Source organism: Hyperoodon ampullatus (genome assembly GCF_949752795.1).
Source record: "Hyperoodon ampullatus genome assembly, contig: scaffold_368, whole genome shotgun sequence".
In the NCBI taxonomy this organism is placed as follows: Eukaryota; Metazoa; Chordata; class Mammalia; order Artiodactyla; family Ziphiidae; genus Hyperoodon; species Hyperoodon ampullatus.
This window is the reverse complement of record NW_027640486.1, coordinates 162,577-292,514: the sequence shown is the minus strand read 5'-3', so window position 1 is coordinate 292,514 and position 129,938 is coordinate 162,577. Positions and strand designations below refer to the sequence as shown.

General features: G+C 40.3%; 3 protein-coding genes across 5 annotated transcripts; 1 reads left to right on the top strand and 2 right to left on the bottom strand.

Moving 5' to 3' along the window:
• Nucleotides 1–2,121: 2,121 nt before the first annotated feature.
• RBP4 (retinol binding protein 4) lies at nt 2,122–7,775 on the bottom strand. The gene is made up of 5 exons (XM_079728701.1): nt 7,650–7,775; nt 7,421–7,554; nt 7,164–7,270; nt 3,741–3,953; nt 2,122–2,281 (listed from the first exon to the last, which is right to left on the bottom strand). Exons 1-5 carry the CDS (start codon nt 7,758–7,760, stop codon nt 2,256–2,258), a joined length of 591 nt encoding a protein of 196 aa, XP_079584827.1. The 5' UTR covers nt 7,761–7,775; the 3' UTR covers nt 2,122–2,255.
• A 9,226-nt stretch (nt 7,776–17,001) lies between these two features.
• PDE6C (phosphodiesterase 6C) lies at nt 17,002–77,338 on the top strand (the record flags this gene model as incomplete). The annotated part of the gene is given in 24 exon segments (XM_079728700.1): nt 17,002–17,481; nt 23,845–23,997; nt 24,102–24,191; nt 25,217–25,357; nt 28,570–28,644; nt 29,637–29,701; nt 29,805–29,871; nt 37,666–37,713; nt 42,551–42,700; nt 43,298–43,441; nt 44,646–44,714; nt 49,494–49,640; nt 49,878–49,926; nt 49,929–49,984; nt 50,381–50,490; nt 57,510–57,597; nt 69,833–69,933; nt 71,630–71,737; nt 71,823–71,890; nt 74,408–74,478; nt 74,594–74,651; nt 74,654–74,673; nt 75,064–75,217; nt 77,277–77,338. Coding segments are annotated over 24 exon segments (2,574 nt in total).
• A 4,501-nt stretch (nt 77,339–81,839) lies between these two features.
• On the bottom strand, nt 81,840–128,843 carry LOC307070120 (protein FRA10AC1). Of its 3 annotated transcripts, XM_079728705.1 has the most exons (14): nt 128,676–128,842; nt 128,510–128,578; nt 126,861–126,937; nt 125,424–125,519; nt 125,266–125,311; nt 121,696–121,772; nt 120,557–120,640; nt 119,880–119,964; nt 107,647–107,692; nt 98,842–98,955; nt 97,694–97,736; nt 95,330–95,448; nt 84,262–84,340; nt 81,843–82,040 (listed from the first exon to the last, which is right to left on the bottom strand). In XM_079728705.1, the coding sequence occupies exons 3-14, from the start codon at nt 126,935–126,937 to the stop codon at nt 81,998–82,000; spliced, it is 909 nt and encodes a 302-aa protein (XP_079584831.1). In that variant the 5' UTR covers nt 128,510–128,578; nt 128,676–128,842; the 3' UTR covers nt 81,843–81,997. The 3 variants fall into 3 exon arrangements, with proteins under 3 accessions (XP_079584833.1, XP_079584831.1, XP_079584832.1); XM_079728707.1 differs by lacking the exon at nt 97,694–97,736 and having other exon boundaries at nt 81,840–82,040; nt 98,838–98,955; nt 128,676–128,843; XM_079728706.1 differs by lacking the exons at nt 128,510–128,578; nt 128,676–128,842 and adding an exon at nt 127,894–128,063.
• Nucleotides 128,844–129,938: the final 1,095 nt, after the last annotated feature.

Here is a 129,938-nt window from a genome sequence, read left to right as displayed (position 1 = left end):
GAGGTTACAGGGCTGGATTACACAGGGTCTGGGAGGCTACCATAGAGAGTTTATTCTGTGTTCAGTGAGCAGCCACTGGAGGTTTGCAAGTGGATGCTGATGTGACCTGCTCTACTGGTTGCTGTGCAGGGAATGAACTTTGTGGAGCAGGAATAAAGATGGAGACCAGTTAGGTGGCTGTTGAAGCAGAGAAAGAAGATGGGGAATTTGGAGGTGGGTGGCATCAGTGGGGGATTGTGAGAAATGATCTTGGGACATACTTTGGGAAGGCAGAGCAAACATGATTTATTGATGGACAGGATGCAGATTAGGAGGGAAAGAGAGGATTCAAGGGTGACTCCTGACAGTGATTGGTTGGAGAGCAGGCAACAAAAATGGGGAAGACCAGGAGAATGGGAAATAGAAGGACCAAGAGTTTCATTTGGGGCCTATACACGTGAAACTCCAGTGAGATCCAAATGGAGAGCAGGCAGTTGGGTGCAGGGATGTGGGGTGTGGGCCTGAATACACAATGTTGGGAGTCATCAGATAGTGTTTGCAGATTTATGGTTTTATGAAATATCCCTGGGAAGAGAGAGAGAGAAGAAACCAGAGCCAGCGAGGACCCAGGGCCACGCCAGCACTTGGAGCTTGGGCCAGTGGCTGGAACAGTAGCTCAGGGCCTGGCGCACAGGACATGCTCAACCAATCTTTGTCACCAAGTAAATCAGAGCCAGTAGTTGTCTTTGCTGGTGGAGTTTCTTGAGCAGCTTGCTTTTGAAGTAAGCTTTATTACAAGCTTGAGGACTAGAGGACAGGGATCTTTTGTTCATCTTTAGTTAATAAATTTGGGAAATTAAAGCTGCTTTTTGAAGTGATGTGTGGCTGTCTTCTGGGTCTCTGAGGTGACACCTGAAGGGCCTGGCTCTGATGGCCCCTGTTCCATGTGAATGACAGGTAGAGCTTTCCTGTGCATGGTCCCCTGCCTCCTCCCTTTCTGGTGGGAGAACAAAGCACATTGATTTGGGGGCCCCAGGAGCCTCTGTGGCCCCCTGATATGCCAGCACCCAGGCAGAGGTCTCCTCACACACGGGAGAGAGCTGCACTTCCCTGCTTCCGACACATCCCAGAAATGTCAGCCTGGCATCCTAAGTGCTCTAACTGAACCCTCACTGCAGCCCATCAGGCAGACACTGTTTCCCCATATTTCACAAGAGGAGGGTGAGGCTCAGAGAAACTATACAACTAGCCCCAAATCATACAGCTAATTATATCCGAGCAGAATTTTGAAGTGAAACCAAGACACTGGTACCAAAGCCGTGATGCCTTTTCAAGATGATAACCTGAGGCTCCTAGGAGTGCCTGGGAAACTGAGGCACGTGGCTTTGTCTGCAGCTATACGTTAGTGTTCACAAGTGCTGCTAATGTTGTGGGACACTGGTGTCCTGCCCCAGACCCAGCTACTTCCCCTTTGCCACACACTCTAGGTAGGGGCGCCGTGATCCATCTCCTGATTCCCCCAGCGAAGCCCATGGCCTCTTCTCCTGCAACCTTTTGCCCACAGCTGAAATAAGAAGTGAATTAGGTGCCAGAGACAATGAAAGGCTGGTGGTGGGGGGGGGGACGTTTCTTAGAGCTCACCCCAACCCATGCCTCTCGGTGTCTCAGACCAGCTGGGGGTAAGCCTGTCACCCTGCCCGCCTCCAGGGCCTGGGGCTGCCTGAGGCTGGGGTCACTGGCCTGGCCTAACCTACACTCACCTCTTTTGGCCTCAGTAGTTAAGGCTTTCCTGGGTTAATGGGGAAATCCCTTTTTCAGGACGTTAAGAGAAGCCACATTCATTAATAATGGAGGTTAGGCAGTAGAACAGGTCAAAGGTCATAAAGAGCCAGGAGAGAAGAACCCCTCCCAGTATATAAAAAGGGCATCCTACCCAGCCACCTGCAGAACTTCTCACTTCAACACAGATGCGAACACAAATAAAAACCCAAATCACAGGAAATAGGTAACTATACATATTTTAATAGATCAAAGTCTGGAATCCTAATCCTCAAATGATTCCTTAGAAAACTCCAGGGAACACAGACATTTGAGTGCAAAGAGAGTCACTTATCCCCACATATATTTTTACGTGTACTGAGTGTTTTATGTTTACGTGGGGGAGGGGAGGGGAGGGGAGGAGAGTGGTGCAAACTAAACTCTAAGAGTTGAAGGCTGAGTGAGTTCATGGGAAGTTTCCTAATGAAACGACACCCTCCGTGTTGCTACAAAGTATTTCATTCTGATTCGCCATCACAGTAACCTGAAATGTAGAAAACAAAGATATTAATGACAGAAAAATGGAGCTGGTGTTAAATGTAGAGAGTGAATATTCGATGACCTTAGGGCTCGGCTTTGTTCAAATGCTTCTTGTAAGGTTATAGCTAGATGTGGCTCTAATTCATAAACATCTTCAAGGCTTTCTGAAACCCTCTGAATTTCTCTGGGGGTGATGGGGTGGGCCCCAGAGCATAGGATCTCCTGTATCAAAGTGCTGTTTTTCACTTGTCTTAAATTTGCCTCACTGCATTTCACAGGGATGTGGGTATGTCCTCCTGTTTCAGGAAGTGAGGGCCAAGTCAGCCTGACCTCAGCTACTCTGTTAGCAGGTTTATAGAGTGTTCACCATGTCCCGTGTCATATGTCACCAGGTGGTGCCACAAGGGGCTTCAGAGTCACAAAACCGCTTTGGTTTGCAGCCAAGTCAGCTATCTATTGGAGATCTTGGGCAACCTTCGTAATCTTTCTTAGCCTCTGTTTTGTCATCTTGTAGAATGTGGATAATGAGAATATCTGCTTCATGAGGTGTCTCCAGGATTAAGTGAGATAAGGCAGGCAAAGGGCTTGGTGTGGAGCCTGGCTGGGGTGAAATCCTGCCCTACACTTAGGCTGCCCCTGGGTGAAACATCAAAATCTTATTTATTTACTTGTTTGGTCTGCGATCATATCTGTTTGGTGTAGTGTGGGTTAGCTAGTTAGATGACCAACAGAGAAGTTCAGTTCTGTTCTCTTTTTCCCCCCACAATTTAGCATTACCCTATTTTGAAACACAGTTTCCCATGGGAGTGAGTGTCTATTCAAAATAAAATGTGCACTTTCTTCCAGAATACTACTGGTTTTTAAATCAAGATCAGACAAGAATAATATTCATAAAAAGATTCAATGGGTGTTCCAGGGGATCTCAAAAAAACATAAATCAGGAAAACCAGCTGGTCAACTTACTGGACATTTAGTTCCATATTAGAAAAAGAGCATTTGTTGAAATCACTCTCTTTTGAACTTGCTATGGTGATGTCTCTCTTTAAGTTGTTTTTACACCAGTGGCCACATTCAGTGCCCAGCTCTTCACTGGGGCCACTCAATTCCCCAGACAATATTAATCTAGTCAAAATGGTTTTTTGGGTAGTGCAGCCAGGAGCAAAATCATGTGACCACAGACTGAGCCTAAGGTAGCAGATAAAAAGGAAGAGTCTGTCCCCTGCAGTTTTACTTAATTAGAAGTGCCAAGGTTTTGGAAAAAGGCTTTTGCCCACTCCTTCTGCATCAGCCCCATGATAAGGCCAGTGAAAGATCTGGTCAAGAGGGACGAAGACTTGGGCTCAGAGGGGGCTCCCAAGACTCCCTGTTTTCTCTTGCATGCAGATGAAATGCATCTCAGGGCATGCAGACCCAGGGACCCTTAAGGGCGAGCAGCCGGTGCCCTGTTCCCACACACCACTCACCATTGTGAGCGATCAGCCGGTACTGCCTGGCCAGGCACAGCTCCTCCTGCCTCTGCCTCACGATTCTCTGCACCTCCGGGGAAAAGCCGTTCAGGTCACGGGCGAACACGAAGGAGTAGCTGTCAGCGCAGGTGCCATCGAGGTTCAGGAGGCGGCAGGAGTACTGCACAGCATAGGTGTCGTAGTCCGTGTCAATGATCCAGTGGTCATCGTCTGCAAGGCAGAAAGCCACGGGGCCACTGCATCTCCCTCCGCCACTCAGATGTCAAGGAAACTTACTGCCTGGCCCCAGAAACCAGCCACTTCCCAAAACTGGATTCAGGGGTTAGGAAGCAGGAGACTACAGAGAATTCTGACAGCTCTTAGAAAATTGGGACCATGAGAAAGGATTTTGTCCTTTACAGGAAAAAATACTGGAGTCGGTGGTGGGGGGAACCGCATTCACTTTAATAATTCTTTCTTGGGGCTTCCCTGGTGGTGCAGTAGTTGAGAATCTGCCTGCCAACGCAGGGGACACGGGTTCGAGCCCTGGTCTGGGAAGATCCCACATGCCGCGGAGCAGCTAGGCCCATGAGCCACAACTGCTGAGCCTGCGCATTTGGAACCTGTGCTCTGCAACAAGAGAGGCCCCCGCTCGCCTGGCATGGAAACGAAGACCCAACACAGCCAAAAATAAATAAATTAATAAAAAATAATAATAATTCTTTCTCTCCCTGATAATAAATGTGATCGTATCTTTCCAAAGAACAACCGAGAATGTGGACCCATCAAAACCACAGACTAGACCTTTCTACTGATGTCTCCTCCATCTACCCTCTGACAATATCTTGTGCCTTTGTGGCTGATATTGACGGCCACCAACGTATGTCACCCCCAACAGCAGGATGAATCTTTGGCACTGATCCGTATCAGCTTGTTCCCGGTCCTCTCACTATCCACACTGCTCTCCTGCCTCTCAGTCCACTGGATGATCTGGTTCATGGATTTTCTGGATCCACCCTAATTCTGGCTTAGTAACCTGACTCACTTCTCCAAGCGGGCAAAAGAGGGTAGGTTCTGCCTTGAGGACACAAGATGCCTACCCTCTGACATCAGATATTCTTTCTTAGAGATCATACTCTTCAGAGCTCTCCTGACAGAGGCAGAGCTGAGCCCTTGAAGAATTTAGACTATATTTCTTCCTAAGACTGGGATGTAAGCCATGAAGCATAAGTGTAAACAAAGGTGGTACTAACGTCAATAAAGACAGGATGGGGAAACCACGTTAGTAAGAATGTATGTGAGAGGTTTGCCATGGAGAAACAACAATGTGGATATCCAAACACCTCACATTTGGTAAAACGTGTCACATCTCTGCTTAACATTCTTGTTGATGTGTAACCATGACCAAGACTTTCTGAGCACTTAGTTATGTGTCAGGCACTGTGTGGACACTTTCTGTGCTTTCTCAATTATTTTTCACAACGACCTGAAAGTGCACACTATCATCCCCATTTTCCAGATAAGGAAACTGAGGCACAGAGAAATTAAGTAATTCACCCAGGATCACAAAGAGCAGGACAGAACTGAGTTTCAGTCTGACTCTGGAGCCCCCATACCTAACCTCTACACCACACTGTCTCCAGGCGATAAATAAACTGGGGGCAACAGGGGATAAGAAACAAGAAATGCAAAGCCTCCGTGTCTCCATTTCACACCCAGGTCATGAGGCAAGTGATGATCTCTGCTCTATGTCATGTTCTGTGCTGCAGGAATGCAGGGGAACCTGGATCCCCCAGCATTAAGGGTGTAAGGGAGATCGCTAATCCTTGCCTAAGTCACCTCTGGGTGTGCCTCTTGGCTCTGAGAACCCTGGGAGTCCCTGCCTAGAAGGGGCTCAGCCCAAACGCATGCCCTGTAGGAGAGCTGCACAGCGGTGGGTGGTGAGGCCCCTCTTCAGCTCACTGCAGGCCCGCCAGGAGGAAGACTGAGCCACCCCGAACCTCCCAGGCTTTCCCATGGGGAATGTGTCAGACACCGGGATGTGGGGGTCAGGGGCAGCCATACGACTGCTCAGCGGTGGCCATGCTCATCTGTTTGATAAGATGCAGATTCTAAAAATTAGTAACCTTGTGCCCCGTGGTACTGATTTTTGTAATCCATTATCAGAAAAGTTTATCTTGTACTCTAAATGGATCACTTTAGGAAGTCTTGCTGCGTTACTTGAAAAAATTTTTATTACCTCTAAGGATAAAAGCTTTTTTCCCCTCATTGAAGAGCAACTCCATATGTACAGTGTCAATCACTACTGAAGATGCAATTCGATAAAAAAAAAAGTAAAAGCTCATCTAACACAACTGTAGAGGAAGTCAAGGAGTGCGTGCCCCATGTAGATGGGCTACATGAAAGGACACTTCTGCCCTGGCTCACCAAGCTAAGAGTCCCCCTGAACAGCCCTCTGGGGCCTATCTCCCAGGAGAGTTCCAAAGGTATTTTGTAAAACTGTAAAAGCTGGTTTGTATTAGGAGTCCCTGCTGTTCAGGGCCACCTAATCCTGACCTGGGAGCTGGAACCCCTGGCTTCTGACACTGGCTTTCACAAACTTGTTGCATGACCTTGGACAAAGCACTACCTTCTCTTGACTTCAGTTTATTCATCTGCATGTTGAACCCCCTTCACAGGGTTAACTCTCCATCTCTATGGTTCCATGATATGTCCCCCGTGGCCTGCATTACTCTCTAGGTACCAAGTAGACTGCAGATTTGAAACTTAGGAGAAATGAGGAAAAAGTAGAAAGAGCATGTACATGGATGCTCTCGAACATCTACTTCAGGCTGAATTTTAGGATGCTCTTCTGAGAGTCCTTAATACCCTTCTCCCCATGTGAGTTTCAGGGCTTGGGAGAAAGGGAAGAGGTCACTGTCATCCAGAGCACTGTGCCTGGCTCAGAATCTCAGCATCGGCAGGTAGGGCACCTTGGAGTGAGTCAACCCTGTGCATAAATGCTCCCTGCGTCCTTGGATGAGAGTCTCTGAGCCTCTGCTGGGCCCCTAGTAATCAAGCTGTTTCAGGGATTCAGCCTAAAGAAATGGAGGAAATGCAAAACCAGGTTGGGTGGTGATGTGAGTTGGGTCTTGAGGAGGTGGGTGGTCTAAGCATGGAGAAGGCCACACCTCCTGGCGCACTGGCCGTATGGGTAAATGGCAGGAGGAGGTCACGTGACAGGCCCAAGAGCCTTTTGAGCTTGGGCCAGGTTTTTGAGCTCGGGGATGGGGTGGGCGCAGTGAAGGGGCCTGGCTGCTTGCAGTTTCACCCTTCCAGCTTTAAGCCCTGCTGAGAGTTCTGGTTGCTTACAGACCGTTCTTCCCAAGGGTGCCACTGGAGGAGAAACCCAGCCTTTTGGCTCCCAACCCCCAAGACAGTCCCACTAAGCCGACTACTTACTTCCTTTCTGGAGAAAGGACGCTACGCCCCAGTACTTCATCTTGAACTTGGCAGGGTCCTCGGTGTCTGTGAAGGTGCCCAGCATGTCTGCACACAGGTCCCAGTTACTGCAGAAGCCAAGGGGATCATGAGCCAGGCTGGGCGAAGGGCTCCCTGCATCCCACCCCGGGTGCTCCCGTCCCTCCCCAAACAGGGTTTGGCGCTCAGCCCTGGGGACCCTGCAGCGCAAAGAGCGCAGCCCCCCAGAGGTCACTGACTTAAAGAGACGGACTCGGCCCTTGGCCGTGGCTGTCATGTGGCCATTCTCGTTCATGAACTGGGCGACGATGTTGTCCTGCAGAAAGAGGCCCTTGGGGTCCTTCTTGGCCATGGCGTACCAGGTGCCGGAGAACTGGGGAAGAGAGTAGAGCAGCGTTTGGTGTCCGGGAGCGCACGGCCGGCCGCCGGTAAAGGGGAACGCAGGGCATCCGGGACGCAGATACCTACGCGAGCCTTGTCGAAGTTCTCCTTGACTCGGAAGCTGCTCACCCGGCAGTCGCGCTCCGCCCGGGCGCTGCCCAGCGCCGCCAGTAGCACCAGCGCCCACACCCACTCCATCTTGCTCAGGAGTCCGCCCTGCGGGAACCGCGCGCCGTGAGCGCCTGGCGGCCGGACCAGCCGACACGCCACTGCCGGTCCCTAGACCCCATCCCGCCCGCGCCGAGCCCTCACCCCGCCGGCCCCCGGTCCCCCATCCCTCCTGCCCCCGTACCCCCATCCCGTTCATCCCGGCCCCCCGTCCCTCCCGCGCCGGTCCCCCGGTCCCGTCGGGCCGCCGCTCACGGTCGGGAGCTGCGCTCAAGCCTGGTCGCGGGTCCGGGCGCGCGTGGAGCTAGGGAGGCGAGCGGGGGCCGCCCGGCCGCATTATATAAAGCTCCGGGGGGAGGGGGGTCGCGCTTTCGTAACTGCGCGGGATGAAAGACCGAGGGGGAGGCGCCGGGGCCGGCGGGCCAGGACTTGCATAACGCGCCCTGACTCACCGCCCCCCGGGCGCGGGGAGGGTGCCTTTGGGCGAGAGCCTCACCTCCAGCGCCGCCCGGGGCTTGTGGAGCTGCCGCGCGGGGTGGCCTCGGCGGAGCCCAACTCTCCGGCGGCGGCGAGCCGCGGGAACCAGCCCTGGCCTAGTTACCCTACACGGGTGCCAGCGGCCGCCAGCTGCGGCCTGGGGTGGCCTCGGGGCCCAATTGCTCTGGCCGGAGGCTCAGGTCGGTTTGGCGGGAAGACCGTGGCCTCCCAGAGCGAGGGGCATCTGCGGTGCTGCCCGGTGCGTTAGTGCCCGGGCTGGGCCGTGTGCAACTGGCCCCTCGGCCCTCTGAGGGCTACTTGTGCAGCGGTCTGGGACTGTTTCCGCCAAGTAGTTTTTCATTTTATAAAGGATGTCTTTTACTCTCTTTCAGGGGAGTTGTGGTGCTCTCTGGATCAATATTTGTTCTTTAGTTTCAACATCTTTAGAAGCATTAAAACCCTCCCTGTTAAATATTCTCCAGAAACGCAACCCTGGTCAGGACAGGAAATATTTTAGCAACCTTGGTGGTCGCCTACTTACTCTGTGGCACTTCGCTCAAGCCACTTGGAAACACACCTACCAATTGTTTATGCTGCAATTTTATTTCAAAGCCAGAATGGACTTTTGTTTTGTTTTCAAAACAGCTAAGGTGAATTGACTGAGGAGAGGAGAAGAGGGGGAGGTGAACAAACTCTATAACGTCAATGGACAATTAAGTCGAAGTGCTGTGACTAGCTATGTGATTTTGTGCAGTCATGGCACAACTCACTGACCGTGTTTTTCTCTTTCTATTCAGAGTTAAGAGTTCCTCTACTCTGATCAAAGCAGTCAGAAGATGCAGCTTTGGACTGAATGAGAATTAGAGATATGGCAAAGAGCTATTTTTTTGTAAAGATGCCTGCTGTACAGTATCAGCTGTGTCTCCATGGCCCAAACTGGAAAGGACCGAGATGAATTTGGTCCATTTTGCTACCGCCAGACCTGAAATAGCGGGTGGAGGTAGAGGAGGGTGGCTGCCAAACAGAGAAATAAAGACTTGATGGTCTTTACAGGGCATTGGGGTTACTTCTGAGCCTCCTTAAAAAAAAACACCTGTGGCTCTCGGGCTGTCTCGGGAGTGTCAACGATGCAATTAACTCCTTACTGCCTCCTTCTTCCTGCTAAGAAAGCCCTGTTTCAGGCCTACCAGCTAACTAGGAGGTCTTCTGGTGAGGTTAATTTTATCACAAGATGTATAATCCCAAACAGCTCAAATAAGGTCTGCTCCAGAGCTGCTCCTGCAGGGACCCTGCGTGTGGCCATACATGTGGTAGTACCTATACTCCCTAGGTGGGAAAGGACTTTAGGGTACCTCTCTATCTCATGTCCAATGCGTGGATCCCCTCTTTGACATTCCAAAGTAGAGATCTATCAGCCTGTCCTCCAGCACCTCCAGTGATGGAGAGCTCCTGGCTAAGCCCAATTGCCTTTGGACCGTTATGACTGCCAGAAAAGTTCTCCTCATTCTCCCAGCCCTTGTCAACTGTTTCTTCCAGAGCGTATTCTTGGGGTCCTTGCTCGTGTCCTATGTTAAATAAATATAGGGGATTTCAGTGCATTTTTATGGTGCTTGTTTTTGCAGCAATACGTTTTTATTTATTTGTCAGACGCTTAAAAGTTGATGTAACTGTTCTTCCTCCCCCACCCCCCTCTCTTTTAATGATAAATCATGAACCTTGGTGTCCCAGACACCAGCAAAGAAAAACAGTTTGTTGGCATGCTCACTTGAATTTCTTCATGATTATAAACATGTGAGTACAGGTCAACTGGTGTTTTTAAATTCGGTGCTTTGAAATTTATCTTCATAAAATAATTTTTAAAATATGCATATGTGTGTATAATATCAACAGGAAAAGTGTTCACAGTGATTACCTGTGTGATAGGATTAGGGACATTTAAAGGTTTATTACTGATTTGTACCTTTTTTGTAATTTCCAAATTTTCCTACAGTGAAAATATTTAATCAGAAAATAAAACAAATATTCTCTTTGCAAACATTTTTTTTTTGTTCTAGAAGTGAAATTATGGTCTAAATTACATCTTATGGACTGTATATAATATACACAAAAGTTCATTGCCTTGTCATACTTCATGGAGAGACAGACCATGTTTCCTTCATCTTGGTATCCACCCCACCCCCAAATTTTCCACAGGATTTCTCAAGAGACTTACACATAGTAGGTGCTTGATCAATAGATATTGACTTTATTTGTTTTACTGAAATCAGTCACTTTAGGTAAGCTTTATAAAATACTTATTTAAAAAGACCTGGTCAGAGGTCACTCTTTCTAAAATATAATTTCCCAGGATTTAACAACTGTAGCAGAGATGGCTAGCTGTCCTTTCACCAAAAAAGTTTTCACTTCCCTTCCATGGTGCAGAGTTGTTGGAAAGAAGCCACCCTGCCAGAGGGCACCTCCTCACTTCCTGCAAGATCACATGCCTATGTTCTGGTCAGTGGAATGTGGACGAAAGTGCTGTGTGTCATTCCCAGATGGGGCTTATAAAAGCTGCCGGTCTAATTGTCTTTGCTGTCTGTCTTTCCTCATCTGCTGGCTGGTGAAGCCTCCATCAGCCTAGGACCCCACCAGTGATTATCTTTATGTGAATGAGAAATAAACTTCCATTCGATTAAGTTGCTGGGATTTGGGGGTTACCTGTAACAGAAGCTAGCGTTACCTTAACTAATACAGCAGTAAGCAAGTCACTAATTCCTAGGAAATATTGAAAAGTGTTTTACCCTAATTGAAAAAAAAGAACTAATGCAAGAAATTTATGTCCTTAGCCCCATAAAAATTAAGCATGTCCAACTAGCTCCATTTTGTACAAACTGATATTTACATCCACATCCTGACAGAGAGGCCAAGAAAAATTAATAACAAGGAAATTGGGTAGCATTTATCTTCTGACTGCATTTAAAAGATGTCAAAATAATTGGTGGGAAAATGGAAAGATTAGTTATTTAGCCAATGTTTTCAGGTACAAAAAGTCAAACTAATTTTTTTCATAAAGATTTTTTCAGTGATTACAAAGCCATCAGTCGGTTTCATCAAGTTAGCTGAAAATAACATGGATTCCACCAAATGAATTATCTCTGAGATACCTGGTCATGTCCATCAATTTGGTGCAGGCAGAAGCTCTCATGAGAGCAAATGTGCAAGGTGAGAGGGCCCTTCGTGGTTGACTGTTATGATGTGCCTGAAATCCCTGCCATTAGAGGATGTCTTTTGGTGATGAATAATGGTAGGAGCAGAGAATTTGGCTAAAGTGGAGCTGAAGAGTGGGTCCAATATAATGATCCAAAATACACATGGTTAGTCCAGTATATTATTGTGAGTTTTATGTTAGTGCTTCAACCTCATGTGCATTTTTTTTGGCTGTTAAATAAGCATTACTTCCTGCAGAAATAGTTAACTGCAGTGGAAAATTTTAGCAATTAAATATTACATGTGTTCATGAATATAGTATACTATTGAAAAATGTAAATTTGTTAAGCAGAAAGATTAAGGAAGTTAAACCATTCTTTGATATATCTGTAGGCTTTTAAAATGAGTTCCTGGAATTTTAATTTAATTCTTGTATTGGTGTTTAACATTTTATTATATAGGTCTAGATTTTAAATTCCTTAAAGGAAAAGTCTTGTATGTTCCCCTATAGCAGCTATTATGGTATCTTGTACACCTTATGGGTGTATTTTGAAATTTATTCCTATTTAAGCTCATAGTTTGGGGTAGGTCATTATCACTAGCTGTGTGACCTTGAGCAAGTTATTTAATTTCTCTGTGCTTCGATTTCTCACCTGTAAAATACAGATAATAATATACCCACCTCATAAGGTTATTCTTAGGATGAAATGAGATGATATATATATATAAAGGTCTTAGAAGGGTGCCTGGCACAGATTATATATTATAAAGTTAGCTATTCTTTTTTTTTTTAACATCTTTATTGGAGTATAATTGCTTTATAATGGTGTGTTAGTTTCTTCTGTATAACAAAGTGAATCAGCTATACATATACATACATCCCCATATCTCCTCCCTCTTGTGTCTCCCTCCCACCGTCCCTATCCCACCCCTCTAGGTGGACACAAAGCACCGAGCTGATCTCCCTGTGCTATGCGGCTGCTTCCCACTAGCTATCTATTTTACATTTGGTAGTGTATGTATGTCCATGTCACTCTCTCACTTTGTCCCAGCTTACCCTTCCCCCTCCCCGTGTCCTCAAGTTCATTCTCTATGAGTGTGTTAAAGTTAGGCTATTCTTATGATCACTTTTTAATTATCATTACTTGTGGCTTATCTTTCTAAAAATATTCTGTGTAAATGGAATGGAGTTTTCACATCAATTTAGTTATTGTTTCTGAGATGCTTTGTCTAAATAAATGATTGTCAATGTCTGTAACATCTAAGATATTGGTCTTTTTCCTCGTTTTTCCCACTAGTTGCTGTTCTATTTTTTTAAAAAACTTATTCTTTAAACGAACTGGAAATGCTGATATAAATGGTGAAGTTTAACAAAGTCAACAATTATTTTGTAGTGTTAAAAATTTATTCTAAGTGTCTGTTTGGTCATTTTAAAAATATTACATTTTCTTAAATTTTGTTTTTTCAGTGCTTAGGACAGAGACACAAGTCTTGTCAACACAGGACAGAGACTCTGCAAGGACTACCCCAGAAAAAGAGCAGCAGGGATGATGGGATTTAGTCAAGGACAGGGGAGAAGGAGAAGGATATTTGTGAGTGCACTAAAAGGCTGGGTTCCAGTATTTCCCTTAAAAAAATATTTGTCTTTATCAAATGTCATCCAATACACAGAGTAGTCAGAAGTGATCCCTCTTTCTTGCTTGCCTCTTCTAAGTAATCAATTCCCTTGTCCTGTCGATTGTTGCCTGAAATTATGTCTCACATTTGTCCCTTCCTTTTTCATTCCCAAGCACCCTCACCCATAGCTTGTGAGAATAGCCTTAAAAACTTTGTTTATAATGAATGAATTTCTTTACTATATAAATTATATATGTTCATTGTAGATACTTTAGAAAAATCAGGTAAGCAAAAGAGAAGAAAAAAATTATTATATTGAATTCCACCACTTTGGAATAATCACTGTTAATATTTTGGTATACACACCTCCATGTATGTATGTGTGTATGTGGAATCATACTGCAATAGTATCTTGCAATTTATTGCACATAATAAATACCTGTTCATATCAATGAACAGACCTTTACAATAGGATTATTAATTAATGTATGGTTTCCTATTGTATGACTATAATGCCATTTATTTACTCAACCTCCTAGGCTATTTCTAATCTTTTCCATTTATAATTGTGCTTTTGATGAACACCCCTGTAACTACATTAATCATATACAGCCTTAATTACTTTTGTAATTAAGAAGAAAGAAGAGTTGCAAGAGTCAAAGCCTGTACACATTTTTAGGGTATTTGATAATGAACCAAATGCAATATAGCTTCTTAATTTGTATCCTAATGTCCAGTATTTCTTTTCTCCAAGTCACCTTTTTAAGCACAACCAGATTAAGTTTGTAGAGAAGAACCCTAATGTCATTTCTTACCCCTAAGAGTTTCCAGGGTTCAGAATCCTCAGCTAGCCTTTGAGACCCTAATCTGGGCCCAACCGACTTTTCTAGATTCATCTCTCACTAGTCCCCCTGTTACTCTGCATTCCATGCTATTGCTTCTGCTGTTACCACTACCTGGCTCACACTCGATTTCTACTCCATCTCTACCCAGTCTAGATATGATCCCATATCCACATCACATAAAGTCTCATAGCTATATGTATGTACCTCACTTCTGGCTTTTATCCTATTCTGTTCTGTGCTTCATGACTTTTTGTGTCCTAATAGTATCTCCTTTGCTACACCACTAGTGCTTGTACAGCTGCAGCCAAGGCTTATTCATCCCCTATGTTCAGTCAGGACTGATTTGGTTATGCTGCAGTAACAAACAACCCTCACATCTCAAAGGCTGAACACAAGAAAGATTTATTTCTCACTCATGCTACATGTCCATCTCAGGTCAGCAGGGGGCTTTGTTCCATGACATCCTCACTCAGGGATTCATGAGGCCCCTATATCTGGAACTGGCATGGCAGCAGGGAGAAGGGGGAGCTCCAGGGTCTCACTCTGGCAATTGATTGTTCCTACTTGGAAGAGACGTTTATGCTCACAACCCGTAGGTCAAAATTAGTCACATGACCCTACTGGGGGAGGAGGGCAGAGAAGAATAATCTTCCCATACAACTAGGAGGAGAGGAAAATCAGAAAAAAGGGGAACATGGAGTCTCTACCACAGGAGCTAGTATGATGTCTTGCTTATAGTGGACCATCAGTAGACACGTATTGGAAGAACAAACAAATGAATGAATCTAAAAGTAGTTATTGGACTTCCCTGGTGGTGCAGTGGTTAAGAATCTGTCTGCCAATACAGGGAACATGGTTTCGGTCCCTGGTCTGGGAAGATCCCACGTGCTGCGGAGCAGCTAACCCCATGCGCCACAACTACTGAGCCTGTGCACCACAACTACTGAAGCCCACGCGCCTAGAGCCCGTGCTCTGCAAGGAGAAAAGCTACCCCAATGAGAAGCGCCCACACGGCAATGAAGAGTAGCCCCCACTTGCTGCAACTAGAGAAAGCCCGCGTACAGGAACAAAGACCCAACTCAGCCAAAAAATAAATAAATAAAAAATAAAAGTAGTTTTCAAAACACAGAATGCTGATTATAAAAGAATATGCTTCATTTTAAAATTCATTTTCATTTTTATAAGTAGAGGAATGTAAACATATATGGGCATTTTGTTTTTTCCCCATACACAGATTTATACCTCAAGTATAAATCTGTGTATGAGATATGGGTATGTGTTTTTGTCTCTCTGTGTGTAAAGAGGAGAGGATGGGAATCGTGAACACACACATTCTTTTGAGAGAAGTAGGAACTGCACTGTCACACAGAACAACCAGGGAGAAAGAGTGTCCGCAACTGTGTTAGAAGAAGATGGATGGTGGTCCCATAGGTGTGACTCAACTCCTTTCTCTTAGGAGATAAACCTGTGCATTATTCTAATTATAATGAGATGTTACTAGGATATTATGAAGTGAAGAGTAATCTGAGGAGGACCCTCCTGAGACTAGACTTGGGTGTGACAGAGGGAGGTGCAAGAAAGGGTGTGTGCTTGACAAGACCCTTTGAGGGAGCAAGTGGACTCAACCATAGTAAGTGACATGGTTCAACAAATGCAAGTGTGGGTTCTGTTCTCCTGGGAAAACCATGTTCCCATCAAGAATCTCTTATCTCATGACCTAGAACCTGGAGCCTCAATGGATCTCTTCTTCTTTTCTGTCTACGAAGACCATTATCACTCTAGCGAGGTAAGCATTAGGTCTAGAGAAATAAATGAAACCCATAGCCTTGCTATTTTTGAAGTGGATTTAAATGTGGGTGAAACAGTAACTTTTGGAGTCACTGTAACTGTTACGTATGTTTTCATTCAAGAGAATTCTCCATATAAAGTTTGTAGCTTTATTGAAATGCTTAAAAGACCTTTGACTAAATTTGAAATCAGACTGTAAATATTCAAGGAAATTGGTTCATGAAATGTGTAGTTCGGCTTATTAGTTGCATAACAGTGTTTAAATATTTGGGAAAATGTGCTTAATCTATGTAAAAGCTTGATAACCTGAACATTAAACAAAAGTAAGTAGTGGCAAGTGTTTTTTCCATGCCAGAAGCCCCCGAGATGTGAAAGATCCTAGCAACAGACAAGACAGGTATTATCCAGTAGATTTAACCGACTGTACCTTGGAGCAAAAAGGCATGAGGTTTGGCTATTACTGTTGAAAACAAAATCCAAATTAATATGCTTAGCAGGAAAACCTAGTTGGCAGCTGCATGGGTTGCCTTTTACGATCATGTCTTTTGCCGAGGATTATTGTATAAATTGCGGCTTGATTAGGCTTGAATCATGGGCAAATATTTTTCCATGTTCACCTCTCTAGAATAAGCCAAAGGTTTGTTCCCTTTAGGGAAATGTTCCCTAAAACATTTCCAAGGTCAAGTTTTTAACTGAGGGGAACTGAGGGGTGAGGATTTTAAAAAAAGAGTAGGCCAAGCAATCTGGCTGATCATAGGACTTTTAAGAAAAGGAAAGATTAATATTCGACTTTATGTTGTGTTATGCTAAACCCTTCCATCTCCCCCAAATGTTCATTCAAGTTGCCATATAAACAAACAGACATTTCCGAGGTCTAAATAGTTTTATTTCATAGAGCTATCATGAAAGAACAAGTGGTACTGTCAATGCCTATGGAATATAATTAATGGATATATCCATGATTCTTCTTGTCGCCAACAGCAGCCAAGGTTCAGCTATTTTTCTGGAATGGTCACTTTGACTTGCTACTTGGCTGGCTGATCTAAGACGCTCTGCGGATTCTCTGAGGACTTACGAGCTAATAATGCTTAGGGATTTCGTGTCCTGAAGAACTCTTTAATCCCATGCTTCCTGAATCCCACTCTAAGCCAGGACCTTCTGTCACATCCCAAGAGTTACAGGTCGTTTGAAAGCTCTGCTAAACAACCTTTCTGCTCAGCCTTTGGGGGTCCTGTGAGGTGCCCCTTAGGGCTTTCCAGGTATCTTTGACCAGGAGGTACCTCTTTGTTGGCACTCTGCCTCTGGTGGTGCTCTGAGGGTCTTCCATTCTGGACAAGAGCAGCAAAGCAAGCCACGCCATGGGTGAGATCAGCCAAGAGACGGTGGAGAAATACCTGGAGGACAACCCTCAATTTGCCAAGGAGTATTTCGACCGGAAGCTGCGGGGGGAGGCGGCGGGAGAAATCTCGGAGCCCGGCAGGGCGCAGGCGCCGGCCCGCGCGTCCTTCCCGGGCCTGACGCTGGTGGAGGAGGCGGCCCTGTGCCTGGAGCTGCTGGAGGCCCTGCGGGAGGAGGCCGGCAGCGTGGAGCTGGCGGCGCAGAAGGCCCTGCAGAGGCTGGCGCAGCTGCTGTGGGCTGACCGCTGCAGCATGTTCCTGTGCCGGGCGCGCAACGGCTCGCCCGAGGTGGCCTCCAAGCTGCTCGACGTCACCTCCACCTCCAAGTTCGAGGACAACCTGGTGGTCCCCGACAGAGAAGTTGTTTTTCCACTGGACGTCGGGATAGTGGGTTGGGTTGCTCACACGAAGAAAACCTTCAATGTCCCAGATGTGAAAAAGGTAAGTGGCCTGATGGTGACAGTGGAGCGGAGAGGAGGTCTTGGTGGCGTCGGGGAGGAACACTGGGAAAGAGAGCGGGGGTCCAGGGGCCATCCTCGTGACATTGGCTTGGCTGGGGAGTGGGTGGTGGGGAAGAAGAGCACCTGGGCCAAGAGTTGCCAGATTTAGCAAATAAAATTACAAGATTCAGGGCTTCCCTGGTGGCGCAGTGGTTGAGAGTCCGCCTGCTGATGCAGGGGACGTGGGTTCGTGCCCCGGTTCGGGAGGATCCCACATGCCACGGAGCAGCTGGGCCCGTGAGCCATGGCCGCTGAGCCTGCGCGTCCGGAGCCTGTGCTCCGCAACGGGAGAGGCCACAACAGTGAGAGGCCCGCGTACCGCAAAAAAAAAAAAAAAAAAAAAAAAATTACAAGATTCCCAGTTCAATCTGAATTTGAAATCAACAGGGGATAATGTATGCCCCATGTAATGTTGGGTGTTTTATTGGGCAGCCTTACCTGGGCCTGGTACAGTCCACACCTGCTCCCTTACACCTCCTCTGTGCTCTGGGCACTGTCCTGACCAACAGGGCAAAGCAGGCCTCTCACTGGTGAGATGATCAGCCAACACACCAGATGCCGAGACCCCTGAACCGCTTCTCACCCACGATCCTTTGAAGACACTCAGCTCTTTGGGGGTGAATTGGCTCCTGAATGATTCTCTCACCTATAGAGCAAAGGTGCAAAAAGAAAAAAGATACCCTCCGAAAGTTTAGATGTTGCCATCTGGATCCTTAAAAACGTGAATATAGGTGATAATTAAGTACATTTGGCCATCTCAACCCCTCATAACTCGATCTATCAAGAATTTCCAATCTTGTAAATGGGACATTTGGACCCTCCTGAAGACTAATTGTATATTGCATAAATTATTATGCTCTTGTAAAAGCAGAAAAATTAACTTTCTCCTAACCAACGTAATGCTTGTTCATCTTAGAAAAATTAGAAAATACAAATAAACAAAAAGAAAGAAACGCAAATCACCCATAATCCCCCTACTCAGCAATAACCGTAGGTCCCAGCCTGGAGTTTCTCCTGCCTGCCCTTTTCCTACACACATGTCCCATCATTTTGATTTGCTATTAACAAAGGGGAGAGTTCGACGATAATGGAACAGAATTGATTAGGAGCAGCCCCTGAAATGCTTACTGTGTAGAGGTTTATTGCCGGCTTGTGGAGGAGGGGCGGCTGGAGGCGGGAGGATAATCCCCTACATACCTCTTGAAGCTGATTACAGGAGGGGGCCCGTGCGGATCCAGAAGGTGCAGAAGTTGTCAAACATTAGCAACACTCAGCAAACAGCCACAGGACAGCCCAGAGGGGCAAGGGTTGCCGTTGGGCACCAGAGAGTCCTCTCTCTTTACCATCCCTCCCTGCAGTGCGTTTCAGCTGGTTTAAGTAGGATTCTGGGCCCACTGCAGCCGCTTCAGGTGACTAAAGGCCCTTAAGGCAAAGTTCTTGGACCCCCAGCGAGGAGGCTATGCCTGCACACCCTGAGGTTTTCTCACAGGAATATGCTTCTTGCCAGTCTCCGACTGAGGCCATCTCCAAAATGACTAGGACAGCAAACCTAAGAAAGTGACACGCAAGATTCTTTTTCGGAAAAAGGTTTTTTTTTAAAAGAAGAGATGGATAAAATGACTTCTGCTATGCTCCTTTATGAATGAGCCCAGTTCTTTTGAGGACAGGATGATAGAAAGGAGCTGCTTAAACGATCAGGTGGCCTGGGTGTGTTGCTGTCCATGATGGGCACCCCATATGCACAGGGCAGTAAATGGGGGGGAGGCGGGGTCACTTGCTCTGTTCTCCCTTTTTCTGAGTATGTGTGAAGTCAGACTCCGTCCCACCCTCCTGAGCTCAGAGGAGGGACAAGGACTTCATTTGCTCTCCGTTTCTACTGCTTCTGAGCATTTTTTTTTCCCTCGGAGAATGATGCTTTTCAACTCTGGATGCACATTAAAATCAAACTGGGAGGGCTTCCCTGGTGGCGCAGTGGTTGGGAGTCCGCCTGCCGATGCAGGGGACACAGGTTCGTGCCCCGGTTTGGGAGGATCCCACATGCCGCGGAGCGGCTGGGTCCGTGCACCATGGCTGCTGAGCCTGCGCGTCCGGAGCCTGTGCTCCGCAACGGGAGAGGCCACAACAGTGAGAGGCCCATGTACCACACAAAAAAAAGAAAAATCAAACTGGGAGCTCTTTTAAAACTACGGATGTGTGAGACTCTCAATAGACCAATTACGCCAGACTCTCAGAGGCTGGGACACAGCAAGGAGTACTTTTTAAAAGCTCCCCAGATGATTCTAATATGCAGCCAATGTTGAAAACCGCTGGTCTATTGGATGAACAGATGTAAGAGGAGGAAGTGAATTTCAAATCAACTGTGGATGATTAGATGGAAAGGGCTCCTGGAGCCTTTAGTTTATTCCCTTGGGCAGACAGGAAGTTGAGGTCATGCGGGGCTGCATCTCTCCTGGAGTCCAGGGTCTGGTCAGTGACTGAGAGGGGCTGGAGAGGATGAGGCCTCCTCGCTCTGTTCCCACCCTCATCCCACCCCGCAGCCCTGCAGTTTCATCGCACTTCAGTTGTGGTAAAATCTGCAAAGAGAAAGGAGTTGGAAATGTTTTAAGTGACATTTCTATTAACGCTTCACCTTTTCATTGCACTTGACACTTGATGAAGATTTCTCTCCTTCTTTATCTCACTTGATTCTGGCCAAGACCCTTTGCAGAGGGCAAGGACCGTATTTTTATCTCCATCCTGTATATGTGAGAATCCTCTCAAGGTCAATTAGGCAGGAGGTGCTGGGTCTGGGCTCCTAAACCAGGTCTTCCAAGGCCTCCTTTTTTTTGCCATAGCCCTGACCATACAGGACTCCTCCCTGGTTGGCAGTGTGGGCACAGGGAGGGAAGGACTTCTCACCCATAGACGAAAGGCAAAACTGGATACTCCCAGCTTTGGCAACAGAGAAGCCACATGGTGTCGGGTGAGAGCTTTGGCATCAGGTGACCTGGGCGTAGATCCAGGTCTGAGACAAGGTAACTGCGTGATGGATTGTGTTTCTGCACCTGAGAAACAGAGTAACCAAAGGTACAGATGAAATGTACATAAAGTGCCTGACTCCTAGTAGGTGCTCAATTAAATGACAGCTATGGTAATATTATATTAATGCCAAAAGAAGTTGGGGGCTGGGTGTAGGTGGCCAAAACTGGGTCAATGATTATGGTCTGTTTTTAAAACAGGTTAAAGGCAGGGAAACTTAATAACAGGAAACTGAGACATATCCTCCACAAGTTAATCATTTCTTATTCTATTGGGAAAGCTGGTGATTAACTCTATGGGTGGTTCTCCTGACTGTGGTTTAAAAGAAAGCCATGCGAGAATCCTAAGTTTTCAATAATTAACAGGGTGCTTATAGCTCCCTTTCTGCCCTTCTCTCTTTCTGACTCTGGATCTCGAGATGTTTAAGCAGAATTTAACAATGCTAAGATTGGCTGAAGGATCCAGGTGGCCCGCTGCTCTAAACCATGTTCCCAGTTGCCTTCATTGGCTTCTTTGAAGAATGACCACCAAGGGGAGTTTGTCAGTCTGAAAGATACAGGATTTACTCAAAGCAACTTCACCAAGGATTGTTTGAACCAGTGAAAATATAAAACTAGAAAACCTTGCCTCACCCTACCCTGTAATTTGACAGATGGTTTTATCCAGGATTTTCAGATGCAGTGATAAGCAGGCATTAAATTTTGACACTTATAAGTCATTTTCTCAAAACAGCCAATTGAATGTAAGAACATTTCCTTGTGTTTAGAATCTAGAATAAAATAGCGTCCAGTTTTGAAGCTGTAGAGTGAAGAGTGTCTGCCAAGAAACGCTGCATGTTTGGGGCATTTTGGTTATTCCTTTAGTGCCCAGCATCACTGTGTAAGTGAAAGTGATCACATCTGTAATAGATAACAGGTTAGGAGGAAGATGGACAGTGAGCCAGCCTGGGCTATAGCAGTGGATTAAGAGAAAGAACCTCCCAAAGTCTGGAGCTATTCTGGACTGAGTGAAGGTTCTGCAGGAGGTAGAGAGAAGTCACAGATTAAGCAGTTAGCAAAAATATGGGGCTTCTGTTGGCGTGGGGCAGAGACTCAGCCCTCAGGAGTGAGCATGGTCCTGGGCATAAGAGGCCTACATCAGTTAAGAGCATCTAATTTCTTCAGTGGTTAGAATGGGTTAGAAAAGCTAGAAGTAGAAGCAGAATGGTAACGCAAAATCAGAATGACTTCTCACCCAGGGAGGCCCCCAAAGTCCCAGGTCTCTCTTCCTAGTATTAATTGAGCACCTACTATTAATACGTGTCAGACTCTTTTCTATGTGCTCTGCCCACACTATGTTATTCTGTCTTCACATCGGGGACTCTAGACAGCAGATGATCTCATTGTTCCCATGTTCAGACTAAACAATGAGGATGCAGAGGTTAAGTAGCATGCCCAGGGTCTCACAGCTAGTAAATCTGGGCCTGGTTTCAGCCAAGGAGGTCTGACTCCAGAACCTTCTTCACCCCTTATGCAATGCTGCCTCCTACATAAGTAGTTGGTTTCTGTGGTTCCACTTCAGGAAGGTATAGAAGAAATCTGGGGTCAAGGGCTGCATCTGAATCCCTTAGCATCTCACATCTCTAAGGATCCTCCACAGAACTGATTCATCCACCAGAAGTTCAGATTCCTGGTGAAGACAGATTCCACTGTAGGCAGTTAGGATTTGGTAGGTCTGCTGTGAGGTCTGCAAATCTGCATCAGTCTGCAGGTGATTCTGAGGCACAGCTCGGGTCTACTGCTCTGAGCAGAGCTGTGTTTCCGTTGACAAAGCAGCCCTTGTTCTCTGGTGGAAACTCTGGCCTGGAAGTCACGCACCAGTGGACTCTCACATTTTTACTTTGGGAAATTGAACAGAGTCCAAGCCTCCACGATTTGTGCTGCTCTTAGAAGCACCATCAACATGCAGAAATGAACATAATACAACTTGTGAAAGGAACACCACATTAATTTTGGCCACTGAGTCTCAAAGTCAGGTGGAAAGTTCAGTTCTAATTGGAGAAGACTCAAAGGGGAGACAGTCAGGACCCACAGCAGGCTGAGTCTACACCCAACTAGAGTGGGTACTCCTCTCAGTTACAGCTAACAAGATAACTGCCGTCCTTGACCTTCTTCCCGAGCCCTTCCATTTGTGTGCCTCTCCAAACTCATCACTCCGCCCTTCCCGTGGTTCTTGTATTAGAGTCATCTCTCGCTTCTACTACTTGAAGCTTGTATCTGGGATGATCCGCTTTATTTTCCCCAAGGAAAGAAATACAAAATATGAATGAGAGACATTGACTTGGTAGAACTTTGAGAAACTGATAAGTATCTGGTGCTGGCAAGAGGGTGGTCCTCTCATAAATGCCCAGGAGAGGTAAGAATTTCAACCATGGGTAAAAGCCCTTAGCATAAGTAAAAACTGCATATACCTGTTGATCCAGCAAAAGGAATTTCCACTTTGGGGAGTCCATCACATAAAAATAAAAGCAAGAGTGACTATTGTTTGCAGTGGGGAAAACTATCAACAGACTGAATCAGTTGAGGCTGGCTGAGCAGATCCGGGGCCCCCGCGCTGTGGAGTGGTCTACAAGAATCCAGAAAATGAGTTCACATCGTACACATCGGAAGTTCGCAAGGTAGTGTTAAGTGATGAAAGGATTGTACAAAATTAGAAAAGGAAATTTTATTTAAAAAAAGAAAAGTAAACCCTTTGTCTGAGCAGAGAGAAAGGCATAGAAGGAGATGTACTAAGCAGGAACATGGATTTCCTCAAGGAGGAGGAGTTTGGGGGATTAATAATTTTTTCTTTGTGTTATGATGGGTTGGGTGGTTTCAAGTGCACATTTTACTGCTGTGATTAAAAAGAAGAGCTCTACGGAATCCCAGCTGTGCTCTCCTTCTGACACACACTTTCTGCCTGTTGTAATCCTGCATCTTCCCCCCCTCCCTCTTACAACCTCACTTTCCATTTGGCCACAACATCACCATCACCTCTTTTCTCCTGGCCCAACCTCAGCCTAACCGGGATAGGCCATAGTTCAGGCGGGAAATGCTCATTTGGAAACAGGCAGTTTCATTCTGGGCTTCATTCATTCTCTCTCATTGAGGGTGGGAGGTGGGTGGGGAATGTTTGCTCGGGACCACTGTGCGGGGGCCCTGGTTATCTGTTGGTAGGACTTGGACTAGAGAGGACGATCTGTTGCCATTCCTACATCTATACTCATGGTCCTGTGCTGCTTTGGCAAATGAGTGAATGTATCTTGCAGAACAGCCATTTTTCTGACTTCATGGACAAACAAACCGGGTATGTCACCAGGAACCTGCTGGCAACCCCCATCGTGATGGGCAAGGAGGTTCTTGCTGTGGTTATGGCAGTTAACAAAGTAGATGCATCGGAATTTTCCAAACGGGATGAAGAGGTAACGCTAACCCTGGACATCCCATAGGAGGCTCAGGAAATTTATTTGATGTGTAACTGAAAGAAAGATGTCACACCTAATTTGTGTTTCTCTGCCATCTGTAGGTCTTTTCCAAATACCTCAACTTTGTTTCTGTCATCCTAAAGTTTCACCATACCAACTACTTGTACAGTATTGAATCCCGAAGAAGTCAGGTAAAGAGAAGGTGACATTAACCACTCCATGCTGACCTGTCTGACAAAGCAACCCAGAGGCCACAAGCCCAGACCCTTCCTATCCACACCACATGGATAAGATCCCCAAACTTCTATCCTCAGTGTCCTCTATGGTCCCCTCCCCCCACCCCATCTTCCTGTCCCTCTATCTGTAGGTACAACTGGCTTGCTTTCTTCAGTTCGTATCCCGGGTAGCTGTGGTTTCTTCCTCTATGAGATGGCAATGATAATTATAGTACTTACCCCACATGGTGGTTGTGACTATTAAATGGTCATTAAATGAATTAGTTCACATAAAGCTTTTAGCAGAACTATGTATTCCTGGTATTGGGTTGGCCAAAAAATTCGTTTGGGTTTTTCTGTAAAATCTTACGGAAAAGCCCGAACGAATTTTTTGGCTGACCCAATACATAGTAAAGGTATTAATTTGAGAAGCAAATCACTCCTCTGTTGCCTCCTTGAGCCAGAGGGATAAAGAACAACATTGGTAGCCGGGATACCTGAGTTGGACCGCTCTGTGGACCTCTGTTTCTTCATCAGTCCAATGGTGGGAGGGTGGTTGGGAAGGAGGTCTTCCAAGGTCATGTCCTGGAAAGGTGATCTTTGACTAGCTTAGGATGCTAGGGGAGAAAGCCAGGCATGTGGCTTTCTCCCCATAGGGACCGGCAGGAGCCAGTGGGCCACCAATACTGGACCCTCTGCCCAGGCACTGTCTCTGCATTTATTGTTAGATCACTTGCCCTTTGGAGCCAAAACATTTGGACATGGGGACCAATCATGGCTTCTCCCCTTTCATAAACCCACATCCTTGCAAAAGGTCTACTCATCATCCCACTCAGAAAATCTGAGTAATTTGTTGGACATGGACATGTGCCAAAATGGAATTGCATTGTTTGGTGACATGTATTCATTTTATTTGATGCACCTCCTGTTTTCTTCTGACTAATGCTCTTCTTCGTACTGTATTTTGTTCTAATTGTTTTCTGTTTAATACCTACTTTCAGATCCTCATGTGGTCAGCCAACAAAGTATTTGAAGAGCTCACAGATGTTGAGCGACAGTTTCACAAAGCTCTCTACACTGTTAGAACATACCTGAACTGTGAACGATACTCCATTGGACTGCTGGACATGACCAAGGAGAAGGTCACTGTTCCGTACATTTGGTCTCACCTAACATCACCTATAAAATGCACATCACATGAAATGCAATCCATTTAAAAAAATGGATACGCTATGTAAACTACTAGTCATGGTAGATCATAAGAACCAGTGCCAAGAAAGTATGGTATAGAGGTAAACATGGACGTTTTTGGAGCAAAAAAGATCTAGGCTTGACTTTTCCACTTCCTGGCTATATGTCTTCAACAAGTCTTTTTCTTTTTTAATTAATAGACTTTATTCTTTTAGGGTAATGTTAGATTTACAGAAAAAATGAGCAGCAAGATCAGAGAGTTCCCATACATGACCTCTTCCTTCCCTACCCCCACCCTTTCCCCTGTTATTCACATCTTGCCTTGATGTGGTACATTTGTTACAGTTGTTGAATCAATATTGATATGTCATTATTAACTAAAGTCCACAGTTTACATTCAACTCTCTGTATTATACTGTTCTATGCATTTTGACAAATACACAGTGTCATGTATCTGCCATTACAGTGTAATACAGCATAGTTTCCCTGCCTAAAAACCCTCTGTGCTCCACCTATTGATCCCTTCCCCACCCCAGCCCCCTGGCAACTACTGATCTTTGTACTCCCTTTGTAGTTTTCCCTTCTCTGTAGTGCCATATAGTTGGAATCACACAGCATGTAGGTTTTTCAGATTAAATTATCTCCCTTAGCAACATGCATTTGTGTTTCCTCCATGTCTTTTCATGGCTTAATAGCTCGTTTCTTTTTAATGCTGAATAATATTCCCTTGTCTGTATACACCATAGTTTGCTTAATCATTCAGCTACTGCAAGACATCTTGGTTGCTTCCAAATTTTGGCAATTATGGATAAAGCTGCTGTTAATATGTGTAGATTCTTGTGTGGACATAAGTTTTTAACTCCTTTGGGTAAATACCAAGAAGGGCTATTGCTGGATCACATGATAAGACTATGTTTAGCTTTGTAAGAAACAGCCAGACTGTCTTCCAAAGTGACTGTACCATTTTGCATGCCCACTGGCAGTAATTGAGAGTTCCTGTTGCTCCACATCCTCACCAGCATTTGGTTTTGTCAGTGTTCCAGATTTTGGCCATTCTAATAGGTGTGTAGTGGTATCTTATTTTAATGCATTTCCTGACGACATGTGATGTGGGCATCTTTTCAAATGTTTATTTCCCATCTGTATGTCTTCTTTGGGGAGAAGTCTGTTCAGATCTTTTGCTCACTTTTTAATTGGGTTATTTTCTTATCATTCAGTTTTAAGTATTTTAAATACAAATCCTGTATTGGATATGTGTTTTGCAAATATTCTCTCCCAGAGTATTATATTTTCTTTCTCTTAACAGTATCTTTTGCAGAGCAGAAGCTTTTAATTTTAATGAAGTCTAATTTTTCCATTTTTTCATGTTGTATCTAAAAAATCCCACCAAACCCAAGTTCACCTAGATTTTCTCCTATGTTATCTTCTAGAAGTTTTATAATTTTGCATTTTACATTTAGGTCTATGATCCATTGTGAGTTGTTTTCCATGAAAGTCATAAGATCTATATCTAGATTCTTTTTTTTTTTTTTGCATGTGGATATCCAATTGTTCCAGTACAATTGTTGAAAAGACTATTCTTTCTCCATTGCCTTTGCTGCTTTGCCAAAGATCAATTGATTATATTTGTGTGGGTCTATTTCTGGGCTCTCTGTTTTGTTCCATTGATTTATTTGTCTGTTCTTCCACCAGTGTCACACTCTCTTGATTATGGTAGCTATATAGTAAGTCTCGAAGTCGGGTAGTGTCAGTTCTTTGACTTTGTGCTTCTTTTCAGCAAGTCCTTTTAACCTCCTTGATTCTTGGTTTATGCATCTGTAAAATGAGGACTTCTCTCATCAGTTGTGAGGGTTTGAGATTATTTGGAAATTATATATCCATATCTATCTATCTATAGCTAAATGTCTAAATCTATATCTATATAGTGTCCAGCACATATTAGGGCATAAAAATAAAGTGTATTTTTATTACCAGTTTGAGGATTTATATTCTGAAAAGTTAAAATTATTTTAAAGTAGAAATTTAAAAATATTTAATATTACTCACACACAATATAATGCTCATTTCTCATTTTGCTTCATTAATTCTGTTGGAGCTCTCCTAGTTCAACATAACTAATGAATACCATATCATTTATATTTATTACTCTTCATGTGATTGGAAATTATCTTTTCATAATAATTGTTCTAAGTGGATAAACATGGGACCAAGTGTCAGGAGGGCTGAGTTCTGATCCTGGCTCTGGGAATTTCTAGCTGAGTGTATTAGTTAGGATGCTTTTGGCTGCAAGTAACATCAGACCCAACTAAAAGCATCTTTAGTAACATGACAGTTATTATCTCATTTAACAAGAAGTCCCAAAGTAGGGCAGTTTTATGGCTGATTAATTCAGAGCTCAATACAGGCATCAGAGTCCCAGGTGCTTTTCATTTTTTCCTGGTAAAGTCTCTGCTCCCTTCATCATTGTTGGTGAGGTCTCTTCTTGTGGTAAGATGGCTATTGCAGCTCAAGACCTGGTTCATAGACATGACAAAATTGGGAGACATTTCCTACAAATATCATCCTCATCACCCTTCGTCTAAAGAAAACCTTTCTTCAGAAGGCCCTTGGAAGACTTCTCCTTCGCTGTCCATATCCAGGCCACATACCTGCCCTCAAACTAATTCCAGGCACCTTATATAGACCATTCGTGAGCTGTGCAGGGCCCATCTTCCCTGAACAAATCACCACCCGATAACTAAATATAATCAGGTTTTGTTAGCAAGGAAGAGGGGGAATTGAATGTTGGGTAAGGCAAGCAACACTGTTGTCCATTCTGCGTGACTTTGGACAAGCCTCTTAACCTATCTGGATTTAGTTTAATTGTCTATAAAAGAGCTGCTATCTATGAAGTACTTTTAGCTATATGTCAGGGTAGGTGCTCTGTATTATTCATTGAATCCACACAATGACCCTATAGTATAAATTTTATTGTCCCCATTTTACAGATTAAAAAGGTTGACTTGTTCACAGTCACAAGTTCATAAGTGGTATTGCTGAAAAAGAGCTTTAAAATTCCAGGATTATAAGTTAACATAAAACATGCAAACCAATGACCTTCATATAAGATATGGTAGGCCACGGAACAGTTTGCTTAATAATGTTTAAATATAATTGCCTCCAGGAATTCTATGATGAGTGGCCAGTCAAGCTTGGAGAAGTCGAGCCTTATAAAGGTCCAAAGACACCAGATGGCAGAGTGAGTGCAGACATCTTCGTTGATGGTATCTGTACCAGGTGCTAAAACTAGAGGAGGCCGTGTGTAAAGGAAAGAGCGCTGGCTCAAGAAGGACTGGGTTCTAGTCCTGTGACTTCCTGGGGGACCTTGGAGTAGTAGAAAGAGCACCGGACAAGGAGGTTGAGGTTCAAGTCCCAGCTCTGCCCCAAACCAGCTGGGTGGCTCTCGCCTACACTCATTGTTTAACTTCTCAGTTTCGTTTTCTGTGAAGCCAGGGCTTGGTGGATCAGTGCTTCTCAATAGGGAGGGATGCATCAGAGCCTCCTGCACAGTTTTTTAAACACACTGAGCCCAGGACCTTCTTCTGACACCCTGGACTGGGATCTCCAGGGAAGGGTTGGGTTAGATTTACTTTCCCCCTTGACTGCAAGCTTCATAGGAAGCTTGTTCCACCACAGTATCCCCAGCACACAGGAAAGGGAAGGCATGGGATGGATCGTTCAGGTTCTTCATCTGCCCAAAGAAGTAGAAAGACTAGTTTTCAAGTTGCTTCCAGCTTTGACAATGTATCCACCGAATCCTGCTTCTGAGGCACCCTGTTCAGATAAGCAAGTGCTGGAAGGGGGTAAGTGCACTGTACAGCTGGGAAGGGAAAACATTGACTGTGGTTGAGAAATTCCATGACTTGTTCCACTGGAGTGATTAGCCGGTTATTTCTGGACAATAGAAAGAAATTAAAAGAAAACCCAAGATTCCCCTAGAAGCTGTTAGGCTGAATTCAACTTTCTAAAATTAGTTCAATAGGCTTATTCATATAGATAAGTGGCCAGTGATATTTCTAGTCTTACTACAGGCTTATAATTAGGACATGAGTAGTTTGGTAATTTATGTTATGCAGATAAATGTGGCTGGGAAATAAGGTGTTATTTAAACTTTAAAATATAAGTTCATTAAGGAAAAGTGTCTTCTTTGGGAAGTAAGATTTTTCTCATATTCTCTTTCTTTTCTCTTAGGAAGTCACGTTTTATAAAATCATCGATTACATTTTACACGGAAAAGAAGAGATCAGAGTCATTCCATGAGTATTGCCATGAAGCAGCGGCAGGAGTTGCCATTTTATTTTTGTATCCAGTGCATTTCTCTGAATAGCAATGATTTTCTTTCTTCCAATCTTCTTCAAGGACACCTCCTGCGGACCACTGGACTCTCATTAGTGGGCTGCCAACATACGTTGCTGAAAATGGATTTGTAAGTTATTGAACAAATTCAAATCTTAAATAACATTGGATGAAACTTTTATTAGCCAAGAGATGGGAACAATTATGAAAGCAAGAATGCACAAGGTAAGGGTGAGGTTTGGCACAGGACATAGGAGAGAGGAATCTTGGCGGTCAAATGTAAGTGAACTAGAAACTTCTAAACTCTACAAGAAAATATTTAGTTAACATGAGAAAGATGAATCCATCCCCCAACCTCTTATTCTGCAGCCACACAAATTTCAGACATCCTTTGGCAGTTCATGACTATGGTTCATGCTGGGTTTAATTTGATCTCAAGTATAGTTCCCTTGGTTAAGACTTTTGAAACAAGGAAAATTACTGACAAAAAGGAAAATATATATAAAGAAAGAACTTTGCCACTGATTGCAATGCAAAACGTAGTGAGTTGATAGATGAAGTGAAGATTTTTGCCCTGGTCTCTCAGGGGAGGGTGGGATGGGGGGACAGTAGGCCAGGTCTGGCTGAGAGAGGTCAGGGGTGGGAAGACAACAAACAAGAGGTCTCCGGTAGGTCCCATAGGCCTCAGGGCCAGAGGACCAGGTCTCTGTAACTTTCCCACTCGGCCTTGACCATACTTTCCTCCCTTCTCATGGCTGATTTCTCTCCCTAGTTGGGCTGTTCCACCATCTGTGTCCTTTTTTTTTTTTCACATCAAGATTCCTCCCCGCAAGAATGTTCGGTGCTTTTAATGTTTCTTTATGTTGGCATTTTTCCTTCTCCCCCCTCTAAACCCAAGTTTCTAAAAAAATTTTTTTAAGCATTTATTTGCATAGATGTTCCTTCTTTAGTGTTGGCATTGTGTTTTGTTAGTGTTCATGCATCTTCAGTAAATGGGCATGTGAATTACAGTGACTAAAAGAGTCACCCAAGGGTCATAGGAGAAATGAAACAAAATCTAGGTTGTCTAGTGTTTTTTCTTTTACTGTTATAAATTTGCCTCTGCTTAGTGTGAACATTTCTGGGTTCAGAATGGTGACAGAGTAAGGAAAATTCTGTTGTAACTGCAAGATAATCTTTCTGTGTGGGGATGATTTACCCTGGGTTTCAAGGAGGATGCCCAAACTCTGGGCTTAATTGGTTACAGGACCAGGTGGCCTTACCAGGTGACATGATCTCTTAGTGTAGAGACATGCCAAAGGGGAAGAAAAGAAAAAGAAGGGCAAACAATCTTATGTCTTTTAGGAGTAAACAGTAATATATACTAACAAATGTCATGTTTTCAAAATTGCTCCAAAATAATTGAAAATTTTTGAAAAAAAAAATTTTTTTTTGGCCACACCATGTGGCTTGTGGGATCTTAGTTCCCCAACCAGGGATCAAACCCTGGTCCTTGGCAGTGAAAGCATGGAGTCCTAACCACTGGGCCACCAGGGAATTCCTGCCCCCCCCTTTTTTTATAATTGAAATATTTTTAAATGTCATTCCTGACCTGGTGGTAATGACCAAAATATTCCAATTCATTCCTAACTGAATCCACAGATACCACAATTTTTCAGTCTCACCAAAATAGCCAAATAGCTTGACCACTGGCCCCTGTCCTCGGTTTCCCAGCATCCCATCTACCAGGCTCTATTTAGGGTTTTTATTAAGTTTGATACCCCAAAGCTGCTGTAGCCGGTATAAAGAAACTTATGCCCCGCTTAAAAAAAATTTTTTTATTGGAGTATAGTTGCTTTGCAATGTTGTGTTAGTTTCTGCTGTACTACAGCAAAGTGAATCTGTTATACATATGCCTATATCCACTCTTTTTTAGATTCTTTTCCCATATAGGTCATTACAGAGTATTGAGCAGAGTTCCCTGTGCTATACAGCAGGTCCTTATTAGTTATCTATTTTATATCTAGTAGAGCGTATATGTCAATCCCAATCTCCCAATTTATCCCTCCCCCGTAACCATGTTTGTTTTCTACATCTGTGACTCTATTTCTGTTTTGTAAATAAGTTCATTTGTACCATTTTTTAGATTCCATATATGAGGAATATCATATGATATTTGTCTTTTCTCTGACTTATTTCACCTAGCATTATAATCTATAGGTCCATCCATGTTGCTGCAAATGGCATTATTTTATTCTTTTTTATTATGCCCCACTTTTTTTTTTTTTTTTTTTTTTTTTTTTTTGTGGTATGCGGGCCTCTCACTGTTGTGGCCTCTCCCGTTGCGGAGCACAGGCTCCGGATGCGCAGGCTCAGCAGCCATGGCTCACGGGCCCAGCCGCTCCGCGGCATATGGGATCCTCCCAGACCGGGGCACGAACCCGTATCCCCTGCATCGGCAGGCGGACTCTCAACCACTGCGCCACCAGGGAGGCCCCTTATGCCCCACTTTTTAAGCACCTCTTCTCTCCTAGATGTTTCCTAGGTAAACATGTTATTGTCCAAAAATCAATTTGGAGAGAGCTAATGCATCAAAAGCCAACTCACTGAATGGTTCATTTGCCAAATCATCAATTTGCCATATAACCAACTTGCCAGAGTCGATTACAAAGCTGTGGAGGACTTTTTCCCCCTAGATTTTGGTTCTATCACAGATGCATTGCATTTGCTTTACTGCTGCCTTTCACCTCTCAGCTCCTGCCCTTGGCCTCACCCCCTATGTTATCCTTTCTGCTGGTAGCCCAAGACTGATGGCAAATTGGTGTAAATCTAGTTTAAGGCATTTTTCACCAAATTGCTCATTAGACAAGTTAGCATTCCCAAAGTGATTTTCAGAGAATTGACCTTGAGCTATTTCCTGGGACTCCAGAATTGGGGTGAACATACCTCCCAGTTTGTATGGGACAACCTCCATTTACACCTGTTGTCCTCATGAGTTATTCAGCCTTCCCTTTCACTCCCAAATGTGTCACCCTATACTATGTGCTTACAAAAGGCAGGATCTATTGAAAACATTTTTTTGTGTGTATAGAACAGGATTTCCCGAACTTGCCACTACTGACATTGTGGACGAGATAATTACTTGTAGTGGGCAGCTGTCCTCTGAATTGTAGTGTTTTTAGCAGCCTCCCTGCCCTCTACCCATTAGATGCCAGTAGCACCACCCTGCTATGACAATCCAAAATGTCTCAGATCTTGCTAAATATCTCCTGGTGGGTAAAATCACCCATGGATGAGAACCACTGGTCTAGAGGATGATATCAAACATTTCAGCAGACCTAGCCAGAGCAGTGCCATTCCTGTGGTACTGTTGTGATATGATGGTGGGTTTTGGTGAAGAGAGCAAAGGTCTATGACTCAGGATCCCTGGGTGCCGTGACTCAGTCCTGCCTTGAGCAAATCCATTGGCAAATCCTTGACCTTGGGCAAATCCCTTGACTTCTCTGGGTTTTAATGTCATCATCTGTAAAATGAGGTTGTTGACCTAATTATTTAAGAGATGGGGGCTTCAAGAATCTTTAAATGCTGTTTTCTGGATAATAAAAATGATGTGCAATTTTTAAAAATCAATTTATTTATTCATTTATTTATTTTTGGCTGCGTTGGGTCTTCGTTGCTGTGCGCAGGCTTTTCTCTAGTTGTGGCGAGTGGGGGCTACTCTTCGTTGCGGTGCGCGGGCTTCTCGTTGCAGTGGCTTCTCTTGTTGCGGAGCACAGGCTCTAGGCACACGGGCTTCAGTAGTTGTGGCACATGGGCTCAGTAGTTGCGGCACACAGGCTTACTTGCTCTGTGGCATGTGGGATCTTCCCGGACCAGGGCTCGAACCCGTGTCCCCTGCACTGGCAGGCGGATTCTTAGCCACTGTGCCACCAGGGAAGTCCATGATGTGCAATTTAAATCATAATTAATTGTATATATATGATGTCCTCTAGACTGCTTGAAACTTTTCCTTTTAGCTTTTTCAAACTATTCCCTTGATAATTTTCTCGCAAACCCTTTCTAATAGAGTAAAGGCAGGCTTTCAGGTGAGCAGTCTCAGAGGTCCTTCAGCTGGACCTTGCTGGACTTGGGGAACACATGCCCACAGAGTTCTCATCAAACCAGCAAATCCCAGCTCTGACTGGGAAACGGCAGACTTCAGTTGAGTGACTTTTTAGAGTTGAGAACATGAGATATTAAAAATGAAAATTAGTTTGTAGAATTACATTTATAGAATTGGAGGCATTAAATACAGGATCAAACCAAGCTGGAATCAAGATGACCTGTAAACTTAGAGAGAGACAGAGAGACAGAAACAGAGACAGAGAGAGACAGAGAGAGATGGGGAGGGTAGAGAGGATTTTTTTTTAAATAAATTTATTTATTTTTGGCTGCGTTGGGTCTTCGTTGCTGCGTGAGGGTTTCTCTAGTTGTGATGAGCATGGGCTGCTCTTAATTGCGGTGCGCGGGCTTCTCATTGCGGTGGCTTCTCTTGTTGTGGAGCATGGACTCTAGGTGTGTGGGCTTCAGTAGTTGTGGCACTGAGGCTCAATAGTTGTGGCTTGCGGGCTCCAGAGCGCAGGCTCAGTAGCTGTGGCACACGGGCCTAGTTGCTCCGTGGCATGTGGGATCTTCCCAGACCAGGGATCAAACCTGTGTCCCCTGCATTGGCAGGAGAATTCTTAACCACTGCGCCACCAGGGAAGCCCTAGGGTTTTTGAATATTGAGTTAAGTACTTGGACTCGAGGACCTTGACCCATCTACAGATGTTCTCTAAAGGCTGGAAAAGCCTGGTCCGAAACAGATACTGTTGATGGAAAGGTCAGAAAAGAGAACTAAACTGCTTTTTGTCTCTTTTACACACACCTGAAGGATGCTCAGCCAATCAGTTCATGTTATTTATTCAAATTAGATTATAAAATGAATGGATAGCACAAATGAGTCCTTAAATTCTTAGACTGTATATACTAACAAAAACTTTGAAAGATGGTCCCATTGGCTTTGTAAGAGTAGTACAGAAATAGCAGACCTGGCTCAAGCACTCTCAGAAAGCACTTCCCTTGGGCCAAAGGGGCCGGCACAGTTAGTGCACTAGATGGAGAGGCCTGCTGTCACCTACTCACCAGATTGGTAGATTTTTGGGAATTTGGTAAGCAGGTTGTTAAACTGTTGGCAACTTGAAATCCTCCATGGTGGGAGTATTTACAACATGGAATTGGTTAATGATACAAATCAGGGCTTTCCCCACCCCCTAGCAGGAGAAGTGATTTCACCAGCACCCTCGCTGGAGATCCCAGTTCTCATTTCATCCCATGAATTTGAACAAAATCACTTATCCTCTTTGGGCTTCTATTTCCTCATCTTTGAAAAGAAAAGCTTAAACAATTATTAAAGTGCCTTCTAGCTTTAAAATGCTATGATTTAAAGTATGTAATTTATTGGGGAGCTCTTCTCAATACTCTATAATGACCTGTGTGGGAGGGGAATGTAAAGAAGAGTGGATATATGGGTATGTGTGGCCAATTCACTTTGCTGTACAGTAGAAACTAACACAACATTGTAGATGAACTATACTCCAATAAAAATTTAAAAAGAAAAAGAAAAGAAAAGATGCCTGGCTAATATGATGGCATATAAAATCATCAGTTCTAGAACTTGGAATTTCAGATCATTCTGATCTTAACCCAGTGTCTTTCCAAACTGAATATTGGCTAAGACTGGGCCATACTAATGAATAACACTTTCTCCTCATCTAGAAGTGAGTTGTAAGAACCAGTGCAATTGTGCTGTTCCATCAACGTGCATGCTCATCCCACAGATCCTGCACAATATTTTTTTTTCCAAAGACATGGAGAATGTTGTAGTATAATAGAAGAAATAAACAGAGCATTCTCAAGTGACCAGTTTATTCATTTTAGGAGAGAGTACATATAATGAAATGCATTTTTGCTCAGAAATGCAAAGGGTCCTCTCTGCTATTGTCAAACTTGTTTTTATAAACTCCTATTTTATATTTTATTTTGGTATATCAATCTTGAATACTTTATTGTCAGGTCTTCATTGGTAAACCCCTTCCCTGTGACAGTACAGTGTGTACTCAGTTTTGGAGCATGGAAAATGCATGTATTTGTTTTGTACCTGTAGTTTGGATATATAATTGACATCTTTGTGCTTTGGTGTTTCAAAAATTTTAAGGCTGTGATGAGAAGTCACATTTACAATCATCAATATATTCTCTACAATGAATATGCTCCCTTAATTAAATCATGATGCTGTAAAAACAAAAACAAACAAACAAAAATAAAGTATCTAATGTAATTTTGGTGGAAAGAAAGATATTGTCTTTTATTAAGACATTAACATAAATGTTTCAGACATTACATGAAATTTCTAAAATTCTTATATGTTCTGGTATAATGTTATAAGTCATAATTCTAGTTCTTACTTTAAATGTATATCTCAGAAATAACTAAATTTCCTTGTCAATTGCATTATTATGAACTTTCATCAAATCTTTAACCGTGGTCATTTTTAAGTCTTTTGTCATTTACAGACAGTTCTGGGTGTACTCTGATGCTTTTGCAAATATGTTCCTATAAAAGGGTTTCATCTTCAAGGAATTCATGGAAAAGACTCTGACAAGTACAGGTTTCTGGTAACTGACTATACTGCTGAACTGAATGAATAAGCATTTTCAGAACTCTAATGGAAAACTGATGAACTCATAAAAGTGCTAACAAAAGATCAAGATAAAAAAAAATTAATTACACGGGACTGAGTGAACTGATGAGGATGATTATAATTTTTGTGACTTTCCATTTGAATAAAAAAAAATCCCCCCCCCAAATTAAATCCACTGCTTGTTACTTAAAAAAAAAAAAGACCCATTTGTTGATTTGACCTGATGTAAAGATAATCCAAAATGACCAAAAATGGAATGATTTCTTGTCCTTATGGATGTGAGCAATAGTCTCTGTGTTTAGTACTTAAAGTGATGTCTCGTAATGAATATTTACTTTGGCGTACCTAAAAGGCTGTCTGGCTTTTCCCTCCTACCCCTTAGCCACTTTCTTCCAACCCGGATCCCACATCAGAAAAAAAAAAAAAAGAAGGAAAACAGAGCCTTCCCAGCATTGCTGCCACACCTGCCCAGGCAGAAAGGCCTGTTTGCTTAAACTCCTCCTCTCCTTGATCTGAACAACTAGTTGCTTTGAATTTGGAAGAAGAATCCTTAGAGGCTGAGGGAGTAGGAAGGAGCAGAGATGGGGCTAAATGTCATCCAATGACTTAATTAGTAGAAGGGAAGCTAACTTTGTTACCCACCCAGGTCCTTGGACTCTTTAATCAAGAGCAATTGGTAAGAGGCCAGAGGAGAAATTCAGGCGAGGCTTTATTGGCACTCACAGCAGCTGAGGGAGCAAAAACAAGACACAGGTGCCCTTGTTTGCTTCCTGGGAGGGGCGAGGGTTGGGGCGGATTGGTGGGTCGGGCCGGAGGGGCGGTTTAAGTAGTCTGCCCACCCCTTGGCCGTGCTGTGTGCAGGGATCACACGCAGCCCTCTGCTTTTGCTCCTGGCACCTCAGAGGTGGCAGTTGGTTTGTGGCCTTTTTGTGTCTTATCGTTCATGATTTGCCCCAACTGGGCATGCACACTGTTGTTTTTAGTCCCTTATAGTTTCTCTGTATTCTGTTGCTCCGGGAGATGTTTGCTCAGATTAAAGCACTCCAGTAAAGGGGGCCCAGGTCCCAGCCCACCTCCAGCGTGTTGTTAGCACACGTGGCCTCACTGAGGTCTAGGGTGAATAATTTGCCTGCGAGCTGTGGAGACCCAGGGAGGAAACCCTTGCTCCCCGCGTTCTTTCTCGTTCTGCTTTGTGGCTTAATGGCTCCTCTTGCTTTGCAACAGATCTGCAACATGCTGAACGCCCCAGCGGATGAATACTTCACATTTCAGGTAACTGCCCTCTGCCAGGCCTCTCCTGTCAGTGCGGGGAGGGGGGCGACACTGACCCTCTCCATCCCCAGAGCCTGCCTTATGCTCGGGGGCGACCAGGAGGCACACGCAAGGCTTATGTCCCACTCAGCCTGGCTGGGCCGGTGGTCACCAAGTAGCACGTTCTTCAGGGAAAGGAGAAGAGGGGGGAGGAGAGAAGGGTGTTGTCACCCCAGCATTCGGGGTGGGGGGGCTGCCACTTCTGCGTTCTCTCCCGCCCGGTGCCTAAAACAGCCCTGGCACATCACAGGTGCTCAGTAAATGGTCTCTGCCTGAATGATTAGCTGGATACATCCTACCACCTGGATTCAGCCCTTTGGAGGTTTCTCGGGCCTGTCCCGGAGGCTTATTGCCGCTGTTATCAGGAAAAGGAGCTTCTTGTTGGGTGCTTGGGGGCCCCTCCTGCTGTCAGACTCTTGGCTTTATCTTTCCTCCTCCAACATCCAGAGATGCCCCTCCCCACCTGTCCCCTCTTCCACCCCCTCCGCACCTGACCATTGGGATAGACCGGCATTTGGCCCGGCAACCGCTCCTTTTCCGCCTTCTGGCCCTTGCCGTTCTGTGTCCTGTTTTAGCAGACGTCCATTTGGAGCCCTGCGCCAGTCGGGAGTGGAGATGGCCTTCCCGGTGGGGACCACTAGCGTCCGTCTTCCGGTCTCACCCCGACACGCGCACAGAGCCCCATCTCTGCCCACGTGGCGAAGCCGAAGCCGGCCTGGGGTGGGTGGGGTGAGGGGCGCACCCTCAGCAGCAGGGGCCCCCAGGCCTGGGAAACCTGTGCTCACTCGCCCAGTTACGGGGCAGGTTTCCTCTCCACGCTCCTCTCTGCTCACTGCCGTGGAAGCGTGCAGACACCACATGGCGTTTGCTCTAGCTCCTTCCGCCTTGCCTCCGAAGGCCTAAGTGACCACACTGTGCCCAGCCCTGACCCCTCTGTTTATGGCAACTGGGTGCCAGGAAAGAGTGCACAGGCAGGAAAAAGGGACAAGGACTGTCTAAGGTGTCTGAACCTTAAGCAGTCATAGTCTGAACAGGGAGGGCAGGGAGCTGGCCCAGAAGAATCAGGCTGCGCTCAGAGGTTTGGGGGCCTGTGCTTTCTGGGGGGGGGAAGTCCTCGTGTGGCCCCCATGGGAGCAGCCACACAAGGGCTCTGATGGTGCAGAGGAGGCTGGGCACCCACCTGGGGTAAACCTCCAGCCTATAGGAATTGCCCAGCTCCCTAGGAAACATCAGTGTAGTGGCCGTGAAAACATGCTTCTCAGGTCTCTGACTGTAGGAAGGATGACCATCAAATGGCTGCTGGGCTGGGAAATCCACTGTCAGCGCGGAGGCTACCCTTCCTGTGGGCCGGGATACTAACACAGGCCAGTTCCTGGGAGATGCCAGACTCCTCTGACCAGCACTGTTGGTCCTAGAATCCCCTTCAGCCCTGCAAACTCTTTCAGAACTGCACTGTGGTCTAAGACACTCCCACCCCGCTCTCCATCCTTCCCTCTGTCCTTAGCCCCAGGGTCAGGACTGCATCTTTTTTTAAAAAATAAATTTATTTATTTATTTTTGGCTGCATTGGGTCTTCGTTGCTGCATGTGGGCTTTCTTTAGTTGCGGTGCGCGGGCTTCTCATTGCAGTAGCTTCTCTTGTTGCAGAGCACAGGCTCTAGGCGCGCAGGCTTCAGTAGTTGTGGCTCATGGGCTCTAGAGCACAGGTTTCAGTAGTTGTGGCATGGGGGCTCAGTAGTTGTGGCTCACAGGCTCTAGAGCGCAGGCTCAGTAGTTGTGGCACACGGGCTTAGTTGCTCCGCGGCATGTGGGATCTTCCTGGGTCAGGGCTTGAACCCGTGTCCCCTGCATTGGCAGGTGGATTCTTAACCACTGCGCCACCAGGGAAGCCCAGGACTGCATCTTGATGGGCTGTCAGCCTCCCTCTCTGTTTTCCCTCACAGGCGTTGCTCCTGTGGATCATTCCAAAGGGCAGACTCAGGATAGGGTGCCCATCCTCCGCACACCTCCACCCTGCTGGGCCTTCCCATTCTGTCCACCTGCTCGCACCCACCTCCATTCTCACTAGTCCCTCTTGCACCTGAGAAGTTTAATGAAAAAACCAATGATTCAAAGTGAACTGTGGTCAGAACAAACCTGCAAAGGCAATGATTCTCAAACTATGTTTCTTGGGGGCAGGGTGTACATATTAGCTTCCTGTTGCTGCTGTAACAATTACCACTTAGTGGCTTAAAGCAACACAACTGAGTTATCTTACGGTTCTGGAGTCAGAAGTCTAAAATGCGTCACACTGGGCTAAATTCAAGGTGCTGGCAGGTCTGTGTTTCTTTCTAAAGGATCTGGGGGAGAACCTGTCTCCTTGTCTTTTTCCAGCTCTGGAGCTGCCTTGGCTCATGGCTCCCTTCCATCTTCAAAGCCAGCAGTCACATCGCCCTGACTTTGCTTCTGCTGTCATATCTCCTCCTCTGATTTGTGATCCTGACTCTCTTTTCTGCTTTTAAGGATCCTTGTAATTACATTGGGTCCACCTGGAAAATCCAGGATAATTTCCCTATTTTAAGATCAGCTGACTAACAACCTGAATTCCGTCTGCTGGTTTAATGCACCTTCCCCATTTAAAGTAACTTGTTCACAGATTCCAGGGATTAGGAAGTAGATGTCTTCAGTGTGTTCCTTGAAGTGGAGTAAGGGGCTCTTCATTTAACATGGATGAAAGTGATCCCAATTCACAGAAGAAAAGTACATAGAATTTTCTGTCTTAAGTTTTTGTCCTATTTTTCTTTTTTTTTTTTTTTTTTTTTTTTTTTTTTTTTGCGGTATGCGGGCCTCTCACTGTTGTGGCCTCTCCCGTTGTGGAGCACAGGCTCCGGACGCGCAGGCCCAGCGGCCATGGCTCACGGGCCCAGCCGCTCCGCGGCACATGGGATCCTCCCAGACCGGGGCACGAACCCGTATCCCCTGCATCGGCAGGCGGACTCTCAACCACTGCGCCACCAGGGAGGCCCTGTCCTATTTTTCTTAAATCTTAAGTTCCTTGTATCACTTTTCTGTGAACAAGCTCTAACTTAATAGCAAGAGACATGAACATGAACAGGTAACAACTGAATATGTACCAAAAAAACAGAGGCAGTCAGTAAAGCTTATTTTGGAAGCTTTTTAAAAATAAATACACAGGTGCTTACCTTGCACACAGGTAATATTTTCTGTTATTGATGTTGTCTCTCATCCTTGTGAGGATATAAGTATATAAATATTTCATAGTATTTTCCAAAAATGAAGACCTTGCGAACCACCGTGCACTGCTTTTTCTTTCCCCCAAAGCTTTGACCATTAGGAAGCATGAATTGAGGTTTGGTTTCTCTGCTTTTCATTCTAAGTATAAAGGCAAGCTCTTTAACTAATAAGCAGTTGTTTATTGAGCATCCCTTATATGCCCAGCACTGTCCTGTCACTTATGTCGAATTTAACAGTTTATGAAACAGCTCTTTGGTAAGATTAGAAAATAGCCTCAGAGACAACAATCAACAGTTCCAAAGCATTTGGAAATTATCTAAATGCTAAATTGTATGGTCAGGTCTAGAAGTGCTGATGGAATTCTGAAAAAGAAAAGTTCCATATGGGTGAAAAAAGTTAGAGAAGGCTTCAAGGGAGAGGTGAGACTTAACCAGAGCCTCTGAGGATGACTAAATAAGCCGAGGACAGGCAGAAGAAGGAATACCCTGGCGTGATGGGTGCTTGGCTACCTTTGCCTTGTTGCATGCTGTGCAGGTGCCACACCATGGTTCTCAGACTTCGGAGGACTTTAGAATTACCTGGGGAGCCTATTTAAGATGCATGCCCGGAGATTATGAAACAAGCTAAAAAGAAAAAAATCTGTTGCCCTTGATCTTTGGGCAACACTTTGAGAAACACTCCTGAACTTCTGTGTCTGCATTCCCTACTAGACTGTTATCTTGAGGTTAGGGACTGTGATTTATTCACCTTTGCACCCCCAGCAACTAGCCCCGGTCCTGAAACATCATGGGGCTTGACAGATGTTTACTAAGTGGAGCCACACCACAGAACAAAAAACGATCTTGATGGATCAGTCAGGAAAGCAGAAACCACACTAGGTATTTCAACAGAGATAATTTAATATAAGAATTTAGCTAAACAGGTGTTGGAGGACAGAAGAAATAAACAGGGAACACTGAGGTAACACAGGTAAACGCTTCCCATCCCTAGGGCTGGAGCGGGAGAGGTCAAAGAGAAGAGGGTAGGGTTGTCACAATATAGACACTTGGTTCTAGGACACTTAAATGTACTACAGCACTTTTATGGCTGTATAGTTCTAGCCATGTTCTGAAACAACATAGGAATTGTGCATCTAATGCCCCCCCAATTATTCTTTCTTTAAACTGAAAATAACCTAAGTGGGGAATAGTGACGGCTATAGTGGTTATAAAGGGGTAGTGCAAGGGAGCCCCGTGATGATGGATTAGTTCTCTATCTCGGTTCTAGGGGAGGTTGCACATATCTACCTATGTGATGAATTTGCATAGAAACACTCCTGCATACCCCCGCATGTGCACAAATACATATAAATCTGGTGAAATCTGAATAAGCTCCATGGATCGTACCAATATGTATTCCTGGTTTTGTTAGTGTACCATAGTGACACAAGATGTTATCATGGGGAAAACTGGGTAAAGGGTACATCGGACTTCTCTGTACATTTCTTCTGCAACCTCCTGTGTACCTACAGTTATTTCAAAAAAAAAAAGTTAAAAAAATAACCTCAGTGTCTTTATTGTTTGTAGAAAGGACCTGTAGATGAGACTGGTTGGGTCATTAAAAACGTCTTGTCCCTGCCTATTGTCAACAAGAAAGAAGACATCGTGGGCGTAGCTACATTTTACAACAGGAAGGATGGAAAGCCTTTTGATGAGTATGATGAACACATCACTGAGGTAAGTGCAATTATAAAATAACGGAGGTAGATGAAATGCATGAAATAATAGAAGATGCATAATTATTTGTTATTCTGGAATGATGTTTCTGAAGGGCAATTAAGATGTGAGTCACACATGATTGCAGTCAATATATTGTTATTGTGTCATTTCTGTTTCCTGACTTCCGTAAACTGTACCGTTTTCTACGAAAGTGTGAACGTTTGGCTTAATCAAAATTCTTTTCAGTACTAGGGAACTGGGGAAAGGTCTCTCTCTCCTTTCTCCCTCCTCCCCTTCTATCACCTCTCACCCTTGCTGCCACCTCCAGCCCTCTCTGATTTTCAGGTCATGCTTTATCTACTGGATTTTTGTAATTCCTCTCCTCTAATAAAGTATTCACGGTGCATGGAGCACTTTGAAAAGCAAGGGCTTAGCCAGTTTTATTGTCTGGCGCTGATTATTGTACTTTTTCTTTTTTTTTTCTTAGATTAAAACAAGGAACTGGGTTGTTGATGGTGGAAGGGAGATTGATTGATAGGAGAGCATGCAAACTGTTGCTTCCAAATCATTTTTTCTTTAGGTTTAGAGAATCGAATCACATTTTATCTATTTCAGACTCTCACACAATTTCTTGGATGGTCTCTTTTAAATACTGACACCTATGAGAAAATGAATAAACTAGTAAACAGAAAGGACATAGCCCAGGAAATGCTCATGAACCACACCAAAGCTACTCCTGATGAAATCAAGTCCATTTTGGTAAGTGAGGAATTCGTCCTGTGACATTAGATGCTATCTAACCATGGCTTCTGGAACTCGCCTAATTACCCGGAGGTCTGACAAATGAGAATAGGTTTAGTCCTGGGCTAAGGAGGGGAGAAACAAAGAAGGAGGGTTTGGGGGGAACTTGGTGGTCCACAGTACACAGAGCATTACTGAATTTCCAGGCTGCTTGGTTGGAATAGCACTTTGTTAAAAATCGCTCTATAGGAGCTGGAGTAGTGAGGTCTAGATTCAAGAGTGTTAGCAAGGAAAAAAATATTTCTAGGGAGCGAAATGTCAGCTGTTGCCGTGTAATGCTGTATAACAACCATAACCTCTCAGTGGTATATGACAATAAGCATTTATTTCTCACTTATGAGTTTGTGGGTTGACCAGACTTCAACTAATCTTGGTTGGGCTGGGCTCCAAGCTGTGTGTTTGGTTTGCTTTCTGCATCTATCATCCTCGATCAGCAGCTACCTGATAGATGTTCTTCTCATGGTGATGGCAAGTACAAGAGAGCAAGCCCAGCTGTGCAAGCTCATCTCAATTCTTTCCTCACATCAAATTCACTAAAATTTTCAAGGTACAAACATGACCAAGATCAGCATCATGGATGATTGGAGAGCAAGTAGATATTCGCTAACAGTGTTCTACTCACCACCAAATGAAGGGAAAATAGAACACACCCACTGTCTCTATTCCTTTATTTCAAAAGCTTTCAGAGTGTGTGTGGATGTAGTTTTCCTGGGGTGTTTTTGTTTGTTGGCTTGGTTGGTTGGTTGGTTTTGGTTTTGCTGGGTGGTTTGAGACTTAAAAGAAATTTGATTTGAGAGTTTGAGATGTTGAAGATGAAAATGTCTGGGGAGAATAAAGGGAAATTGCTATAAACTAAAGAAAAACAGATGTAAGCCATTCATTTTTCTCGCCTACATGCAAACAACCGACGTCTCCCTCACCCTCTCCCTCTCTCTCTTTTTTTGAGACAGCTACTGTTACATTTTGGGGAGAAAAGAGAGATTAATTATTTTTTAGAGAAAATTCTACATAATCAAGTGCTATAGATCTTCTTTGTATCCAGAATGCATCTTTCATGGAACTCATTACAACCTAGTTTATTTTAACTGATTTTAAGAGTAAAGGAATCAGATAGAAATCAACTTCATAGCAATTTCACACCTCCTTTGCTTTTACATTTTAGAAATTTAAAGAGAAGTTAAATATAGATGTAATTGAAGACTGTGAAGAAAAACAACTTGTCACAATGTTGGTAAGTGTTTTACTTCTATCCTTAATGCCTTTTAAATAAAATATAGTAGGACACTTGTTCTCATTTTTCAAGTTAGTGTTGAGTTTCCTCTTCTCTGGCACCTTTCAAAGCTAAAAAGGAAAGAGATTTCTTCTACAGAGTGATCTTCTGGGTCCTTGCTTTTCTTTCTGTTTGTCCCCTACAGTACAATCCACAAAGATAATTTAGAATCAGAGTTAAACTAGATTACTGCATAAGGGAATGCAGGCACAGACTCTAGGGGTAGCATGGCCTGGTTTATTTTAATAGCTCTGGATTACAGCATGGCCACCCTGGAAGACACGGCAGAATTACAGTAGAAGGTAGATAGACCCTTAGAGGCACCATTATCACCTGCCGTTGCTAGCTTCTCTTCTGGATCCTGGAGGAATTCAGTTCTTTCCTATTGTTGCCATTGGGTCACCCCTATTATATCTAGTTGAAATAACTTCTCTTCTAGTCATTAAGCCTGTATTTTGTTGTGTCTACTGTTTAAACCCACCCAAACACATGTTCTACAGTCAACTGTTAAACCCATCCAGTAAGTTTTTAATTTCAGAGATTATCTTTTTCAGTTCTAGAATGTATATTTAATTCTTTTTTTAAAGATTCCAACTCTGTGCTAAAACTTCCCATCATTTAATCTACTTTATCTCTCTATTTTCTTAAATTTATTCACCATAGTGATTTTGAATTCTCCATCTAGATACCTGAATCACCTATATGTCTGGTTCTACTGTCTATTTTTACTCTTGGGTTTTAGTCATTTGATCATTTTAAAGCATACTTCATAGTTTTAAAATTGAAAACCAGACACTGTGGATTAAGATTTGTAGGGGCTCTGGGTGATATTATCTTTCTGTTTAAAGGGTTAGATTTTCTTCTGGCAGGTGAAGGAGTTGGTTTTAGATTTTGTTGGGGTGGTCTATTTCAGTTTTGCTCTTGCTACTAGGGTAGAGCCCTTATTTCTAGAGCGCGGCCCTTCTGGGATTCCAATTAAGAACCTGGGATTACCAAGGCCCCTAGACCTTGAATTTCAGAGGCTTGAATACAATCTGCTCGAAATTGAAATAATATCACACTTATTTCCCTCCCTAACTACCTCATCCTGTTTTCCGCTGCCCCTTTCGAATCCATGACATGTGTTCTTCTTTCTGAACTAAGATGTACTGAATATCTCACCTTCCACATTCCCATTTTTATGGGCTCTGTCCTCCCATCCTGGCCCTTGGCTGTACCACCACAGAGCCAGTGGCCTGTGACCCCTTTTTGAGGGATCTGCTCCCACCTTTATGTCTTCATGTCACTTGAGGCTCTTCCTCCTTCTCTCACTCTCTTTGGCTTTACCTCTGAGCACTTTCCTCTCACACTTGGCCCAGAAGAAGACTCCTTCTCCTCATTTACCCCCAACAAAACTTATCTTCTTGTAAAACAAAGCTTTAATTGACATCCATGACATGTTGGAAATTTTCTAGGTGTCTATTTAGAGGAGGAAGGGTCTTATGATGGAGAAGCAATAAAATGGGCAAAGAACCAGTAGCTTTACAATAAAATGGCCTATTTTGAACGTAAAATGTGCTCTAAGCTCATCCCAAATCATTGCCGCATAAAACTTAACTCAAGAAACAAACATATGTCAGAGGGGTTCTCCGAAAGTATTGGCATAATTTCCAAGCTACATAAATATTTATGCATCTCCTCTTAACCATGATTTTCTGCAGGGATGCATTTTAACTCTCAGTTCAGGGAAGGTGTGGTCCTCTTTTATAGGTATAACAGCAGGTGCATCTTGCTGGGCTGGGAAGCACTGAGGTAGCAGTGCAGTGACTCGGGCAAAGGAAGTAGGGAAAGTTGTCCTCCCATCTTCCCCTCTGCTTCCCAGGACATTTCAGTTCACTCGCAGATGCCCTGCAGCTCATGTTTACCAGACCATGGGAGGTGAGGAGAGGGTGTCCCAGAGAAGTACCTCATTCCCTCCTCCTTCATTCAGTTTTTTTTTTTCATTCATTCAGTAATTACTGAGATGTCCTATGATACAAGGAACTGTTAAGCCTCGAGGGCAAAAGACAGTGTGGTCTGGTTTTTACCTGGTTCAAGAAGCCACCTGTTTATTAGGGAGACAAAAAATACAAGCAGTGACACTGCCTTGAATGAATGGGTTCACAGGGCGTGAGCACCAAGGGCCCTGGGGAGGCTAAGGGCCTGATTCTACTCACAGAAGATGATAGACTGCGAGATGAGGCCATGGCATGGAGGCCTGCAGGGAAAGCAGGAATTGACTGGGCAGAGATTGACAATGGGAGCTTGGAGATGGCTGGAGGTGGGAAGGGGAAGCAGGACAGTGCAGACCAGGGCGTGGGGACACAGGAGACCGAAGACAGCTGGGTATGGCCGGAGCCCCAGTGAGCGGAAGAGGGGAGCAGCCCGTGAGGCCTGGCAGGGCAGTGGGACGAGACTGTGGCAGCCTGGCACACTGGGACCTGTGAAGGGACCTGATCAGATACCCAGGGGCTTCTTCCCGGAGCAGAGGGAGTGAGCCAGCCGGGATGCAGCAGGTGGGTGGCGCCCTGTTATGGCACGTGGGGTGGCAGCAGCTCCCCCCTCTCATTCCACCTCAGCTGTGGGTTCCTTCAGGGAGGGGAAGACCAGCCTTTGGGGCCAGAGTTCCTACTTATCAGATGAATCAAAAGCCTTTATTTCTATCAACCTCTCTGTATCACTGCTGTATGACTGCTGTTTTTCAAAACCTGTGATTGCCATATTGTACTATTGTTTTATCGGTTCACCTGTAACTGTAAATGGGGGCTGGGAGTCATAATTCTGAGAACTTCTTACTTTGTTTCCTGCTGAAATGCACATTTACACTTTAGTGTGACTGACCCGATAACGCGTTAAAAAGCATTTTCACGTTTGATCTTTACATAATACTCTGGGAACAGCAGGGCTGAGATGACCTCCAGCAGGGAGGTTCTGGGCATTGGGCACCCCCCGCCGTACCCCGTAATTCTTTTCTTAGTCTGATCTTTTAAAAGATGTGCTTATTTTTTGTCTCTCCCCACGAGAATGTGTGTTTCAGGGGCAGTGACAATGTCTGCTTTCTTCATTGCTTTATCCATAATGCCTACAACACAGATAGGAACGAATAAATGTTTGTTGAATGAATACAAATGACTGCAGAAAAAGAGCCCCTTTGGGCAAGGAATCTGGGAGGGTCTGGAGAGAGAGAAAGTGATGAGAAGGCTTTGGCAGAGGACACAGGAGGTCCTATGAGAAAGGAGTTTTGTGAAGTGTTACTAGGGGCCATGAGTTGAATCCCCTCTAATTTTCGTTGACACATGCAAATGAAATTGGCACTGCTTTTTCATTAAAACAACAAAGACAAAAATGTTACTCTTGTCATTCCCATTTCACAGATGAGAACATTGACGTATTGGGTAGCATCTTACGGAAAAACCCGAATGAACCTTTTGGCCAACCCAATAGCTAATACCAACCCAGCCATAGCTTTGTAGGAGAGAGATCTCTGCCTAAAGTGACAATCTGAGAGTGGCCTTGAGGAGAAGGGGGCACAGGAGGACCAGGAAGTTCCCTGAAGAGAAGGGCAAGGGTTTGAGGGGCCAGCCCAGACTCGGGGGTTAGGGGAACAGAAACCATAATTGTACTTAAAAGAGCCATGTACCATTTGGTGTTGACATTTGTACAAATAGAGCATGAATCATCCTCTGGGAAACCTTGAACTTACTGAGGGACGTGATCTTAGCACAGTATTAAGGATTTATAATGGGCTCAGTAAAGACCCACTGAACTGAATTCCTCCTGCATGTCCAGCTGCTGGACCCACACAGCCCTCGCCTGCTTCTCTCCTCCCGTGGGACTGTCTCTGACCTGCCTTCTACCAGAGCAGCTGAATACACAGCCCTCCAGAGTCTCCCCTCCTTCAGTTCCCCCAGCCTGCCTGCAATTTCTCCCAGCCCTGGCACTGACTCTGTGCTCTGGGAATGTTCTAAGCTTTCACCTTTCACTGGTCTGTATTTTATAACCATTTTAGTAAGTTAAGTTCCTTAAGGCCAAGATCCATATTTTTAACTCCCAAGCCATGTCAATATTCATGGGACTAATTCACTGTTTTTTCACCTAGTCCTAAATCCTGATGGGGGGTGGGTTAAATGAGATGTCTGCAAGTGTACCAGTACACTGCGGGGCATTCATTCATTCATTCACTCAACAAACATTTACCAAGCACCTCCATAGGACAGGCCCTACAGGTTCTGAGATACCACAGCAAATAAAACAGACCAGATGCCATCCTTATGGAGCTCACAGACGAGTAGGAAAGCATCACTGAATAGGTAAAGATAATACGATAGAATCGAATTAAGCCATTGTTTACTGTTTACTGAATATTTCTGGAATGGAAAAAAGTTGAGTATTGAAAATGGGTTAGGCTGCTGCAAGTAAACATTTTATCTTGCATCAGAGAAGGAAAATAGCCACTGGGATCTGATTTAGAATTGAATGCCATCACTTAGAAAGCTTCTTAGTATAGCTGAGCCTCAGTTTCACCTTCTGGAAACTGAGGATCATTGTGTAGGTTTGTTGTGAGGATAATAAGGCGTAACCCAGTATCGGGCAGGTAGAGGCTCAGTGAATTGCACGTGGTATCCTTTTATTGTAATTTTGTTTTATGTCCAATGTCGGGTATAGGAGACTAAAAGGAAAGAAATGAATGTAATCTGGAACACTTGGTCCTTGTTTCAACAGAAAGAGGACCTACCAGACCCACAGGCTGTAGACCTGTATGAATTCCACTTCAGCGACTTCCCCATCACAGAGCACGAACTGATTAAGTGTGGACTTCGGCTGTTTTTTGAAATAAATGTGGTGGAGAAATTCAAAGTACCTGTAGAGGTCAGATGGTATTTAATTTAAAATGCTGTGATTCTGTGGCTGTACTCCACGAAAATTTCCTGTGGTTCAGAAGATTCCCTGCAGTGTGGATTTTAAATTATCATTAACTTTGTCTATTTGTCCACTTAAACCCTGTAAACAAGGCCAACCTATCTTTTCAGATAAGGTTGTCACAGACCTTCTTATCTTTAGAATTCTACTCCAAAGTCTGAGTGGTGTTGTCTTCTTTGGTGGCAGGTTCTCACCAGATGGATGTACACGGTGAGGAAGGGGTACCGTGCCGTCACTTACACAACTGGCAACACGGGTTCAATGTGGGGCAGACGATGTTCACTTTGCTGATGGTAGGTACAGAGCCCCTGAATCATCCTAAACCTGTGCATCTCCCTCCTGAGTGTGGTGAGAAATGGATACCGTCCATCACTTTAGATCAGTAATTTTGGAATTCATGGATACAGTCCCATAAACCCCCAACCCCCCTGGAGATGATGCCAGGTACGTGGGTATCTCTGGGCGTTTGGCTGAATTATCACTCTGATACTCATGTCCTTATATCCATAAAGGAAAATTCAGTTACCTGCTGGGTTTGTAACTGCCCAGAATGAGCTACAGTCCTCAAGAAATAAAGCCAGCTTGCTCTAAAAACACAGCAGACCCACTTCTCCATTGCAGGCCGGCCTCACTGCACATGCTGCGGAGGTGCATTAATCCAAGTAAATATATATGTCTATTTTTTTTAGACAGGAAGACTGAAGAAATACTACACGGATCTTGAAGCCTTTGCCATGCTTGCTGCTGCCTTCTGCCATGACATTGACCACAGAGGCACCAATAACTTGTATCAGATGAAGTAAGTGAACACATGCGGCCACATCAACGTGTTCTGGTGCCCCCGCCTTATTTGTAAACGCCTTCACTCCTTCTTTTTTCAACTTTGTTTCATCAAAGTATTGAATTCATACATTAAAGAGCATTGATCTTTGGCTTACACCTGTACACACCTGGGTAGCATCCCACCAGCTCAAGCTAGAGAACATTTCTTCCTGGGCTGACTACTCTCACGTCCCTGGTCCTTAAACTTCCACCAACTGACCTTCAGCTGACCTTGCATCTTAACATCATCGCCATCTTCCTCTCTTGCCCAAGAAAGGAAGTGCAATTATAAGGGTACAGGCCCTCAGCTTAGACAGATTTGGATTTATTGGGTTCACAAGTTATTTGAACTTTCTAAGCTTTGAGTTCCTCATCGGGAAAATAAGAATTATAGTAATGGTACCTAACACTTAAGGTCGTTGTATAGATTAAATGAGACTATGCATATAAGGCACTCAGCTCATGGTTGGCTCTTGGCAGTTAATAATTATTAAGTATTATTATTATTACTGTTATTGTGTCATTGGCACTTTTCAAAATTCATCAGCAATGCCATAGCCAGCCTAACTCCTTGATAGTGACATTTAAGAAGCTCTGTCTGCCTTGGCCACACTGTATCTTCATCTGTGACACATGACCTACCCCTCTCCAGAGGTACCAGAGGGAGTGAGACAATTTAGAGAGAATGAGCTTTGGAGTCTGGTTTTATGGGATCCAGATACTTCCCAGTTGAGGAATCTTGGGCAAATCATTTAATCTATTTGAGATTCTGTTTCTCAGCTGCAAAATGTGTATAATATTGACATCTTAAAGACTGCTGTGAGAATCACATGAAATTGTATATGTGAAACATAGTAGATGCTGAAGAAATTTACTCAGTGAATGAAATGCACCTTGTGAGCAGTGACTTTTCACCTTCAGCAACTCTACCAATCAGGCTTTGCCTTGAAAAGGGAATCTCCATTCTGGGTTCCGGGTAAGCAACGTCTTCGTCTTGAGAGTTCCAGCCCTTTATTTTTTTTTTAACTTTTTATTTTATATTGGAGTATAGTTGATTAATAATGTTGTGATAGTTTCAGGTGTACAGCAAAGTGGTTCAGTTATACATATACATGTATCGATTCTTACCTGTGTCCCGCTGTAGTGGAAGCGTGGAATCCTAACCACTGGACCACCAGGGAAGTCCCAGTTATCCATTTTAAATATAGCAGTGTGTACATGTCAATCCCAAACTCCCTAACTATCCCTTCCCCCCACCCTTCCCCCCTGGTAACCATAAGTTCATTCTCTAAGTCTGTGAGTCTGTTTCTGTTTTGTAAATAAGTTCATTTGTATCATTTCTTTTTTGATTCTGCATATAAGCGATATCATACGATATTCTCTTTCTCCGTCTGACTTACTTCACTCAGTGTGACAATCTCTAGGTCCACCCCTGCTGCTGCAAATGGCATTATTTCATTCTTTTTCATGGCTGAGTAGTATTCCATTGTATATATGTACCACACCGAGCACTTCTTGTGTGCTAGAGATCAGGCTGAGAACTTGATACCCATGGCCTCTTTTAATCCTCACAGCCCTCCCATGTGGGAGGTACTATTATCCGCCTCAAAGCAGTCAAATCTAACTTGCCTTAGATTAAAAGAAATAGCCAAATTGGATGTGGCATCCCGTCTCCAGGATTGCAGAAAGGATGAGGCCACATCCCAGACTTCTGCTTTGGCCTGGCTTTGGGAGTCTATGTGGGTCCTTCTGTTTATCAGCGATGGGCATGCTGACCTTCTTCCATTTCTCTCTGTGAACTGGACAGCAAGAACATGTGGTGATGGAAGGACTGGGACCTACGTGAGGGGTTCCTGACTGCAGGCACCTTAGCACAGGTGTAATGGTTTTGGCAGCTCCACTAAGCTGCTGTGATCAAGTGTCTTTTTGCACCCTGTCCTCCATAATGATTCTTGATGAATCTCCTTATGTGCCCTTACTGTGCTGGGGGAATTGCTCAGGAGTCCACAAAGATCTGGAGACATTACACTGGTAAATACAGTTAACAGAAGATTGAATAAGACTGAATTATTATTCTCATATTGGTGGTACCGATCAGGCTACTGTGCAGTGTTAGCTGAAGCTGTTGGGACACAGCTTCCTGGCTTGACCTTGTGCCCTTGGTTTGATTTCTTGTCTCCAAAATGTCTAAGCCCCTGGCTTCTGGTTTTCATCCTTATGTCCCAGCTTTAGACTATGCCCTCTGGCAATGCCCTAGAAACCTTGCCATTTTCAAATTTTTATTATTCCCTTGAGTTCTTTTGTTCTCTTTGTTCACTTTTCTGGCCATTTTGTTTTCTGCTTCATTCTTTCATAGGTTCATAGATTTCTTTGTTCCTTTTATCCCCCTTTTCTTGGTTAGTTTTTCAATTCTCTCATCTTTCAGTCTCCTTTACTCACCTCCATTTTGTGTCTGAAGAGATGTGGTTATCAGCAAAAAATTTGAGGAATTTTAGCATTTATCTCATCCTCCCCCACCCCACATTCAACGCAGGCCTCTTCCCTACTGTATTTCTTCCTGAGTTCTCTAGTCTACATTCCATTATTTTTTATAATGGCTCACAAGGGACTCATATTTTTGGATGATTCTAATGGCTGAATGTTCTTCATGATATCAAATTGAAATTGGTCTCCTTATAACTTCTGTTAGTCTTAGTTCAAGTCTCTGAAGCTATTAGAATATGTATAATTTCTCATCCACAGGCTATTCCTTCGTATATTAAAGAGAATTATTATTTTCCCCTCCTCTTTTCCTTGTTGAATATACCTGGTTGAACTTTTGTTTTAATCATTTCTCATATAATATTTTCTATACATATAATTTTATCTGTTATTCTTCTGTGAGCCCACTCCAGTGTTTTTATGTCATTCCTTAAATGTGGGTCTTGGGGTTTGACATAATAATCCAAACATGATCTGAAATACTTTATATTTAATCCTAATTAAATTTCATCTTCTTAATTTGGTTCTTTTTTTAAAATTGAAGCTTAGTTGATTTACAGTGTTGTGTTAGTTTCCGGTGTACAGCAAAGTGATTCAGTTATATATATATGTATATATATGTATATATATAATCTATCTTTTTCAGATTCTTTTCCATTAAAGGTTATTATAAGATATTGAATATAGTTCCCTGTGCTATACAGTAGGTCCTTGATGTTTATCTGTTTTATATATGGTGGTGTGTGTGTGTTAATACCAAACTCCTAATTTATCCCTCCCTCCCTCTTTCCCCTTTGGTAAACTAAGTTTGTTTTCTATGTCTGTGAGTCTATTTCTGTTTTGTAAATAAGTTCATTTGTATGATTTTTTTGAGATTCCACATATAAGTGATATCATATAATATTTGTCTTTGACTTACTTCACTTAATATGATAATCTCTAGGTCCATCCATGTTGCTGCAAATAGCATTATTTCATTCTTTTATATGGCTGAGTAATATTCCACCATATATATATACACACACACACATGTATACATATATATATACACACATATACATATACATATACATATATATATATATATCTCCCACACTTTCTGTATGATATATATACCATATATATATATATACCATATCTTCTGTATCTGTTCATCTGTTGATGGACATTTAGTTTGCTTCCTTGTCCTGGCTATTGTAAATAGTGCTGCTGTGAACATTGGGGTGCATGTATCTTTCTGAATTAGAGTTTTCGTCTTTTCCTGATATATGCCCAGGAGTGGTATTGCTGAATCACATAGCAACTCTATTTTTAGTTTTATAAGGAACCTCCATACTGTTTTCCATAGTGCCTGCACCAACTTACATTCCCACCAACACTGCAGGAGGGTTTGCTTTTCTCCACACCCTCTCCAGCATTTATTATTTGTAGATTTTTTAAATGATGGCCATTCTGACTGGTGTGAGGTGATACCTCATTGTAGTTTGGATTTGCATTTCTCTAATAATTAGCAATGTTGAGCATCTTTTCATGTGCCTGTTGGCCATCTGTATGTTTTCTTTGGAGAAATGTCTATTTAGGTCTTCTGCCCATTTTTTGATTGGGTCATTAGTTTGTTTTTTTATATTGAGCTGTATGAGCTGTTTGTATATTTTGGAAATTAATCGCTTGGCGGTCACATTGTTTGCAAATATTTTCTCCCATTCCGTAGGTTGTCTTTTCACTTTACTTATGGTTTCCTTTGCTGTGTTAATCTGATTCTTTATTCCACTCTTAATTGAAATTGCCTTTTAAAGCAGTCTGTCAGCCAATGGATTAGATATTTTTTCCAGCTTTTTTATCATCTGAAAATTAGATAGTCATGGTTTCCATCAATATTCATTCAAGTCATTGATAAAACTGTGCATCAGGACAAAACCAGGGCAGAGTTCTGAGACTTGGGGCTAGAAACCTATCCCCGGGGAAGACAGTTAATTAAGCAGCACTCACTGGGTGGTGCTGTTCAGTATTTGTCCACACTCAATATTCCAACTCATACAGAACACATCTTGAAGCTTCTTCTCAGCTGTCTTGCTGAAATCCAGACACACACTCTTTCTGGCCTTCCTCTCTCACAAACCATATCACAAAAGTGTTCATAACATCAATTCAGCATCATTTTCTCTTTCTAAACCTTCTCTGGAATTTCCTAGTAGTTATTCTGTAAGTGCTTACAAACTCTGAAGCAGTTTAAACTGTTTCATAGATTAACGTTCTGTCATCTACAGATTATACCATTTTCTACTTCTTAAATTTTAGGGTAATATTTACTTGTATCCAGTCTTCAATCATCTTTACCACCGCAAAATTTCCCAGAATATGCTGACAATAGTCGCCCACACCTACCCCGCATCTTCAGATTCCTTCAGGAAGTTGGGATGTTACTCAACTGGGTTAACAGATGTGTGTGTGTATAAAATAACTTTTTCTTTTTTTTTTTTTTACTAAACCATTTGTGAGATAGTTGCAGGCCTCATGCATGACATTTCACCCGAAAATATTTCGGCACGTATTTCCTGAGAACGTGGAGGACATTTGTTTATATAAACACAGTATAATGATCGCTCTCAAGAAATTTAACATTGGTACAATACTGTTATCTAATATAGAATGTTTATTCCAATTTCACTATAATGTCCTTTATAACTATCTTTTCTTCTCTGTTTTGGGCCCAATCAAGGCTCACACATTGCATTTAGTCGTCAAATATCTTGAATCTCCTTTAATCTAGAATTGTTCCTTAACCTTTTTGGATCTTTCAGAATGTTGACATTTTTGAAGAGTCTAGACCAGTTGTTTTGCATAATATCCCTCAATTTGGATTTGTCCAGTTGTTTTCTGATTACTAGATTCAGGGTAAACATTTTTGGTGGGAATTCTACGTAGGTGATGTTGTGTCCTTCTCAGTGCATTGCATCAGGAGGCTCATGATATCAATTTGTTCCATTAACTACAAGGTTAAGTTAAACTATTTATGAGTAATATTCAGCAGATCTCTTTATGCAAAGGTGCATTTTCTCCTTTGTATTAATACGTAATCTGTGAGGTGTTATTCTGAGACTGGTTGAATATCTAGCTCCCCAGTAACCTTTCTTGAGTAATGTTTTTTTTTGTTTTTTTGTTTTTTTTTTGTGGTATGCGGGCCTCTCACTGTTGCGGCCTCTCCCGTTGCGGAGCACAGGCTCCGGACGCGCAGGCTCAGCAGCCACGGCTCACGGGCCCAGCCGCTCCGCGGCACATGGGATCCTCCCAGACCGGGGCACGAACCCGCATCCCCTGCATCGGCAGGCGGACTCTCAACCACTGCGCCACCAGGGAGGCCCTTGAGTAATGTTTTTAAACCTAAAGGAACTAAGATACCACTCATTTCTAACTGAAATTGAGCTTTTTTAATTTGTTTAAATCTCCAGTGCTGACACAGTATAGGTATTTGAATATGTGTTAAAATTATGATCAATTATAATATGGATCAGACACAGTCTGATTGTTCCCTAACTAGAATACTTGGTTTACCAGACCTGTTAGTGACCTGTTAATGACTCCTCTCCTCCCTAAAGTTCTGTTCTTTCTGAAATTAAATGAAACTCTACTAAGGCTGCCACCCATATTTCCGGTTTCTCCCTTCCTTAAAATTATTTATTCCATATTTCTGTAACAAAGTCTTCATATTATCTATTAGACCTTTCACCTCGGCTTCTCTCCATCTTTTCTTTTCACCTTTTTATTTTCTTTTTTTAAAAAATATTTATTTTATATTGGAGTATAGGTGATTTACAATGTTGTGTTAGTTTCAGGTGTACAGCAAAGTGATTCAGTTATACATATACATGTATCTGTTCTTTTTCAAGTTTTTTTCCCATTTAGGTTATTATAGAATATTGAACAGAGCTCCCTGTGCACATCTTTTTATTTTCAATGTTGCTTCCCCTTCCTTGAACAGGAAGCATTGTAGAAAGACAGGGTACCAAAGACCTCACTTTACATAAAGCTGTGACCTCACCACTAACAAATGGGAAATTTAAATTTATGTCACTGTCTTAAAGGAGAAGAGAAATGTTACTTTATCATCATTTTCATTTTGGTTCCTGGAAATTCTTAATATACACTTTCTGTGCAAATAAACTATGGGCTTCAACAAGTTTGCTACATGTTCTATAAGTCATAGTCACCTCCATAAGCTCCAGGGAAGTTAACAATTTTAGATGCAGGGAGTGAACCAAACTTCGTAGTTTAAACAAGTCAATCATTTTACACATTTAACAAATTAGGGTTGTTTTTTTTTTAAAGGACTTTTTAACAAGAGCATATTCTCCTGTTCTAAATCTAAAAATTCTTTTCCAATATGTTACTTCCAACTGTTTCACAGGCATTAGGGGAGAGGGAAGAAATGAAAAAAATCCTCAGATTGTAAAGATTCTGCATCATATAACCTTATGTGTAATGTTTAAATAGCTAAAATTATCCTTTTCCTCCTAGATCCACATCTCCATTAGCAAGGCTTCATGGATCGTCCATCTTGGAGAGACACCACCTGGAGTACAGTAAGACTCTCCTACAGGATGAGGTACGTGGGTCTCTCCCTCTCTCTCTAGGGCAACTCACAAGCTCTGGATCAAAGCACTAACCCACAGAAAATGCTTAGAAGGAGGATGGCCTTGAGTTCTGGTGGTTGACAGTATATACCCTTATTGAAGTCAATTGATAGAAATTGCTATATTGCAATAGTTTTTGAACAGCCAAGTTGGAAGTAGCTGAGATAGAGGAGAAAAGAGCCATGGAAAGTCACAGCATCTCTGTGGGTTCGTGAAGAAAGAAGAAAAAGCTTAAGGTGGATGTGAGAGGGCTCTATGCACCCTGGGTATGTATGAATGTGAAGAGAAAAGGAGGCTACACAGCCACTGCTTTTCTGATTCATGTGGTATGCACTGTAAGGCACTGTCTGTATCTTTGAGAAAGTCAAGCTTTGGTAGTTGGGGGGTAGGCATGAAATCAGGCTGTAAGACAGATCGGACAACTGCCATCAGAGGCACTGAGTGAATCTCCCAAGAGTTCCAGAGGGAGGTGTCACATTCAGGAGTGGGCAGGACATAAGGGAGAAGAGGGGCGGGATCAGGAAGCTTTTCACAGGAAGTGGCTTAAGCTTGGTCTTGAATTCACTTTGATTTATGCAATATCATGTACTACTAACCTTCTGTAGAAGGCAGTCATTATTCTTTTTACTGATTTTATTTGAGGGGTATATAGGTTTGTGAGAAAGGTGGTGAATATAATCTAGTTATACTTTAAAAAAATATATATCTTGAGAAAATTCTAACCCAGAATGAATCATTAGTAGATGGAGGGGAATACTGTTTTGTCTTGACAGAAAAACTGTCTAGAATCATACGAGTTCATTAGGATAAATAAGCCCTTGGGAGAGAGGCGCTTTTTTCAGTTTCAATAATAATCTTTTTTTAGGCTCAGGGGATGTGGGGGTATATGGAAATATGTCCAAGTTTAGAAAGATAACACTACATTCTTCTATATAATCAAAAGCCAAGTGGGAAAACTTGTAAGACAGGGCAACCAGGCAGAAAAGTGGAAAAACAAAACAAACACATGATTTAAATGTTTTTAACAGCCTGTGATTGCAGGCTGCATCCAGACAGGGGGACACAGACCATTTGCGTCAGAATGATCGATTTCACAGGGCAGAGGTGGGCAGGCTTTTAAAAACACATCCTGGGCTTCATCTCGCGCTTACCAGGCTCCCTGGGGATTGGACCCAGGAATCTGCATTTTTAATAAGAATTTTCATAATTCTCATGTGTAGCCAGGACCTGTCCCTGCGGTAGTATCATAAAAAGGATGATAATATCTGTCCTATGAGAATTAGAAAGAGTAGAATTGAAAGTAGTTCAGGAAGATAAGAGTAAATTGTTATTATCCAATTTGTTATGAGTCTTTGTTTTACTGATTGGGACAGTCTTGTATTTTTGAGTAAGAATTTTCCATTCATCCCACTGATTACATATACCACAGGCAGGTAGTATCAAAAATAATTTATTTAATTTTACGTTTACCTACTAACGCAAAATATATTTTTAAACCTTTACAGCCAAATGTTTAAGTGCTTAACTTTGGAAGGCTCCTAGTAGCACATATGTTTTTCCTTTCTGGGATTTGAGAGTTTTTAATAGAGTTGTTGTTTTCCATCTTAATTTTTTTAATGTTATTTACTCTGCAGTCTGAACTGGTTTTGATGGCTATATAAAGGCTTATTATTCTTTCTAAAAAGGAATATTGCATCTTAGTAATCTGTACCACCTTGGCGAGGACCTGTCTACAGTGCTATTCGACCTGCTAATTGCAGACTTTTAAGGGTTGTAAATAGAGTCGCTAGGCAATAAATGCAATCACAGAACATTTTATGAGCAGGCAAATTGAATGCTGAAAAAAATGAAATTTTAACCATCAGATATTCTTTTTTGAGGCAACACAGTTGTCTCAGTACATTTTTTTTGAGAGACAATACAGTTCTTTTATTTATTTATTGTATAAAGAAAATATTTACACTAAAAACTAATTTTTTTACATAAGGGAAATCCTTATGATTTATCTAGCAATTTTGTCATATTGTGGACGTTACTCGTTTTGTATATTATCAGGCTTTGAACTAAAATATCTTTATGTCCCAGTAGAGTTGGATTCCCTGCTTTGAGGACAGAACCATCTGTGTTCTAAACTAGTCAGAAATCCACCCTTTAACCTAATGAATAGGTGGAAAAGTCTTGTTAGCCAAATTTGTCAGAATAGAAACTTTAATACTACAATGTACTGTCGGAATGACAAAATGCATTGCTCAGCATAAATAACAACACTTTTATTATTCAAAACACTTCACGAACTTTATTTATGCTTTTTCACACTGACCTTGTATTATACAAAGAAGAAATGAAGAAGAAGTTAAATATCTTGTGTATGGTCACCAGCAAACCACAAACATGTTGGCAGTCTTCTCTTATGGGTGTCGCATGTACCACATTGAAGACTAGAACTCATCTCCCCTGAGTGCCCTCATCAGGATGAATTAGAGCCATTTCTGTTTTGGTGTGCTATGCAGAACTTATATCTTATTGCCATTTTCATGGCACTAGGAGAACAAAAATGGCCTGTTATTGGTAGAGGGGGTGCAAAGTTAGACTCTTTCTGTGGGCAGGTGAAACCAGCTGAGCAGATGGGGGCCCAGCTGGAGTGGGGCTGGGACAGAGGCCTCCTCTCTTGTTCTGTGCACCTGTCTCTACATCACGTGTCCAGCACAATTCCCCGGAAGAACAAATGGAATATCATAGACTTATCTATATTTTAAATTAATGACAATAGTTGTTGTAAAAATTACACATGCCCACTATAAAGATTCAAGCAATAGGAAACATTCCAGAGATAAATATTTTAAAAATCACTTTAAATCCTATCACTCAGAAATAGACATTTCATTAACATTTAATGAACTTCATTGTAGCCCTCTGTGAATATGTAAAGGGAGAAGGACAGAAACAATTTTAGAAAAATGGGATCTTACCATCCAAGCTAGTTTTTTGGTTAGAGTTTTTTTTTTAATTTATTGAAGTGTAATGTATGTACAATAAGTGGCATCCCTTTAATGTGTTTTTCATAAAAATTCTATGAATTCTATTCATACACCTGGGAACGACCACACTCAAGATACAGAACACTTCTGTCGTCCCAAAGGATTCCTCTTGCCCCCAGGCAGTCGATGCCTCTCTCCCCTCCCAGCCCCAAGCAACCATTGAAATGTTTTTAGTCACTATAGTTTAAATCTTCTAGATTTTTATATAAATGAAATCATGCAATAATTACTCTTTTGTGCTGGGTTCTTTCATACAAAATAATAATTTTGTGATTTGTTCATGTTGAATGAATGAACCAGCAGTGATTCATTCCTTTTCATTGCTGAGTGGTAGTCCATTTATTTTAAATGAAAATTTTAATTCTACTTGAATTTAACAGAAGAAACTTTTTTTTTAAATGGAAAGAATTACAGAACTTCAGAGAACTGTGTTCTTATCACAAGAGATATTGGTTCTTAAAGAGAACCCTAAAATCAATAACCAGTGATTACGGGAAAGTGTGAAAAACTATAACGAGCGTTTAGATGTTTGATTTTAGACCATACGTGTTAACTTTACATCATCCATGAACTCCCTGCTATGAAACGTGAAACAATTAGAACACTTATACTGCTTCCAGCATCTCCACCTCTGTTTTGTAAGGTATTTATTATCATTAAAAGTATTTTTTTTACTGTTATCAGTAGTTATAAAATTCATTTTGCTCTATAATTTCCACAATGGTCTATTTTTTTTAAACCAGAGCATTTATTGCATGACAAATGGTTGAAATCCCTAAGCTGAACTGGATCCTACCCCAGTGGCTCTCTTGGGTTAGGTGTTGTTCTCCCCAGAATCCATGCCTGAACCTTCAGTATACAATCTGTAGGTGCTTCACTTGCCCGGCCCCAGTGGTGTTCTGTCCTCAGCCTAGGCACTCCAGGCACACTTCCTCTTCTGCCTGCTAGGGCAGCCACATTTGTCACAGGTGTGCTTCTGAAGGTGGGAGGCCTTAGAGCCACAGTGTGCGTCTCATTGTGATGCTTTCCAAATGACAGTGTTCCCTTTGTCATCTCTTTTCTGTGGCCAAGACCAAAGAGGCACAATTGTTTATTCCTAATTCTACTTTTAAATGGGCCTGATACTTAACCTCAGTCTTTCTACCATGGCCTGTCCATTCCTGTGTATTTTATTTTATCTTGATTAGCTAGATTTGTGTTATTTGGTAGTTTCTCCCAGAGAGTCTAAGCTAAGTACATGCCTAAGGTCTGTTTGTTACATTTAGTTTTGAAAGTCAGTTTGGCAGAATATAAAGGTCTTGGGTCACTTTCTTTTTCTCAGAAATTGTAGGAAATTGCTCCAATGTCTTTTGGCATTGAAGCATTGCCCTGAGAGGTATAAATGGCCAATCTGATTTTCTCCCTCTCATGTGACTTGATTTTTCTGCATAGATACTCATATGATTCTTTTTTGTTTGTTTTTTTATACTGCAGGTTCTTATTAGTCATCAATTTTATATACATCAGTGTATACATGTCAATCCCAATCGCCCAATTCAGCACACCACCATCCCCACCCCACAGTTTTCCCCCCTTCGTGTCCACACGTTTGTTCTCTACATCTGTGTCTCAACTTCTGCCCTGCAAACCGGTTCATCTGTACCATTTTTCTAGGTTCCACATACATGCGTTAATATACGATATATGTTTTTCTCTTTCTGACTTACCTCACTCTGTATGACAGTCTTTAGATCCATCCACGTCTCAACAAATGACTCAATTTCGTTCCTTTTTATGGCTAATATTCCATTGTATATATATATGTACCACAACTTCTTCATCCATTCGTCTGTCGATGGGCATTTAGGTTGCTTCTATGACCTGGCTATTGTAAATAGTGCTGCAGTGAACATTGGGGTGCATGTGTCTTTTTGAATTATGGTTTTTTCTGGGTATATGCCCAGTAGTGGGATTGCTGGATCATATGGTAATTCTATTTTTAGTTTTTTAAGGAACCTACATACTGTTGTTCTCCATAGTGGATGTATCAATTTACATTCCCACCAACAGTGCAAGAGAGTTCCCTTTTCTCCACATCCTCTCCAGCATTTGTTGTTTGTAGATTTTCTGATGATGCCCATTCTAACTGGTGTGAGGTGATACCTCATTGTAGTTTTGATTTGCATTTCTCTAATAATTAGTGATGTTGAGCAACTTTTCATGTGCTTCTTGGCCATCTGTAAGTCTTCTTTGGAGAAATGTCTATTTAGGTCTTCTGCCCAGTTTTGGATTGCATTGTTTGTTTCTTTAATATTGAGCTGCATGAGCTGTTTATATATTTTGGAGATTAATCCTTTGTCTGTTGATTCGTTTGCAAATATTTTCTCCCCTTCTGAGGGTTGTCTTTTCGTCTTGTTTATGGTTTCCTTTGCTGTGCAAGTTTTGAAGTTTCATTAGGTCCCATTTGTTTATTTTTGTTTTTATTTCCATTGCTTTAGGAGGTGGATCAAAAAGATCTTGCTGTGATTTATGTCAAAGAGTGTTCTTCCTATGTTTTCCTCTAAGAGTTTTATAGTGTCTGGTCTTACATTTAGGTTTCGAATCCATTTTGAGTTTATTTTTGTGTATGGTGTTAGGGAGTGTTCTAATTTCATTCCTTTACATGTAGCTGTCCAATTTTCCCAGCACCACTTACTGAAGAGGCTGTTTTTGTTTCATTGTATATCTTTTCATATGATTCTTAATTCTTCATATTTTAGTAACTTTGTCTGAATGTCTGGGTATTGACCATTCTGCATCTATTTTTCCTTGTCATGGGTTACACTTATGATCCATAGAATTTTTTTTTTTTAATTTCAGGGAAGTTTTTTATTTTCATTGTATCTTTGAACATTTTTCTAATACACTGGGAATACCAATTATGTATATATTGAGTCTTCTTGCCATATGTTCTTTATATATATATATTTAAAATATTTATTAATTTATGGCTACATCAGGTCTTAGTTTCGGCACATGGGACCTTTCGTTGCGGCGCGTGGGCTCTTAGTTGCATCGCATGGCCTTCTAGTTGTGGCGCACAGGCTCAGTAGTTGTGGTGCGAGGGTTCAGTAGTTGTGGTGTACGGGCTTAGTTGCCCCACGGCATGTGGGATCTTAGTTCCCCAACTAGGAATTGAACCCGCATCCCCTTCATAGGAAGGTGGATTCTTAACCACTGGACCACCAGGGAAGTGCCTGTGTATTTTCATAGATTTATTCTTTTCCATTTTAATTTCCTCAAGACTGTGGACTATGTCCCTTGCTGCAGTTCAGTTGCTTATTCTATGAGTACAGCTTTAATGTAGATTTCATCAATTATATTGCTTTTATGTTCAATTCCATTTTTTTCATTCTACTACTAGTTCTGCTAGTTCACTTTTTTACTGTTGCCTTACAGTCTCCTCTTTAAGTTCTTACGGTTTTGAAACTATGGATATTACTGGTGTGAATTTTTCATGTTCCACTGGGTATTTCCTTTGATATATTTTTCATTTGCTTTTTGTGTTCCTTTCTTCCGTTGTTATTTTCTTAGTTTGGTGTGTGTGTGTGTACACTACATTTATGTACACAGTCAACTCCTAAAAGACATTTATGTGATTTCTGATTCAGGGTTGTTACGTATGGTGTTCTGTGACTCTCTAGTACATGTCTTTTTGTGAATACACGTGTGCATTTCTGTTTGGTATGTATCTAGAAATAGAGTTGCTTGACCAAAGGATGAGCGTATGTCCAACTTTGGTGAATGCTGACAAGCAGTTTTCCAAAATGGTTGTACTAATATATGTTCTTACCAACAGTTCCAGTGGCTCTCCATCCTCTCCAACACTTTGTACTTTCCATCTTTCTCATTTTAGTCACTCTGATGGGAATGTAGTGACATTGCACTGAATTTAATTTGTGTCAAATTAAATAGCATTGATTAACATGAACTACAGTTTATGTTTATTGACCTTTTGAAATTCTCTGTGTTGGGGATGCTTTGTTCTCAACTTGATTTGTAGGAATTCTTTATTCTGGCTTATGTATCTTTTGTGAGAAATCTGTATTGCAAATATTTCCTCCCTTTCTGTGAATTGCCTTTTTACTCTTAATGTTGGATTCGGATGAATAGAAGTTCTTAATTTTAATGTCCATTTGATCAATTTTTTAAAGATTAGCTGTTTTTTCTCATCTTAAAAATCTTTGTCTATTCAAGGTAATGAAGATATTTTTCTCTATAACTGGTATTGTTCTACCTTTCTCATTTAGATCCACAATCTTTTTACAACTTACTTTTTTTTAAAATAAATAAATTTATTTATTTTTGGCTGCGTTGGGTCTTCATTGCTGTGTGCGGGCTTTCTCTAGTTGCAACCAGAAGGGGCTACTGTTTGTTGCGGTGTGCAGGCTTCTCATTGTGGCGGCTTCTCATGTTGTGGAGCATGGGCTCTAGCCGTGCGGGCTTCAGTAGTTGTGGCTCACAGGTTCCAGAGCACAGGCTCAGTAGCTGTGATGCATGGGCTCAGCTGCTCCGCAGCATGTGGGATCTTCCCGGACCAGGGCTCGAATCCGTGTCCCCTGCATTGGCAGGCGGATTCTTAACCACTGCGCCACCAGGGAAGTCCACAACTTATGTTTATATGTGGTTTGATGTAGAGATCAATATACATTTTTCTGTCTAGGTGGAAATCCAGATGACCTGGCACCATTTATTAAAAAGGCCACCCTCGGCTTCCCTGGTGGCGCAGTGGTTGAGAGTCCGCCTGCCGATGATGCAGGGGACGTGGGTTCATGCCCCAGTCCGGGAAGATCCCACATGCCGTGGAGCGGCTGGGCCCATGAGCCATGGCCGCTGAGCCTGCGCATCCGGAGCCTGTGCTCCGCAACAGGAGAGGCCACAACAGTGAGAGGCCCACGTACCGCAAAAAAAAAAAAAAAAGGCCACCCTTTTCTCACTTCACTTCAGTGAGACCTTCTGTCATAAATCAGGTAACTGATTATAAAATAAGGTGGACTGCTTCCGTACTATCTATTCTGTTCCACTGATCAGTTTCTCCTTTGTCAATATCATACCATCTTAACTACTATATCTTTATAATAAATCTTAATTTCTTTCAGTGTAAATTCTCCAGCTTTGTTCTACTTCAAGTGTGCCTTGGCTTTTATTAAGCCTTTGTATTTTCATTTGAATTTTAAAATCAGTTTGTCAATTTACATACACATATGCACAAACCTGTTGGTATTCTGGCTGCAATTGCATTGAGTCCATAGATTTTGTGTTCTTGTGGTCTTTATGCAGAGGTTTTATGCAGTCGTTTTGAAAACGACTCATTCCTTAATGGAATGTGCTATCTGCTGAAGAATCCTGTGAGGAAGGGCAGAAATGCACTGAGGACAGCCTCAGCTTCCTATTTATTGTCTCAAACACTGCCTCACCGATTCTATTTCTTTGGTCTGGGGCACACACCTCTTTAATATGGGCTTTCCAGAAGTTGGGAAGGCTTATGTTAAGCAAAGCCCTTGAAGCTACAGGCTCTGTGTTAGGATCTGGCCATTGATGCCAAACTTCCTGCCATCCCTTCTTGTTACCCAGGGCATTCTCTTTGGCACAGACGACTAATAGGAGTCAGTGCAGATATATGTCAGCATAGCTTTCCCATCAATTCCTCTTCTGCTGCTGCTCTGTGTTGTCAAACTGGATTTTTGAGGGACATCCTTCCTTCTTTTGTGTGCTGTCCACATCCTAAGACCTCTTGCTCTGATTAAAAGATCACTGGCTCTGCCTTTGCTTACTCAAAAAAAACCTGCGTGCATGTATATATGTTTAATCCTCAACTTGTTCCAAAATGTTTTTAATGGAGTGTCCAAAAATTAATATAACATTAAAGAAAAAAAATGAGGGCTAATGGCAATATAAAAATAAGATGAGGGCTTCCCTGGTGGCACAGTGGTTGAGAGTCCGCCTGCCAATGCAGGGGACACGGGTTCGTGCCCCGGTCTGGGAAGATCCCACATGCCGCAGAGCGGCTAGGCCCGTGAGCCATGGCCGCTGAGCCTGTGCGTCCGGAGCCTGTGCTCCGCAAGGGGAGAGGCCACAACAGTGAGAGGCCCGCCTACCGCAAAAAAAAAAAAAAAGATGAAGTATGGTGAAGGCCCAAAATGTATATGGTGAAAAGTATAAACATTTATTAGACATGGGCCACAGATTTGGTCAGGAGCTTTCTAGCAACTAATACAAAACAGAAACAGGATCGTTTATGTGAATCTATATCCATAGCTGAAAAAGAAACCACTTAGAAGCTCTTCTTTTAAGAACCTTATCTGTGAGAGAAGGAAAAGAGAAAATAGAATATTAAGAAAGGGTTTTTCAATTAGAGGCCTGTACAGTGTTTTTAGATGAAAGTGAAAATGAGTGAGAAGAAAAAGAGTGAAAATAAGGAATATTGTGCTATCAACGAAGGAAGCAGCACTGAAAAGGGTTGAATGTATACTGTTTTCTTAATTATACTAATTTTAAAAGTGTGACATTAATCATCTTTTTAAAAAATCCAGCAATAATTTACTTTGTAAAGTGAAAGACCTTTTGACAATCTGTCTGCTTTAATATAGCTGTTTTATTATTTTGGATTAGAAAAAGGTATGACTTAAATGAAGTGTAACAGTATTAAGTCATATTTATTTTTATCTCTTTATATATAGCTTTTCTCTCTCACACACATATATTTAGCAAATAGCAACAGGTATCCAGGTTAAAAGTAAAAGTACCTGTATTAAAGTAATTGGTGCATAAAAAATATTGATTTACTTGGTTGATGGTTGTGTAGTCTGTACAGTCTGGCATTTGGTAGACTCAAGGTCTGTCCTAAGGGATTATTTATTTATTCAGCAGCCTCCTTTGTGTGCCCCCTCTCCTCATTCTATAATGGTTTTCTTTGGCCCTTTTTTTCTAAGTTTTTGTTTTAATTTTTTAAAATTACATATATTTAATGTATACAACATGCTGTTCTGATATACATGTATAGTAAAATGATTACTACAGTCAAGTTAATTAACATTAACCTTTTTGTGTGTGTGTGGTGAGAACACCTGAGATCCACTCTTTTAGTAAATTTTTCAGTATATAATAAGGATTAAAATGACTTCATGTGCTATTAATTTGTCTAAAAGTTTAAGGCATTTCCACACATGACCCCAACTTTTTGTCCTTAGTACAGCAGTCAAGGATGACTTTCAGTGCTACTGGATCTACAAAGTATGTGTCGGAATTACGTAATACACATTACTTTGGGAAAATAATAACGTGTATCAGTGAACAGATAAAGGCAGTGACTCAGTGATGTAAATATGCCACTGGGTCCCCACCAGTCCAAGGGCAGGCCACCAGTGTACCAAAATCAGGGGCAGGTTAAGTGGGATTAAAATGACAAATGGCCCACTTATTCTTCCTTCTTCCTGGTCAATCCAGACCAGGTTAAAAATAACCTGTATCCAGACAATTTGGTGCAGAGATTATGCCCAAGGGGCTGCTGTGCACTGTCTCAAGTAAGACATTAATTTTGATCTAGACAAGCTTTCTTTTTGTTCATTGTAGTGTCCAACAGCCATTTCTTCCTTCTATCAATTTAAAAATATAACTATTATGAACTCATTATTTTAACAAATATTACAACTTGCTTTTCTACTACTTGTATCTGTTGTGTAAAATACCATTTTTCTTGTCATGGAAGCTGTTATAAAAAGATGACTTAAATGGAGGTTTGTATTATGTATACAGTAACACATAATTCTAGTCTACTTCTTGCTAATATTTCAATCTCCTGGAATGACAGAGCTGTATTTGGTCTTGGGTTTGCAATTCTATTTTTACCTGGGGATTACCTCAAAACTTGATATAACAGTAATACTGATATATAATAATTAAATAATTTATGTAAATTTTGTAGCAACTTATAGTTCTGAAATGCACTCCCAGTTATCTCATTTGCATCAACATTCCATAAATATTTATTGATCACAGACTGAGTGCTAGGCAGTTAGCAGGGCAGCTGTTATTATCCCCATTTGATATAACAAATACAGATGTTAAGTGAGGTGTTCAGGATTACACAACTACCAAGTGGGGAAGCTGGGAGCTGAACCTGGGCTCCTTGCTGAGAGGCAGTGTGGTGCCCTGCTGCACTGGTTTAAATATCTGCTCTGCTGTGTACTAGCTGTTTAACCTTGAGCAGTTACCTAACCTCTCTATGTTGTGGTTTGTTGTGCAATTAAGAGTGTTCATAGAGCACTTTACAACAGTGCCCGGGAAGTAGTAAGCATTAGGTGAGTGTTTACTATTATTATTTGGTGCTTGACCCAGTATTCTTTTCTACATTATGCTGCCTCTATCTCCACATAGGTGAATAGACTGTTTCCTCCTTTCCAGTGGAATTTTTCTGTATTTCATAACTGTTAACTTCATTTGGCAAAACCCACTATACATTTGTCCTTTGGCCTGTATTCCTAAAATGGTGTTTTTGGAATATCATACCTTTTAAAAAACACTCCCAGATTTACACTCTCATTTTCTAGAACACTAAAAATTGAGGCTGATCCATGTATGAAGAGATTATTAGTGGGAAACTCTTTGAAGAAAGGTATAGTTAAGTCTTTGTAAAATATAATTGCAAGACATCATTTTAAGAACAACTTGGAAGAATTTACTTTTTCCTATGTGTATGTGAGTACTATTGTAATCTGCAGCTTCTGAAAGTTTTCCGGCAATTTCTGTAATCACTATGAAATTATCTAGTAAATAATTCAACATGTCTAACAATCGGACAAATACCAGATATTCTTTATTAAGGCTCCTCAATTACTACAGAAAATTTTAAATCATTTTTGTTGAAATGGTCCTGGAAGAAAACACTTTTATTTCCTCCAAAATCTTATACATCGATTACCTGAATATTTGCTAATGATATGTTTTTATAGTTTAAATTACCTTACTCAAAGTACAGTAGAGGGGTAACCTAATCCAAGAGAGAAAATGGAAAAAGCAAAAAAAGTGAAAGACCTAGTTTTTCTTCTTTCTATAATAGGATAATCTATATGTTATTAAGCATTGTTTGGTTTGTATGTTGAATCAAAGGCAAATTAATGATGGCACTTTATTGTGAATTTTCATCTTACAGAGTTTAAACATCTTCCAGAACCTAAATAAACGCCAGTTTGAAACAGTTATTCATTTGTTTGAAGTTGCAATAATAGCAACTGACCTGGCTTTATATTTCAAGTCAGTACCGAACTCCCTTGTACTCTGTGTGGTTCTGCTTTCTGTAAATGGTCCGTTGCCTTAAAGTTAAAGGGTATTTATTTACACACACACTTCTTTTCTTTTTGGATTATCAATAGAATACCCTTAAGATGCCTGATAATGAATTTACTAGACATCTGGAAACATATTTTAAAAGGCTAAGCCCCTAATATTAATTAGTTTATCTGAAGAAACTTGAATTAAAGAATATGCAGCAAGGTAGGTGCACTGCCGGAAGAGCGACACTACAAAACCTTACGAGGTGACTTTTGTCCTGGTGAATTCATCGTAGTCCACAATCTGGTACTTAGAGTTGCAGGCTCAGACATTTGATCCTGCCAGAGTCTGAGAGTTGAAAAATCTTGGTGATACTGATGCACATTAACAAACTCAAAAAATGCTGAGTTATATACAGCAGAGCGCTACCCTATTTATAATAATAATAATGATTACCAAGGAGGCCAGATACTCCAAGCTTCTGCACAATTTCTTGTCAATGAATTATAAAGTTTAAAATGCATTAGAACAAGGTGAACTATGGGATCTAAGTATTTAACAACTTGGATGGGCAGTATTAAATTGTGCCTCTCTGATCCTTCTTCATTAAAAATTTATGTTAAATAGTTCAAATATGAAGACAGATATTTAGAAATATATAACTGATATCCAAATAGCTATAGCTCAGATTCAACAAATGCTAAGATTTTGTCTTACATCTTTTTTTTTTTTAAGGGGAAAAAGTGATGCAATTGAGGCATCCCATGCCCACTCTATCATGAAAACCCTCTCCCCTTCTCCTTCGCAGATACCACCATCCTGATATTGCTGTGTATTCATCCTTCCCATCCATGTTTTTATATGGCATTAAGTGTGTTTAAAATTTTTCCATAAATGGTATCATACCGTGTATACCTTTCTGCAGCTTGTTTTCACACAATGTTTTGAAGATTTAGCTTGGTGGTAAATGGAAATCCAGTTCATTCTTTTTAAATGTACCATAATTTAGCCATTCTTCTACTCATGGACATTTAGATTATTTCCAATTTTTCATCACTGCCTACATTGTATATCCTTGTATATATATGAGAGTTTCTGTAAAGTACATATCTAGAAATGGGATTGTTGTAGGGTTTGCATATTTTAAATTTTATACCACATTGCAAATCTACTGCACTCCTGAGTAGGTATGCCAATTTAAACTCCCACCAGCAGCATACAGGTGTCCCTGTTATCCCATATCTGGACTCTTCTTGATCTGGGCTTATTTAAATCTATTTATTTTGTTAATCTGAGTGTGAGATGGTATCTTGTCGTTCACACTTGTATTTTCATATCTTTTCATATCTTTTGGCTTCTAATTTTTTGTTGGTTTTATGCATTACAGTGTTTCATCACAGCCTGTGGCCTTTATCTTTTTTTGTCACATGTAACTCTTCGTTTGAATGTTTTCAAACTTAACCGTTTTTTCCCTTTCTGGCTGGTGCTTTTTCTGTCTTAAACCCTTGCTATGCCAGTTACACAGCCACTCCCTGTTCTGCTCCCCCTGCCCCTTCGATCCACTACATGGACATTTGATGAAAACTGGGAACATAAAACCTGAAAAGCACGCATTAAAGACACTTTTTATCTCTGGTCTTATATGCTAAAATTGTTGCACAGCTGTTATCTTTCTTAGGAAGAGAACCATGTTTCAAAAAATTGTTGATGCCTGTGAAAAAATGGAAACTGAAGAAGAGGCCATCAAATACGTAACCACTGATCCAACCAAAAAAGAGATTATCATGTGAGTAGTCAGAATTTTATTTCTCTTTTGGCAAAAATAACTTGTTTTATATTTCTATTTTAACACTTTTTGTTTTCTTTTAAAGGGCAATGATGATGACTGCATGTGACCTGTCAGCTATAACCAAGCCCTGGGAGGTACAAAGTCAGGCGAGTAGTCCCCCTTTTCTATCGCATACTCGGGCTCTGTCTAGGTCCCATGTGAAAGAGAACATGAAGGTATCATGCAACCTCAGAATTTAATGATGGCTATCAGTTATATGACTATATATTTTGTAAGCAATTATCTTCATTACCCTGGTCTTGTCCTCTGAAACAATAGGTTTATAATTTACAAAGAAGAAAAAAGGAATTTAAGAAGTTAAGACAAAAGTACAATGTTCCCTGTTGGGTTTCTGTTAGTGAAGTGTTAGTGAAGAAAAGCACACAGCTTTCAAGAGCTCACAAGTGTCAGTGGGACAATAGGTCATTTGGTCAGGCCCAGAACAAGGCAAATAGAGGGAACCTTAGAAAGAAAATGCTTTCTGAGAAGAATTCCTTTATCACTGGACTGGCTGTAAGAAGTTTATATAAAATTATTCAGGGAGTATCTGCATTTTTAATAGAGGAGGTAAAGGACGAGACAAGGATGAATCATTAGCGCCTTCATCCGTCAAGGGTGGCTTTGCACTTACAGTCTCCTCTTCAGTGTGCTGTCAGTTACCAGGTGGCACTATCTGCGAGGTCATATTTAAGGGCATCTTCCAAGGAAGTTCTTCCCCAACCTTGGGGAGTCAGAGTGGGAGCCATTCGTTTACCCCTTGGTTTCTTACTAATCGATGAAAGAAGCTTCTCTTTCTCCCTCAGTTAATTCACAGGGAAAACCCTAAGCAGAAGAGGCCAGAATTCACTGGGTTCAACTGTTAAGTGTGGATTTTATTTGTAAAGACAGAATAATCGGAGCCATCAACCCCCAAACCAAACACCTGTGCTCCTTCTGTACTGACTGCCCGCTCTTCCTTCTCTATTCTTTGTCTACATCATCACCACGCCAGAACCTGGGGTCTTGCTTGAGTCCATCTCCCTCATTTCAAAGCCACTCCTGTCCATCACTCTTGCTACCACCTTATAGTTAATACTTTCCCTCTTTCATCAGAACTATGGTGGCAGCCTCCTAAGTGATCCTCTCTCATCATGAACTCCTCCAACCTTCCTGAGCTGCTGCTGGGACTGCTTATAAATAGACCTCTGCTTGGCCACAGCATTGCTTAAAAGCCTTCTAAACTCGCCAATGCTGGAGGTTTTCAACCTTTTTTAAAGAAAGAAGCAAAGTCTATTTTTCTCACCCAGAAAGTTGTACAAAGATCACTTTATTAAAGAGAAAAAAGCAAAGTTACTTTAGCTTAAATTTCTCTTGGCATCCACTTCTGTGCCACTCATGCACTTTGGAGGGACCCTATGGCTCAAGAATAAGAACTACTGGCCCAGAGAATCAGGTTAAGCTTCCCAGCAGAGCTTACATGGCCTGTCATTACCTGTCCTTAACTCCTACTCCCCAGTTTCTTTCTTTTCACTCTTTCCCATGTCACCGCCTCACACTCTAAGCTCCTACTCACACAAGAGCAGGGTGTTGGGGACTTCCCTGGTGGCGCAGTGGTTGAGAATCCACCTGCCAATGCAGGGGACATGGGTTCAAGCCCTGGTCCGGGAAGATCCCACATGCCACGGAGCAACAGAGCCCATGTGCCACAACTACTGAGCCTGTAAGCCAAAACCACTGAAGCCCGCGCGCCTAGAGCCTGTGCTCCGCAACAGGAGAGGCCACTGCAATGAGAAGCCCACACATTGCAACAAAGAGTAGCCCCCACTTGCTGCAACTAGAGAAAGCCTGCGCGCAGCAACGAAGACCCAATGCAGCCAAAAATAAATAAATTAAAAAAAAAAAAGCTGGACGTTGAATTTTATCTGTACATAGTCTTCCCCCTCTTCTTTATCGGCAAACTACTAGTCATCCTTGATGATACAGCATAAATGCAACCTCCCTAACCTTTCTCCCTTCTCCTTGATCCACAGCAGTTCATACTGTTACTATTATAGCACTTACCACATTGTTTACATGACTGTCTTCATTAGACTGTGAGCATCTTAAAGATAAAGGTCACATGTTACTCCTCTTTGTAAGCCTGGCTCATGCCAATGTAAGGCAGTTAGCAGGTGTTCAATAAACCTGATAAATACTTGTTTTTAAAAAACTATAAATGAACCCTCAAATATCCTCACACCATAATCAGGTGAAGTTGTGTTCTAAACTGTGCATGTATGTGCACAAACACACATGCAGATACATGCTAGATGCTAAGAGATAAGCAGGACAAGAGGAGGAGCTGGGAAGCTTTAGAGCATGAAGCAGAACGTAATGGAATTACAATTTCCCATCTCCCGTTTTTATTGTTGAGAGGTGGTGGCAATAGCAAATAGGAGATAGGCACTCCTAGAATGAGTCTACCACACTGAAGTAGGAAGAGAAATACCCTTTTCCCATTTCAGTATAATCTGTAAATGAAATCCTTTTAAAACCAAAGAGCACATGGTATGACAACACCTCAAGCATTAATTATACATTCTATCCTTAAATGTCACAATAAAATGCAAACAAGTCACTTTCATGAATCATGTCCTTCTTTTCAGGTAGCACTTCTGGTTGCAAATGAATTTTGGGAACAAGGAGATCTGGAGAGAACAGTGCTGCAGCAACAACCAATTGTAAACACCTTGACATAAAAATGCACTACTTATTAAAAATTATCAATACAAATCAGTCTGTCTTGTTCACTGAATCTCAGAAAAAGATCTCTAAAGAATTTATTTCTCTTTCTAGCCTATGATGGACAGAAACAAAAAAGATGAACTACCTAAACTTCAAGTTGGATTTATTGACTTTGTTCTTTTGTATATAAGGTAAGTAAACAAATTCATTATCTGAGTAAAATATATCATCTTCTGGATGAGAATTTTTCTTTCAAACTGTTAACCAAAATCAAAGTCACCCTCAAGGAAAGTCATTAGGGGTGTCCCTGTTTCTCCAAGGTAGTTTGAGGTATTACCTTAATCTCTCATTCAGGGGTGGAATGAAAGGTGAGAGAACTCAGATGTAAGCAAATGGAACAGACTTACTTAGGCAGGCAGGAAGGAAAACAGCTACGTTTCCCACTTCTGAGGCACTGAGTTAATCTCATCCTAGCAGCTCTGAGCGCTGTAATAATTCCTTAGGGCTCCTTCTCTGCACATGAAAAGTACTAAAAATGAACAATATGATCTAAGTAGTTTCTGACCTAAAATTCTATCTAGGAGTTCTCACGGTTTCACAAAGAAATCATACCTATGCTGAATGGTCTTCAAAATAACAGAGTGGAATGGAAGTCCCTAGCTGATGAGTATGATGTAAAGATGAAGGTAACTGAAGAGAAGAAAAAGCAGGGAGAAGGAAATACGACTGAAAAAGGTAAGATGGAATCTGTTTTGACTTCTTGTAAAGTAGCTGAAAGTCAAGCAGAGATTAATCTCACGACAAGAAAATGCAAACGGGAAATTTGCTTTACTGCACACAGACTGGTAATTACAAGAAGTTGATTAGTGGTTTTCAGGGTTTTTTTATCCCCCTCAAACAAGATTTTACTTTGTAATTCCAGATGGAATTGATTGGTCCAGTCGAAGTAGGGGTTAGGGTTAGGTTTCTTCATCCACTCTAGAATATGGCTCTTGAGGTACCTCTGCAGAATACTGAGTTTTTAGAAATAATATGAAAACCATAGAATCAGTGGGATCAATTAGGATTAGGTGAGAAAATAAGTTTAGTCCTAACATTATGCATTAGCTGTGAGACTTTGGGCATCTTGCTTAACTGTCTGAGCTTAATGTTCCTCTCCAGATAATGAGAAGGTTTTACAGATCTCCAGCCTCACTTCCAGACCTAAGGAAGCCCGAGATGTAAAGCTGGTCAGCTGAGTGGGGTGACTTGACTGGTACCCTGAGACTTTGCCTATGCCTCAGATGTCTCTACTTAGTGCTGTTTATCCTGATGAAATTTCTACTCCTAAAGTCACTCAGTTAGGTTGAAGATAATCTTCAGAAAGCCTCTGTTAAGATGCTTAGGATCACCTATTAGTTCATCAGATGCCTCAAACGTCATCTGGAAAGTGGAATACTAATATCATGATTTTATATTTTGTCTCAAGAGCTCAACACTCAAAAGGTTTTGTAAGAAATTCTTATTGTTTAACAGAGAAATCATCTCTATCTGGAAAGGCCTTGTAAAAAAAAGATGCAACATTCTTTTTAGATGGTTCTTATATTTAGTGGTATTCTAAAGAATTCAGAGAGGGAGAAAGCATTTTGCTTAAAGGGTTGATATCCTTCAACAGAATAAAAACAGGAGTTACTGACTCTGGGATATACATCCATTTACATATTTATTGGGTGTGTAGTCTGCATGAGGCCCTGTGTTAGGCAGGCCCTGGGGAACGATGGGGTCCTTATCTCCTAGAGCTTACCACCTGGTGGGGGAGCTAGACAAACCAACAAATGAACAACTGATAATCTAACTATAACTATCAGAGGAAGCATGAGGTATGTACCTGAGGCATCCGGGAAGACTTTCCTAAAGGATGCTTATGCTAACCGGGAAGGCTTTCTTAAAGGATGCTTATGCTAAACGTAAGACTACGTACTCTTTGCCTAGCAGAGAAAGGAGGAGGAGTTGGAGAGGAAAGAACAGAATGTGCACAAAGGCCTTGAAGTGGAAATAAGCTTGGTGCAATTAAATAACTTAAAAACTGGTGTAGCTGGAGTCTAGAGAGCTACAAAGGAGGGCAAAGTGCCAGATGAAGCTGGGAATGCAGGCAGCTCTGCCAGACAGTGTGTTACCTTGAAGGCCTTGCTAAGGATTTGTCCTCCAGAGAGCACTGGGAAATCCTTAAAGGGATTTAAACAGGAAAGTGATAACATCTGATTTGCACTTCAGAAAGGTAACAAAAATGATCATTTTTACTGGGCAAGTGAAAAGAAAAGGTATTTCTTAGTACAATTAATCTTTACCTCAATTTTATGATGAACAGGTTATCAAGCCCTCTAAGTGGCTCCTAACTTTTTTTTTTTTTTTTAGTATTCAGTATATTGGATATGGATCTTCTATCCTTATTTACATAAAAAATTACTTCCAAATTTTTTTCCTACTACACTGAGAAGTCTCTGTAAACCAATATTATTTTATTTCCAGGCAACAAGCTTTGTGCTTGGCACAAAGCAACAACTCAGATTCCCGGATTGCACAGTTCAGTGGTTCTTTTGTGAAACTGAGACATTAATTGGCTAATCATTTATTAGATTTTATTTTCTAAATGGACTAATTCTGAATATGAATTCAAGTTTTTAAATGGTCAAACCCTTAGTACTTGCTGTAAGTTAAAACTATGAAGTAGGCTATAAAGTTACACTAATATTAGGGAAAAAAACACTGTATATCCACTGACTCCCAATAATACTGCTTTTCTCCTTTTTACTAGCTGCAGAAGATTCAGGAGGTGGTGGTGATGACAAAAAGTCCAAAACATGTCTAATGCTGTAATACACTCCAACTGGTCTAAATTTCAAATAGTTTCTACATTTGAAGACAAGAAAACATTCAAAAGAACATTAGCAAATTTCATTCATCAAACCATCAAGTAACAGAGTAACAGCATCTTCCGAAAAGCTAGCCTGTGACTAGCATGAGAAAATATACTGCTAGCCTAAAAGCCCTGAGGGTAAAATAAAGTTCAACAGAAGTACAAAATAAGACAAAAATAAGTGCATTTTTCGTGCCAATTTGTTTTAAATTAAAAATAATATAATCCTGAAATTAGTCACCAATTTTTTTTTTTTTTTTTTTTGTGGTACGCGGGCCTCTCACTGTTGTGGCCTCTCCCGTTGCGGAGCACAGGCTCCGGACGCACAGGCTCAGCAGCCATGGCTCACGGGCCCAGCCGCTCCGCGGCATGTGGGATCCTCCCGGACCAGGGCACGAACCTTCATCCCCTGCATCGGCAGGCGGACTCTCAACCACTGTGCCACCAGGGAAGCCCTCACCAATTTTTTTTAAAGGTTCTTATTAACTGTATTCATAACTGTATTCATTTACTAGGGCTACTTACAGCAAAATGCCCCAGACTGGGTGGCTTAAACAACAGAAGTTTATTTTCTCACAATTCTGGAGACTAGAAGTCCAAGATTAAGGTGTTGGCAGGGTTGGTTTCTTGTGATGCTTCTCTCCTTGGCTTGTCAATGGCCATCTTCTTTCTCCCTGTGTCTTCAACTGGTCTTCAGTCTTCCCTCGTGTGGGTCTGTGTCCTCATTCTTCTTATAAGGACACCACTCATATAGGATTAGGACCCACTCATATGGCCTCATTTTACCTTAACTACCTCTTTAAATGCCCTATCTACAAATACAGCCGCATTCTAAGGTACTGTGGTCAGGATTTCAACATAGGAATTTCAGATGGGACACAGTTCAACCCATAACATTAATAATAATTCACACCTCACATCCCTTCCTGAACCAAAAGTCTCTCGTCAACATGTCTTAATGTAAGAGTAAATAGAGTATAGAATGTGTAATGTATGTAAGTACTATATAAGAAACAAAGAAAAAGGATGTTAAATGTTATTCCATCTGAAATGCTTCTTTCCTCCACTTTTTACCCTTGATAATAGTGAAGACCACACCACTTTTAGTAGCTTAAAAGTACATCGTCATCCTACACCCATCCTTTCCCCCAAGTCTGAAATCAATTAGTTTATGTGTAACTAAGAATACATTCTTACATTCAGAACTATTCTTCTCACTGAAAGAATTATCAATTTGTAAGACATTACCTGGATAATCCTAATGCAAGTTAAATCAGCTAATAAATATGCATTATTACGAAGCATGTGATTTGATTATGCAAAAACTTTATCATAAACAGTTCAGAAGGACTTTTAACAGAGATTACTTTTAAAAATGATTACTAGGACTGTCTACCAGGAATTCTAAATATTGACTTGTCAAGAGAAACTAATCAACTACTTCTACTACATGGTACATATCTGTACATCATAGAAGATTTCTTTCTTTTCTGTAATGACCAAATTATAAAACACACCAAATATTAATTATACCACAGATTTTCTTGTAAAACATATCTAAATTATAATGAATTGGTCTCTGAACCTCAAATGTTTTGTTATAGAGAAGACAGTGTTCAGTTTTAAGCAGCTGAGAAATAAATCACCATTTGTTATATTTTTACAAGTAAGTCAGGTACTTTAGAATTATAAGATTCTTCCTCTCACATTAGAATATAAGGTTCACGAGAGGAAAGATTTTTTTGCCTCTTTTTGTCTGTTTTGTTCACATTTCTATGCTCACACTTAGAGTAGTGCCTGGCACAAGGTAGGCACTCAGTAAACATGAATGAATAATATTTTGAATAAATATTGTAACAAACAGATATAAATGAAGAGTGCCTGGAAGTTAATAAAATATTTTTAGGGAGAAAAAAACTCAATATATACACCCAAATGATCGTTGTCTATGTTATCACCTTTGGTGATATATGTACATCTTAATTTCATTACTTAAAATAATTTTGAAACCACACTTCTAGGATTATTTTAGAAACTGTATAAGAAACCCTCTTCCTTTAAGCCTTATATAATTTTAGACCCCAAAATATCAGTCAGCTCAAACAATTTCCTCTCCTCATTCACTAGAAAACGAACTGAGGGGCAGAGATGAGGAGGTCTGCAAAAATAGGAACTTTGCTTAAGAGCAAGTATAAGAAAGCGTAACTTCATATCCCAAACCTATGGTCCGCTGAACACCACTGACTACACTACAGCCAAGATTAAGATAGGTCTGCTGGAGAATTAATCTTTTAACTCTAGAAAATAGATAATCAACAAGGGCCTACTATATAGTACAGGGAAATCTACTCAATATTCTGTAATAACCTATGTGGGGAAAGAATCTGAAGAATGGATATATGTATATATATAACTGAATCACTCAGCTGTACACCTGAAACTAACACAGTGCTGTAAGTCAACTATACTCTAATATAAAATAAAAATTAAATTTAAAAAAATCTTTAAACGCATCATCTTTGCCTCTCACTGTTGTGGCCTCTCCCTGTTGCGGAGCACAGGCTCTGGACGCGCAGGCTCAGCGGCCATGGCTCACAGGCCCACCCGCTCCACGGCATGTGGGATCTTCCCAGACTGGGGCATGAACCCGTGTCCCCTGCATTGGTAGGCGGACTCTCAACCACTGCGCCACCAGGGAAGCCCTAAACGCATCATCTTGAGGCCTTTTCAAAGACTCCTTTAAAATATGACTCCCATTATCTGCTATTGTGTATGAACGGATTAAACACTGATTACATATGATCTAAATTTATAAATGAACTTAATGTCTGTAAACCATACTTGCAATGCCAAACATATGGATCTATTTTAAAAGGGTCTTTAAATATTCTTCCTAGTCACTGTTTAGTTTTGCAGGAATTTTATTTTCTGATGACCAATAAACTATATTTTTATCATAAAATGTTTTAGCTTCATATATTCTATTACTAATATCAGTTTTGCTGCTGGACATTTCAACACTTTCCTCAGAAATCAAGATTCTTTTTCACTAAAAGTTGTGAGCTGAAAACGACAAAACAAAACTGTTTACTTATCTGTTGGTTAATAAACACTGATTTACTGTTTCCTGATGGTTTAGAAATGACTGCATAATTATTTCCTAGATATTTCTTTTGTAGCACAGTGTCTCACATAACAGAAGCATGCTATTTAATGAATAACAACTGTTTAATAAAAAGATAATCTCTGATACTATTTAAAATAAAGATACTATAATTCCCTATTTTACAGTTTAATGCCAATCATTCCATGTTTAAATGTCATTTAAAATAGCGTATCTTCAACAAAATAATTGGAATGGTACAATCATTTTTTACAGGTCCTCTCTTACTCACCAAATCATGCATCTTCTCTATTCACCTCTTGGCTGTTTATAAAAATGGGTCTGACCTTTTGAAAAAAAAGTCAATATATCCTTTTGAAAATTTGATGAAAACTATGGACGCTTTCCCCCAAAACCACACATAATTACAGAAGTTTACACATAGATTCTAGGAGTGTTTAGATTTCCTGAAGCACATCCATTGACTCGTGGGTATGAACCCCAAATTAAGAAGTTACATTTTGGACTTCCCTGGTGGCACAGTGGTCAAGAATCCCCCTGCCAATGCAGGGGACATGGGTTCAATCCCTGCTCCAGGAAGATCGCACGTGCCACGGAGCAACTAAGCCCATGCTCCACAACTACTGAGCCTGCTCTCTAGAGCCTGCGAGCCACAACTACTGAGCCCAAGTGCCACAACTACTAAAGCCCGTGCACCTAGAGCCCGTGCTCCACGAGAAGCTACCACAGTGAGAAGCCCGTGCACCGCAACAAAGAGTAGCCCCTGCTCGCCGCAACTAGAGAAAGCCCACGTGCAGCAACAAACACCCAATGCAGCCAAAAATAAATAAATTTATAAAAAAAAGAAGTTACATTTTACAATATATCCCTGCATATAAGTATATCCATATCTGTATGACTGTATCTGAGACAAGCTCTATGCACACAGTATTGTTCAGTTAAATTATGTTACTGTATAATCTCTGCTAAGAGTCAAGTTTCATGCACACATCTGCTGTTTTAGACTACTGGAATCTCATTTGGCCCCCTGTGGTATTAATTTACTTTATAATAAATTACCCATACACTGGGGAATCAAATTTGATTATAACAAACTCCGTTAAGTGGTAGAGGTGAGATGGAAGCAAGAGAAATGTGAAACCCCAATAATCCTAAAAGTTTAAGCTGAGGCAAGGGAACATAAATGTGAATCAGTGGGGAAAAAAAAAACCCTACAAAAATATAGGCACAATGGATCTCTGTACTAGAGGATGTACTAGGTCCATACTTTAGGAGCCACAGATGGAACAGAGTTGTAGATAAACAATTGAAAAGATATATAGGGAAAAGTGCCTCCAATAAAACTGAAAAACTTCCAAAGCATCTGACATCCTGAGAGTAGCTGGATTTTTATTTCCAAAGACAAACCACTCAAGTTGCAACGTGTAGACAAAATTTTGTGAAGAATTTCAAAGTATACTTTCACATTAAGGAACGTACGCATCCCTCTTCCATCTCACAGAAATAAACCTTGAAAATATTCATCAAATTCTTCTTCCCTGTTTAAAAGAAAAAGTATACAATTTGATTAAATCAACAATTGGAGAAAAAATTACTAGGTGACACATTATATGAGATTAATAAAAATAAAATATTTTAATCCAACATATTTGCTGATTCTTTTATATAGCAATATATTTCATGATTCAGGTATCAAATAATTCTTGGCTTCTAAAATAATCATAACTATACCAAGACTGATTAAATTGAAAATGCTGTATATGTTGGCACGTCTCCCTAAATGTACTTACTACCTAAGATTTTACTTTGAAGTACTTTGTGAAATGTCATTGCTTCTCTTTACTTTTTGGTTAACTTTATAGCTTATTCTGTTCATTCTCATTTCAAATTATAGCCTGATCAAAAAATGAATGAAAAAAACTATTTTAAGGAAAAATACAAGTCTTACTCCTAGGAATAGGGAAAATCTGCTTAGGCTGCAGATTTTATTACTCTGAGAAGAGTAAATATGTATCTGTAGCAGTGAAGATTATGTCTAAAACAAAGAACAGAACTCTGAAAGGAGATATTAAACTATAATGTGTTAAAATATTATGAAAATTATAAAGTACTAAATAAATATTAGTGCTAGGAGCCAGAGTACTACAATGGAAATAGCACAGGTTTTCAAGTCAGTGTTTTTTAAGTCCTAGCTCTGTCAGTTATTTGCTGAGCAAGCAAGTTATTTAACTTCTCTGGGCTCAGTTTCCTTATCTATAAAATAAAGAACATCACATTTCCTCATAGAGCTGTTCTAAAGATTAAATGTATGTACAATTGCTTTTCTCCCTTCTGGGAACAGAGAATCAAGCTGGACAAACTCTGTGTACCAGTCTCTTCAGAAAATGTTCTTTTAAATCAGAGATTCACAGTGGGACTCCATCATTTGGCTTTAAATAATTGTGAATGCATACAGCCACCACAACCATGTTCAAATTTTTAAAAGATCAATTCCAGAATCAGATGAAGTTGATTTAAAATTACCTACAATTTGGTATTCTCCTGGCTACTGTCCCTTTTCCCAAGCATGACAGCAAAATGCAGTAGACTTTTTTAAACTGTAGTAAGAACTTAAATATATGAAATTAGCTGAATTTCTGTGTGAACTTAGATGTCAGTACCTGATGTCAAGTTTTTATAAGGTCACAAAGAGCTTTGGATTATGAAACCCCTCTTAGGCTTTATTCATGTATCTTTACTGCCAAAAAGGTGAGTTGACTCCAAGACCTATTCTGTCATTTTCAGCTCTTCAAGGGAAAGTTATATGGTCAAAAGTTCAGTTGATAGTTTTACTAGGATAGCGATACCTTTTTTATAATCTGATCTATAATGATGACTCATTTGGGAATTCTTTATTTGAATGACAAAAATAAAGGTTAAGGTCATAGAAAAAACTTATCTTTAAAAAAAAAACTTTCCAACACACCTGAATTCTATTACACTGAGAACATATTTTATAATTAGCAATGTTTTATAATCAGCTTAAATTAGCGAATTATGATTGATTCAACAGGTCTCTTATTATGAACCAATATGCCTAGAGTAACAAAATGGGACTAAAATTTATTGAGCACTTACTATGTTGGTAGGTATTGTGCCAGACCAGGTGCTTTACATTCTTTATTCTATTAAATCTTCACAATAAACTCTATATAGTAGGTATTATTTTATCCCCTTTCAACAGATAAAGCTCAAGTGGTGAACATCCCAGTATATGAGAAGAACTGATAATGTTCCAGCCTATATGCAGACAGCTCTTCCAACCAATAGCAGAGAACAATGCATGTGTTGACTTGTGTATCTCTGGGGGCTAAGGTGGCTGTTGGCAAGAAAACTTTTACACCTGTATATATCTTCAAGGGGCTCCCCTGTATAGGTTTATGATAATCAGAATATCATGGATAGGCTGCTCTGGAAGCTAGTAAACAGCATCTCTCTGAAACAATAAAAGCAAAAACTAGGGGGTCATCTGTCAATGTGAGCTGAGGCAAGATTTACTCACCAAGAGGGAGCTGGACAAGTTGGCTGTTTATGGCCATAAACAATGGCTGGGAATAAACTCTGACCTTAGCAGGCTAGGTGGTCCTTGGCTTTAAAAAGACATTCATGATGCTAAGTTTTTCATTAACTGTTATCAAAAATGGCTGTGGTCATAGCTTCCCAGACTGATGTAGAAGGTATGCATTATCATTGTCTATTAATACTATTATCAGGACTTACTGTGATTTTTCATCTGTCTCTGGTAGTGGGCCCTTCCAAAGTTCAGATTCTGAAGTACTTCCTTCCTCATCAGAGCTTCCTGTTCATTTAAAAGAGATTTTTTAAAAATGTGCACATTACATTTAAAACACATTTTGAACTACCCACCAATGCAATTAAATAAATTCCAGATTTACCTGTGGTTTAGCTTCAACTTTTATGGCTCTCTGAAAATTTAATGCACTTTTCCAGACCAATAAATTCTTTTGAAAAATAATAAGCTGATATATACCAAAGAGCCTCAGCAAATAGACCATGGATTTAAAGTCTCATGGGAAACTTCTATAAGTTATACTGAGTTAAAGTAACAATTCCAATATTAACTCTATATTATAAAGGAATTATCTCTTGCAATAGTGTCTTTAATTTAGTTTCTTATTTTTATTGATCATACAAAAGACATGCAGGGTAAGATTTTTGTAGAGAGTATTTACATTAGGATCAAGACCTTAAGAACTGAACTAGTATATAGGACTAGCTAGTTAAATTATGAAAAAAAATTTGTCAGACTTAAAAAAAAATTAATGCTGATTACATTAATTAGAAGAAGTCCATTTCAATGAAGAAACAGATGTTCTCATACATTGTTAGGAGTAAATACCATTTTCTTGAGGAAAATCTGGCAATATATATCACTTTAAAACATAGATACTCTTTGACCAGCAATGCTGCTTTTAGGAATTTAATTATTTAGTTAGAATAAACGAGCACGCAGATATATGTACAAAGATGTCCATTGTATAACAACAACAGCAAAAGAAAACAAGTTAAATCCCCACCAATTAGGGATTAAGGCTTGGTTAAATAAATACTATACAGCTATTAAAAAAAAAACCATAGCACACCTGAATTACCATAGAAAAATGTGTATGCTATATCAAAATTTTTAAAAGTTACAGAAAGCAGGCATAGTATAATACAATTTGTATTAAAACATTATATCTACATATAGATATATATATTATTATTTATATATGTGTGTGTGTATATAAATAAATACACACACACACACATATAAATAATAAGTTTGTAAGGATCAACCAAACTTAACAGTGATTATATTACCTGTGGGCCTGGGATAGTTTTACTCTTTAAGCATTTCCAAATTTTTTTGTATTTTAAACAATAATCATGTATTACCTTTAAAGATCAGTAAAAACAATATATTTTATTTTTAAAACATAACAAAATAGACATGTTTCAAATGAATCGCCCTATATTAGTCAACTAAAAATTATCAAATACTGAAACATGTATTATGAGACAATAAAATTATATGCCACAAAGTAATTATGTTAGCAAATAATTCCTCTCCAATAATGACCATTAGTCTGGAAAAGAAGTGACACAAATTTGGCCTGTCAATACAGAATGTACCTTAGTTAAACACAACACAAAAATAAAACAGTACTGATTTGCCATGGTGGTTCTAGCCTTTTTTCCTGTTGGACTTTGATCCTTGAATCAACGTGTATGTCTGAACTTTGGTCCTAACCGAATCTATTCTAGCACAAATTCTAACAAAAACAGCAAATAAATAAAAAAGGGAATGGGGGTTGTGCTTCTAACAATCTACACACAAAGATGATAAAATTACAAAGCTCTGGGAATAAGATTCTCACTCAACGACAGCCAGCACTGGAACTGCCAGTGTCCCAAACTGAATATGCGAAAAGAAAAAAGTCTTCTGCTTGGGACTTCCCTGGTGGCGCAGTGTTTAAGAATCCACCTGCAATGCAGGGGACGTGGGTTCGAGCCCTGGTCTGGGAAGATCCCACATGCCGCAGAGCAACTAAGCCCATGCACCACAACTACTGAGCCTGCGCTCTAGAGCCTGTGAGCCACAACTACTGAGCCCGCATGCTGCAACTACTGAAGCCTGTGCACCTAGAGCCCGTGCTCTGCAATAAGAGGAGCCATCGCAATGAGAAGCCTGCGCACCACAACAAAGAGTAGACCCCTGCTTGCCACAACTAGAGAAAGTCCGTGCGCAGCAACGAAGACCCAAGACCGAACGCAGCCAAAAAACAAAAACAAAACAAATAAAAAGTCTTCTGCCCTTATTTTTATGAATATTCACTAACTGAGATAAAGAAAGCACAGAAAAACTAATTAGGCCTAGTAAAGTTATCACCATGGTGTTATCCTGTCAATGATGTCAGAGAACAAACCTACAAGGCCTTTGAAAGTGGGCAGCTAATTTCAAAAGGCCTTACAACCACCTGTTTTCTTGTTCCCTCTCAAGAGTACTGCCCACATGCCAGCTTTCCTACACCAGTTTTCTGACAACAGACGATCCAGTTTTACTAAAAAGTACAATCAGTTTAGAATAACATTATAAAATAACTCTCTTTGAAAGAGGACATGCTGGGCTTCCCTGGTGGCGCAGTGGTTGAGAGTCCACCTGCCGATGCAGGGGACACAGGTTCCTGCCCCGATCTGGGAGGATCCCACATGCCATGGAGCAGCTGGGCCCGTGAGCCATGGCCGCTGAGCCTGTGCATCCGGAGCCTGTGCTCCACAACGGGAGAGGCCACAACAGTGAAAGGCCCGCATACCGCAAAAAAAAAAAAAAAAAAAAAAAAGAGGACATGCTGAAAAATTGATCAAATATCCTCAGAGAATCAAATCTACAAGACTGGATTACATGACCTTTAAGGTCCCTTACAACTCTATGAATCTATTAATATTTAACTACGAATCTAAAATACCTAATTCCAAGAGGCTGACAATAACTACAAATCATTTTTTTGATAACTGCTACAACCTGCCAGAGGTGGAAAGGGTGCTGCTAAGGAAATAACATTTAGAACAATGGGCAACACAAAATGATGCTTGCATTTGTATCAGTGTCAAATCTACACAGTAATTATTGACAAGTGGGGATCAGAATTTAATGACTCTGTACTGGAAGGGGAGCTTGGAGGTCCAGCCCTTATCCAATGAATGAACATCTTACTGTAATACTTCCAATAACAACTGGCTGTCCAATCTAAACACCTCACTACTTCCTGAAGCAGCCCATTCCTCCATTCCTTTCTTCAGATAGTTCTAATTGACAAATTTTTCCTTAAATTAAGGCAAAAATCTGTCCTTGGACTATTTTTATCCATAGACTCTAGTTCTGCCAACCAGCCACCAAAAATAAGTCTTCTACATAGTAGCAGTCTTGAAAATATCTACAGTTTCCATGTCTACCTCCTTACCCCTTCCCTTTTTCTTAAGCTAAACATCTACGGTTCCTTCAACCTTCTTCCTATAACAACATTTCAAGTTCTGACAACACTTTGGTTGTTCTATTCTTGACCCGCTTTAAGTTTTCAATGTTCCCTTTATTTATTTTTTATTTTATTTTATTTTTTTTGCGGTACACAGGCCTCTCACTGTTGTGGCCTCTCCCGTTGCGGAGCACAGGCTCCGGACGCGCAGGCTCAGCGGCCATGGCTCACGGGCCATGACTCACGGGCCCAGCTGCTCCGCGGCATGTGGGATCCTCCCAGACCGGGGCACGAGCCCGCGTCCCCTGCATCGGCAGGCAGACTCTCAACCACTGTGCCACCAGGGAAGCCCTTCAATGTTCCTTTTAGAATGTAATGCAAACTGCATATAATTTTCCCTATATGCTTTGAATAATGCAAGTAGGTCTATCATCTTGGTTTTTCTGGATATTACATACCTAAATAACTTGGTCTACTGAAGAAGTGGCAAGTCTCCAATTATGAAAACAATGGACAGGTCAGACTTTTACAGACTTTTGATCTGACCCACTGTGAAGAACAAACACAAAATCTAATGTCCAGTATTTTCCTTTTCTCTGATATAACAATAATAGTTACAGGTTATCAAAGACTACTTCATCATATATGACACATGCTTTGCATGTTTATTATTTCACTTGACTCTAATAATCCAATGAAGTCAAGTCTCTTTATACCCATTTTACAGATAGAACTGAGACACAGATCAAATCATTTAATGTGGATTTGTGTAATATATCTGCCCAAACTGAGGTATAAAGAGTGGACTAACGTTTGATTCACTGATGAACAGTTATTGATGATATAAGTAAAAGAGCAGACTCTGGAGTTATAAACCTGTGTTTAATCATAGCTCTGCCATTAACCAACTATTTGACCTTAGGCAATTTATGTAAATTCTCTGGATCTTGGTTCTCTTATCTGCAAAATGGGATATTATATGCCCATTACTACGATTAAATGAGGTATACAACTAAACCACTTGCGATTATGGCTGACAATCAGCAAAAGCAAGTTAAAATTCTTTTTCCCCATAGAAATTGGGTTTTTCTTTATGGATCTGGTGTAAATAATCCATATGTTAAATGAGGGTAAAAGGGTAACTGAATATTATCCAAATGGAAATGAAATATATAATAGAAACAGCAGAATTTGAGTTGTAAAATTGCCAAGACCACCTAAGACAGGTCACTGACCACCTGAGAAGATATCTGGGTTTGGCAAACTATAACAAGGTACATGTCCCCTGCTTGAAATGGTTCTACTTCAAGAACCAAGCTAAGCTAGAGATACTTCAGGTTGGCTACAGTATTCTCCTCTCCCTACCACTAAAAGTTTGACCTAGCTGAGGAGGGTGAAGAGACTTAAGATTATTTCTGGGAAGTAAGGGAGGTTTGATAAGGCTGGGGGAAGAACAGTGGGAGGGAGAAGGAAGGAAGAGCAAATGAAAGAATGAATGTAAACAAGTCAGTCAAGCCCTTTCCCCAAAAGATTTTTTAATAAAAATTGGAATTGGAGAAGGGCAGTGTTTTTTTTTTTTTAACATTAAATAGGCCTTCACACCTCTCACTGCAACATATAGTTGGAAATTGGCAAAAACTATAAAATTTCCCATTTTAACCTGTGTTTGCTTTCTAAAACTATATATACTTACTACCCCATCCTCAGATAGCTTAAGTCTATCGTCTCATGCCTGGCTATGTTCTATAAGCTGTCAGGAAACTTAACCTAATTTAGAAGAAGGAGCTACTGATAGATTAGGATTCACATGGGGAGAAAGGAAGTGTCAGTGCTTTAAGGACACTTCAAATATGTTGAAAACAAAATGGTATGAGTAAAATAATTCATAAGGAATATGTTGTATTCCTAAACTAGAGGAATACCTCCACAGATATCTCCCTCTTCATTAAATTTTTAAACAGTAAATATCTTTAAAATTCTATTTCTCTAAAATTTCTGATTACTGAGCACTTAAAAATTCTCCTTAAGAATTATATACTAAAATGTTAATAAAGTTTAAATTGAATGGTGATTTGGAGCAATTACTAAATATTTTCCTGAGTTTGCCACATATATATTACTTTAAAATCAGAAAAAAATTAATTCTTAAGTTTATAAATTTACAAGTAAGGCTAGAAGTCTCAAATCTCTAAATTTCTATAAATAAGTCCAGATATTATAACATAAATTAGGTATGTTATTGAACTACACTTTGTTAGACCCTATTTATTGCAAGTTCTTTAAGAAATTCTACATCGTATTACTGTTGAGATACAAGGTTACTGTTTGTTATATCACAAATGGATACCCCCTTTTATGAATCCACAGTAGATTCTGCTCTCAAAACTCCCTGGAAAAAGCTGAACACCCTGTGAGTTCTCTTTAATATTGTATGGGTACAATTAATCATTGTACTGGTGGTTTCCTTTCTTTGGTTTGGTTGTTAGGAAGAACAGTGACAAATCTATGATCTACTTTTGCAATTATGCAAGACTTTTTAGTAAATATTTGTCTGTATTAATTTTACCTCTAGCTTTACTTTCCTATTCTATCTTATTTTTCCATTATTTTGATTTCACCTTAAAAAATCTTATAGTATATATTTTTGTAAGTCATTGTGAATACTTTTTGGAATGTTGCAGGAAAAAGCAATAAAATTTGTAGCAAATATTCAATGAAATCCAATCTGATGAAAACTACAGGACTTATTAAAAACTGACCAGTAACAACCGTTGCTAACATTTGCTCTCTATGTACAAACCATATACTTAATTTGATCAATCAAAATCACCAAACGACAAGAGATCACTCAGTCTTGTGCAATATAAGCAACATTTCTTAAATTTTAATCCACCTCCCCAATTCTTTTTCTATCTCAACTTCATCCCTCTTGTTCTCTTCCTTCATACTTCATGATGTGAAGTTAAAATGTTTATCCACCGTATTTACTGAAAAAAAAAATTTATGCTCTTCTATACTTGACATAAGAAACTTTTAAGTGTTCTAATATGGGGAAGAAATACACTTTTGCTCTTTTTTCTATGATTTTTCTCACACAGTACAAAAACAACAAAAAAAATTTATATCAGAACAAGTCACAGTTTGTGGGAAACCTAAACTGTAAATAACTTGAATCTGTATACTTTTATTAAATAAAAACTTGATACTGTTGATAGAATTTTCTGATTTCATTGAGAGTGAATGTGCTGAAAAACAAAAACAAAAACAAAAAACCCAGCACTGTTTTGTCAAGAATCATCTTGCAGTGGTGTAACAGCTATAGCTATAACTGGAATTCTTCCCAATAGTCTAGCGTATAGTCTTGCAGGGAAGCACTTCACTGTCTTCTAATCTTTCCTGTTCCTTAGACTTATCTCCCTAATTAAAATGTTAGATTCTTTTAGGGAGGGGTATTTTATGCTCTTGTACAGCCTGGAATACCTAGCACAAAACATAAAAAATAATGAACACCTATAAAAAAAAATCTCATGTTGTTAGGACAAAAAAAACAACAAAAAACCCCTCATAGATTAGCTGCAATACAAACAATATTTTATCTACAGATGTTCAACATCTGAAAGCAGTTTACAAATAAATGCCTTTTCTTAATCTTTTAAGAAAAAAAGATTTTAAAAGTCTTTTAATCTTTTTTGAAGATCATGTACAGGTGAGAATTCTCTGTAATTGAAAATCACACAAAAATTATGTCATAAAACAAACATTTTCAATTCTATAATGGTTTACCCAGTGAGGGAAATGGAAAGAGAAAAAGTACTGAAGATCTATTAAAGTAATCTAAAAAATCATCATTATACAATCTCCTGCAGTAAGACCTCAGGGGAAATATTTCTGAAGGCTGCTAACTCAAAAAAGAACACAAAACAGATGGAGAGTAACAATTCCTCCAACCTCCCTGGACAGGTCTCATAATTAGCCCAAGTTGTAGCATGAATGGCCCCTTAAGGCCAGACAAGAGGGTGTGAGAACTACAGGGTAAAGATTCCAAAGGAAGCCAAGGCCTGGACTGCAACAGCTGCTTTATGTTGTTTCTTCACTCCTACTTATTTCCTAGTCATCAGAGAGCAAATAAAAACATAGCTAAACTTCCAATGGCAAAAGAAATGTATTCTTCTCTGTCATCTTCTCTGTCATGTAAGAACAATGATACCTGCTTCCAAGTGTCTATAGGTTAAAAAAAGGACACAACTGGAACCAGAAGGAAGAAGTTGTACGTTTTGGCTAAATGTTAAAAGAAACCTGCTAGCAATTACAGCTGTTTGAAATGTAAAGGAGTATTTTGGATAATGGGTTCCTTTTCCCTGGAGGTGTTGAAGCTAAAGCAGAACAAATAAATGATAAAGAGCAGTGCATCTTAACCTTTATTGTACATATGAATCATTCTGGGAACTTAAAGTGCAACTCTAATTTAGGAGATCTGGAAGGGTCTGGAATTATGCATTTCTAACAAGCTCCCAAGTGATGACAATGCAAAGGACCGTATTTTGAAAGGTGAAACCATAGAAAATCTTTTTGATCATGATTCCAGGGCTGATCTCTGATGTTCCTTTCAACATTGAGAAACTGGTTGATTTCACTGACTCACTCACCTAACATTTACTGAATGCCTACTATGTGGGGCAAGCACTGTGCTTAGGAACTGGGGATAGAGAATTAAACAAGTCACACAGTCCCTTCCTTCACAGAAAAATTATTCCAAGGGTGATATGTATTTCTAAAGGAGAGTGCAGGATGCTATCAGAACGTGCTAACAGGGACCTGATCTTGCCTGGAGGAGTGGGGTGAAGGGTGTCAGAAAAGGCCTATCCAAGGAACTGAGCTTGGGGGCAGGATGGAGGTGGGAGGGGCAAGATCTTGAACTTCCTGCCAAGACAATTTACCTAAATACCCTGTTCTGTTCACACCTGCCAAAGCAGACTGGCCCTCAAAGTCAAGCTTTGATCTTTCTTACATTTCCTCTCTATCCATTCAGCTATCTAGCCATCCAATTATCCATCCATCCATCCACTTATTTAACATTTTGTATGATGGTAACCTAAGGCTATCGGGGTTGATGAGATCACACAGGGAGAACAGAGAGAGAATAAAGAGAAGTTCTGTAAGAGCCTTGTGCAATTCCAACAAGGGTAAGATGGAGAAGGAATTATAGTCAAGAGGCTGAGGAGAGGCTGAAAAGATAGGAAAAAGATCAAGAAAGTAATGGTTCTGAGGAATGCCAACAGTCCAAATGCAGCTGAGATATTAAGCATTTATTAATTAGTATTCAAGTCTGGGCCAAATTAAGGTGGCCTGGCAAGAAAGTATCATATCAACATCAACCTAGTTCCAGATGATCGATCCCAGATGAGAAGATATTAAAGAGGTCTACATGGTTTTCCTAAGTTTGCTAAGATGTTGTCATTTTCTGCTTTATACCAAAGAAGCTGAAAAAAAGAACTTTATCCTGTGCTCTCTGCTATGAAAGGTGCTCTGAATAAAGAGTATATAAGACACAGATGTCTCAATTCCACTCTGCTTTGGTTTTCTATCTCTGAAGTTGCCCTGAAACAATCTTCAAGTCTTTCATTTTCTTATTCTTTATTATTTATGCCTTACACGTGCTAGTGGGGTGCTAGGGATAGAGCAATGAACACAGCAGACAGAACCCCTGTTCTCCTTGTGCTTTATGTAACTGTCATATGTGTAATGAAGGAAAAGTTCCAAGGTTGTGAAAGCATTATAAATGGGAGTCCTAATTTAGATTCATGGTCAGGAAAGGATCCCTGAGGAAGTAACATTTAAGCTTAAATCTGAAGGATGAGTTAGGATGGGACTGGAGGTTTTAGAGAGGAAGCAGCACCTATACAGTCCTTAAACAGAAAGAAGTTTGGCATTTTCTAGAAACTGAAAGGCTATGTGGGTGGAGTGTGAACGTAAGGTGAAGAGTAGTGATAAACAAGCCTTGTATGCTGGATCACATAGAGCCTTTGGGCTTTGTCCAGATATTGGTTATATCCTAAGAACACAGGAAATCACTACTAGATGGAGAATGGATTAAGGAGAGGGAGGTGGGATAACAAGACAGTGTTAGAATCAGTATGGATAATATAGTAGTAGCCTAGATGAGAAAACATGGTAGAGTTTGAACTAGACTAGAGAGAACATGAGACATACATACCCTGGGGGTAAAACTGATAGTATTTACATAAGTAACGAGAAAAAAAGAAGGCATCAAGGATAATTTCCTGCTTTCTGATATTAGTTTTTAGGTTGACAGAGGTATCATCTACCAAAATATAGAACACTAAAGGAAAAATATCTATAAGGAAGATCACATGCATATATATTATAATTTGAGGGGTGCAACCCCATCCCTAGTCCTGAGTATCCAGCTACCTAATTATCTGTTTTGGAGGTACTGAATAAACTTCTACAAGCAGGGATTAGTAGTTCTTTAATTTGGAATATGCAATGATTAACATAGTATCATACTAAGATATAAATATATTATATAATAGTAAATGCTACAAAATCCTCAGATATAATACACTAAATATTTTACTGGCACATGAGGATAAATAAAAATTTTTAAAAACTCAAATGAGATTCTCACACTTATTAATTAAAATTTATTTTGAAATTTGGAACATGATTTAGAGATAAAAAAGGTATTCTGTTTCAAATACCATTTCTCAATAAACAACAGAATATCAGTATTTTTCCTCTCAACATCTATCGATTTTACCAAGTCAAAAACTTGGCAATACATATACTTGAATGTATCGTGACATGTTAGAAGAAAAAAATGTACGTAAGAACATAACATATCTAATGATCTTCATAGCTGGAGCAAGGCAGCCCTCTTCTGTTCAAGTATTATGTTAACATAGGCTGGAATCTAATTCAATTTACCATTACCTACCTAATTTAAGTCCAATTCACTCTAAGTTATAGTCAATTTGACTCTACTTTATTATGGACTAAAAAAGCAACTAGCAATAACCTTCATAATAGCTAACTATGTACCAAGTACTATGCAAACTGCTTACATGCATTATCTCATTTCAACTTCTGAAAAATCCTATGACCTACTAGGTAAGATTATCATGACCATTTTACACATGAAAAAACTAAGGCTTAGACAGCTTAAGGACTGCTGAGGAAGAAGTAGCAGTTGACTTGGATTTGAATTTAACAGTTATTTTCTAATTGTATGTGCACAGCACCATGTTAGGTTCTGAGGACACATACATATCAACCTCTATCATTTCAAGAAGCTCATAAGCTAGTGAGAAAAATCACACAGACCACGATAATTGAAATCACAGTGTTACAACGTTAAACTGACTTATAGGTTATGTACTGATTTACAGTGTTCAAAGTGCCTTTCACATCCTTATTTGATTCTCCACAATAAGCACCAGCAGTACAGAGAGCAGGTATTCACAGCACCACTATGTACATGAGGAAAGTGAAACTCAAGAAATTCAGTGACTTGCTCAAGTTAACAAGTCTGTAAGTAACAAATCCAGAAATTAGAATGCTGTTGTAATATTATACCATCTGCCAAAAATGAATCAAAACCAACCTTGTTATTGAAACTCCTGTAAGTTACTGTAAATTCATATCTAAATTCTCCAACCAGTTTCCTTTCAACTACTATAAAACAGAATTCTAAATGTATTTACTAATTAAATTCAACATTTGAGACATATGGCAGATTATACTTCATGTTCACAAATATGAGTAAATATTTTATTTTAATTCCCTTTTACCTTTATCCTTTTTCTTAGAGGACTCTTCTACAGAAGATAATCTGGATTTTTTATGTGATGACTCTTCACAATCTTTTCTGGCTTTATCCTTTCTTTTTTTTGACTTGACTTCTTTTCTCCTTTATGTTGAACAATATAAAGTTAACTTTTTCAACTGAATTTTACAAAAAATAAAAATCAATGGGTAAAAAAGTCAAATCAGTTAAAGTACTCATTTTTAAAATGTAGTTTACATAATAAGGAACCCTTAAATGAGTCTGTAAATATTTTAGGTTAGTATATTAATTAAAACAATTCTATAAGATTATGAAGCCTGAACACTCTGAGACAAAGGATTATTTTTTATAAGTTCTGTGTACAAACCTTAGTAAATGTAAATCATAGTTTTACTCATTTCTTTTCTATATTCTATCATTTAGCCATTCTAAAAAAATTACAAAATCACATCTCATTTCCCTCCACATAATTCATATCTACCTACACTTTGAAAAAACACATACAACAAGAAGAAACCACTTTAACAGTCCTCAACCACCAGTAAATAGAAAATTCTTCTCTTAAGAATAAAGGAATACAGCAAAGGTATAATAGAATGAGGATGGAAAGGCTTACTGTTAACTCGTATGTCTACTTTAGACCACTTATCCTTTTACTGCTGTAGCTTTATCTCTTCTAGGCCAAGTTTACAAGGTTGTCAGTACCATAGCTGGCAAGCAACTGATTTTAATTGGTTAAGAAAAGAAACACTAAATAGGAAAAGGTGATAATGCTGAAACTGGGACTGGGAAAGAGGATGAAGAGACAACAGAGTGGATTACTTTCAAGAAACTTGCTTATCAGACCTTTCAAATTAAGATACACCAAATACTACAATACTGTTTAAGACAGTAATAACTTTTTGCCTCTTGTAAGAATAATTTCAAATTTGAAATGAAGCTCGAAACTCAAGGTCAAAAAAACATCTTTGGGGCTTCCCTGGTGGTGCAGTGGTTGAGAGTCTGCCTGCCGATGCAGGGGACACGGGTTCGTGCCCCGGTCTGGGAAGATCCAGCATGCCGCCAAGCGGCTGGGCCCGTAAGCCATGGCTGATGAGCCTGCGCTTCTGGAGCCTGTGCTCCACAGCGGGAGAGGCCGCAGCAGTGAGAGGCCCACGTACCGCAAAAAAAAAAAAAAAATCTTTGTTATCTTCCAGTATCATTGATAGAGAGGGGAAATCAAGTAATCTAAAAACTTTGCTAATTTTAAGAATTAAAAATTTTTTATTTATTTTTAATAGCTAAAATACTAGATAAGGCTCATTTAGAACACAGCTGATTTTAAATTAATATACTAATATATACATTTTATAAAGTTGCAGAATCTTACTGTTAAGACTTTCAAGTGTTACTCAGGACATGAAACTTGACCACTACAATCATGCCAGGTTACACAGATTTTGTCTGAACATCTGCAATGCCAGGGACTTCATTATGCTTGACTTACCATAAGCTAGACACTGTGTCAAGCATTTTATATGCATTTTTATTTAATCCCCACAATAACCTTAGTATACTCATTTTTTTTTTTTTTTTTTTTGCGGCACGCGGGCCTCTCACTGTTGTGGCCTCTCCCGCTGCGGAGCACAAGCTCCGGACACGCAGGCCCAGCGGCCATGGCTCACGGGCCCAGCCGCTCCGCGGCATGCGGGATCCTCCCGGACTGGGGCACGAAACCGTGTCCCCTGCATTGGCAGGCGGACTCTCAACCACTCCGCCACCAGGGAAGCCCTATACTCATTTTTTGAGATAATAAAATTGAGTCTTACAGAGGTTAAGTAGCTTGCCCAAGAAGAATAGTAAGTGGATTAGCTGAGAAGAATACATAGGAAAGCCTACTATCTATATAAACTGTACAATGCAGAACACTGATACTCCTCCCCCATTCAGTATGGCAGACACAGTCTAGCTCATTCAATAGGAGCCTGATTTTAACATCTAAAATGAGTATAGAGGTATAATCCTTTGTAAGAATGACAAACTCTAATTAAAACAATGCTTAAATGAGACATAGAAATCACTTTATGAAGACCTGCTTTACAATATAGTTTCTAAGAATATTACAGTATCTGAACACTGATTCCAAACCAAAAATTCTAGCACCTATCTACCACTCTGCACAGGCCTTCACATTTAAAACTGCTTGACTAGAGTTATGCATGACGAACTTCCAGTTCCCTGGTTTATGTGGTTATATGGTAATGGTGGATTTTATATACAATCAACTAATTAAACCATCAACCACTCAAGTCTACTTTAGACATCCAGTGCAGGTGACTACATCCAAGACTACTAAAATTAACAACCACATTTTAAAAGATCATATTACCTGTGATGAAAATTTAATTTAAAGGAACATTCTTGGCATAATCCTAAAAAAAAAAAAAAAAGAGTAACACCACAGAATTGCTAAATTTTAATAACTGCACTGCTACTTTACTTTTAATATCATAAATTGTCATTTTTCCTTACATTCCTTTACTGTAAGAGGGGAAACAAATAATCTGAAGAAAACAATCTGATTCTCTCCCATCTCAAAAAAATGTATATATATAATAAAAATTGTATTAGAATGCTTGAGAAGTTGAAAATATTCTGCCATTGCTTTAGAAAATGGTGCTGTCAAGTTATTCTAAAAGCAAACTGTTTCACAGGAAGAACTGTATCTCACATCAAAGACATCTAATAACAATAGTGTGGGTATAGTCATTTCCTCTGAAGTACTCTAAGAGTTTTCAACTGTAAAAGAACTTTCAAAAAAGTTCCTCTATTATGGTCTCCTTTTTGCTTTAATCTCAGTTCACACTAGTTGACTCTTCCTCATAAGCACTTCCAGGAAGAACTCAGACACCAAACTTCTTTGGTGTGTACCAAGTAGCATATGGGGAAATCCTTGATTTCTACCTGGAGTGGGCAGACACTCTAAGGGCACACGTATTTAGGAACCAGAGAAGGTTGTTAACATGATGCAGAGAAGAAGCTGACACATAAAAGACTAGCTTAGGAGAAAAAAAAAGAATGAGCAACAGATCCTAAAACATGTATATTAAGAGAAACTTTTGTATTCTGGGTTATAATCCTAAGCTTTTAAGACTGATATCAAGAACAATCTGCCCTCCTAAAATTTTTTCTTTATTGACAGTCAATAAAGTCTATACCATAACAATATGGCTATCAGCTAATGCGAGATTTTATATTGCCTTTTCTGATACTTTGCATCTCACTCTGCACTGGTGACATTCTCAAATTAATGGAAAGAGGTCTTCACTTCACGAATTACTGGTTTACCTTTGGCATTAGAACTATTTCCCCTAATGTCACTCTTGCAACTTTCAGAAGCTCTGAGAAAAAAAGAGTTTCCAAGAAGATATATTAAAATTTTTAAATTGAATCTTAAATTAGCCTATATATTTTAAAATCTAAATTACTAGATAAACTTTGAAGAAATCAATCATACCCCACCTAAAGTCAACTTACTTAATTTAACAAGCGCATTTCTCTTTTCACCATGCTCAATATAACCAAAATTAACTTCCCAACTCTTTAAGCCTTCTTTTTTATCACAATATTTATTTCCACAGCAAAACTGCCCTGCAAATAAAGGAAGGAATATTAGCTATGATGGCTGGTGACAATATTTATCTATACAATCTGGTATTACCTCTGAAATTTACTCAACATACATAGATAAGATACATGACATACATATATAAATTCCTAGCTCTATAAAATAATCATTAAAAAACTGACCACAATAATTGTGGTAAGTTCAACAATCAAATCAAATTGCTGAATGAACTGTTTAAAAAAAAAAAAAGTTCCAGAATTCTTTACCTGAGAGATAGTTGACTATCAAGTTGACTGCTTATATTAAGATACAGAGTTTTAGTGACTCCGTGTAAGGGAATCTTACACTTTGGAAGATGGAAGTACTAAAAAAGTGTACTCACTAACACCCTAAAAGAATAAGTATATTTTCCAAAGTACATGCACTTATACCTGGGACAATCTTTTTCAATATTTAATCATATTAAAATTGATAAAAATTGAAATTTTTAATATGGCATTTAAGTACCAGAATAAAATGACATTTAAAGCACATTTTAACTAGCATTTTGAGATTAAGTAGAATGAGTAATCAAACCTGATGCTATAAATTTTAGAATCACTTGACACTAAAATCAACGCCTTATTATCATATCCATTGTATATTAAAACCTTATGCAAAAAAGGACTAATATTGATGATCCAAGAGGGAAAAAAAAATAAACTACTCAACAATTATTAACTTTAACAGAAAAAGACAAGATCAAACTTATTTGCACAAACTAAAAAAAAAGCATTTATATCTCAATAATTTGCACCAACAGGAACTGACTTTTTTTCATAAAAAAGAAACTGTCAAAATGAATTTTGAAAATTACCAGTTCAAAGGCTGATAACTTTTCTAAATTGGCATTGTCTTACTCATTCCAAATAAATACTTCATTAAATCTGTATGTGTTTAGCAATGGCTCTACTGTTAAAAAAGCACCAAGATTCAATCACAGCAAATAGCTTTCTTTCCCCTTCTCAATTAAAACTTTTTTCAATTACATGAATTTAGAGAACGTCCATCAATTTTTTTTAAAGGCAGCATTACTTACTGTCACTTGAAAATTCCATTCAATAAAAGTATAAAAATTTTAAATTGTGATAGACATTTCAACAGTTGTCATTGTCTTAGGTAAAAGCAAAAACTAAAATGTAATGCTAAGAAAAGTTTAAAATAGCTTTAAAATTATTCTTTTTCCTTCTCCTCTATAGTACCTTTAGGGCTCATCTTAATTTATGGAAGATGTATATGAGCCATACTGACAGCATAAATGTTTAATCATTTAAAAATGAAACCTTTATTTTCAAAGATTTTTAAAAGTTTTTAGTTTAAAATTATTTCCTTGAACTTCCGGGTAAGATGGCGGAAGAGTAAGACGCGGAGATCACCTTCCTCCTCACGGATACACCAGAAATACAGCTGCGCGTGGAGCAACTCCTGCAGAGCACCTGCTGGGCGCTGGCGGAGGACCCCAGACCTCCCAGGGGGCGGGAGACTCCCCACGTGCCTGGGTGGGGCAGGGCGGAGAGATTCCCGCGCGGAGGGTCGGTGCCGGGCGGCGCTCGCCAGCCCGAGGGGCTTGTCTGCTCGCCCGCCGGGGCGGGCGGCGCTGGAGGCTGGGGCTCGGGCTTCGGTCGGAGCGCGGGGAGAGGGCTGGGGCTGGCGGCGAGAACTCAGCCTGGGGGGGGCTGGTGTGCCGCGGCTGGCCGGGAGGGAGTCCGGGGGGGCTCTGGAGCTGCCGAGGAGGCAAGAGACTTGTTCTTCCCTCTTGGTTTCCTGCTGCGCGAGGAGAGGGGATTGGGAGCGCTGCTTGGAGGGGCTCCGCAGACGGGCGCGAGTCGCGGCTGGGGGCGCGGAGCCCGGTGACGGGCGTGGGACGCTGGGGCTGCTGCTGCCGCCGCCGGGGGGCCCGTGTGCGAGCGCGGGTCGCTGTCCGCGCCGCCCTTCCGGGAGCCTGAGCGGCCCGCCGCTGCCGGGGTCCCGGGGTCCAGGGGCGGCTTCCCTGGGGGGGCGCGCGGCGCGCCTCGGGCTGGTGCAACGTCACGCCGACCTCTGCCGCTGCAGGCTCGCCCCGCACTCCGTGCCCCTCCCTCCCGCCCGGCCTGGGTGGGCCGGGGTTCCCGAGGGGGCTGCTCCTTTGACCCTTTCCTGTCTGGGTGGGGGGCGGACGCCCTCCGGCGGCCTGCGCGCAGAGGCGGGGCCAGGTCCAGGGCTGGGACCCGGGAGCTGTGGGAGCAGGGAGGAGGGGGGGAGACCTCTCCCAGCAGCCTCAGAAGCAGCGGATTAAAGCTCCACAATCAACTTGATGTACCCTGCATCTGTGGAATACATGAATAGACAACAAATCATCCCAAATTGAGGAGCCAGGAGTCAGTACTGTGCCTCTGAGGTGGGAGAGCCAACTTCAGGACACTGGTCCACAAGAGACCTCCCAGCTCCACATAATATCAAACGGCGAAAATCTTCCAGAGATCTCCATCTCAACACCAGCACCCAGCTTCACTCAACGACCAGCAAGCTACAGTGCTGGACACCCTATGCCAAACAACTAGCAAGACAGGAACACAACGCCACCCATTAGCAGAGAGGTGGCCTAAAATCATAAAAAGTCTGCAGACACCCCAAAACACACCACCAGACGTGGACCTGCCCACCAGAAAGACAAGATCCAGCCTCATCCACCAGAACACAGGCACTAGTCCCCTCGACCAGGAAACCTACACAACCCACTAAACCAACCTTAGCCACTGGGGACAGACACCAAAAACAACAGGAACTACGAACCTGCAGCCGGCAAAAAGGAGACCCCAAACACAGTAACATAAGCAAAATGAGAAGACAGAAAAACACACAGCAGGAGAAGGAGCAAGATAAAAACCCACCAGACCTAACAAATGAAGAGGTAATAGGCAGTCTATCTGAAAAAGAATTCAGAATAATGATAGTAAAGATGATCCAAAATCTTGGAAATAGAATAGACAAAATGCAAGAAACAGTTAACAAGGACCTAGTAGAACTAAAGATGAATCAAGCATCGATTAAAAACACAATAAATGAAATGAAAAATACTCTAGATGGGATCAATAGCAGAATAACTGAGGCAGAAGAACGGATAAGTGAGGTGGAAGATAAAATAGTGGAAATAACTAATGCAGAGCAAAATAAAGAGAAAAGAATGAAAAGAACAGAGGACAATATCAGAGACCTCTGGGACAACATTAAACGCACCAACATTCGAATTATAGGGGTTCCAGAAGAAGAAGAGAAAAAGAAAGGGACTGAGAAAATATTTGAAGAGATTATAGTTGAAAACTTCCCTAATATGGGAAAGGAAATAGTTAATCAAGTCCAGGAGGCACAGAGAGTCCCATACAGAATAAATCCAAGAAGAAATACGCCAAGACACATATTAATCAAACTGTCAAAAATTAAACACAAAGAAATCATATTAAAAGCAGCAAGGCAAAAACAACAAATAACACACAAGGGAATCCCCATCAGGATAACAGCTGATCTCTCAGCAGAAACTCTACAAGCCAGAAGGGAGTGGCAGGACATAATTAAAGTGATGAAGGAGAGAAACCTGCAACCAAGATTACTCTACCCAGCAAGGATCTCATTCAGATTTGATGGAGAAATTAAAACGTTTACAGACAAGCAAAAGCTGAGAGAGTTCAGCACCACCAAACCAGCTTTACAACAAATGCTAAAGGAACTTCTCTAGGCAAGAAACACAACAGAAGGAAAAGACCTACAATAACGAACCCAAAACAATTAAGAAAATGGGAATAGGAACATACATATCGATAATTACCTTAAATGTAAATGGACTAAACGCTCCCACCAAAAGACACAGATTGGCTGAATGGATACAAAAACAAGACCCATATATATGCTGTCTACAAGAGACCCACTTCAGACCTAGAGACACATACAGACTGAAAGTAAGGGGATGGAAAAAGATATTCCATGCAAATGGAAACCAAAAGAAAGCTGGAGTAGCAATTCTCATATCAGACAAAATAGACTTTAAAATAAAGACTACTAGAAGAGACAAAGAAGGACACTACATAATGATCAAGGGATCGATCCAAGAAGAAGATATAACAATTGTAAATATTTATGCACCCAACATAGGAGCACCTCAATACATAAGGCAAACACTAACAGCCATAAAAGGAGAAATCGACAGTAACACAATCATAGTAGGGGACTTTAACACCCCACTTTCACCAATGGACAGATCATCCAAAATGAAAATAAATAAGGAAACACAAGCTTTAAATGATACATTAAACAAGATGGACTTAATTGATATTTATAGGACATTCCATCCAAAAACAACAGAATACACATTTTTCTCAAGTGCTCATGGAACATTCTCCAGGATAGATCATATCTTGGGTCACAAATCAAGCCTTGGTAAATTTAAGAAAATTGAAATTGTATCAAGTATCTTTTCCGACCACAATGCTATGAGACTAGATATCAATTACAGGAAAAGAGCTATAAAAAATACAAACACATGGAGGCTAAACAATACATTACTTAATAACGAAGTGATCACTGAAGAAATCAAAGAGGAAATAAAAAAATACCTAGAAACAAATGACAATGGAGACACGACGACCCAAAACCTATGGGATGCAGCAAAAGCAGTTCTAAGAGGGAAGTTTATAGCAATACAATCCCACCTTAAGAAACAGGAAATATCTCGACTAAACAACCTAACCTTGCACCTAAAGCAATTAGAGAAAGAAGAACAAAAACATCCCAAAGTTAGCAGAAGGAAAGAAATCATAAAAATCAGATCAGAAATAAATGAAAAAGAAATGAAGGAAACAATAGCAAAGATCAATAAAACTAAAAGCTGGTTCTTTGAGAAGATAAACAAAATTGATAAACCATTAGCCAGACTCATCAAGAAAAAAAGGGAGAAGACTCAAATCAATAGAATTAGAAATGAAAAAGGAGAAGTAACAACTGACACTGCAGAAATACAAAAGATCGTGAGAGATTACTATAAGCAACTCTATGCCAATAAAATGGACAACCTGGAAGAAATGGACAAATTCTTAGAAATGCACAACCTGCCAAGACTGAATCAGGAAGAAATAGAACATATGAACAGACCAATCACAAGCACTGAAATTGAAACTGTGATAAAAAATCTTCCAACAAACAAAAGCCCAGGACCAGATGGCTTCACAGGCGAATTCTATCAAGCATTTAGAGAAGAGCTAACGCCTATCCTTCTCAAACTCTTCCAAAATATAGCAGAGGGAGGAACACTCCCAAACTCATTCTACGAGGCCACCATCACCTTGATACCAAAACCAGACAAGGATGTCACAAAGAAAGAAAACTACAGGCCAATATCACTGATGAACATAGATGCAAAAATCCTCAACAAAATACTAGCAAACAGAATCCAACAGCACATTAAAAGGATCATACACCATGATCAAGTGGGGTTTATCCCAGGAATGCAAGGATTCTTCAATATACGCAAATCAATCAACGTGATACACCATATTAACAAATTGAAGGAGAAAAACCATATGATCATCTCAATAGATGCAGAGAAAGCTTTCGACAAAATTCAACACCCATTCATGATAAAAACCCTGCAGAAAGTAGGCATAGAGGGAACTTTCCTCAACATAATAAAGGCCATATATGACAAACCCACAGCCAGCATCGTCCTCAATGGTGAAAAACTGAAACCATTTCCACTAAGATCAGGAACAAGACAAGGTTGCCCACTCTCACCACTCTTATTCAACATAGTTTTGGAAGTTTTAGCCACAGCAATCAGAGAAGAAAAGCAAATAAAAGGAATCCAAATTGGAAAAGAAGAAGTAAAGCTGTCACTGTTTGCAGATGACATGATACTATACATAGAGAATCCTAAAGATGCTACCAGAAAACTACTAGAGCTAATCAATGAATTTGGTAAAGTTGCAGGATACAAAATTAATGCACAGAAATCTCTGGCATTCCTATATACTAATGATGAAAAATCTGAAAGTGAAATCAAGGAAACACTCCCATTTACCATTGCAACAAAAAGAATAAAATATCTAGGAATAAACCTACCTAAGGAGACAAAAGACCTGTATGCAGAAAATTATAAGACACTGATGAAAGAAATTAAAGATGATACAAATAGATGGAGAGATGTACCATGTTCTTGGATTGGAAGAATCAACATTGTGAAAGTGACTCTACTGCCCGGAGCAGTCTGCAGGTTCGGTGCAATCCCTATCAAAGTACCGCTGGCATTTTTCACAGAACTAGAACAAAAGATTTCACAATTTGTATGGAGACACGGGGGACCCCGAATGGCCAAGGCAGTCTTGGGAACGAGGGATGGAGCTGGAGGGGTCGGGCTCCCTGGCTTCAGACTGTACTACGGAGCTGCAGTGGTCGGGACAGTATGGTGCTGGCACAGAAACGGAGAGATAGATCGGTGGAGCAGGATAGAAAGCCCAGAGATGGGCCCACGGACATATGGTCACCTTATCTTTGATAAGGGAGGCAGGAGTGTACAGTGGAGAGGGGACGGTCTCTTCAGTGGGTGGTGTTGGGAAAGCTGGACGGGGACATGTAGAAGTGTGAGATTCGATCACTCCCTAACACCATACACAAAGATGGGCTCAGGGTGGATTGAAGACCTGGATGTAAGGCCGGACACTGTCAGGCTCTTGGAGGACAGCATGGGCGGAGCACTCTATGACATGGATCACGGCGAGATCCTTTTTGACCCACCTCCTGGAGAAATGGAAATGGAGACAAAAGTAAACACATGGGACCTGATGGAACTTAGGGGCTTTTGCGCAGCAAAGGAAACCATAAACAAGACCAAAAGACAACCCTCAGAATGGGAGAAAATATTTGCAAATGAAGCAACTGACAAAGGATTAATCTCCAAAATTTATAAGCAGCTCATGCAGCTCAATAACAAAAAAACAAACAACCCAATCCAAAAATGGGCAGAAGACCTAAATAGACATTTCTCCACAGAAGATATACAGACTGCCAACAAACACATGAAAGGATGCTCAACATCTTTACTAATTAGAGAAATGCAAATCAAAACTACAATGAGATATCATCTCACACCAGTCAGAATGGCCATCATCAAAAAATCTAGAAACAATAAATGCTGGAGAGGGTGTGGAAAAAAGGGAACACTCTTGCACTGCTGGTGGGAATGTGAATTGGTACAGCCACTATGGAGAACAGTATGGAGGTTCCTTAATAAACTACAAATAGAACTACCATATGACCCTGCAATCCCACTACTGGGCATATACCCTGAGAAAACCATAATTCAAAAAGAGACATGTACCAAAATGTTCATAGCAGCCCTATTTACAATAGCCCGGAGATGGAAACAACCTAAGTGTCCATCATTGGATGAATGGGTAAAGAAGATGTGGCACATACATACAATGGAATATTACTCAGCCATAAAAAGAAATGAAATTGAACTATTTGTAATGAGGTGGATGGACCTAGAGTCTGTCATACAGAGTGAAGTAAGTCAGAAAGAGAAAGACAAATACTGTATGCTGACACATATATATGGAATTTAAGAAAAAAAAAAGGTCATGAAGAACATAGGGGTAAGACAGGAATAAAGACACAGACCTACTAGAGAATGGACTTGAGGATATGGGGAGGGGGAAGGGTAAGCTGTGACAAAGTGAAAGAGCGGCATGGACATATATACACTACCGAACGTAAGGTAGATAGCTAGTGGGAAGCAGCCGCATAGCACAGGGAGATCAGCTCGGTGCTTTGTGACCGCCTGGAGGGGTGGGATAGGGAGGGTGGGAGGGAGACGCAAAAGGGAGGGGATATGGGAACATATGTATACATATAACTGATTAAATTTGTGATAAAGCAAAAAATAAAAAAAAAAAAAAGGAAAAAAAATAAAAATAAAAAAATAAAATAAAATAAAATTATTTCCTTAATGTTCCTATGTAGTTTTCAGAAGCATTAACACTTAAAATGCAATCACCAATAAAGAGCTAATTTTATAGCGTGAGATGGTATAGAGATTAACACTTAAATGCAATCACCAATAATACAAAGCTAATTTTATAGCATGAGACAGTACAGAAATATTAAATTTTCAGAAAAATTTTATGAATAGATTACAATGCATAGAAAAAGCATTTACTGATTGTCTACCAAATGCTTGTTCTTTTTCTGTAAGACTAAATATTTGGGCTCAAACTCAGTGACTCCCTAAGAACTAGCCTGTCTAAAAATTCTATTAGGTTCAAACTAATATTTAATTTCTATCTGAAAAATGTGGATTTGGCTGGAATACAGTAATACCAACACATTATTCCAAAAATTAATAAAGTGAAAAATTCAAGTATTCATCTGTTGATAGTTTCCTTCCTAGGAAACTTTTAACTCTTTGAACATTTTCTACATTTTCTGCAATTGAATATCCTAGAAGCAAAAATTCTAAACGTAAAAACCGTTAAAGCATTATATGTTGAACTTTGTTAGCAATATATCATTAATACACCTTCTCTAATTTTACTTTGTATTTTGTAGATAATCACTTACTGTATATATTAGGAATAATCTTACACAATGACTTCAATAATATAACAAAATAACCTTATCCTATTAAAAACTAAAATAAAAAAAAGAATTACCTTTCCCTGAAATTACTTCTTTTTCTACTCGCCACCTAAATCCAAACTGACAAGAAAAAAAAAATACATTTATGCCAGAGTAAATTTAAACAATATTTAAATTGTAAATAAATCTTATCATGGAGCCAACAATTAACACAATGACACTTACTAATCTAAAAAGTAAACCTAATTCCCCTCATGATAGTTTTTTCTCTCCTTATAGGATTCCAGGTACTTAAAAAATACATCTGAACAATTACCAACTTCTTTGTTAAGGAACAATCCTCTTTACTTTTTAAAAAAGTTTATTTATTCATTTTTGGCTGTGTTGGGTCTTCATTGCTGTGTGCGGGCTTTCTCTAGTTGCTGCGAGCGGGGCCTACTCTTCATTGCGGTGCACAGGCTTCTCATTGCAGTGGCTTCTCTTGTTGCAGAGCATAGGCTCTAGGTGCATGGGCTTCAGTAGTTGTGGCGTGTGGGCTCAGTAGTTGTGGCACACAGGCTTAGTTGCTCCATGGCACGTGGGATCTTCCTGGCCCAGGGCTTGAACCTGTGTCCCCAGCATTGGCAGGTAGATTCTTAACCACTGTGCCACCAGGGAAGTCCGATCCTCTTTACGTTTAGACTTCTTATTAAAAGTTATAGGTGCCAGGCACAAGGTATGTAAATTAACAAAAAATATATATTGTTCTATGACACTGACAGAAAAAAAAGAAGTTATAGTACAATAAAGAAGCAGTATACTATAATATGAGAGTACAGTCTTTGTAGTCAGATTGTTTGGGTTTATGTCTTACCTCCATCACTTGACAGCTATATAATACTGGACAAGTTGTTTAATCTATTTGTGGCTCAGTTGCCTCATATAGAGATAACACGAGTACTACCTGCTTTGGGTTAGGACGTTTAAATGGAATAATACATATAAAGTACTTATAATAGTATCTGGTGTATAGTACACCAGGGGTTAGGAGATAATGTTCTACAGGCCTGCTGCCTATTTTTATAAAAAGTTTTAATGGAACACAACTACAACCATTCATTTGTATATGGCTCTTTTCCCACTACAACAGCATAGCAATGAACAGGAAAGAGCAATGGTACCAGTCTGGAGCTGTAAAGTGGAAAGTTGTTAAATTTCCCTCCAGATTCCTAAACATAACTTTATAGTTGACCCTTGAACATGGGGTTTAGGGGCACTGACCACTACTACGCAGTTGAAAATTTGAGCATAAATGTACACTTAGCCCTCCAAATCCAGGGTTCCACATCTACAAACTCAACCAACCACAGACTGTGTAGTACTATAGTACGTATTTAGTGAAAAGAATCCACACAGTTCAAACCCATGTTGTTCAAGGGTCAACTGTTATTTGCTTTTTGGCTAAAAATGATACAATGTTAAAATGTTTTCTCCACTATTTTATAAGACTCATATTCATATGCTAAATTACTATAATTTTAGTAAATGGTTTAGTTTTCTATTCAATTTACCATAGTTAAAAGCTCAGCTCTAGAATCATGCTGACACAATGCAGGCTCTATCATTTACTAACTAGCTGTGAGGTTGGGAAAGTTACTTAATTTCTCAGTCTATTTCCTTTTTATGAGTAAAATCTTAATCTCATAGGTTGTTGTAATTAAGAAAGATAATTCAGATGAAGCGTTCAATGCCTGGTTAACTTTGCTTGTTTTTATTTTAGTTTTTAATCATCTATTATTTGAATTAGGCGATTTTGTATTTTAAACGCAAATGAGGGCTCAAAACATTTCAAAATATTCTAACTGAAAATAAAATAAAATCCCCCAGTCCAGGAAAAAAAAGAAATAAAAAATTCAAAATAACTCTGTATTTAATTCTATTTTTAAGCCCATACATCTATGTGAGGATTGTTTGTCATCCAACAGATGTTGGAATGTCTACTGAAGCACAGTCAAATGTGTACAGCAACAGTTCCCAAACTTTTTCTTCCATTCATTAATCTATTCAACAAATAATTATTAAGCAACTACTTACTGGCTTGGCACTCTGCTGAGAGTATAAAGTGATTATTAAAACAAATGTCTGTCACCAAGAAGGTTATAATCTTATGGCGGATAAGAAATTTAACAAACAACTACAATATGTCCTACTACTTAAAGATTGCATAGAGGTTTTGCCTCAGTATGTTTTTCTATTCTTTCCTGACAAATATTCCTGTTGATATGTTGGATTAAACACTTCAATTACTCAGGGTGCGGTGCTTAGCCTCCTTTCCTTCTCACTCTACCCTCTAGAACAAGGAGGTCACACATGCAAGCAATAAGAGAGAAGTATCCTGACTTCCTGACAACACAAAGTTCCATGACCATCCACCTGGACTTTTATGTTAAAGGAAAACAAACTTGTAGTTCATTTAAGCCACTGTTATTTGGGACTGCTTGCTGGTCCCTGTAGCTGAATCTTACCCCAACTGATACAATGATCCAACCAAATTCTCAATGATGAAAGGGAAAAAACAACGAAGAAGGAAATGGGGGTGTGAAACAAAGGCTGAAATTCACTGAAAATGCCCTAAGTATCTACTATATATATTAGGTACTTAGCTAGGAGTTTGTTAATTAAAAATGAATAAAACAGTGTCTTTGTGTAAGTAAAACTATGAGAAAATGCATAGTAGCAAGAAAGTCAACAGCATTACTCTTTCTCCAAAATAGTATGCCAAAAAAAACAATCATTATCTTTGCCAAGAAGATCCCCCTGGTATGTGTGGAGCAGGATATGGGAAATCTCTGTACCTTTCCCTCAATTTTGCTGTGAACTTAAAACTGCTCTAAAAAACAGCCTTAAGAAAAAAGATGTCCCTCTCTCCATATTTCCTATTTCTCTAGGATCTATACTCAAAACCTGCAAGTCATATGTGATTTCTTACTTGCACTTATCCTGGTATCTAACTAACTCATCATGTTCTAATAGAAAAACACAACTTGTTTCAAGATTATGCACTTTATTTTATTTATTTAAATTATTTAATATTTATTTTTGGCTGCCTGGGGTCTTCGCTGCTGCGCGCGGGCTTCTCTAGTTGTGTCGAGTGGGGGCTACTCTTCGTTGCGGCTCACAGACTTCTCACTGCGGTGGCTTCTCTTGCTGCGGAACACGGGCTCTAGGCGCGCGGACTTCAGTAGTTGTGGCTCATGGGTTCAGTAGCTCCGTGGCATGTGGGATCTTCCTGGACCAGGGATTGAACCCATGTCCCCTGCACTGGCAGGCAGATTCTTAACCACTGCGCCACCAGGGAAGTCCCTATGCACTATAAAGTATGATTTCCAGTAATATACTGTGTTTTTATAAATGGGGAATACAAATATTTAACTATTTATTTATGTCCACTTTCTTCCCTCAACTATAGTTTTTTTTTGAGGGCAGACACCATGCTTTAACCAATAGCACCCAGCCCAGTCCTCTATAAATACTGGAAGACAATCAACAAATGAACCAGGGTTGAAAAAGTTTTGTTATGTGCTCCTTGAAAGACTTATACTTCACCCTCAACTTGCAGTATAATACATTCAAGTAACTCCAACTGCTGTGGTGCTTTTTGGATTCAATATGGTCAATAACTATTAGAGAGATGAGAGCTAGTTTACAAGAAACTGAGGAAGTTTTGGGGATACACCAAGTGCTGGGGTTTGTAAACAGGGTTATAAAAATGCACACTACTACTATCTATAAGAATATTGTGAAGCAACCCACATATTAAAGGCACTAGTGAAAAATTATTAAACCAATTATGGTTCTGAGATTTAACTATTTAAATGAAAAGAAATCCTTAGGATAAACAAATCTAAGATAGCTTTTTAGGGACTTCCCTGGTGGCGCAGTGGTTAAGAATCTGCCTGCTGATGCAAGGGACACAGGTTCGAGGCCTGGTCCAGGAAGATCCCACATGCCACGGAGCAACTAAGCCCATGTGCAAAACTACTGAGCCTGTGCTCTAGAGCCTGAGAGCCACAACTACTAAAGCTCACGCACCTAGAGCCTCTGCCCCGCACTGCAAGGAGAAGCCCACGCACCGCAATAAAGAGTAGCTCCCGCTCACCGCAACTAGAGAAAGCCTGTGTGTGGCAACGAAGACCCAACGCAGCCAAAAATAAATAAATAAATTTTTTTTTAAAAAAGCTTTTTTTTTTTTTTTTTTTTTTTTTTTTTGCGGTAGGCGGGCCTCTCACTGTTGTGGCCTCTCCCCTTGCGGAGCACAGGCTCCGGACGCACAGGCTCAGCGGCCATGGCTCACGGGCCCAGCCGCTCTGCGGCATGTGGGATCCTCCCAGACCGGGGCACGAACCCGTGTCCCCTGCATCGGCAGGCGGACTCTCAACCACTGCGCCACCAGGGAAGCCCTAAAAAAGCTTTTTAAATAGGTTGTCTTTCTTAATACAATACAGATGTACACTATCCAAAACATACAGATTTATGCAACATTCCTTCCCCTCCCATTTCAAACTGAGATCATTTGTTTCTGGGTCAATTTATCTATCAGTAGCTAAAAATGTGAAAAATGAGATAGGAATAAAAATCATCCCAGAGGAGGCGATCAAAATGGCAGAGAGACATGGAGCTCACCTCCTCCCACAAATACAACAAAAATACATCTACTCGTAGAACAATTCTCAGAGAATACCTACTGAAAGCTTGAAGATCCTATACAACCAGAGCTGCAAGATAGATCCCCACATAGCTGGGGAAGACAAAGGGAACAGGGAGAAGAAGAGGAACTGGGATGAGACCTACGCCCCTGGTAGGGAGCTGTGAAAAAGGTCCCCTCACCCTGGGAACCTCCTTCACCAGCTGGGAGGTCTGCTGGGACAGACAGGGAGCTTCAGAGGCTCGAGAGAAGAGCATGGGAACTGGTCTGCAGCCCTGCAAGGTAAAGAAAGACCAGTACAGACGGTCCCCACCATGTCGCTGCACTTCCTAGCCAGAGACACGTGCCTGAAGTGCATAGCAACTGGGTAGTGAAACTTGGGCTTCAGTGGACAGACTTGGGAAGAGGACTTGGTTTGGCTGCATGGAGACAGCCTGAAGGGCCAGGAGTGTGGCTTGGGCCAAAACTGGGGGTGTGCACAGGACAGAGAGTGGTTCTGCCATAGCAGCCTCATTATCAGCATGCTTGCAATGGGGCATAGCTCCGGCCACTGCAGGTTTTGCAAACTCTGTGGGTGCGCACACGCGGAGGCAGGGCTGAAATCTGAGCCAATTACCGGAGCTCCCACAGTGGGCACACCTTCAGTAGGTTTTCGCATCAGTGGCTTTGTGAGCATGCATACATGCCTAAGGGACCTCCAAGCCGATTACCGGTGCTCCCACAGAGGAACCAGCCACTGAAGGCAGTCCCAACAACAGTGATCTTTGTGGGCGCATGCACCAGGTGGCAGGCAGCATCACAGTTGCACGTCCCAGTGGACAGCTCCTGGGGAAGAATACACAGCAGCTCCTTTCCCAGAGAGAGTGCTCCAGTCCCATCTACCTCACACTGCAGCTTAGAACCTGACCTGGGTGGGGGCTTCTACTCCTACAACTGGGGAGCAGACCCTGCCCCTAACAGGGCTGTGACAACCGCAGAGCAAAGAGGAGGCCCTGCCCAACATCCAGTGCAGGCTCTGATCACAACACCACCAAACACACTGCCATCAAGGGGACAAGGGCCAACACACCCTGAGAAAAGATATGGCAAGAATCCTACCAAAAACAACCCTTGCACCAAGAATACTGGACTCCCACAGTCTACACAGGGTCGCTCTGACATAAAAACAGCCACAGTAAATAACTTTCTCCTAAATTCATAGAGTCAAAGAAATATAAGCAAAATGAAAAAACAAAGGAATTATTTCCAATTAAAAGAACAAGAGAAATCCCCTGAAAGAACAATGAAACAGACTTCTCCAGTCTACCAGACTCCAAGCTCAAAAAGGAGGTAATAAAAATGCTGAAGGAATTAAGAAAGACTATTGATAGAAATGCAGATCACCATAACAAGGAACTAGAAACTATAAAGAGGAGCCAATCAAAATTAGACAACCCAATTGCCAAGATGAAAACCAAGCTAAAGGAAATAAATAGCAAACTAAATAAGGTAGAATGAATAAGTGATCTGGAAGACAGAATAATGGAAATCACCCAATCAGAACAGCAGACAGAAAGACAAATGAAAGAAAAAAATGAAAGCAACATATGAGATTATGGGATAATACAAAGCATGCCAATCTATGCATAAAAGGAATCCCAGAAGAAGAAAGAGGAAAGGGGATCAAAAATTTATTCGAAGGAATTATGGCTGAAAACTTCCCAAACCTTAAGAAGGAAACAGATATCCAGATACAGGAAGCACAGAGGGTCCCAAACGGACCTCCTCCAAGACGTCATAATGAAAATGGCAAAAGTTAGAGAGGATTCTAAAGTCAGCAAGATAAAAACAAAGAGTCAGTTACAAGGGAACCACCATAAGGGTATCAGCTGATTTCTCTACAGAAACTTTGCATGCCAGAAGGGAGTGGCAAGATACATTTAAAGTCCTGAAAGGGAAAAACCTGCAACCTATGATACCCTACCCAGCAAGATTATCATTAAGCATGGAAGGAGAGAGAAAGAATTTCTCAAAGAAAAAATAAAAGAATACAGCAACACTAAACCTACTCTAACAGAAATACTGAAAGGTGTTCTCTAAATAGAAAAGCAGGAATCTATAAGAAATGGAAAATCACAATAGGAAAAGTAAATATATAAAAAGATTGAAGATCACTTAAATTAGGCAGTACACAGATTGAAGAAACAATCAAAAAATTCTGTGAAAGCGATTATAATCACAATGAACAGCAAAAAGATAAACATGAAGATGAGAAACAGGACATCAAAACTACAAAATGTGGAGGAGGGGAGTAAGAAAATGTAGATCTTTTAGAAAGTGTTTGAGCTGATATGACCACCAGTCTAAAGCAAGTAGATAGAGTTATGGGTTAACATACTTGAAAACCAGGGTAACCACAAGTCAAAAACATACAACAGATTCACAAAAACCAAAAGGAAAGGAACTCAAGCATAATACAAAAGAAAACCATCAAAGCACAAAAGGAAAAACAAAAAGAAGAAAGGAACAAAAAAGAATTACAAAATTAACAGGAAAACAAGGTTTAAAATGGCAATAAATACACTTATCAATAATTACTTTAAGTGTCAATGGACTAAAAACATCGATCAAAAGACACAGAGTGGCAGATTGGATAATAAAACAAGAACCTATAACATGCTGCCTACAGGAGACCCACTTTAGGGCTAAAGACACATACAGATTGAAAGTGAGGAGATGGAAAAAGATATTTCATGCAAATGGAAATGACAAGAAAGTGAGGGTAGCAATACTCATACCAGACTTTAAAACAAAGGCCATAAAAAAAGATGAAGAAGGACTCTATATAGTGATAAAAGGATCAATACAAGAAGAGGATATCACACTGGTTAACATATACACACCCAATATAGGAGCACCTAGATACATAAAACAAATACTAACAGACATAAAGGGAGAAACTGATGGGAATACAATAAGAGTAGGAGACTTTTAACACCTCACTCACATCAATGGACAGATCTTCCAGACAGAACAGCAATAAGGCAACAGAGATTCCAAATGACACAACAGAACAGTTAGACTTAATTGAAATCTACAGGATACTACATCCAAATAAAGCAGAAAACACATACTTTTCAAGCACACATGGAACATTCTTTAGGATAGACCACATACTAGGACACAAAACAAGGCTCAACAAATTTAAGAGGACAGAAATTATTTCAAGCATCTTTTCTGACCACACCCACATGAAACTAGAAATCAAAGAGAAATGAGGAAAAAAACTATTACATGGAGACTAAACAACATGCTACTAAAAACCAATGGGTCAACAATGAAACAAAGAGGAAATAAAAAAATCTCAAAACAACAACAATGAAAACACAACCATACAAAATCTATGGGTTGCAGCAAAAGCAGTCCTTAGAGGGAAGTTCATAGCGATACAGGCCTTCCTCAAAAAACAAGAAAACTCACAAATAAACAACCTAACCTACAACCTAAAAGAATTAGAAAAAGAAAAGCAAATAAAACCTGAAGTCATCAGAAGGAAGGAAATAATAAAGATCAGAGAAGAAATAAATAAAGATTAAAAAACAACAGAAAAATCAATAATACCAAGAGCTGGTTTTTTGAACAGATAAACAAAATCAACAAACTTCTGGCCAGGCTCACCAAGAAGAAAAGAGAGAGGACCCAAATAAATAAAATAAGAAATGAAAGGGAGAAATAATAACCAACACTACAGAAATACAAAAAATCATAAGAAGATATTATGAACAGTTATATGCCAACAAAATGGACTACCTAGAAGAAATGGAAAAGTTTCTAGAAATAGCCTGTAAAAACTGAATCAAGAAGAAACAGATGATTTGAACAGATCTATCACTAGAGTGAAATAGAATCTGTAATTTAAAAAATTCCCTGTAAACAAAAGTCCAGGACTGGATGGCTTCATTGGGGAATTGCACCAAACATAGCTAGAAGAACTCATACTGATCCTTCTCAAACTCTCCCAAAAGATTGAAGAGGAGGGAACACTCCCAAAGCCATCCTATGAAGCCACCATCACCCTGACACCAAAACCAGACAAAGACACTAACAAAAAAGAAAATTACAGGACAATATCTTTGATGAATATAGATGCAAAAATCCTCAACAAATATTAGCAAACCAAATCCAACAACCCATAAAAAGGATCATACACCATAATTAAGTTGGGTTCATTCCAGGGTCACACGAATAGTTCAACATATGCAAATCAATCAATCTGATATATCACATCAACAAAAGACAAAAACCACATGATCATCTCAATAGACAAGGAAAAAGCATTTGATACAATATCCATTCATGATTAAAATCTCTCACCAAAGTGGTTATAGAGGGAACATATCTCAACATAATAAAAGCCATTTGTGACAAACACATAGCCAACATAATACTAAATGGTGAAAAGCTGAAAGCCTTCCTGCTAAAATCTGGAACAAGACAAGGTTGTCCACTCTCACCACTTCTACTCAACATAGTATTGGAAGTCCTAGCCACAGCAGTCAGATGAGAAAAATAAAAGGTATCCAAAATGGAAGGGAAAAGGTAAAATTGTCATTATGTGCAGATGACATGACACCCTATACAGAAAACCCTAAAGACTCTGCACAAAAACTACTAAAACTGATAAATGAATTCAGCAAGGTAGCAGAATACAACATTAATATACAGAAATCTGCTCTATTTCTTCATACTAACAATGAAATATCAGAAAGAGAAAGTAAAATAAATTCCCATTTAAAATCGCATCCCCCCAAAAAAGAAAAATATCTAGGAATAAACCTAATCAAGGAGGTGAAAGACTTATATGCTGAGAACTATAAAACATTGATAAAGGAAACAGAAGATGATTCAATGAAATCGGAGGATAGCCCATGCTCTTGCACTGGAAGACTTAATATAGTTAAAATGGACATACTACCCAAAGCAATCTACAGATTAATGTGATCCCTATCAAATAACCCATGACATTTTTCACAGAACTAGAATAAATAATCCTAAAATTTATATGTAATCACAAAAGACCCAGAATTGCCAAAGTAATTCTGAGGAAAAAGAACAAAGCTGGAGGCATAACCCTTCCAGACTTCAGACAATACTATAAAGCCACAGCAATCAAAACTGCATGGTTCTGGCACAAAACAGACACAGATCAATGGAACAGAATAGAGCGCCCAGAGATAAACCCACACACTATGGTCAATTAATCTTCGACAAAGGAGGCAAGAATATACAATGGAGAAAAGACAGTCTCTTTAACAAGTGGTATTGGGAAAGCTGGACAGCCACATGTAAATCAATGAAGTTAGAACACACTCTAACACTACACACAAAAATAAACTAAAAATGGCTTAAAGGCTTTAATATAAGACATGACACCATAAAACTCCTTGAAGAGAACATAGGCAAAATGTTCTCTGACATAAATCGTAGCAATATTTTCTTAGGTCAGTCTCACAAGGCAAAAGAAATAAAAGCAAAAATAAACAAATGGGACCTAATTAAACTTAAATGCTTTTGCATAGCAAAGGAAACCATAAACAAAATGAAAAGACAACCTATGGAATGGGAGAAAATATCTGCAAATGATGAGACCAACAAGGGCTTAATTTCCAAAATATACAAACAGCTCACACAGCTCAATATAAAAAACCCCAAAAAACTCAATCAAAAAATGGGCAGAAGACCTAAATAGACATTTCTCCAAAGCAGACATCCAGATGGCCAACAGGCATATGAAAAGATGCTCAACACTGTTAGTTATTAGAGAAATGCAAATCAAAACTACAATGAGGTATCACCTCACACCAGTCAGAATGGCTATTATCAAAAAGTATACAAATAATAAATGCTGGAGAGGGTGTGGAGAAAAGGGAACCCTCCTACACTTTTCTTGGGAATGTAAATTGGTGCAGTCACTGTGGAAAAACAGTATGGAGTATGGAGGTTCCTTAAAAAACTAAAAATAACGTTACTATATGATCCAGCAATTCCACTCCTGGGCATGTATCTGGAAAAGACGAAAACTCTAATTCAAAAAGATACACACACCCCAACGTTCATGGCAGCACTATTTACAATAGCCAAGACATGGAAGCAATCTAAGTGTCCATCAACAGATGAATGGATAAAAAAGATGTGGTATATATATACAACGGAATATTACTTAGCCATAAAAAAGAATGAAATAATGCCATTTGCAGCAACATGGATGGACCTAGAAATGATCATACTAAGTAAAACAGACAGAGAAAGACAAGTATTATATGATATCACTTATAGGTGGGTATCTAAAAATAGTACAAAGAACTTATTTATAAAACAGAAACAGACTCACAAACACAGAAAACAAATGTATGGTTACCAAAGGGGAATATGGGGGGAGGGATAAATTATGAGTATGAGATTACAAATACACACTACCATATATAATATAAACAACAAGGATTTACTGGATAGCACAGGGAACTATATTTAATATCTTGTAATAACCTATGATGGAAAAGAATCGAAAAAAAGGAAAAAATATATATAACCAAATCACTTTGCTATACACCTGAAACACAATATTGTAAATCAACTCTACTTCTGTTTTTTAAAAATCACTTTAATATTAACTAAAATAGGACTTCCCTGGTGGCGCAGTGGTTAAGAATCCGCCTGCCAATGCAGGGGACATGGGTTCGATCCCTAGTCCAGGAAGATCCCACATGCTGTGGAGCAACTAAGCCCGTGTGCCACAACTACCAAGCCTGCACTCTACAGCCCGTGTGCCACAACTACTGAGCCCACATGCCACAACTATGAAGCCAGCGTGCCCTAGAGCTTGCACGCCGCAACTACTGAGCCCACACACTGCAACTACTGAAGCCCATGTGCTCTAGGGCCCATGTGCCGCAACTACTGAGCCTGCGTGCTGCAACTACTGAAGCCCGTGCGCCTAGAGTCCATGCTCTGCAACAAGGGAAGCCACCGCAATGAGAGGCCTGTGCACTGCAACGAAGAGTAGCCCCCGCTCGCCACAACTAGAGAAAGCCTGCATGCAGTAATGAAGACCCAATGCAGCCAAAAATAAATAAAATTAATTTAAAAAAATTAACTAAAGTAAGATATAAAGCAGGAAGGGAAATTTGCCATTATTAATTGGCACTGATAAGAGCTATTTTTACTAGAATAGACATTTACATAACAGAAGATGTGCATCTGCCTCTTTATATGGTAATCCATTTGAAAAAAAAAAAGCTTATCAATTTCAAACATCATTTGTGAAAGAAGACATCATTCAAAGTGTCAAATAATGATCACTAGAGGCTCTGGATTAGAGTCAGGATAAAACAAGATTCAGCGGCCACCTGTGTTTCATTTTCGACTTTTCACGTCTCAGTTCACAAAAAGGCACCCTTGACTTCGGGGCCCTTTGTAAATTCCACAGCTATCAAGGTTAAATGGTCCAATTGATACTTCATAGATGGAGGACAACTTAGAATTGAATTAGCATCTTAAAAGAATAATACAGGGCACAATAGTATATTAAAAAGTAATACTATATGTGAATAAGAACCTTCTTCTATAAATATCTGGAAGACATACCTTATTTTCTTTGTATCTGGTGAGATCTGCTACGCAGTATTCCTTGAATAATTTATCATAGTATTTCTTTGCAAGTCTCTTCTCCCTAGATTCATTAAAAAAATATAAATCTTACATATTTAGAAATTCAACCGTTGTTTGCTACTGGAGGCAATGTCAAATAAATAATGCATATGGTATAAACATTAATGTTTTAAAAGAGGTCTATTACTTACATGTGCATAGAATATCTGAATATTAACTATTAATAGTGGGTCTCCAGGGAGGGAAGCTGGAAGACTAATAGTCAAAGATGAGAAAGAGACTGAGTCTTCACTTTTTACCCTCTGTAATGTTTGAATTTTTAAAACCATTTTCAGGTTTTACGTTTTCCCAAAACATTTTTAAAATTTAAAAAGAAGCGTACTACAAGACAACAAATAATATTGTAAAAATTTCATAAATTATTTTTTAAAGACAAAGTCAAGCAATGAGAAGTCAGTTAAAATTGTTAAAAATTACCAAAATAAACAAACCAGATTCAATAATCTGAGGCACAGTTTTATGTTCTCGATTCAGAACGGTTCCATGCAGGGGCCAAATGCTTTGGACAGGTGACAAAACAAGAAAACACTCAGGGAGCAGGAGAGATAGGACTATAGCATTTGACGCATTATGTCTCACACGGGTACAATTACCAATTCATGTCCATTTCATCCTCCTCATTCCATAGGAACCTGTGATTTTCTCGTATAATATCCATGTCTATCTTGTCATTTTCTCTGAAAAAAAAAACAATTTTAAATTCAATATGAAAACAAAATTAGTCAAACTTAAGTTAAACAGTGTGTGAGATTTTTGAGCACCTGAGTAAAAATAAGATACACAAAGATAGTTTTATATGTATGTATGTATGTAAGTATATTTATAAAAAGTATTTCGGTATTTTCAAAAGGTAGTTATAAAGAGTGCTGCTACAGAAACAAATGGATAAGGAATCCACCCATCTCTAGAGCTGGTTCAATTACACAAAGGGTGCTAAATTACCAAAACTAGGATGAGAAATCTGAATGAACACTGAATGGATAAGGAAGATGAATGAAAATAAGTTTCAGAATCTAAAATAAGTAACACCATCCCATTGTGATCTAATTTTTAAAATATATAAAAAATTTCTCCACACCTCATTTTACTACATCTTCCTAGGAAGACTGAGTAAGGGAGGAAGAGAACTGAAGGAGATGAGTTTTCAAGATGATAACAGATTGGGGACAGAACAAGGGATTGTTGAGAAATACAGGCTAAATTCAGAGGAGAGTTAAGTTTGGGGCTGATGAGCTGGTATAAAGTTTTTTAGGGCACTATCAACTCGGAAAATCGTTAAGTAAAGAGGAAAAAACCCACACAAAACCAAGAGGCTCTGACAGAAGAGCCTCAGATATAAGAAGGAATTTCATGTGAGGGAAATATTAGAGTGAGGTCTCTTGTTTGTCCTATCTTTTAAAAAGCAATCCCAAACCTGAGGTCTAAAGAGTTCATTATTTCAAAGATCCTTGTGGGGGAAAAAAAAATCACTGCATAATCAGGCACGTGAGTATTCCTCACACGATCCTGTTATTGCCAGAATCAACAGGCTGCCTGAGGCCTGTTGCCAGAGAAATGGGGCTCATGATGAGTTGCTTAGCTAGAAGCTTCGAATGGCCTCTCCACCTTATAACAACAAAACTGGAATGGAAAGCAGGAGAAAATGACAGAATCAGAAGATATAGTAGCTGTGAGTCTTCAAAGATACCCATACCTACCTCCCATGATGTAAAATAAACTTTATGACACTTACCTCAATCGCCTGAAGTCTTCTTTTTTGCCACCATAGTATAAAATATAGTCATTTACAAACTTTGTATGCCTTTGATACTGAAATGCAAAAAATTAAGGATTTTATTTGTTCAGTAGTTGGGTGTCAATGACATATTAGTGAGTAGGGAAAAAATAACATAGTATGAGTCTATTTAGTTTTTTAAAAATATACAAATATACACTATACATGCTTATAAATTTAAAAAAGATCTAAAAGGGTAAATATTAAACTGTTAAGAGTGAACATGGTACAGTAGAGGGGCTTTCACTTTCTACTGAATACTCTATATTGTTTTGAACATTTTCAAGCAATAACTCTCTGGAGAGAAGGACAGCTTCCTATATACAGCCTCACACCACCACTCATTTTAATCATCAAAACATGAAAAACACATTATAGTTTCTAAAGTTAAAGGTGAGGAGTAGAATTTTTCTTCATTATAAAATATAATTTAGCTATTTCAGTAACAATAAAGCCTCCAAAATAGAAGATGTAACTTTTATTATATTAAATCCTAACATGAGGCTTTCAAAAAGAAGTAAATATAAGAGATCACGTTATTTTTTTATACTCTCTTTTAATAGTCAAAGAAGCTACAGTCATGTTTATTTTCAGTGCAATACAACAAGACACATGAGCATTTTACTTGTTTTAAAAAGCTCCATGGTACTCTCTCCAGAGCTGAACACACACATAACAGAACTGACATAATATTGTCTGTGACTACAACCTATTATATTAAAGACAAACAGTTATTTAATTGATCACAATGTGTTCTAACAGAATAGCGAATCAAAACGTAATTCTGAAACGAGCAAGAAAGCAATTAACATTTCAGAAAAGAAAAAAGAGAAAAGCCAGATACCCAGAGATCTGGATTCTAGCTCTTGGTCTATCACAAACTGGTCATGTGACACTGGCAAGTCACTTAAATCTTTCAAGAGCTCGTCAGCAAACTTTTCCTGTACATAGTAAATATGCAGGCCATACGGTCTCTGTTAAAACTACTCAACTCTGCCACTTTAGCATGGAAGTAGGCACAGATAACACCTAAATGAATGAGCACAGCTGTGTTCCAATAAAACTTTTATTTACAAAAGCAGGTGGTAGGTGGGACTTTGCTTCCTGGAAGATGGAGCAAAGATGTACAGTTGATCCCTGAACAGGGTGGATAGAACACCCACCCTCCTCATTGTCCAAAACCTGCACATAGTGTATAATCAGCCCTCTGCATCTGTAGATTCAACCAACTGCAGATCGTTAGTACTACAGTAAAATAAATACCCATATTCACACAAGTAATACAGTAAAATAAAAATCCTTGTATAAGTGGACCCTCACAGTTCAAACCCTGTGTTGTTCAAGGGTCAACTGCACTTCTCCCTATTCCTCCCACTGAGAACTAAAAACCTTGGAAATTATATATAAAACAAACATAAAAAGGCTCTGAAAGGTAGAGAGAAGAAGGCAGACCAGCTATGGACCTCAGGACCCATGGTAAGACATGGTGCTGAGTTCCCCAGGTTTTCTTCTCACTTAATAAATGCCAGACTTGGAGGTGAAGAAGCTGGATAGCTGTAAATACCAACAAGCAGACAAAAGAAGTCCCAACAGAAGTCTGTTCCCTGTAACAAAATAATCAGGAGAGAGGCAGCCTAACAGGAAAGATAACTTTTAGGCAGTAACTACTCTATTCCAGCCAAACACTCCAGAAAATCTATGGCCCCACATCCAGCCATGCAAGAAAAGGGGATCTAGACTTTCACCCTCACCAGGCTGTAACTAGATGCCCCAACACCCCCAACTGAGTGGTGTGATAGGAGGAGTAGATGTTGAAATGCTAAAGGAGCAGTGGCAGATGAGATCCATGGGAAAGCTAAGCTATTGGGTAAGGAGATAAGAGGAATAAATAAATTGGTGACAAGAGAACTTCTATAACTTAAGAAAAGGATCAGGAACAATAAAGTGAAAGTGGTGACTACAGGCTAGTGGGTTTATCTAATTGACATCGTCTCCTTCTCCCTATCCTGACCGCAGTAATAAATACCCAGAAATACTTTCACTCTCCAATATTGCCAACAGTAATATGGATGGCCAGTGGTAGCAGCTCGTGTAATAAACCACAGTCTTAACCAAAAAGTTGAGCTGAGAGATGGCTATCACAGGGAAACAAGGTATAACTTAAAGACAGCCCCAATTCATGCCTGAAAGCTGAAGCCACAGCAGGCCTGAGACAGTCCACAAACAGACCTATTAATTTTTTTTCATTTTTATTTTTTCTAACGTCTTTATTGGAATATAATTGCTTTACAATGTTGTGTTAGTTTCTCCTGTATAACAAAGTGAATCAGCTATATGTATACATATATCCCCATATCCCCTCCCTCTTGCGTCTCCCTCCCGCCCTCCCTATCCCACTCCTCTAGGTGGTCACAAAGCACCGAGCTGATCTCCCTGGGCTGAGGCTGCTTCCCACTAGCTATCTATTTTACATTTGGTAGTGTATATATGTCCATGCCACTCTCTTACTTCGTCCCAGCTTACCCTCCCCCCTCCCCGTGTCCTCAAGTCCATTCTCTAGTCTGTGTCTTTATTCCTGTCCTGCCTCTACATTCATCAGAACTCTTTTTTTTTTTTAGATTCCATATATGTGTTAGCATACGGTATTTTTCTCTTTCTGACTTACTTCACTCTGTATGACAGACTCTAGGTCCATCCACCTCACTACATATAACTCAATTTCGTTTCCTTTTATGGCTGAGTAATATTCCATTGTATATATGGGCCACATCTTCTTTATCCATTCATCTGTCAGTGGACACTTAGGTTGCTTCCATGTTCTGGCTATTGTAAATAGTGCTGCAATGAACATTGTGGTACATGACTCTTTTTGAACTATGGTTTCCTCAGGGCATATGCCCAGTAGTGGGATTGCTGGGTCATATGGTAATTCTATTTTTAGTTTTTTAAGGAACCTCCATGGTGGCTGTATTAATTTACATTCCCACCAACAGTGCAAGGGGGTTCCCTTTTCTCCACACCCTCTCCAGCATTTATTGTCTGTAGATTTTTTGATGATGGCCATTCTGACCAGTGCAAGGTGATACCTCATTGTGGTTTTGATTTGCATTTCTCTAATGATCAAACAGACCTATTATTAAACACAGTTTTACAAAGACATTAAATAGCCAAGAACCAGGTAGGAAAAGAGTTAAGAGTTAAAATGAGACTGAAGATAATAGTATAAAAATGAGAAATATTGATAGCTTGACAAAAATGGGTTGGAAAAAATATCTGCAAGTACATGGACTTTGTAAACCTATTTATAGAAGATTAGTAATATGTTTTTTATTAATTTTTGCCTCTAATTCTTTCTTATATATTAGTAAAAGAGAATTGTACTCAGAAGTATATATGGAAAATTCCACATCAATAAACACTTATCTTTAAATATAAAATTTATGTCTATCTGACTTCACAAGATTTTATGACATAAAATAGATTTTAAAAATTGTATTAGTCACAAAATCTAGAAATATAAAAGGATACAGCATCCATAGCTATGAGATGAAACCTTCTATTTCTTGCTTCTTCCCTGTTAAGAAAAATTTTATTTCAAGCAAATTCAAATGTCTATATTTAATTAATACAATCAAATCACCAACATCTCAAACCAAAAAAAAGTAATGTACATTGAAGTACCATACCTATCCAGCAACTCTGCTGCAACTTGTTTATGGACCACCTTTCCATGTTTTTCTTTCTGAAATGGCTTTTTGAGCAGTAAATCATCTTCAACTGTCCTGGTTTGTTAAGAAGAAAAATTATTAGAAGAGTTCATTTTTCTCAGAGTGTTTCCTATTTCTTTATTATTTCCATAATTGGAACATGTTTTAAGGAATTCAACTCTTAAAGACTCACTGATCTTCAATGAGATATTTTACATCTCCTTTAATAGCTTAATTAATATCCTGACTTTATTTAATACCTATAAAATGGAGAAGATGAAACTAACAAATGCATGGGTTCTGGTGTCACACCACCTGGGGTCCTTGGTTCAAATTTTGGCTCTGTCATTCATTATCTTAATCTTAAATTACTTAATCTTTTTGTGCCACAATTTCCTTGTTTGTAAAGTAGAGATAACAAAGCTTTCAGTAACTGATAACATGGAAGAAGAAGGGCTGATTACAGATGATACAGACTATAGGTGATCAGCCCTAGTTACTTAAATAGATATAATCCTAGAGCACACAAGACTATCCAACTAGATTGGCTCAAATTCTATTCTTACAAAGTAATATTTTTGAATGAAAAACCTTGAAAATGTAAAGCATTTTAATTTCATTTCACTACATAAAAATGTAATTTATTATATAATTATTTCTATTCTTTTGGTTATCCATGAAGACTGAGTACCCAACAAAAATGTTCAGTCCCAATTAGTATGCTTATATATTGTTTTCAGTAACAAATAATAAACCAATTTTTATAAGTTTGGTTAATATGAATCAGTCAACCACACCTAAGTTAATGGATAAAATCAAGTTTCTAAGCACTGAAGGCTGAAAACAATGCCCCTCCCTAAACACAGCCACTCCACCAAGATATGGCCTCCTTGTAAGGCTCAGGCTTTATCTGCTAAGAGTTCTTACCTCTTCCATTCAGTAAAGACTTCCATGAACTCCTTCCTCTGACCACTTAGTCTGCTCATTCACAAAATCCTAAGAATTGTGCTGCATCACAATCTCATCCTCCACAGTAACCTCATTTTGCAGTCAAGTACTAGCAAAGGGACAACCAACCAAGCCCCTTCTTAGCTATGACAGTTGCAAGTAGAGTCCTTGACAGTTGAATGAAAAATAGATGCAACAGAGAAATCTAAGAGCTTTAACTGATTTCCTTTTTATCCTTATGCTTCCCTTTCCATAAATCCCTTCACAGCATAAACATTACTTTCTTATCTTTTACATAACTGTTCTCAAATTTTTGAGTCAATTCTTTATAGTTTAATAAACAAAAATTCATTCAGTCGAGCATCGTTGTCTTCACATGTAAACACAATCCAAAAACTTTAAATATTATTTATACCTCATCTCAATTTAGAAAGGATCAGAAACAGATATCAATAAAAAATTACTTACTTTTTTTTCCTTTTGCTAGATTCTCCACAGTGTTCATCATCACTAAAATCAGAGTCATAGCCTCCATGACCATGCATCTGTAAAGAAGTATAGTCAGTTACTTAGAACCTAAATTGCCCATAGTTCAGGAAACAGAATAGTTCAAAAATAAGTTATCTTTAAAAGCCACAATAGTTTTAAAGGATTGTGGTGGGCATATCAGGGGTTATCTAGCCATCTAAAACTTTCAATCACTTTGAAGTAACAAACTTACCCTTCAGAAAATGAATCAATGTTTTTCACTTTAATTACCAATAAGGGAGATTACTCTTTGACCTTCCCATGTAAAACCAGTCTAGAAGCTGCCATGTCACTGCATACAAGGTTCAGCAATGCTTTACTTTTGATTCAGAGTAATAACGGTTGCTGGTATTTATCAACTTTGTTCCAGACATTATGCTAGGTTCTTTACAAACACTGCTTCTAATTCTGCAAGTTAGGAACTATTACCTCCATTTTAGAGATGAAGAAATCAAGGACAAAGTTAAGTAAATCAATTATACAGAGGAAATATGTGGCTAAGCAGATCTACTTGATTCTTAAGCCCATGATCTCAACTACTACAAACTGACTCTCTGGAATATGCTAACATTTTGATTACTGTATTCCATCAGACTTAATGGATTTGTAAACAGTATACGATCAACTGATAAAAATTTTCCTATCTTCTTTCAACATTTCAAGATACGTGAAGATTTCCTTTTCCTTTGAAACAGTTTCTTCAAGGTAAACCACCTTGTCCTTTGTTCTAGATAACTTTATTTTGTTTCTATTCATTTTTAAATCAAAATTCTTAGAAATACTGAAAGATCTCAATTGTCACTCAGTTGTGTTAGAAAGCAGCTCCTGGTTTCAGCATTACATAGAATTTGGGATATACATTAATGGCGGATGGATGGATTATTTGACTATATCTGCTAAATAAGGTGGCTACATCAAACAATCTTTAAATCCTATGAGTCTGTGATCTTCATAATTCCATTTTCAAACTTACGTGTATGGGTGTATATCTCTCTTCCCTGCCCCAAAGAATTCGAGAGAGGCGGGCCCTAGCCAAGGTTGAGGCGAAGGTTTAGGTCACTTTCAACTCTACCCTCACTAAGTCACACCTGGATTGCACACCTTTTTATCATGTCAACTCCTTGCTTCCGCTGTTTTATCACATCTGTTCAAACCATACCAGCCTCTCACTCCTTGTCTTATGTCCTCACTTGCTTCACATCCTGATGGGGGACAACCACTGTGGGGAGCTTAGAGATAAGTTCTGGGGTCAGCCTGACAGAATGCAAATCCTGGCTCTGCACGTTTCATGTCTTTCTTTGGGCATGCTCCTTAACCTCTAGGAGCCTGTTTCCCCCTCCATAAAGGGAGGCTAATGAAAGAAAGTACAAGTCTCACAGAACTGGGCATTAAATGAGTTACCGCATATAAAGGGTTTTAGAACAACGTCTGGTACAGTAAAACCCTCCCAATTTTAACTACTATTACCGTCATGATGTTCCTATACCCTGGGACACCACCTCCTACCCTTGTTCCCCCTGTCTCGTTTTTTTCTCATCCATCCCATACCCATCTGAACTCAGCAGTTGCATTAAAAAGTTCTCACTCACTTCGGCTACGAATCAACTGACAAGAACCAAGAGAAATTCGAGAAGGGAGACGCGGGGTGTCTTCTCAATCTGCCATCAAAAAAAAAAAATCAACTAGTAACATTTGAGAAACAAGTTTCGAGATCTTTCTCCCCGACCCCAAACACTCATGGCCCTTCTCACACACCCCTTCCCCTCCTCTGCCAAGTGCTCCCGCTGAGTCGTTGTTCCCTCCTCTGCCCGCGTCTGCAGCGACGACCCACGGCCTGAGCGAGCTGCTGAGGCACCAAACCCGTCGCCCCGGCTGCGTAGCCTCGCCACAGTCGCCACCACTGCCGGAGCCACAACGGCCGCCACCGCCGCCCGCTCCCCGCCTCTCTCTACGGGTCCCAGCTGGGCGCTGCTTCCGGTCCGGCGCGGCCGCGCGTCTCACTTAAATGACACCGTTCCCGGGCGCGCCGACTTTGTGTTACAGCCAAACAGCCCCGGGAAACAAAGGCCGCGGGAGAACAGGGCCGGGAGGGAAGGTGGAGGCTCCCAGCTTTCCCGAAGTCGCCGCACTCGGTTTTTTCCTGGGCCTTCTTTCATTACCCTCTGGGAACCACAACATCTAATCTCGTGTGGCACAGCTCATACTAAGCCCACGCCCCTCGTTTGAAATTTTATTTCGTTTTAGAAAAAACCCCTCCTGAATATCACTTGCTGTCCTCTTTCTAGTAACCTTAGAAACGCCTCCTCGGAGCAACCTCGCTGAGCGTCTCAGTCTCCGATCTGCCTCTCCTCCCTCTGCCCCACTCCCCCCAATAAAACAGTTCTCATAATTAGAACAAAAATAGCTTTCCATCGCTTCACCACCCACACAGTAGATGCCATTCCAAATGCAGTGCTGGTGGCAGAGGAGCTCATGGAAGATGCGAGGAGAGGCTGAAGAGGGAATAGGGGCGATTTCACAGGGTCGCGAATCCTCTGCAGACAAGCGACTTGGCACAGGTGAAAAGAGATACACAATAGTTACTAAAAAAAAAAAAGAAAGAAAGAAAAAAAAGAAAGAAAGAAAAGAAAAAGAAGGAAAGAAAAGAAAAAAATGCAGGCAGGAAAAGTTAAATTATTTTAAGCTCTGCCGGGTTCTCCCTGTGTTTTACCTTTTCTAAATTATGATGCCCCATTCTGCTTTACAGCCTAGTTACTGGGTTCGTGTCGTGTCTCCCTCCGGCTGATGCTATTCATCTTTGCTTCCTCCTCGGTACCCAACACGGTTCCCTGGAAATCACAAGAGCTAATTAAATATTTGTTGAATTGAACTGGCACGCCACTGACTTTCACAGCGGCCCCATTTTAGCGAAAACCTTAGCACGTAACACTCATTTTACATCTTTTGCACCAAACAGTAGATAACAATATCTACCAGTTCAAGCCCTCCTTCTATCCCTGACAGTAAATTACAGATACT

Coding starts and splice junctions, on each gene's coding strand:
- RBP4 (XM_079728701.1), bottom strand. CDS start 7,760: ATGGAGTGGGTGTGGGCGCTGGTGCTACTGGCGGCGCTGGGCAGCGCC. Junction 7,555..7,649: donor AGAACTTCGACAAGGCTCGC/GTAGGTATCTGC, acceptor TCTCTTCCCCAG/TTCTCCGGCACCTGGTACGC. Junction 2,282..3,740: donor CCGGCTGATCGCTCACAATG/GTGAGTGGTGTG, acceptor TCTACATTTCAG/GTTACTGTGATGGCGAATCA.
- LOC307070120 (XM_079728705.1), bottom strand. CDS start 126,937: ATGCATGGTCATGGAGGCTATGACTCTGATTTTAGTGATGATGAACAC. Junction 125,520..126,860: donor TCTAGCAAAAGGAAAAAAAA/GTAAGTAATTTT, acceptor TTAACAAACCAG/GACAGTTGAAGATGATTTAC. Junction 125,312..125,423: donor GCAGCAGAGTTGCTGGATAG/GTATGGTACTTC, acceptor TTTTCTTAACAG/GGAAGAAGCAAGAAATAGAA.